We start from the raw sequence: 123,969 nt of genomic DNA, 5'->3' as shown, positions 1-123,969 counted from the left end.
CATTCAATCATATGAATTATATATAAGATAAGTTTATTAACTTTTATCATAATTATCTTAAAAAATAGGTTAAAGATTTGAACTAATTAGCAACATATGTTTCTTTGGCACAAGCTGTATATAGCCATTACTCTTTTTGTAAATCTTGATAAGAAAGTTATATTTTAATGTAATAACTACAATTAGAGATTAACCATCTAAAAAGAGTTTAACATGTGAGGCTTGTTGAACAGCAACCTTAAAAATGTTAAACAAGAAAAGGAAAATTGGTAGTTGATTTTGTGAAAATTCCTTGGGCCACTGTGTATGGTAGGTAGTTAAACAGGTAGTTTGTCTTGATCAAGCTTTGGTCACTTACTTAGAAGAGTGTGGCAGGGCTAGGTTTGGGACCCATGAATGATTAGAAGGAAGCTTGAGTTCAAAAAGAGAAGAAAGAAAGAAAAAGTTGGTGGTTGTGTTGTGGGAGTGGAATGCATGGGAGAAGAACAAGTACAAAAGTTGAAGATATGATTCGCAGTTACTTGCTTGCTTATAGGGGAAACTAGGGTTTTTTTTTTATGGGGATTGCGTAAAGCTCAATGGAGCCTGCTGATTTTTAGCAACGGATTTCATTTAAAGAACAGACATGCCATTCCAAATGGGCCTAATGGTCCACCATTGTCCCACAAAGATAGGGCACGTTTTCAATTACACCATGCATCAACAAATGGGATGCCCTAAATCATACTAAATACTAATACCATTCTCAAGTGTATTAGGGTACTACTCATTCATTTTTTTCTAACCCTAATTGTTGCTTTTGTCGTCATAGGATATTGATTAGTTCCTAACTTTATTTTCACCCCAGCAACTATCTCTCCACTTTGTCCATCATCTTGTTTTTTACAATCATACCTTTCTAAATTAATGATGTAATACTAAATGCTTATAGTGGAATCATGCACACCTCTCCAACAGTATACTTGTTTCTCCTATTATCCATTTCATTACCAAGATTTTTAAAAGTGGTCTGTGTTGTGCAAATACATCAAACTGTGTATTCTCTCTTAATGTACATGTGTTTTATTTAATATACTAACACTTCCATTACTTAATAATCAAATAATTTATCTTTTTTATTCTCTTGCTATTTCTAAGAGTTCACAACAACAATACAATACTTTCTGTTGAAGATAAAAGATCAAAACTAAAAATAAATAAGTGAATCCAAACCTCACTTGAGTGATTTTATAAAATTGAGTTAAATTTAAAGTTCAGTGGTTAATATAGTATCATAGTCATTTAAAAATTATTGTAGTGAAACTTTATTGTCTTTATTAGACTACTCGGTATCGAACCATCCATAAATATATTGTCTCATACGAATTGATAAGTCTTGGTGAAGGAAGTGTAGTAAATACTTTATCTCTTAAAATAAAGTTGAGTTAGACTTAAAATATTTTTATAATTTTTTTTTAGATTTTGAATTATTCTTCATCCTCGTACACGTAACTGGTATTAGTTTAATGATTTAACAGAGACTCACAATTCACTACATAGTATATATAATGATATCTAATTATCAGGAGCTGGAAGCAAATATATCACCAATAATTGACTTAGTTGGATGTGATCGAAGTAAACTTATTTGGTCATGCCGATAAAATATTATTTGGTGACTTAGAAACCAAACTTCAATCCATAGCTTTATTGCCATTGTAGAATGTCTCATGGAGTGAAGAAGTTACATGTAATCAATTCAAAGACCAATAAAATTTTAAAAAATTATGCAATATTGGCAATATCTAAATTGTAAGGAATAGATTTGGTCTTGAGCACAGGATGGCTTTTAATTATTGATTACTTTGGCATCTGTTAATTGTCAGTGCCAACTGAATTACCTACCATCATATGATTGAGACTTTTCACTAAAGAAAAGATAATATGCATAATGATGTTTTCCAATTTATGTATTGCTAAACCATTCATCATTCTACATTCAAATTCATACCACTCTTATGAGTTGTGTCTGTAGAAATGTCTTGTAATAGAGGTTGTCATTTATCATTAGAAGGTGGACTTGGTGCTTACTCTATTGCAATTGTTATGTGTTACTGTTTTTTTTCCCTGGTGCATGAGCTATGATGAGACAAAAATTTTAATTAAAAAATTGTAAAAAATACAATGTTATTAAGGGGCTCAACCTTATAAAAATTGTTTGCAAGGATTTTCAAAACTCATATCCTTACATCGAGACTCCCTATGCTGGAATTGTCAACTCGTGTGAGAATTTTTTTTCAGTAAAGAATAAATTAATTAAATTAAAAAGAAATATTTCAGAGTGTCTCAATCCTTATAAAAAATCTCAAACCTCTCCGCCTCTCCATTTAACTAACAACCATATAATTACTACAAGCATCCAAAACATAGAATTGTTCCCTACACTATAATACAACAATTTGTAATGGCTAAAACTGCATAATTATGCAGTGTACAACAACGTAAAAACAAGATTAGTTTACTTCCATCCTTCATTAGTTGTCTGATTGCTTGGTGCTTGTAGACCCTGGTGACATCAACTCCAATACTCCCTGTAAGGTTATGCTTCAATTGCTGCATAATTATGCAGTAAATATAACAAGTTTGGTTGGTTAAGCTGTTGCCAAGCTCTTGTAAACCCTTGACAAACCAATGTTTCTGCAACATCTACATAATACAACCTGGGTCTTCCACATCGCCTCAGCCAACATAAGATAAAACATAATCCATCGCATAATATTAAAGCAAAACCAGAACTATTGACTATAATAACCTATACAACAGGATTAAATTCAAAACCACCAATAACAAACAATGAATAATTAAACAAATATTGTAGGTGGTGCTTGTATACCAAACTCGTGCGGGATTATATATTTATGGATGGTCCAATAACGATTCAACAAATTTTCGCTAGGATATGCTTTAAATAACTTTGATTTTGATACTATATTGAGAAGTCAACTTTAAATTTAACTCAATCTTATGACACTGACTAATACGATGAAGTTTATACTTAATTATATACTATATAAAATGTTTTTAGTTCGAGTTTATTTGAGTTCTGAAAGGATTGAAATAGGTCTAACAATATTAGGTGGAATAATAAAGAGTTTCACAGGTGCAGAAGGTTAGCATCCCTGCCTGAGAAGAAAAGGAATGTGACTAAGATGCGTTGTTGTTACTTTGGTAGGTAGGCATTTCACTTGTCCCTTCCTTTTTCTTGGTTTTCCACGTCCCTCACTTGTGCCAATAAACAAGGCTATAACTAATGTGAAGATGGAGTAATTGAAAGAAATTAATATGATTTAGAATGTGAGATGTTGAAGTCAAATATGAACAATATTGGATAACATTTCTGCATAGTCATTGATTGAGTAATGGTGCGTGCAGCTACGTAGTTGTTCAACTACGGTTTAATTATGCACACTACGTGGCATATCTGATTGATTTGGTAGATAATACCATCCAATAATTTAACCAAGTCACGTCCTCAAACTCTCAAAAGAAAGGACACTCACTCACTCACTACTCACAAGACTCATCACATTTTTATATTCCATCACCAAAAAACTACCTTCTCCTTCCACATCAATTCTCAAAATTATATTCTTCAAAATATAAATCCATAGTTATTTTATGTATTTGGTCTTTTTTTTCTTTTTATATATATAATCACTCATTTAACTTCACATTATAAATTAATTTTATTTTTAATTAAAGTAGATTTTCAATTCACTCTCTTTAAATAAGGTTGTTAATTTATATTTGAAATTAAGGAATAGATTTTAAATATAATTTAATCTTATATACTAGATTATAATAAACTTTATTTTTAATAAATGTGAAATTTGTGTCATTACTAATTAATTTGGTTGTGTTTTAAAATTAAAATTCATACGCGTCTGCCAACATAAAAAATTAATTATTACGACCGTTAATAGCTTTTTCACCACAGTATTAAACGGAAAATCATAAAAAAATGTAAAATTTTACACAATGCTGAGAGAAATTGTAAAAAAACTAAAGTACAGTATTGTACGATATGATCTAAAGTAAAGAACGGAGTTTAGGTTACTTTTTTTTTGTCCTTTGATAAAATAAGCGGCAGTTCTCCGTTCCGTTGGGTAGTGAGTGGGTGTGACATTATTAGTCGTTAGAATGTGGGAAGACTCAACGCCGTCCCCGATTGTACGGTCAAATGCACGGCGTAATACGTGGAGCGTTGAATGCGGGGTTGAATTTCTTCTTCCTTCTTCACACTTCATACCAATTTTCTGAAGTTTCAAATTCTTGTTCTGTTCTTCATTTTGCAAAAAAACAAAAATTACATTTACCAAAAAAAACATGTTTATTATTACAAGAGGGAATGTAGAAAGACATGTTTATTGTGCTTCTAATTCCCTCTTATTTTTATGCAAATATTTATATTTCTGGCATATAAATTGTTTACCTCATTTTTCAGGAACAAAAGTGCTTAAACGATACGAGATATGAGAGATCCATCCGAGATTAAGACATTTTATTATATTTAAGTAGTATAAACTTTAACTCTATAAGTCGGTTTTATGAGATTGAATTAGACTTAAAATCAATTTCGTAATATAAACCTTACCTAGAACCACTAAATTGAAAATTAATTTGATTTCTATTAAAAATTACAGAAATTGTATAATGAAATTTCATGGTTAATTTCTAAAGTCTTCTCTCATTCATTCCTGATAATTAAAATAAATAAAAAAAAGAACCGTGAAGGTTATAAAACGAGAAATTAAATAAAAATACTAGATAAAAGTAAATATAACTATTAAAAAACACTATCTTTTAAATATAGAAGTGAAAGGGTAAGTGCCTGTTTACTTTTTTGTTTATTTCTAAAAACTTATTAAAGATAAATTAAGCTAAATGTACAACTTGCATATTATAAGAAAGGTAAGATAAGTTATTGAATAAATAAGGCAGGACAGTTTAAAACTATTTTAATTTTTAATGTAATCAGAAAGTATTATAGATAACAAACTTATTGTATTACACAATTATTATTATAAAAATTCATTACAAATTTTATTTTCATTAAAAATAATTAAAATTTACTTAGCCGCTTACAATTTGTTTTCTATATCTTAATTTTTATATAGTATAATTTCGAATTATTGGAAATTATTTATTTCCTAATATATCAGGAAATGAGATTTTATCTCTAAAAAATTATAAAATATATTTTATATTTTTTTAATTACTAATTATAATATATTAAAAATATATTGAATATAAAACATTCATTTAGAATAAATCCGTATTATAATATCAAGTTACAGAAATAAATTTTGTAAAATCTAAATAAACTATGAATTTTTTTAATAAAAATACAGTGTTACATGAAAATCACTGAATAAAGAAATGAGACACTTTCATGGTATTGGATTCTGGTTTTCTTATAACTCACACCACACAGTGCAGCAACCTTCTTGAGTATGCTTAGCCTTCTGTGACAGAGGGCAGTGCTATACCATGACACATGATAAGGTGGAAGTAAGAGAAGATAATGAAGAAGAAAGAGAATTGTATTTTTATTATATCATATATGAAAAAGAATACAATATACATATACATAAATATAAGACTCTGTTAAACAGAAACCGAGCAACAGAAATAACAAGAAAATGATAACTTAATAATTTTCTTTTAAATTATTTAATTTTAAAATATTTATTTCACAAGAATTTAAATTTGTTATTTTTTTAATGAAGTATTTCAGTTATTATTAAATAAATAAAATATTAAATACAAAAAAGTATTACTTCATATCATAAGAAATAACTAAACACATTTAATTCACTACTGAAAAACAGGTTTACAATCATCGGTTAATCTGAGCATACTTTTATGTTTTTTATTAGTTACGAATAAATATTAATTACCATTTTAATTTGTATAATCTCTCCATGCATCATACTTAATATATATGAGATTGCTTCTGAGAAAAAAAAATATTGCATTTGCATTATTTGAAAGATGTTGCATGTATTGGATAATCTGGTTGTGCTTTAATTTCATCCTTATTTTGGTTAATCACAGAGGACACATTTGGATGGGTTGGCGCTTAAAATTGAGTAAGTGAGATCAAATCCAGAAAGGAATATAAAGATAAGAAATATGACTTTAAAAAATAAAAAAATATACAAATTTTCAAATTCTTATGTTTTAAGTTAGGTAGGATAAACACGCACATGGTATATACGAATAAAAAATATGTATAATTTTAAAAATGTAGGAAAGGGGACACAAATTTATATATTATATAATTTTAAATTATATAAATTGATAATAAAGATTTATATATACAAGTATGTTTTATTTTTTTTTTAAAAGATGTTTTTTCACGGTTGGTTCAAAAGATTTATTTATAATTTTTATAATCACAATAAAAAATTATACAATAAATTTGAGTTTTTAAAAAATTAATGTATTTCTCTTTTTTAAAATTGCGTTAAAACCGTGCTAGAATAGTCAGAAATTCAATAAATATTTTTTGGATTTGACACTTCATCAAAACTATATTACACGTGTCAGTATCCGATACGTGTGTCCGACATAGACACAGAGCCTCATAGTTTAGGTAAAGTTTGAAATTTTTCATTTTTAAACTATTAAATTAATCTTATAATTTTTAAATTTCTTATCCAAAACAAAAGATGTATATTGTCACAAAATCATTTTTTATAATAATAAATAACCTGCTAAAAATTATCTAATAGCAACTTAGACATTTAAGATTCTTGTCCAATGTCGTTGTGGGGAAAAATAAAGAAAAAAATAGTTTATTTTCCATAATATTAAGTTAAATGACACTCTATCCATAATAATTTTAAAATATACATTCACATCTCTTATTTAGTGTCAGTCATTTACCTTATCTAGTTTGAAAATATAAAATTGGCTAAAACTTAACTAAATATCATGAAAAATAAATAAAAAAAAGATTTAAAGTATAAAACATAATGGACTTTTGTAAACAAGAATATGATTATTTAAGTATTCACTCCTCTATTTTTTAAATGAAATATATATGCTTCCTAATTTTAAAATAGACATATACATATTTTACACGGTATTAAAAAATAACACTCATACTCCTTATTTTATCAATAAATTTTTGTTTGGAAATAAAATTGTGATTGACAAAACTGATATTGAAACAATTTTAATTAATTTAAAAAAAACGTTAATTTTAAAATGAAGGAAAAAATATACAAATTCAATGTTTTGTTTTAAAGCATACAATGATGCAACATTTGATATTCCAAAAAGTATAATAGATATATAAAAATATTACTAAGATTAGCATTTTCAGAAAAGAAAAATGATTAAATAAGGGTGTTGTAAGAAAGAGATTAATATGAATGAGAATTGAAAGCAAAATAGGAAACATATTACTACTTTAATGTGTGAACTCGACAAACCTGACATGGAATAGCATACGAACGAAGAAGACTAACAAATTTAGCAAGTGTCTTATATAGAGTGATTAACGCAATTTTATATGTTAAGTAAGTACTTACTTTGTTTATAATTCATAATTTCAACTGCTTCTTTATGATAAAGATACGAAATTAGGTTTTACTTTATCAGTTTCTTCGACTTTTGCAGTTTTTGCTACAGACTCTCTGACTCTGAACCTCAAAATATTGAAAAATCAATGAAAATTAATGCATTTTTTTAGAAATTAAGAAAAGGGGAAGTTCAGTATATGCAGACGCAGTGGCCGTGAAATGTGACTTGACTCTGACTTGGGTTTGTCATTGTTTTTATGATAACTTCAAATTTTGATTAACAATCACAAAAACTTAATCAAACTCAAACCTTTGTATTCTCTCTCCATTTGATACTACCAATATGATTTTGTTACCATCACACACTCTCTCCACAATGGAGATTCCTTAAACACCACTCTAATATTTAGTGAAAGAAAAACCCCTTATCATTCGCTCATAATCATTTTTTTGAAATATGTTTTTGAGAATGTGTGTGTGTTAATAGTCATTGTCATTTTATCAACATTAAAAATGTATAGAATGATAGATAATTTACATTAACCTTTGATTTGGTGGTCCCTGAGCACTATTCATATGGAAAATAAATCACATCCGTACAACTATATGTTCATAGTGTGAAGGCTTTTTTCACTATTTGAGTGGAGTTGAAACATTGAGAGAGAAAAAGAAGAGAAACATAGTAAGTTAGTAACATAAAGAACAACCTCAAATTCCAACCTAGAAAAAATGGTTTCAATGGTTGCCACAACTTGCAAATGAAGCAAGGAGAATTGATATATATTTTGAGGTCCTAATGTCCCTAACCTCTTTTGTCCCCTACACTCTTCACCGCCATAGTATTCTCTTGCACACTCACTTACGATTACTTCAGTAAAATGGATATGTGGTAAAAAATAAACGTAAACAAAAAGTGTGAAAATCTACGGTCCAAAAGAGATCTCAGTGGGGCCCAGTTTTCTCTGATAAATAGCACGAACCTTTCGCACTTCCCTCCACAGAACTCAAACGCAGAGCGAGTTAGTTTCTAAAACCGTTCTTCTTTTCATAACTCCTAACAAAACCCTGCTCGGTCTTCCCACTCATAATGGCTTCTTTTCAAAAACTCCTTGCCATTGTTTCCCTCGTTACCGTTCTTCTCGCTTCCGCCGAGGCCCGAATCCCGGGCGTGTACGGCGGCGGCGCGTGGGAGACCGCGCACGCCACGTTCTACGGCGGTAGCGACGCGTCGGGTACAATGGGAGGCGCGTGCGGCTACGGGAACCTGTACAGCCAGGGGTACGGCGTGAACACGGCGGCCCTGAGCACTGCACTGTTCAACAGCGGGCTGAGCTGCGGAGCGTGCTTCGAGATAAAGTGCGCGGACGACCCGAGCTGGTGCCACGCTGGCAGCCCCTCGATCTTGGTGACGGCCACGAACTTCTGCCCTCCGAACTACGCTCTCCCCAGCGACAATGGAGGATGGTGCAACCCTCCCAGACCACACTTCGACCTCGCCATGCCCATGTTCCTCAAAATCGCTGAGTACCGCGCCGGAATCGTCCCCGTCTCTTACCGCAGGTAACGTTACTTTCACCCATTTTCGCTCCACACTTCGCCTTAACTTTTTCATTATATGTTTATTTTATATATGTTTTCTGTTTTTACTTTTCCTCTTTTAAATATCAGTTATTAATAATTTGTGTTTCATAATTTAAAACATTAGAGTTGAAAAAAACGGAATTTTCCGCATTTGGGATAGGTGTAGTTTTTGACACAATTGTCTAGACACTAGCAATAAAAAAGTTAATAATTTTTTATAGTAAAGAAAGGGAGAAATTAATTAACTTTAATATTGTAGGAGTATAAAAAAAGGGAGATTTTGATGTTTTATTATTTTATAATAAAATGAGAATAAAGGAAATAGAGTAAACGCGCTTGTTTGGCTTTTGGCCTTCTGAGAGTACAAAGCGCAGAGACAGAAATGCGACGTCGTTTAAACCGACAAAGTGTACTGATATTCTTACACTGTGGCGGGGACTAGACAGTAGACAATAGGTAATTCGTAATTCAGAAAAGTGAAAACAGATGAGAACCGTAGATGCTTATTTGGTGGCCCTGTCTGGAGAAAACCTGAACCGTTTATCTGAAACCGGTTCAAGATTTTGACAAACGTGCACCTTTTGCCGCGTAATTGCACGATTCTCGAAACCAACCAAAAATAAGATTAATCTTCATTACGTGGTGTGATTGTAAATATGTAATTGTACTTATTTGCCATCGTGGATGCACTTTATTACGAATAATGCCACTGACGATTGTGATTGGGTGCGTGGATGTGCAGGGTGCCTTGTCGAAAGCAGGGAGGGATGAGGTTCACGATCAACGGCTTCCGTTACTTTAACCTGGTTTTGATCACCAACGTGGCCGGTGCAGGGGATGTCGTGAGGACGAGCGTGAAAGGGGCTAAGACTGGGTGGATGAGTATGAGCCGCAACTGGGGTCAGAATTGGCAGTCAAACGCTGTTCTGGTTGGTCAGTCACTCTCCTTCAGGGTGACAGCCAGTGACCGACGCACCTCCACCTCTTGGAACATTGTACCCGCCAATTGGCAATTTGGCCAAACCTTCACAGGCAAAAATTTCAGGGTCTGATAACGTTTTCTGGGTCCTTTTTTTATTACAAAAAGCAAAAGCTTTACCTCTATGTAGTTTTGAATTTGCCTTGGGATGTGGATATTGGGAGAAAAAATGGAGGGAAGTAAAGTAAGTGGTGGTAGTGATCAGTAAACTTTTTGACTTTTTCTTTCTTTGTCTTTTGTGCAAGTAGAGGGATATGATGTTGGGGTTGTCTTGGTATACGAGTTTGAAGTGTTATAGGATCTGAAAAAATGGAGGGGAACATTGTGTGAAACTTGTAAGGGGCTGAAGTGGCTTCAAATGTATGAGCCCGCAGCTATATTTCTTAGATATATTTATATTAATGAAAATATCAAGTGTGTTTATCTTTATAATTTTTCTTCACTTTTTTAAGCTGGGTTTTAATGTTTGCTCTCATTCTAGTTAAGTTGAACAATAGTTTTCCAACTATAATTTGGTGAAGTGATGAGTTAATTGAATTTTGACAAGTGTGTTTGATGCATGAAATGAAATGTTCTGAAGCTGATGAGCACGCTTAACTGCGCCGAAAAGCAAAAAGAGAAAAAGAAAATTGTGGAAATGGGCTCTAATTCACCGTATTTGTCTCTTCATAAACTGTTTGCAAAGTAGATTCTATACCTTCCGTGTTGTTTTTCTTAAGTTGTTCGATGCCAAAATAAAAAGGTAGCATGGATTAAAAACTAATGTGCTCTTTAATGGATGCAATTCTATTATAGTTTTTTATTAATTAGTGGACTTTAGAGATTGTTGGGTGTAGAGTTGGGCTTTTAAGAAACTTTCTACACGTCCAATGAAACGTCATATATTTGGAACTCAGATTTAAAGAGGGAGAAACAAATTGAATATTATTTTTCAATTAAAAATACATAATATTTATAAATATAAACAACAAATAGAGATGGCTAAAATTAATTTGACTAGTTAAGAGGAATATGATACGAATGAGTATGAAAATAATGAGAAGTATATGCTGATTTTGAAGCCTGAGGCTCGCGCACACTTGTCATCATCTGGAGCAGAGACAAAAAGCATAGCAGTTTTTGTTGCAATGCATCATTAGTTATCACTTTCTTCATTGGGTTTCTCTCTACAGGAGGCATGTACTTGTTTCTTTTAAGTAAATACATAACTTGTTACATATTTCATTGGTTGAATGTCACCTGATAAGTGAAGTAATTTATTAATTGAATATTAGAACAAGCTCATAATTCAACTTAGAATAATAGGGTTGATAATTTATTTTTCATTTTTAAGAAAGTGTTCATCCTAAGGCTGAACATGTCTGGCCAACCTATAATATGCATAAAACTATGTACAGGCTAAAACTATTTTCTGAACACTAAACATTAATAATATAGTGTTGGAAAGAAACATGCTTATTCCTATAACCAATTCAACTCTTCAGCATTATATTCCATGGTTACGTTGAAACAGTAATCAAATAGATAGGAGGAAAAAACAAATTTTTTGAACACTATAAACTATCTAACAATATTCTAAGAGAAGACGCAACCTCCCCGTAGTCCTTAATTCTTTGAGAAAATTTTCTTTCTAAATGTGTAGAGCAGAAGAAAATTGATAATTATGGTTGTCTTATTTTATAAGTACATACATACCAGCCTTTACGCCGTCCCTCTTTTCTGTTTAGATAGTTTCCATTGCATCAATAACAATTTTACTCCTTCTTGCAAGGTAGCTCTCTTTCCCTCTTCGTAATTCCATAATTCAGAGGTTGTATACCTCCCACTTGGATTATATGTATTGATCTCTGTCACAGCTGTCACCACAGCTTGGTAGACTCCTGCACCCAACTCATTTTGCAGTGCTTTCAACTTTTCATCTTCATTGTCTATGATTTCCTGCCATGAAAAAAATCATGAAACCAGACAAGTTAGAAAAACATATATTAGAGAAATAATGCAATAGATTGTAGATTAAAATGAATATGAAAACCATTGGTTAAATATGGTCCTAAACTAGTGTAATGAGCCAAGCAAGTTGGTTAAGCGCAGTAGAATGGAAGTTGGAGATGCCATGTTGTTGCTCGTGTTTTAACCAAACCCACTTAAGAAGTTGGAGATGCCCTGTTCCAACCATAATATGACTTCATTTAAAAACATCCTGATTGACTTTCCTAAAGATAGGCACCATTTATCTTAGTTCTAAAATTAATCATCTAACATCATTATATAATCTACATACTGATCAGAATAGTTCATATAGCAATGTCATTCAGTCAGAATTATTTTTCTTCTAATTTTGTAACCATGAAAAGTTCATATATGGATGAAGGCAGGTAAAATCAACCCTTCGAAAACATGATCGAAGAGATACATGTTCCCGGGCCAAAATAATTCTAACCCAGTATTTAGGTATCAAATACATGGATTAAGCTTCGTATATCCATTGTTTCTAACTAAGTAGATTTCAAGGAGCTTACAACAGAAAATGCCAAATTTGATTAAGACTAAATAGTGATATCTATAAGACACACCTGTTCTTTCCCTTCAATTACGGTAATTTTAAATGGATGCCATTCTGGGTCCTTTATATACTCTTCCCACAATGAACACAGTTCTGAAGCTCTATCTTCTGCATCCTCAACATTGTATTTTTTCTTCATAGCTTCAAGGAATGGTCTAATATCAAGCTCCCCCATTCTCTTCACTCCAACACTAGCACGGCAAGATATCTCTTTAATGCCCTGCAACATATAAAATTTCAAGAAAGTTTAGAAAAAGTTAGAAAAATTCAAAACACAAGAGTACCAAATGAGTATTGAAACCCCCAACACTGTCATAGTTTAAACATTGTTAACTGGTTTGCAATACACTTCAATATGGTAATGTAGGCGATTTAAGGTATGTTACTATATCAAATATATGGCATGTGGGAGGAGACGTATACACAGTTGATATACTATTTGAGTTTGTACTACTTTTGAAATATCAGTTAATGTACTATCAATAATCTTTTTTTTATATAGCATTTAAAATAATTAATATATACACAGTATATTTGAAATTTAAGAAATATAAGCAGGCAGGAAAGAAATTAAATTTTAAACAAACTCGTCACATTTTTCTCTTTTATGTTCCAATAAATCTTTCAGCAATTTTAAGATTCACTTTCCAACTATTTTTCACAAATGCCAATTTTTTTCTCTTTCAAATGTGTTTTGGACTTCAAATGTCCCACCTTCCTTTTCACAAGACTCAATGGTTTCTCTCCTCAGATAGTCCTTTTCTTTCTTGTGAATTCAACAAAGTAAAGAGAACCCCATTGCTTTCCCTCCCCTGTTCCTTCCTATGGTTGCACCTTATGTCTCATCTTAGAAATAGTGGATTTAATGTACCAAAGAAATAGTATGTCCAAGCCCGTCATTCAAATGCATACTGTACATCAGAGCAATTTTATTTTTCTATCAACGTGGGACGTGAAAGGAAGTTCTATAAATAAATTAATATCATTGATTCTTTGGTACAACAATTTTAATGGACAAGTCATCATTTAAAACATGATTGGAGCCATTTTCTACGGACAGCCGAGATGCTTTAACAAAATCATAACTATGGGAATAGAAGACTTTCAAAAAACACTTACATTAATCAATTCTTTTCGAGCTTCCTGTAGCTCATCATTGCTCTGACGCTCTTTAATAATTAGTGTTTGGTTCAGGGCATCTACGTCTCGTAGTGACTGTTCCTTCTCTCTTAAATCCTTGTGTAAGACATTCACCGTATTCAGAACTTCTGAGTCTCCATCATCTTCGATGTATTGCATGACATTTAATTTTCCTTTCAGTTGTTGAATCTCCAATTCTAGTTTTTGTTTCACCTCCAGTTGTTTTTCAAGCCTGATGATTTTATGACGAAGTTGTTCTTTTTGCCGCTGGATAAATAGATTGTCAAATGGAATTAACAACCAGCTATTCTGATGTGGACAATGACACTCAGTCATTAAAAAAGCACAAAAAGGGATACACAAACCTTTTGATCTGCAGCCAGTTTCCAAACATTTACACCAGCTTTCTGTTGCTCCAGAACAGCCATTTCCATAGCGCTATTTTTCAATGCATTCTAAAAAGACAAGCATCAGCATTGCTATACATAACATTCCAACAAATTCTCAGCCACATCGTCATTATTGAAGGATTTCAAAAGCACAAATAAAACATAATGCCAAACCTTTTTTTTTTATAGGTTCCATAGCAAGTTCTCACCGGGAAGGACAAAATAATGACAGAAATAGAAAAAAAAAATCCCAATGACATTCTTAGATACACAACTTCTAAACTGGTAGCTTTTATTTTAGCCGTCCTTTCCCTAAATTTCATCACGTAAACTCCTTAGCATATAAAAACTAAATGGAGTTCATATTATTATTATTATTGACATCCATTTTAGAATACATTACATTAAAAAAATTAAAATATTCATTGACAGAAACAGTCGTGTAATCCATTTTTTACTGGCAAAAAGACAAAAAGGATTTTCATAGAAGAAAATATGTAGCCTGCAATTGCTTACTACTATAATATAAACCAATTAGATTACATTCCCAATATGCGTGGGCTTAGTTCACCCACAAATCAACTGGAAACATTTTCCAATCATTAGGTGATCATCAAACTTGATAAGTAAAAATGGAAAAGTTATTAACTTTGCTTGCCAATTCCTCCATTTAAATCACTAAAACAAATTAATATTGAACATCTAAATTAATTATCCTTAAACAATAATCTTTTCCTTCAATTTCTATTTCACAGGAATCTCAACCACAGCATGATAGAATAGATGCAACAATAACAATAATAATAACAACACTACACCTCCATAATCTCTTCTTCTAACTTCTTTCTTTCGCTTTCGTTATGTGCTTCACGTTTTTCCAGTTCAATTCTCCGCAACTCAAACTCTCTTTTCTGAGATTCCAGTTGCAACTTAAGCCTTTCATGACCATTAAAAATATTCTGGAAGTGCTGAGTTGCACTTGACTGTATTTTCTTCATCTCTGAATACAAGCAATCATGGTATAATGATACAAACGTCATTAAAATAGTATAGCATCCTTTACAAACAATGAAATGGTAGAAGTGTATTGCAAAAGATCCAACAGGACATATGGAAACCATTATAATTATATAGATCAATTCTATAGTGTAATCACCATGATGATGCAACCAGAAGTTTGCAGTGTCTGGACTTTGATTCTACCAATAAAAATTTGTTAAAATCAGATTCAATCCAGTGATCTATAATCTATCACACTGGCAATTATGCCAACGTAAACAATTAGTAATTTCAACATAGAAATGGACCTTTATGACTGAAAAATAAATTGGAAACAAAAAATAGTAACAACAACAACATCAAACGAGTCATGATCCAAATTAGAGAATAAAGCAAGTTAGATTCAATAATAATATATACCTTGATTGTGATCTTGAGTGAGCTTATCGATTTCTCCCATTACAATTTCCATGTGACGTGAAGTCTCATTGTATTTTTCTTCCATCTCCATTAACCGCTTCTTCTTGACCTGAATAGTATTATTCAAGCAGGAGACGAGTTTACCATGTATTCGAGCTTCTTCTTTCATGAGCTCAGATATTGTTTGGATATCCCCCATCTTCTGTAGTTGTTCCCCAATGATATTGTTCATCTTGTAGTCATCAGCTCGAGCAATCCATGCATAAATACCAGACTTTTGCTCAGTATTAGAAAACCAGTCCTTTTTCCCGTGATGATCTAATTCATATGCTCTCTCAAATGCCAAAGCATTATCTAAACCCGTCCAATCTTTATTGAATTCCATAACTGCAGTTCCAGAGTGACCACAGACATCTGATAAAGTGCGCACTCTACAAGGATTAAATCCCCTGCTTCGGTGTTCATCCCTTAGCTTGGAACCACTTCCCCCAACACGTCCATCTTCTGTCTGTCTAGTAGGAATATTAACCAATATCCCAGCCCATGGCCACACAAACTGCTCCTCAGCATTGCCTTCATCCACAGTTATTGGTGGACCATCCACATTCATAAGATCCTTTTGCAAATATTTCATTAAAGCCAGATGATTAGCCTTTTCAGTGGCACTTCTCTTTTGTGAGCTACTCTGACCCACCCCAGAAGCATGTTCAAGGATTTCCCTGTACACATAATCCCTCTTTCTCTTTTTATTAGGGCAGTATGGACATGCGAAAGTCATTTCAGAGGTTTTCACAATGTGACTTACCTTTTTGAGTGCTTCATAGGATTTATGTACATACCACCCACTTATTTGAGTTGCGCTTATATTATTATCTTTTTGAGAGTAGTGACCCATTACAGTTTCTCCTGGGGTTGCTGTTGTTGTGCCTGAAAGAAAAATAGTGTAAGTAACAAATGTGTCATGTTGCTTTATAGATTAGTTCAACTAAGTATCATTCTGAATTGGCCAATATGTGCAAATCTGGTAACAGAGAAGAAGAAACATAAATATTGTTACAAATGTTTCATTAACAGAGGATCACCTTGATCCATAGGTTTTGATGGAAATGAAGCACCCACATTCATAACATCCTTTTTCAAATACTTTTCTAAAGCCAGATGATTAGCCCTTTCAAAGAAACTTCTTTTTTGTGATCTACTCTGACCCACCCCAGAAGCATGTTCAAGGATTTCCCTGTACACATAATCCCGATTTAACTTTTTATTAGGGCAGTATGGGCATGTGAAAGTCTCATCCGAGGTTTTCACACAGTGTCTCCCCTTTTTGAGTTCTTCATAAAATTTATCTACATAGCGCCCAATCTGAGATGAACTCATATTGCTATCTTTGTCAGAGCAACCAATTGCCGTTTCTCCAGGGCTTATTATTATGGTTCCTGAAAGAAAAGAACAAAAACAGTATTAGTACTGGCTGCCTCGAGTTACTTTGCTGATTTTAATTTTGATCAAAATTGTCACTTCGCGGGCTACTTCATTATACATCATAGTGAATTGAATTAATCAATCTAATAATCAATAACTAGAAAAACTTGAATAGAATCTCCGTCTGATCTCTTCATTAACAACAGGTGGATCACCTTCATTTACAGGTTTTGATGATGAACCACTCACATTTGTGAGATCCCTTTTCAAGTCTTTCCCTAAAGCCAGATGAGTAGCATCTTCTCTGACACTTCTTTCTTCTGAATTACTCTGATTCACTATGGTAACTGGGGGGTTACCTTCATTTACCGATTTTGATGGATCATTCATATGCATAAGATCATTTTTTAAATATTTCATTAAGGCCAGATGAGTAGCCTTCTCTCTGACACTTCTCTTTTGTGAACTACTCTGACCCACCCCAGAAGCATGGTCAAGAAGTTCCCTGTACACATAATCCTGTTTTCTCTTTTTAGGGCAGTATGGACAAGAAAAAGTCTCTTCTGAGGTTTGGACAATGTGATTTCCCTTTTTGAGTTCTTTGTAAAACTTATCTACATACCACCAGTTTATTGGAGGAGATGCACTCATACCAGTCTCCTTGTTAGAGCACTGAGCTATTTCAGGTTGTCCTAAGCTTAATTTGGTACCTGAGAAACAAAAGACAGTGTTAGTACTGACTACTGTCATGCTGCTTTACAATTATTCCATTAGATATATTTGTGAACAGGCAAGTTTCTGCATATTCAGTAACTTGGAATAAAGAAAGTATTGAACTGAAATTTTGTTATAGTCATCTCCATGAACTGGAGACTCGCCTTTATCAACAGGTTCTGACAGGCCATCCATAATAATAAGATCATTTTCCAAATATTTCACTAATGCAAGATGATTGGCTCTCTCTCTGGCACTTCTCTTTTCAGAACTACTCCGACCCACCATATACGCATGCTCTAGGAGTTCCCTGTACAAATAATCTTGTTTTCTCCTAGGGCAGTAGGGACAGATGAAAGTCACATCTGAGGTTTTCACATTGTAACTTCCCTTCTTAAGTTCTTCGTAAGATGTATCTACATACCACCAACTTATTTGAGATGTATCAGTATCCTTGTTAGAGCACTGAGACATTACAGTTTCTCCTGGGCTAAATGATTTGACACCTGAAAGTAAAAATAAATAATGTTAGTGCTGACTGTTGTCATGTTATGTTATCAAATATATTCACTATTCTATTAAATATATTGCGAATTGGAAAGTTTCATCTTAAATAACAAGGACAAAATTTAAAACAGAATTTTTGTTCAGTAACTTCATTAACAGGGAGACCTTTATCTGCAGGTTTTGATGGGCCATCCAGATAAGCAAGATCCTTTTCCAAATATTTCACTAAAGCCAGATGATTAGCCTTCTCTTTTGCAGTTCTCTTTCCTGAACTACTCCGACCAACCCCAGAAGCATGATTAAGGAGTTCCCTATACTTATAATCCTGTTTTCTCTCAGGACAGTATGGACAAATGAAAGTTTCATCTGAGCTTTTCACTTTGTAACTTCCCTTTTTGAGTTCTTGATAAGATATATCTACATACCACCAACTTAATTGAGATGCACTTGTGTCAATATCCTTGTTAGAGCATTGAGCCATTATGGTTTCACCAAGGCTTAATATTATGCCAGCTGAAAGATTAAAATTATTGTTAGACTATTAGTGCTAGAAATTGTTTTGTTGTTTTACAGATTTCTCCATTAGATATCATATTGAAGTAGCAAACAAACTGTTCACGATTGCAAGTTTGACCAAACTGTCAAGGTTTTGGGACAATTGAACCCAGACCATGATATGATCTCAATTATGACTATATGAACTGCATGTGTCTGTATTTTATTGCAATATCAAGGAACATGACAAAACCACAACAAGAACTGCAGTTTAAAACCTTTGAGCAAGTACATGATTACTTAAATTAGAATGTGTCTTTAATTATGGAATCAAATTACTTACAAAAGAGAAAAACATACTTTCATATCACTTTTAGTCATTATACTTTAGTAAAACATGTCCAAAGTCTTCATACTTTTAATATTGATGAATTTGACCCTCAAAGTTTAAAAATATGATAAGGAATAACTAAATTCACATGTTTATAAAGTTTGATGACCACATTTAATACTATGAAAAGTATACGGAAATAACTATGTTTGACTGAAAATGTAGGAACTAAAAGTATACTTTTTTTGCTTTTTTTATAAAAATATAATGCATCTAAAAACCTAAGTCGCAGGTAAGCAACTTCTAAATTCTATCAGGATGAGACAAACATAACAACATGAAATATTCTAACCGTCTACATAGATATTATAAATTCACCAGCCATCAACCATGAAAGCAGAAGGAAATCTCTTCTCCTTTTCTTTTACTTTTCTATTTTTTTATAACCCATCAAACATTTTAAATCATTTAGCCATGGCCTAATCAACAAGAAACTCAAGTCTCATTGTCCAAAAATTAAAGTGGTCTCTAAGGAACATTCCACAAGTCAGATAGCAAAGAAATAAAAGAGAAATGTTCACGCAACAAAACACAGCCACAACAAACATTGAAAAATATTAAAATAATGTATTTTCCAAAAGGACACAAGATAAAAGAAAGCAACAAGGCCATAAAAATGAAAATGATAACAAATTCACTGCACAGATATGAATTCCAGTGTAGAAAGCATGCAGTACAATAGACAATAGAAGATAGAAGTAAAAAGGAGAGGTTTCAACCACATGCAATCATTCATGAATTCTCAATGGAAAATGCAGGATCTAAAAAAATACCGATTGACTCGAGATTAGAGGAACCAATAGAAGCGCAGAGAGGAGTGTTATTGTTGTTGTTCTTCTTCTTCACAATCACCAAATTGACACAGTAAATATCAATAAGAGCAAAATTGAAGAGAAAAAGTGATGATAGAGAGTGAGGGAGAAAAAAAAGTGGTAATCACAAGCTAGGGTTTTGCTCTGGGAGGTGTGTAGGGCGTGCTATGAACAACTGCCATTGCCGTTAAAGTCCTAGACTGACAGCAGGTGTCCTGATAGGAGTCACTGGGAACACAAAACATACATGCATCGGAAATGAACTATAAATATAGATTAATGATTACTAGCAGAATTACAAATATTTTCTCCCTTGTATTTTAACAGTTTCATAAGTTGATATAAAAAATCGTGTGAGAATTTTTTTATAATATTATTATTATTTTTATTACAATAACTATAGATGACAGTTTTTAGGATGGAAGAAGACAAGAGAAAAAAAATAAGAGTTTGAGATTAGATCTTTTATAAATAAATTATATGACTTCTATAATCTATTGTTTCTGACTTAGGAGTTCTCACTCCATACACAATATTTTCATATTAAAAGGAAAATCTCATATTAATGTGTACGTGCATAGATGTGCATAAATTATTAGTGTTAATTGTGATAAAGATACTTATGGAAACGATCTTTCTTTAGATTTTTTAAAAGAAGTTAAAGAAGTTTCAAATTTATTTATGTGGACACGAGAAGAAAAATATGTGTATAATGTATGTCATATTTGTGTTGCAGAGCTAAGATCCAACATTTGGGTTAAAATTAAAGTGGTTATGGACGTCAGAAGCCATGCAACCACCAAATTATATTGTTGTTTGTAAGAGATGAAGGAAGGATTTCACTGACAGTGCCATCGACAACAGAAAGGCAACAAGGAGGAACGTGAGTTCCATCAAGAAACGAAGAAAGCAGCAGACCATCAATAGTGGCAAGAACCTGTTGTTTCCACAACAGAAAATTTACGTCATCCAGTTTGAGTGGAATAGGAGTAGTAAAGTGATGCAAAAAGACAAAAGAGGAGCTTTTCATGGAGAAAGTCTGTGGAAGAAGATGATGGTGTAGAGGAAGCGGCGGAAGCCATGAAAGAAAAAAGAAAAAAAAAACTTTCTAGCTCACGATACCATGTGATAATGATGAGAGAGAAGAAAAAATGTTTGATATAAAATTGATGTGCATTATTGTGCTAACAGAATAGCTATATATACATAGGGTACCACAGAGAATATACATAAGGTTAAGTATGAATACCCTTAACATTAACCATAACAAGTACACTCGTGACTTTCATGATGAAGAAAATTTCATAGGTCGCCTTAGATTCTATAGTGTGTTGATGGATGATCTTCGTACAACTTAAGACTCATGGATGTTTATTTGGTGGTTTAATGTCGTATTAATGTAACAATGCACTAATTAATATTGTCAACTTGTCTTGTTCTTCTTCGACTTGTCTTATTCTTCTTCATTTTCATTATATGTCATACAAAACTCAAATCAAGACTATCCCTTTTACTTAACCTATTTCTTGCTTCATGTTTCCGAGACCACATTAGTATTTATCTTTGTTGGAGAAATACTTAGATATTGACTCAATTAATAATAGACTTCGTGGATAACAAATAAAAAAAAAGGAGAAAATTGATCCAAATGAAATTTATATGAAGGACAAGCCTAAATAAAAGTAGGGATGTTGATTTAAATATTGAATATCCATCAGAGAAGACTTTTGAAAGGCTTGAGGTAGAAAGTCTTACAACAAAAATTTCACATAATATTTTTTTTTTGAGAGTTTTCATTGCATCTATTTTAAATCTATGTGTGAGTAGTGTAGATGTATTATAATTTTTTTTATTATTTTTGCATTTAGCTTGAGTAGATCTAAGATTATAATGTTTTAAAAAAAAAATTAAAACATGAAAGATGATAATTAAAACAACAAAAATATAAAAAAAAAGGTTATATGAATAATGATTACAACTTTTATTTTAAATGTTTATGTGATTATATTGAGATGAATTTGGGTAAAAAAAATGAAGAATATACTAAAAGAGTATACTATACTAAATTAGTATGACAGATACCAAAGTAAAAAAAAATCATGCTTTATCAATTCATAAAACTAAAACTATTGCCAGTTTTTCTTCTTCTTAAAGTATACTATATGTTAAGAATATATTTAAACATGATATACACTATTGCATCTTCTTAGTGATTTTTCATGTTTGAAAATATATGTTATAAATTATTATTAGAATATTTTGAAAATTATATTTACACTTTTATGAAGATATGGATCGAGGTCAATCATGTGGTGAAATGATCTTAGTGGTGCTCATATATGAAGTTAGGTTGTTTTTTCCTGTACCTAACACATTTCTTCCTGTACCTAACACATTTCTTCCTGCACTTCATCTTTTTGAAGAAAACTGTTTTACCCCATTTAAAAATGTCTTCCAGATTGTTATTTTCGAAATATTTCTAGAACATATTTTTAACAACACATTTTATTAATTATGGATTTACCAATTTGAAAATAAAAAAAATGTATTTTGGAAAGGATATTCCAAAATGATTTTTGTCTTTCAAATATCCTATTCCGGAACACTCTTTGCTTACGGAACCTTTGTTCTGGAAACATTTTTTCTTACAGAACTCCTATTTCGAAATCACATAAAACTGTGAAAGGATAATTTTAGTATTTTAAAGAATGTAGAAGTGTAGGAAGAAAAATGTAAGGATGCAGAAAGAAAGTCTCATAAAGTTAATGATTATGAACTTATCAGGCCTTGTTAGCTTATACCTGAGGGTTGTAAGGTCATGGGACAAATCCAAGAATAGGGTGAAAGCAGATCTGATATCGATGTATGAAAATGATGTCATTTACTCCTCATTAAGAAGGGAGAACGTTAATTATGGAAATTGACTAGATATGCGATATTGTAATTCATTTGGAAATATAACTTAAAACAAAACCATATATAAGGAGAAGGGAAAGAGAACACTATTGTATATAAGGGAAAGAAGATGACCTAATCAAGAGGGAACAAAAAGAATTTCAACTCATATTTTACACTATACTTATTATATAAACTACTTGTTTACTGCGTCGTGAAATTTTTTTATTTTACTTAACAAAAAAATTCATGAAATTTGTAAGGATATGATCAGATGACTACTTTAGAATTTAACCGACAACAACTATACTGCAAACAACTATATCTTAACTAAAACGACTCTTGTATTTATTCCTTGTAACATTAGACTTTTTAATAGTTAACATTTATTTTATATGATCTAAAAATTTGTAATTATTCTTTCTAAGGTTTTCTTTTAGGTTGAGAACTTTTGTTTTTCAAATATCAAGTCATAATTCTTAAAAAGATGTAAAAGTTTTATCTAGGAGTGACTTATTTTTTCTCTATCAAAATTAAAGTGATGATTTTTAATTATTAATTAAAATTGAGTGGAGAAGAACCTTATTCAATGTGTTAAGTTTGGTTTTGGATCATCCGAACTGTCATGAGTGGAGTCTCCCTGCACCCTGGGGCTTGTAGGTAGTACTTGTTGGAGTGCAGAGGCACAGATCAGAAACAACTATCAATCCATTCAGAGATTAAGAAAGAAATAAAAAGGAGAGAAATGATGTTCCCGCAATTTGGAGCGACGGCGGAATCTCTGAGCAAGGCTTCCACGGCTGTGTTCCGGATCGGCACCGATGCTCACCTCTACGACGATCCCGAGGACGTCAATATCGCCCCTCTTCTCGACAGCAAGTTCGATTCGGAGAAGTGCGAAGCTCTCAAGCGCCTGCTCGCTCTCATCGCTCAGGGCTTCGACGTCTCCAACTTCTTCCCTCAGGTACCCTACGCCTCCTCAACCGTCATCTCAATGACCTCTTCCTTACATAACGCGGATTTCTGTTTGTTTCACCTTTCTCTATGAAGAGGCATTTAGACAGATTGCGCATGGTAGTTTATTTTTAATTAACATGATTAGGAATTCGAATTGATTTATGTTCCTCGCTTTGATTCAACTATGAGTACAGGTTGTTAAAAATGTTGCGTCTCAGTCCTTGGAAGTGAAGAAGCTGGTCTACTTGTACCTACTGCATTATGCTGAAAAGTAAGTGCCTGGATTTAGTTTATAACACTTTTGATTTGTGTAGAGCGACTTGAAAAACAAGTGCCGCTAGTTGATTAGATGTATTTTTGTTTGCACATTTGTAATCACGATTTAGGTTTGAGTGTGCTAGAATTATGCCTTTGGAAGTTAATTTAAGCTGTTGTTTATGTGCGGTCTTAAATTTTGTCAATTACGAGAGATGTTGTTTACTTAATATTCATTTTCTTCTATTCAGGCGTCCGAATGAGGTGTTGTTGTCGATTAATTACTTTCAGAAGGACCTTGGGGACACAAATCCATTAGTGAGGGCATGGGCACTTCGAGCCATGGCTGGAATCCGCCTTCATGTAATTGCACCTCTTGCTCTTGTTGCTGTGCAGAAATGTGCGAGAGATCCTTCTGTATATGTTAGAAAATGTGCTGCTAATGCTCTTCCCAAGCTTCATGATTTGCGGATGGAGGAACATGCTTCTGCAATTGAAGAGGTCTGGTTAATGTCGTGCTATTTATTAAAGTTATTGAGATATGACTTCAACTTACATAGATGACATGATAATGTTGGAGCCAGTAATGTGATGTTTCCATCAGGGTTTATGTTATAAACCTAGTAAAATAAGTAACAACAAGATGAATGTGGGAAACAAATCAAGAATAACTATTATTGATTCAACGACAAGTCAAGGTGACATTTGAAGGGATATCCCTTTATTACATTCCACTGCTTTGTTGTTTCTAATTCCCTCGTACACTATCTTTGTGCACACTAATCCATAGTTATATGGTATGCTATAGTTTATTCTCTTGCCGCTGTGACAGTATAACCCAGTAATCTCCACTCTTTCTAATTACTTAAATAATGGCTGTTCCTAGAACGCCCCTAGTTATATTAACTATTAACTAATGGATTATGGAGCTACTTCCTGTCACCTCTCCTTTCCCCGTATAAACCTTCTAGATTATCTGTACAAACCTTCAAGGATATCCCAGGTCACTGATTCCTGTTGCTCTTTCATAAACTTGACCCTGTACTGTGTGGTCTAATTTTTAAATAATACCCAATCACTTTTCTGAATGTTAACTGGTCTGCATAGTACTTCAAACCATATCCGACTAATTTGCCTACCAATTTTTCTGATTTTGAGTTATAACCTGTTGCTCCAGCAAGTGTCTCTAAGGCTCTTTTGGTCCATTCTAACAACTTCGTTGGGCTACATACTTGAAATAAAAATTATTAAAAGATGGTTTTGTGCCAGATATTTGATTTAATCAATATATTGTTGGAAAGCCAGGATCAGTACAATTTTTTTGATCCTTCTTATGCTGCAGATCGTTGGACTACTTTTAAATGACCATTCCCCAGGAGTTGTTGGAGCTGCTGCATCTGCATTTACTTCAGTTTGCCCTAACAATTTTTCATTGATTGGAAGAAATTATAGACGATTATGTGAGATTCTTCCAGATGTGGAAGAGTGGGGTCAAATAATTCTAATCGGGATCCTTCTGCGGTATGTGATAGCAAAGCATGGGCTTGTCAAAGAATCTGTAATGTTTTCTTTGTCTAGTAAAGATGTTGGCAATTTAGAGGAAGATGAATCCCATATTGCTTCAAAAGAAGATTCAATTTATGCCATTGATAAGACTGTATCTGAATTAGCGAAAATGATCTTCCAATGTTACATTGAAGGGCCAGATGAGTACTTATCACGCTCAAGTTCTACAAAAATGGTTGCTCCTAAATTAGATGCATCACAATATACATCTTGCAGTAATGATGTTGTGAAGATCCTGCTGCAGTCTACGTCACCATTGTTATGGAGTAATAACAGTGCAGTTGTTCTTGCAGCTGCTAGTGTGCACTGGATAATGTCTTCTAAGGAGCACATCAAAAGAATTGTTAAACCGCTCTTGTTTGTGCTGCGATCATCGTCTGCCTCAAGATATGTGGTATGCAACATTCCTTGAATCCGTTGTTAGTTTGTTTATCATGTTTTGCTTCTGTTTTTCTACATGGTCTGTTACTTTCATTTGTTTGTTATTTGATATGCTTCTTTTATTGAGTTTTTATTAGATGACATTTCTATTTCCCCCCTTGTTGATTATATTATGTTACCAATCGTCGATGTGGCTCAACTGTTAAATGAGTTTAGTTAGAAGCCGATTAGTCTTCCTAGCCTCTGAAAGGAGAAAAAACCTGTCTGTATGTATGCTGTCATTTAAATTAGTTTTAGAAAGGATAGACAATTTTTTGCGTGCAGGGTTATTGAAGTGATGTGATAGCCACCATAAGAGAAGAATTATCTATTGCTTAGTGTTGATCCAGGAGAAAATATTTTGATAAGCTACAATAGGATATTGTAATAATTATGTGTACTGCTGGAAGATTCCAGATATCTCTTTGTAATATATGGAGGCTTATGTACGGTTTCATTGAATCAATTTAATAAAAAAACTTTTCTCATACAATTTAATCTTTTTCAAGTTGGTTGATATCATATTTCCCGATGTAGTTGGCTTTGCTTATTTTCATTGCTGTCTTAGCTGCACTTCCCTTTTCTTAGGGTTGTCTGAACTGCACCCATTTCCTCTTATTATCGGGTTTGCTTGAAGTGCACTCAAATTGTGTTTCACAGCCACTGTCATTGTCATTATTGTTCACAATGCTGTTGCTGGAACCTCCAATGGGCTGGTGACCACACAAGAAGATTTGCCATTGGAGCAGCCACACGCCATGTCTCTCGACTATGCAAGTGGGCTTCATGCTCCATGTGTTTCTGGTGTATGACGGGGTGTCACATAGTTGTTCCCATTGTCGCTTGCTTCGCCAGAGTCAACCTGAGGTGGCAATTCCAGTCCTGGCACTGTCTTGCCCTTTTGCCTCGGGTTGCATCTCTTTCCTTTGAAAGAAACACTGTTCATGACATTGTTCGTTGTTTTTGTTCTTCTTTTCTTTTTCTCTGATCTGTCTTATTTTAAAAGGCTAAGGAATCTCTTGCTTTTGGCATGACAACTCCACTAAACAATGTTGATCTTCCACATTTGCTTGATGATAGCCGTCTTAATGGTCATAATTATCTCTAGTGGGCTTAATTTATTAGACGTTGAAGGGTATGATTACTCTCAACCATATAGAAGGAGAGGCCATATCTCATGATAACCCTTATTTCCAAATTTGGGACAATGATGACTCACGAACTATGATATGGCTATGTGGATCCATGACTACAAAAATTAGTAGAAATTATATGGTCTGCTCTATTGCTTATGGGATTTGGGAAGACCTTGGAAATACTTTTTCCATGCGACATGACATCTTTACATGTTGAGTTAGAAAGCAAGATCTTTGGTGTCAAGCAAGGTGTCCTTTCTGTTGCTAAATGGTTTGTGGATTGAGTTGGACCAATATCAAATTTGAAGCTTAAAAGTAGAGATGTCACTTTTGCTCAATTTTTTGAACTGTCAAGGACCAGGGAGGTTGTATTACCTTGAAAACTTGGGAACTATGAATAGTATTAGTACACAAACAACAACCTCTAGATTTGCAATTATGATGAGCCTAAAATATTAAATGATAATTGTTTTTTGGTCTATGTACCAAATGTGGGTTGAATGAATACAGTTTATAGTGTATGGTCTGGGATACCTAAAGCATCCCGTTGTAGTTAGTATGATCTTATTTTTAGTCTTATCCTTCATTTATTACATTTTGATGGTTTCATGACACCTCTAGGAGTCACTTCACTACTTTGATGATTTGCCCGATTTCTTCTAGCTAGGGTGACAGCCCAATATCTACGTAGGTGGTATAGGTATGAAGTTAGAACTTTTCATGAGCCCTAGAACTATACCTTTAGCAGGCCATGCTAATGGCCTTTCTTTTAAGTGCTTGATCTAATTATTATTATTATATACACGGATGGCATTGTTGTCGTGTTTTAGGAATTGTTTCACTTTTACTCAAGGAAATTTTCAGTTGTGATGAGTGGTGACAGTTGTCAAGATATGCATTAATGAAGAAATATTTGCTCAGACATCTAAATAAGAATGCTTGGTTTCAAGAATGGATGTAATGTTTGATTGGTGGTTCATTCATTTAAAATTTCAAAGTATAGATGCAGTTAGTGATTTCTTTACATAATGTAATGAGAGATAATGTTAGAATTTTGCAAGGTTTTTGTTTTTACGCTGATCCTTTTGAGAGGTAATGGGGTTTGATTGTTCTTGGGAGATAACTTGGTTGCTTTTTTACCAATAACATACTATTGTGAATTTGAAATGTTGGAAAGTATCTCTTTGTTGAATAATAAAATGTTATTTATATATAAAATGATTATTAGGAGCTATAGGGTACATATAACACGTAATTAGATAAGGCAAGTAAATATTCATTCTTAATTTCTTTTATAATTAACTTCAGCATTAATTATTGTCCGTTCTTTGACTTCTGTAGGTATTGTGCAATATCCAAGTGTTTGCTAAAGCTATGCCATCTCTCTTTGCTCCACACTATCAAGATTTTTTCATATGCTCTTCAGATTCCTATCAGATAAAGGCACTGAAGCTGAATATACTTTCTTCTATTGCTACGGATACATCCATGTCGTTAATTTATAAAGAGTTTCAGGTATTTCACATTGATATGTATTTTTTGTCAAGATAAGTTATGCAGACATCCACACTCACCTGCTCACAGGGTTCATTAATTTTTATGGCTCTTTTGCCTTTAACTCTTCGCAATGACATTTAAATCATGTTGTTTGGTGACACTCTTCTTAGTGTGTTGCTAGGATTATATCAGAGATCCGAATAGGAGATTTGCTGCTGACACAGTTGCTGCCATTGGTCTATGTGCTCAGCGACTTCCTAACACTGCAGCTTTGTGCTTGGAAAGATTGTTGACTCTGGTTAGACAAGGTGTGTGATATGGTTGTTTAGTCTATTTACTAACGAAATATATCACGTTTCTTGTTTAATATCCATATTTGCAGAATTTTTTTGTGGTGAAATTAGATCCTTGGATGGAGAAGAGGGTGTGCTAATTCAGGCAATTATATCCATCAAATCAATTATAAATATAGCACCATCCAGTTATGAGAAGGTATTGTTCTTACAAAATCATCTCCCACAGCACTGTTATTCCTTTTTTATAATTATATTGAGTTAAAACTTGCTTCGAGATACAATATGGTGTATATCTTGTATGTGGGATTTCAATTTTGAGTTAGTAGCACTTGCAATCTTTTGGTACATTGCTCACTCATGACTGAAACCTCTAGTTTTGCATTTTGAAAGGTTATAATTCAGTTAGTCCGTAGCTTGGATAAAATCAAGGTTCCTGCTGCCCGTGCAATGATTATTTGGATGTTGGGGAAGTATTGCTCTTTGGGCGAGATAGTTCCAAGAATGTTGATTACAGTACTTGAGTATCTTGCCCAATGTTTTACTTCAGAAGCATTGGAAGCCAAGCTTCAGATTCTTAATACAACTGCAAAGGTATATCATCAACTTATTTTTATACTATTGTATGAAACAGACTTTTTTTTTAAAATATTGTTAATCGGTTGATTAATTTTTTAATTGGACAATGTGATGAGCCATAGCGTAGGATCTAGTCACAGTTATGAATGTGGAAAATCCTTCTTGTTACCTATCATACATAGAGCATAGCAAACTTATCCTTGACAAAGGCCCCTCTAAGACCAACTTAAGTAAGAGGATAAATCTGATTGCTTCTTTTTGAATAATGACAGCCTTTTAAAGACCGCTAAATAATACAAAGGAAAGAAATATTGAATTTTATAGGACCATATAATGACTGATTTAGAACTGAGGACCTTACCTTTTTTTCTGAATTTTATATTCATGCCTTTGTGCTCTTCTTTCTTATATAAGAAAAAAAAGGTAAGAAAGAGTTCCATTGAAAGTGACAAGTTTATGATTTAAATGTCTTTTGGTGACAGATCTTACTGTGCATCAAGGGGGAAGATATTTTGACTGTGAGAAAAATTTGGAGTTATGTAATTGAACTGGCTGAGTGTGACCTCAATTATGATATTCGTGATCGTTCACGTTTCTTAAAGAAAGTTCTCTCTAGTAATTTGGAGTGTCATCATGGGGAAGAAGCAAATAGTGAATCAGAAAAAAATAAACAGTCCTCCTGTATGCTTGTGGAATGCATATTAGGTGGAGAGACAAAAGCATTGAGAGTTCCATCTGAACCCATTGATTACCGATTTTATCTTCCGGGGTCACTTTCACAGTTGGTATTCCATGCTGCTCCAGGATATGAGCCTCTCCCAAAACCTTGTAGCCTGCCATACACCGATCTTGATCGGTATGATGGAGCTGCTAAGAGTGATTCAGATGAGGAGGATACTGACACATCTGGGCCTTTGGATGAGGAAAGTGCTTCAGATTATAGTTCTGAACAGTCTATTACAGCTTCAGGCAACATTAGTGGCAGCGATGAATCTGTTTCTGGAAATGAAGCTGAAGATAATGCTGATCCATTGATTCAGATTTCAGACACGGGCAATGTCTGCGAAAATCAGAATGTTGGGGCTACCTCTGGCACAGAGGCTTTTCAGGACTTGATGTCAACTAAGTCTCTTGAGTCTTGGTTAGATGAACCGACCAAGTCATCTAAACAAAGTGAGATAGAACAAAGCCGAGTTCGTAGATCTTCAGCACGAATAACCATTGGAAATATTGGAAGCCGAGTTAAACCCAAATGCTACACTCTCTTAGACCCTGCAAATGGAAATGGGTTAAAGGTGAATTATTCATTTTCATCTGATACTTCTACCATATCCTCTCACCTTGTATGTTTGGAAGTATTATTTGAAAATTGTTCTCTGGAGCCCATGGTTGATATAGTCTTAATAGATGAAGATTATAGCAAAAGCTCTGATTCAACTGATCAAATATCATCACCAACTGAAAAGTAAGTTTTAATCTTTTCTGATTTTGTATGGTGGTTGTCTTCATTTTTCATCTTTTATAATTTGGATTTTATACACTTATTGTGTTATTGATGTGTTCTAAGAACATATATGTTTTTTTTGTTTTTTAACTGGGTTCCATAAATTGGTACCTATCACTATAAGGTGAAAATTTGAATTTAGATTACATTGTGTAAACTTTGGTATTATGAACTGGCTAATTTACCAATGTGAAATCTTTACATGCTAGCTTCGAAGTGCTTAATGCAGACTACTTTTATGTCTCTGTTGCAGTACCTTGAAATTTCATGTTGATAAACCTGCACTAGTTTCCATGGAGGAGATCCCTTCTCTGGAGCCTGGTCAGACAGCAAACCGGATGCTGCTAGTTCGTTTCCATCACCACCTTTTGCCTCTGAAACTGGCTTTATTTTGCAATGACAAGAAATTCACTGTCAAGTTAAAGCCTGACATAGGATACTTCGTAAAACCACTTGCCATAGGTATTGAAGATTTCAGAGATAAGGAATCTCATCTTCCAGGGATGTTTGAATATGTGAGGAGGTATGGCTGTTATTTGTTGTTTGTTGGGTATATCTGTTCATGTGCCTTGTAGTTGTAGGAAAACTTATGGTTCATCGTATTATCATAGACGATGGCCCTTTGGATTTTATTAATTATATTGAAAACTTAAATACTATAATAGAGGGTTAGATATTGGTTAAATTCTTATGAAATGCCATCCATATGCAAGTTGGGAGTGTGAGGGAGAAAACTGAAAACTTGAACTCTTATGAATAAAAGGGGGGAATTAGTGAATTTAAATTTAAATTATTTTGGTCTTTTGACCATTTATTTAGTAATTTGGCCTTTTCGGCATGTCAAAAATAAAGGAGGCTTAAATTTTGAATGGCATGAATATTGCTTACTCAAGCTCTTTGTTTTATTTATGTATCCTTCAGGGGCATGCTTGGGAAAACATCTCTAAACTGTAATGATTAAATCAGTATATCCCGCATGTCGTTTTTTACTGTTAGAATCTAGAATAATTAGGGCGCCTGTTTGGTTAATGAACATTTTTTCTGTTTTCATCAATTTTTACGATACAAAGATGTCTTGTTTCTTTGTACAAATATTTGAAAGCAAGAAACAAAGTGAAAACAATGTGACAATTTTGTAATTATTATGAAAAATAGAAAAACATTTCGACAAAGCACATAAACCCTTGTAGTTTTTACCTACATGGTTATGCAGATAGCATATCTTAGCATTTTGCCCAACTGGTTTTCACTATTTTTTTCAAATGACATTTGTCAAACAAAATGATCTTTGTAAGTGTTTGCTAGCTTCAGAATATTAAATATCTGGTGCAGGCAATTCTTGTCAGATAAATAATGCTGCATCTTGATTTGAATAGAAATTGTGTAGAGATGGGCATTGGAATTGCCTTGGTAATTTAAATGGCGCAAGAAACAAAATATATTTTGTGCATTAATCATCAGTTATATTATATCTGCTTATCATGAGCTTTTATGTTCCATGAACCTTCAGACTTTTTCTCCCCTTTATCTTTACCTGTTTCATTCTTGGGACAAAATATTTTTTTTTCCTTTTTTGTTTCATCGTGTCATTCTAAATTTGATTTTGTTGCATAATTTGCATACAGTTGCACTTTTACTGATCACATTCTCGAGGTGAACAAGGGAAGCAACTCTTTGACAGAGGACAAATTCCTTGTGATCTGTGAAACGTTAGCACTGAAGATGCTGAGCAATGCAAACCTTTCTCTTGTATCTGTGGATATGCCGGTTGCTACCAACCTTGACGATGCATCTGGTTTGTGTTTGCGTTTCAGCTGTGAGATCTTGAGCAATTCCATGCCATGCTTAATCACAGTTACTGTTGAAGGTAAATGCTGCGACCCATTAATTGTGTCTGTAAAAGTTAACTGCGAAGAGACCATATTTGGCTTAAATTTCTTAAATAGGGTTGTCAATTTCTTAGTTGAGCCTTCTGTTACCCACTTGTAAGATTTGATATCGGATAGAAATTTAGTCATTGGTTTGTGGGTAAGTAGGTATATTTGAAAAACTTTCATGCAGTCCAAGTAATTGTTTTGAATATTTTTTATGGCTTTTGGCGAGGCATTGGAATTCAGATTTTTCCTTTTTTATATATTGTTGGGAAGGAAATAAAAACGGGTAGGGTGGGGATTGAGATGTCTGTATCTCTTTAATGTTTGATCTCTAATTTCCTATGATTTTATATCTTGTAATTCTTATTAGTATGTGTTGCTACTCTTTTATCCATCCTTTCTGACACACTATTATTGAATGACTTTTACTCAATAAATTTATCCAATAATATCGATTGTTCTAAGCTTTTATTGTTTCTCTTTCCTCGTGGAAAGGAACTCCACTGACACGCAATATTGAATTACCATGTAAATTTTGCCACTTTTGTGATTTATGACCGTAATAAAAAAACTATTATTTTTGTACAACTAATTGTGTGTGTGGAGCCTATATATCCTATGTTTGTTGTGTTGGAAATTTTAAAGGGAAGATAAAGGAGCCTATATATCCTGGGTTATCTTTCAAAGGTATCTGCAAGGTGTGGTTTATCTTCCATTTAAATCAAAGTCCCCTCTTAGGTAAAGTTGGGTATAGGGAAAATCCCTTAAATTTCTCAGACAAAGCTCACACTATAAACCAATTTCTTTTGTTTGGAAGCTTGTAACAGTCTCACGTAGCGTGTGAATTTAGTGATCTAGGCTGCATTTGACAAAAAGGAAATTAAAATAAAATATCATTTTACCAAATTCTCGAGGCAATATATATACATAATTAATTGACGTGCTGATTTATAATTATGAGAATGAAAAAAATAAAGATTGTCGCCTGTGGGGATCGAACCTACGACAACGTGGTTAAAAGCCACATGCTCTACCTCTGAGCTAAGGCGACTATATATACTGTTTTGAATTTTTCAAAAATTAAATCCCACTGTAATGTTGTGCATACCAATTAGGGGTGGCAAAGCGGGCCAGCCCGCCTTGCATTGGCCCGCCCCGCGCTTGACCCGCAAAAATGCGGGTGGATTGGCCCGCCCCGCAAAGTTATTGCGAGCTAAAATTCCCAACCCGTCCCGCATAAGAGTTGGCCCGCGGATTTACGGGCTAGCCCGCATTCTTTTATTTTTTTTTTACATTTTGTTCTTAAAAAATTGGCAAATTAAACCTATATATTTGTTACTATCAAACCTAATTTTTTTTTCTTCCTTTTCAAACATCAAAACATTAAACATTAAGATAAATATCAAATATCACTATGCGGGCTAATACGGGTTAGCGGGTTGAAAAGGTCAATCTGCCCCGCGTTTTTTACCAGCGGGCCGCGGGCCGACCCGCACAGCCCGCCCCGCTTTGCCATCCCTAATACCAACAGATATTCTATCTTATGCAAAAGAAACCTCCTTTATTTCATTCCTAAGCAGCAGAGAACAAAGAGCAAATCTGATTTATTTTTCATCCATTTGCATAAAAATAAGATTTAGGTAACATCAAAAGAGTAGTCCCCAAACAAAAAGTTAATAAGAAAAAAAAATATTATTACCCAAAAATAGTTATATTAATCTGGGTTGGATTCCAGAATTAAACCCCTCTCAATTTATTTTATTTTTCAAATACTGTCAGAACCATGAAATTCTTTTTGTACATGCCGTTTCTTCCTCCTCCACACACACCCCTTGCCCTCCTTTATGATATCTTTTTCCATTCTTTAAGATTCATGTCAAAACTTTCGTACTTAGTAGCAATGTTCATAAATTTAAGCTAGTTAATGAAACATATATATACTTTACTACTAATTGAAAAAATTCAAAAAAACAAAAAGTAAAAGGGTCGCATTTTACTTTTTTTATTTATGTAACAAGGAGGTAGCGGAATTCAGATTCATATGGCTGAATTTCTACCATCTTAGACATGGGATATTTTGTTTCTCTAATGAGTCTCTCCATCGTGACCCTCTTCAATGATCCTGAGCGTGGCAATTGGCTATAAATCCATTCTAGTAATGATTCCATCTCATCTGCAAAATCATGCATATGCCACTCCAAAAGCTTAGGCACAACTATCTTTCTCTTGTTTGTGATACCCACTGAAGCTTCCAAGTATTCCACTTTAGCCCTCCCCAATTGGTTCACAACTTCGTCTGAAGTGTACACCCTTAACTGCAACAAACACCATATATGTAATATATGTTTATCAAATAAAAGTCTTCCTCAATATGCTTCAACAAAGGTTGTTAAATACACTTACTGCTGGTGAGGACCAAGTGCCTCGACAAAGAGCAAAGGTGACATTGGGTTCTGGATATCCCAGACCATAAGCATGCCGTAATAGCAGTTCCTTTTCGTCCACAGCACCCTTTTGTCAACTATATAGTTAGTTGGGTGTTAAAAAACATCAATACACGTTACATGCAGGAATTTGACTCATCTAAAATTAGTAACAATAAAATAAGTAATCCTAGTCATTGATGAAAATAATCAAAGGTTGATATTCTAACACATTCATGATCTGTTCTGAGTACACGAAATATCAATGGCTGATTTTCCAATCAGAGACCGAGTTACTTATTTTATTCTCTAAAGTACGTTGTTCGTTTTGGAATGATCGCATCCCACACGCAACAGACATTGCATTTGCCTAGTAGCATGGTTCCCTTTTGATTCAGGAAAGGTAGAAACAAAACCACAGCTCAAAGTTTATCATTTCAAACTTTTATGTTGCCTGAGTTTTCACAAATTGTTTTTTTATAGAATCTAAAATCATTGGATGTTAAGTTAATTTCAGAAAGTAATAAAGGTTAAGACGAGTAGCTTCCTACCTTAGAATTGAAAAGAAAATAAAGTTAAAAGGAAGGCTATAGTGCAGTGATTTGAGAAGTTATTGTTGCATAAATAAAATATATATCATACATGTTTTGATTCACATGGGTGCCGAAGAATAAAGTGTTCGATAGCCAGAGCATTCAGTACAATCCCGCCAACATTCATTGCAGCCTGTGTCAGCACATTGCTGCGTAGTTAATAATAATATTACCACAATCGCTAAGAGAAAGTATCTGTTCATGCTTCATAACTTCCAGAAGAAAAAAAACATTGTTCAGTAACTCTAGACTTTTCACTGACATTGACATTGACATACCTTATTCATAAGAGACAACAGTTTTTCCTGACTAGAAGGAAGGCCATGATCTAAAAATGCCTGTATTTAGACCAAAACACAAAGGTTCCTGAGATTTACCACGCAGAGATGTTTGATAAGATGATGTCAATGAAGGCTTGAAATGAAATGCCTTACAGTACATTCATTATGCAGGCATTGTAGATGTTGATCCAGAACGCCAACTTCTGCTTGTAGGTCAAGAAACTTAAATCCACATCACATAGCTTATTCATCAACACCCTATAAAAGAGGAAATAGATAATAAGAAGAAATGGGCTTTGAAGGTAGTATAACACAACCACATGTAGACAATGTTTCACTCTATTTCCTGTTTTCAAATATTTGTGCAGGAAATGAAATGAACCAAGGCTCTAATAAAGGTAAAAATCAACCTCAATTTCCTGAATGCTGGCAGGCATTGTGAAAAGCGGTCTATGTCCAATGAGCTCCTAGTGATTTGAATGAAGTCTTTATAAGGTCCTACATCTCTTGCTCTGCAATCCAAATCTGATGATATGCCATAAGGATCAAGACACGAGACATTGCTATTTGAAGGTGCCTTGCTGTTTGATGAGGTCTTTGTTATCAAGCCAGTGGACTTCATGCATGGAAGAGTGAGTCTAGGGACAGTTTCCGATTCTTCTCTGTCCAATGATGCTTTGTTTAATTCCAGAAAAATGCCTATCAGACACTTAAGCAGTTCTTCTGACATTTCATTTGGTTTCTCAATGGCATCTTCTATATGGATAGGGTATTCTCTTGCTATCATACTACTACTCCTTCTTGGCACTTCATATTCTGCAACACATATCCAAACCACATTGTGAGAAAATTGAGCCACAGAAAAATCACAAAAAAGCCAAATGTATTTTTGTTAGTTTAAAAGACTTTTACAAGATTAAGGATGTTTTCAAAATAGGAATCAAAGTGCTCTTTTATAATCACTCTTGAAAGCATCTGAGAATTTAGATATATGCTTAATTCAATCACAGAAAATAGTTTTAGAATTACTGGAGTTATTTTGTACTTACAAAAAGCATTATGCATGGTTTGTTCAATCCCAAAATCTAACTAATGAAATGATGATTACATGGTACACTGTTTTGGTTTAATGAGATCTTCAACGGCAGAAAAAATAAATATAGGGAAATATTTGTGAAGCCAAATGTGGCGTTAGTAGTGCCACGTGTTTACCTGTTGACCTTCTTGGTGTGGAAAATAGGCTATGGAAATCCAATGCAGAAACTAGAGAGGCTCTTCTATTGCTTATCTTTCTTTCTTTACTTATGACTTCATAATTGAGAGAACTTGACCTCTGCTCCGTAATCATTGAACCATACCTTGACGATCCTCGGAACTCCTTATGTAGTTTAGGCTGTCTCCTATGGTGTATTTCCAAATCTATGTTCTGGTATCTCTCCTGGAACAATAAAACTTTCAGTTCCTGAACTTTTCTTTCTAGCATCATGATCTCTTCCTCAACCTTTGCCAATTCTTGAAGAAGATTCCGAATCTGCAACCAATTAAGTCAAAATAATCCAATGTAAAATATATCATATAAAAAAATGAACATTATATATTTACTATGTTAGGTATTTGTTTATACTATACCTGAGGTGGAAACAATGGGGGAATGAGTGGAAGAGAGAAAACAGGTCCATGAAGAGCACAACTTAAGATGCTATTGAGTGCCTCTTCACACTTCAACTGAGCTTGCAATTGGACAACCTGAGACAACATAAGAAATAAAGGAAATCATAATCAGAAAACATTACTCAAACATCCTAAGCTATATATATGTACCAATCTCTTATGGTCTTTTCTTAAGAGGAATATGCATATCATGAATGGATTTTGGAGAAACAATGATCCAAATGAGGCAAGTTGCTCTCACTCACCTCTTTCTCAAGGCCTTGTCTAGTGTGAGGCTCTTGGCTTTTCTCCATGAGATAGTCTTCAAATTTCATTGCTTGTGTGAATCCAAAAGAGCCCTTTGACTTTAAAGTAAGAAATATATATTTTTGGTGTGAGGAAATTGGTGGCAGTCAAGAAGTTCATATGTATTAATGTAATAATTGGTTGTTAGTGGGTGACATTAAAGAGTATAGTTAGCTACAAAATTAGAGGGGGTGAACAAGATCGATGATTATGACCCTTAAATTTCAAAGAGTGATAAAAAACATGAAAAGTGGAAGTGGTAAATTTATAAGTGAGAATGTGCGGTGGAATGGGACGGTGGAGAATCTGTCTTGGGTTTCAAGTGCATCATGATCATCTCATGAATGTTGGAACTGGATTTTTCATCACCCAAGGTTTGAATTTGGTGGTGGTGACGTGAACCCCATGAATGAAGTGGTTGTACCGTGAATACCATGAACCAATCAACAAAACACTTTTTAGAAAATAACAAAAAATGTGAAAACAAAATTTAAAGTAAAACGCCGACTGTGGGGATCGAACCCACGACCACGTGGTTAAAAGCCACGCGCTCTACCACTGAGCTAAGTCGGCTTCATGCTTTTACTTTGCATGCTTTTCTAAATATATTCTAATTACAATTCATACTACATTATTTGTTTTAAACTGAAGTAATGAAATCCATTTAATAAGCATAAGTTAGAGAATAGTACAAATTGATTTGATAGCACAACAATTTATTAAATGTATCTTTCTAAAAAGAATTAAAAAAAATTGAAATACAATGAAAATGATTTAATCTATTACACAGAACAACTGCCATCCAAAATCAAAATTCTGATGAACATTACTTTTTTCTATATCCTATATCCTTGCTAATCTGTGGTAGATAGTGCTCACGTTCTTCATAATCGTCTTCCACCTGCATGAAACCAATTAGGAACATAAATTTCATAACTATCCATGCTGAAAAACCTTAGCATTTGGATAGTTATTCGTGGATTATAACATGTTAAAGGTAATTTTTGTTTACATACTTGAAAAAATGTTACATTGGTAACATATATTTATACTTTACAAAAATGTGAAAAATACCTGTAGGGTGAAAGTAACACCAACATCAATTTCACCACAGTAAGATTTGTTTGCACGAACCACTCTGTATTTGAGAGTTTGTAGTTTAGCTTCTCCATCGTCTACTCCTTGGGCCAATAAATCCCCTACATGGATTCTACATATAATAAAACAAAATTTCCCTTTTAAACTATGAATATTTAATAAAAAGTGAGGCTCACTTAGAATTATAAATGAAAACTTTCATTATTACTATATATTATTACAAACAACAAACTAATCAAGAAAATAATATAGTGTTTTATAAAGAACTCTTACATGGATTCTCCAACAAACTCATCTGTATACAAGTCTTGGTCCATAATTTTGATGATGATCTTGTGTTGATGATTTGATAAAGGGTATTCTACTTTGAAGATAAATTTCTCATTCCATACCGGATTTATGCCCTGGCCTGCACAAGACACCATTCAAGATTCAAGACTGTGTTTAACCAAAAAGGTTAAGCATTACAAAACTCTAATCATATTTCTTATCATTATTAGTTAGGCTTAGCTGTGAAAAAAACTATTTAACTAAATTAATCATAGTTGAAAGGTCTCTGCATTTAAGCAGTGATTTGAACACAAATATGTTATGCACAGTTTGAAAGGTATCTGATCTCTATTCAAATATAGGTAAGTTTCTTCTAAAAGCAAAAAATAAGTAACTTGTCATAAGGGAGATTCAAACATGGACTTGGTTACACCAGAACATACCAATGGCGACACTACTCCTTTGCTCTTGGTCTTTGTATTGTATCAGAACATAAGGGTCCATTTCACCTATCACCAAAGGTAAATAAGTAAACAACACAAATTGGTGAGTAAATAACACTCTATATTAATAATTAAGAAGTAGTGTAAAATGTTAGGCAAAGTGAGTTGTTACATACCAATGATATCAGAGTTATGCAGGCCCTTTGCTTTTAGAAGTTGCACCTCCATGAAAGCAATTGCCATGTTATTATCTGTGTCTCTGAAGACTCTAATTGTAATTCAGCAAACTTTGCAACGTGCTTGAGAAGTATCTGTTTTAGGCTTATGAGCGTTAAAGTTGGAAATGTTTATATTGGGTCCTTAGCATGAGCCTTTGATATGACCAAGACTTGCACATTCTACAAAATCAAAGTATGAATAGGACCACACACTTGGTCTTCCCATTAAACCTTACACAAATACTTGTTAAATTACCACTAGTACATAATTAAGTGCCAACTATGTACTTTTTTTTCTAATGAAACATAATTATATATCTATAATCCAATAGTCTTATACGTGTTCTTAACCAACCCACTGAATAAAAAAAACTAATCATGAATAAAATCAATAGATAATGAATAGTGGTAATATTTCTAGAAGGGAGGAAAGGCTGCTACGTATTTGTCTTGCTTAAAAGAAAATGGTTCTTTTTTGTTGGATTTATTAATTTATAATTTACAGTGTCCATTTTCTGACTCAGTTTGGTTGAAATGTCTTCAAAACATTAATAGTATCAAAACAATTTTGACAGAAAACTGTTGCTTGGAATCATCGTGGATATGGTCTGGTCTCATCTTTAATTTTTTTTAACTCAATTCATTGAAGCTATGGAGTTTACGTACTCTTAACTTTCTAAGGAAATTATTTATGCATAAAAGCCAAAGAATACCTTTAAGAAGATAACACTTTTTATTGCATAATATTATTTTTTTTGAAAATTATTGTATAAAGTAATTTTAGTTTCTATATTTTATAAAGTTCGCAATTTTAGTCTCTAATGTTTTTTCACATTTAGTTTTTAATTATCCTAATTTTATTTTCTTAGTTTTATCATACAATTTTGATTTATTTTATTTTATTATAGTATCGGAAGATTAATTGGAACCATATGGAGGATCCAATTTTTGAATGATTTAGATGAATTATCAAACTTTATTAAATGATGATCAGAGAGTGATTCATCTTTATAAGATTTTCCAATCATAAATGGTTGAATTTTGTTCCATGAAGATCAACTAAGATATAAGACTATTCAAGTAATTTGTTGAGATTGAGTAAGTAATCTTTGAAAAATAAAATTATATTTATAATATAGTGAGATTTCCAATACAAATATTAGAATGATTAATATATGACTATAAACTAATTTATATTGGGAAAAAAAATCAGTTTTTGAATATATTTAAAATTGTTTGTGATATATAGATTTGACTTGATTATCTCAAATAATTATTATAAATTTTTTAACATTAAATAATACATTACACAATTTATTATTGACTTCGCTCAATTTTCAGTTCAAGTGACTGGAATTATTGATAATTCAAAATTATCAGATTAAAATTGTGAAAAAAAATTAAGAACTATAATTGTAGATTCTGTAAAATTTATCAAAACAACGATGCTTGTTCAAACAAAGGAGTGTCTAAAGTTCAACTCTTATAATTTTGTTCCAATATGTTAAAAAAAATTCAAATCATATATGTGTATATATATATAAGTATTTTATTGAAAGAAATTAATATAAAAATTATTTAAAATATTAATATTAAGTCAAGATTATATAAAATTAATTTAAGCATTCATTTTACCAACTTAAACCTTTGAGTGAACTTTTTGAATAGAGTGTTTAGACTAGTAAAATATTATGACCTACAAAATTAAGATAAAGATCTCATTTAGATAAGTATGCAGTGTAATGTGTAATATGTAAAACATGTAAGAAATTATTTCAAACATTATTTAGTTTGCAAAATACAATCCACTTTAAATTCAAAGTCAAACCAAATATTCATAAATGAGTGGATCCACTCTTTTTTACCAAATCTAGCATTTGACCTGTGAAAATAGGTTAAATTAAATTAGTTGACATAAAACTTATGAATTATTTTATATTTTGTTTGAGTGACTGAGACCCAGGCAAATATGTACAAGTAAAAAAAAAATAACTCTAAAAAACTTTTTGACATTATTTTTTATTTCAAATCTCAGTCTTTTCTAAAACATTAATTAAAGAAAAGGACTTGAACATGTTACACCTACAACATTAATTCAGGATGTTCATTATGGAATTTGCAAAAGAAATAAGGTGGGTTGAATTAATATTTCAATCGAGTTGCATGTATAATTATTTGTGTGAGATATGATTAAATATTTTTATTTATTATTTTATCAGTATAATATAGTTGATGGTTGAAGATAATTATATTAATTTTTTTTATCAATTATGAGTTTAGTGAGCAAGTTGAAATGTTATAAATTATAAACTATTTATATTTATTTACACTATTAATTACAAGTAAAAGTTTTGGATGTTGTGAGATTATTGATACCAGACATCTATGCCATTATAATTAGTTTGTGCTGCTACTTTTATTTTGACAAATTAGTGTAAGGCAAGTTAAAAATGATGGAAATGTTGAATTGAGACAATTAATTATCATTTGAGACAATTAATGAGAATAATACAAACTAATTTGATAGTAACATTTTAATACATTTATTTTGATTGCTTGTACTTGCTAAAATAATTAAAGAATGAAATAATACATTATTGAAACTAATGAAATGTGTTGCACAATCACTATTCTAAAACTACTTTCTATCTACATTTCGTTTTCATATGTTGGCTCTGCTAATTTACGGCAAATAAATTTTACTTTCTTCTTGCAATTGTTTAAATAATAAATATGTTGTATTGGTAATATATATATATATATATATATATATATATATATATATTCATAGACTTTAAAAGTAAACATATATTAACTTTTTTTTTATATGGCTAGAGATGAAACCAAATTTTGAAATATCAGTTTTATGAAATTGAATTAGAGATAAATTTACATCAGTGTTTTTTATTGGATTATCCCATAAAAATATTTGTCCATAATTTATTTTGAGAGTGTGATTGCTTAGTCCACATTGAAAAGGCATGGTGTCACAAATCTACTCTTATAACAATTTTTCTCATAAATTTAAACTCTTTGGTCAAAAACTAAATTAATTAATTTTAAAAGAGTGATTTGGTTTATAATTTAATTTATATTTAATCTGGTTTGGTTTTTTATAACCCGAAATTCATATTGTCACCTACTATTTTCTATTATTTTGTATCACAAAATAAGATTTCAAGAGCCATTATATAAAGTAATTACTCCATGCAAGAATGACAAATTTTGCAAGTGCTTTGTGAACATATATTATTTGGCATGTACTGCCAAGAATTTTGGTACCTTTTTCTAGTAGAGAAACTCTAACAAACTCAGTAGAGAAACTCTAACAAACTCTCTATATAAGCATCCATCACACAAACCATAATCCCAAAAAAGAGAGAACTATACAAACATAAATGATGGAAGGTAAATTAAGAAAAAATAAAAACATAAAAACAAAATGTTTCAATTGAAATGTTAATCTGTTCACAACAAAATTCACTTTAAACAAATATTATAACTTAGATTTTTCTTTTTAGTTCAATTTTAGTTTAACTATTCATTCTCTTGTTACAACGACGACGGTAGTTGAAGTACAATACAGTCCTTCTCTTGGATCAACTAGGTCTAGATGAACAGTTCGAGGTTTCTAGTCTCTCTTCATAAATATGCATTGAGATTTCTTATAACCTTCAACTGGAAGAAAGGTATGAGATGACGAAGTGCAACTGAAGTTATTTAAAGATGTGAGTTATACTTTTTTTTATATAAATTTTTTTTATGTTAGACATCACTATGCTACTTGACATCTCAGTTAGGCTGATACCTCAAGTAACAACAATCATTTGTCATCACATGAAAAAAATATTATTAAAAAAAAGAAAAAGAAAGAAAATACAAAAATATGGGGGACTAGACCAAAACCCATATGTTAACAAAAACGATACATAAGTAGACTATACCTATTAATAAAGAATTTTAAGAACAGACTAAATAGAAGTCTATTATACCAATGAAAGGATTCTCTATGAATAAATCCTAAATTAGCCAACTTATCAGCACACACATTCCCTTCACGAAAAATATGAGTAACCCTAAACCTGATTTTTCAACAGTAATTAAGACAAGTATTTCATCGATTACGAAACATCCAAGGAACATTTGTCCTAACAGTAAACGCAACACAAACTAAGGCAGAGTCACATTTCAACCAGACATTAGTAAGATCCAACTTTTGAGCTTCCTCCAAAGCATATATAACTCTATAAAATTCAGCAACCAAAGCAGTCTGAACGTCAAGAAACACAGAGAAAACTCCAATAAACTCCTCCATACTCCCACGGAAAATACTTCCACAAGCGACAAGACCTGGATAACCCCTAGCAGTCCCATCAGTGTTAATTTTAACCCAGTCTGGTAAATTATATTTAAAATAATTAAAAAGATTAAAACTGGTTTTCATAATTAATATGGAGGTAGAATATATGGAGGTGGATGAAGAATTTACCGAGAAACTCACAGGAGGAAAAAGTCCAAAATAAGTTTATAAAATTAAAATACGAACAAAAACTTGATGGATTAAATTAATCTTTTTGAGACCTTTAGCTTTCAAAAGCTACACCTCCATCAAACCAATTATGGTCATGTTGTCTAAGTCACCCGAATAGTAAAGATTCTAACTCAGCATTCTCTTATAATTAACGAGCTTAAGAAGTATATGTTTTAGGGTTATGAATAGAAAAGTTGGAAAGTGTGGTGAGCTTGTGGTTGTTTATATAATGTAGGGTCCTTAGCATGAGCAGCTATTAGACCAATACTTGTCAAGTTAGCGTTGTACAAAATCAAAGTACGAATATTCACCAAAAATAAAATCAAAGTATGAATAGGACCACACGTCCCATATTTCATGAACTGTGTCACTTGGCATTAAAGACTAAAAATTTAGAGTTGGTCTTTGTTTTGTTTTACGAAAGTTTCTTGTTGATGAAAGAAACGTGTGTACCAAGTAGGACAAATAGGTTTTAGAAAATATTGGAGTTGACTCACGGTCTTCTAATAGGTTTCAATTACTCATATTCACGCAATTTCACTCTAAAACTATACAGCTTTCACTTTTCCTTAACTGAGACCACCACTAATTATTATTGGATTTTCATTATTAGTGTTAGATTTTGATTTACTATAGTATGCAATTTTTGTTGATGTGAAATCAAAAATTGAAAAGTATGGAATGGATTAAATTTTTGTCTCTATATTTAAAACCGATCCAATTCAAAGTGTATTCTGTACTCAATATTCTTTAATAATAAGCCACATTGTCATTTATCTACGATAATTTGAATTTACATTTTTGTGTTGAGTTCTGTATATATTATATGTTGAAAGTTATGTAAGATTAATTAATGAGGATATTTTATAATTGTTGTTATCAGAAACGATTGCGAGTCTCTTAAATGGAAAAGTGGTCTTTTTAAAAAGTGGAGTTTATACTTCCGAGGTAGTGATAGTTGATGAAGTTTGATGGGAGATTTATCTTAAAAATCGACCTTTAGTAAAAACTAGATAAATTATAAAATATATGGATATAAAAGTAAATAAGAGAATGGAGTGAGAACTTCACATAAAATTAATTAATATGTATTTATAAGTTGTTGAATTTATGTTAAAATATTTAAAAAAATATGATTGATTAGTGAATATTTCTCATTGAATTAATTATAATCATATATATACATACATAATACATAAGTTATATATTATATCTGCGCATTCAATTTTGTTGTATAGCATAAAGTAGGTTAACCAATGATGAACCATCATGAAGCAAAAGGGTGAATTGAGAATTCAGATTTGGGATAACGAAAATGATATTAAAAAGTATAAACGATGGAATAATACAAATTAAACTAAGTTGATAATACAATTATTTGTTAAATGTGTCTTGCTAAAAAGAATTAAAAAATGAAATAACGTGGAATTGAAAATGACAATCCAAAACATGGTTTTCATATGTTAGCCTTGCTAATCTTCGAGAAATGCTTGTGACTTTCTTTCCATCCTCCTATCTCTTCTTCAACAAATTTGTCTTCCACCTGCACCAATCCAAACAAAATTTAATTAATCTTAACGTAAATTTCATTACCATTTTAACATTTAATTAATCATTGGGTGGAATAGTATAATTCATAATTAAGTAGATCATGCAATTTTACGAAGAATACCTTTGGAGTAAAAGTAACACCAACATCAATTTCTCCACAATAAGACTTGTTTGCACGAACCACTCTATACTTTAGAGTTTGTAGCTTTGCTCCTCCATTCTCTACTCCCTGGGCCAATAAATCCCCCACATGGACTCTACATACAAAACAACAATTTTCTCTTTAAAATCGTGAACTAAGTAAATTGTTATAGTGACATGAAATTTATAATGAAGCCATTGAACTCTTACATGGCTTCTCCAACAAAGTCGTCTTTATATAAATCTTTATCCATGATTTTGAAGATGAGCTTGTGTTGATCGTTTGATCCAACATAGTCTACTTTGAACATAAACTGTTCATTCCATACCGGATTCTTGCCCTGCCCTGCACAAAACACCATGCAAGACTACGTTCAACAAAAACTTAAAACCATAAATTATTATGCATCTCATGATTTTCATTACTCTGCATTAAAGTTGTTTCTGATGGGTCCAAATGAAAACGAAGTTTAAGCAATCTTTTGGACAACTATAATATGCCATGCACATTGTTAAAGCTACCCAAGTTTCTTGCAAATTGAAGAAAAAGATATAAGGACTTGAATATATAGGGCATAAACGTACCTCTAGCAACTCTACTCCTTTTCTCCTGGCCTTTGTATTGTATCAGAACATAGGGGTCCATTTTACCTATCAACAAAGTAAAAGATTAAACCAACCATTCTAGCATATTACTGATACCATGTCTGATTCAGCTTAATTTAATTAGCTTCATTAGACATGTACTAAAAAGTTCTTATCCATTGATTTGAGTTTTTAAAGAAAAGAAGAGGAAAACTCAGAAAAACACTGATGTTTTCTGAAGACAAAACAAGACAAAGGTAGTTGTTAATAATAATATGTAGATACCAAAGATATCAGTGTCACGTAGGCCTTTTGCTTTCACAAGTTGCACCTCCATGAAACCAGTTGCCATGTCTCTATTCCTGAAGAGTGAAGATTCTAATTCTCCAAATTCTTACAATAGATGTGCTTAATAGAGAAGTAATATCTGTTTTAGGTTTATGAGTGTTGAAGTTGGAAAAATGGTAGCCTTGTGTTTGCTTATATAGGGCTTCCAGTGCATGACCAAGACTTTGGCATTGTACAAAAAATCAAAGTATGAATAGGATAAGACCATACGCGCATGCACCTCAAACTTGGTCTTCCAATTTCCAGAAAGCTACGGAAATAAATTAATGTCATTTGGCCTTAATAAATTGTTGAAAAGGACAACTAAGTACTGTTTTCTATGAAAAGTATTCACAATCAAAAGCAGAAGTAAATGACTTAGTAAGACTTTTAGTCTTCTACTCTTTATTGGGTGAAGGAGGGTCCAGAAGGGCTGCCATGTGCTTCCTTGTTAAATAATTCTCATTAGTAACCTCGTGTGACAAATTCAAAATTAACTTATAGTTTTTTACCTTTATTTTTCCCTTGAGTTTCTGTAGCAGACTCGTTTTGAAGACGAGTCTTTTTCTTAGGGTAGAATCGGTTTGAATTTGACTGATGACAAACCTAATTAACTTTGTTTGGTGTCATATAAGTTTTGATGACCAGTTCAACCTACTCACTATGAAATGTCTGCTAGTCTATATTTTGGAATACATCAAACAATTAGGATTTCCTTGAAGCTAGTTGATTTTTGTAGAATATTGTTATATGTTATAAAGTGAATTAATATATATATATATATATATATATACAATTTTCATTCATTAAAATATATATTTTAAAGATAATTTGTTTTCTTTTTAAAAAAACTTTAGAACATGTTAAGGTAACATTATAAAATCAAAAGTTGAATTGAAAATAGTTATTTGAATAAACGTAATAAAATGTTTTTAATATATTAGTTTTGTTAAAAATAATATTTTAAAAAAAAATATTAAACCTAAAGCAAATTAATTTTTATGTAGCTTAACACATTGATACAAAAAGAATTTGAAAATTTGTTTCTCTTTAACAAACTAATTTAAGGTTGTGACACCGATTTTTGAGGGTTGGATATATAAATGCCCATATAACTCTCTTAAGCTTTCTATTATATTATATTGGTGCTATTTTCTAATACGTGGGGCTGTAGTTTTTATTATAATTATATTAATATTATCATTTTGTTACAACATTATATTACGGTTTGTTATATTATATATTCGTTCATAGAGGAGTATTATATTGGATTATTGTAATTAAAATACTAGAAAAATATCTAAGTCTACTGTCAAATTTTATGATGAAAGTTCCAAAAAAGATTTGTGATATTTATATTTGTCTGTTTGATATGTCATTTGAGTTCTTGAAAAAACTTCCTCAAAAAGTTATAATTTTATTTTTACATACCAACTTCTATCTTATAGAAATTTGACCCAATTAAACTAATTAAGTTTCACATCAGGGAAAATAATATCATAAATCCATTTTTTTTCCTAACAGCATGAAAATGATAGTGTATGTTTTTTAACATTTTTAAATAACTGATGTAAAGAGATGTTCTAAAAAAAATCAGTAGCGCGAAATTTATTTACTGGCGATGAAGCTCTTTGCACATGTTTAGAGAACATATTTTGTAAACACCTTTTTTTTTCACTCTAAATTTTTTTGACAATCCTTTGTCTTTGTTTTCTTTTTGAAGCCATGAGCTAAGAGTAACTCAAAATAATTGTATTTTAACCTGACAAAATTTTGGTAAGAGTAAATTTTTTATTCCTTTTAGTTTTTTAGCTCTCTTTCTTTTGTGTGCATGTGGTCACAGGAATCTCTCGTATGTATGATCAATTAAGAAAATAATTTGTGTTAGTTTAAATCTATAATAGTATATATTTGTCTGTTAAGTTTGACTTTTTGAAAGTAACTTAGAAGATCTTTGAGTATCCTCAGCTCATGCTATGCTCTAGAAATAGATTTTTTTTAAAAAGAGAAAATTTACAAGGAAGTTAATAAAAAATGGCATTAGGATTTGTAAATTTGGATGAGATTTTATGTTTTGAAATTAAATGGTTGATTTTCTTATTCTTGTTGACACTTTGTTTGAAATACAGAATTAAGACGTTTTTCAGTTGTTAAAGTGGAAATGTTATATTATATTTTAAACTAAATGATTATAGAATAACAAATAAGTATAAGTTGAGATTTTTGTTCATTTTTTATATTTTTCATATAAAAACTGTTTTGAACTATGATTTCTAATTTGTAGATAAATCATAAGAATTGTAATAAATTTGACTTTGAAAAGGAAATAATATGTGATTTTAATTAATGGTTAAGTTTTAGTCCAGATTGATCTTGTATGTGAGTTGATGGCATCTATTTTTATCGCTAAACACTAAGTAATATAATTTGGTGTCAGATAATCCAGTGTTTTTAATCAGAGACCAAAGTTCCATCTAGTTATTATGTACATTCACTCAGTGTATGATGATTAAAATTTTACGATTAAACTCATTAACAACCATCTTAATGCCAAGTGTTTTCATCACATCTCAGTCACTAGAAGGGATTTCAAAATCTGCATATTCAACTACATACAAAAAAGACTTAATGTTCCGTTCAAAATCCATATCTGAAGCACACTGAATTAAAAGCCACTTTGCTTCCATCCTCCAGCATCATCATCATCATCATATTCCTGTTCCTGTGAATTCCAAGAACAACATTAAAGAAACTCCTAAAGTCCTAACATACATGTTGACAATACTTCATTTCAAATTTTCCATTGTGCATAACAACTAACTAGCATGTTTTTTTCATATGAACTCAAGCTTACATTCTTTGCTGTTGTTTGCATAACAAGAAATATGAGCACTCTCAAACTAAAATATTACCTTTAAGGTGAAAGTTATACCAACTTCAATTTCACCACAGTAAGATTGGTCTCCTCGAACCACACTATACTTGTGAGGACGAAGCTCAGCTGATCCCTTCTCTGTTCCTTCTGCCAATAAATCCTTTACATATACTCTGGATACAGAAAATTGACCCTTTATTATGAACAAGAAATAAAAGTAAGAATATGCTTTATGATCTTTTTCTCATGATCCCGGTTTAAGGAAGGGTGACCTTCTCATTATTCCATTACGTGCCACCCTTCTTCATTGGATACAGAGGAATCAAAAAAGCTTAATTGCATTCTTAACAAAAAGTTAAGATGAGAATTTAGAAACTAACATGGTGATTCCTTCGTATCAAGATGACTTGAATTTTAACTTCTTAAAATTTTTCCCAAGTGTTAGTATTTCCAGGTGATAAAAGCAATGTATTTCTTGAGAGAATGAATTTGGAGAAATTGTTGACATATTTATTGTTATTATCAATATGTGTGAAAAAACTTTAAACTACATATTTTGAGACTTTTGAGACAGAGAGGTACTAGTAACAATTTCATTCAGTCAATAAGAGCAACTCGTCTTGGCAAATTCAGTATATTTAAGAAGCTAGGAAAGTCTTACGCAGCCTGGCCAACAAAGTCATCTGCAGAAAATACATCCTTGTCCATGATTACAAGGTTGAGCTTGTATTGGTCACCTGATCCAGGATATTCTACTCTGAATACAAACTTCTCATTCCATTCAGGATTTCTGCCTCCCTCTGCATCAATAAAAAAAGTCATCTAACCAAATGCTTATTCATGGAAAAAAACAACAACTGAAAATCCATCTCAGCTTTTATTAGCATGTATGTTACTTTGAAGCTAGTAAGACCCACTATCTATTTTAGTGTTTCAACGTATGTGTGAGTTTGATGCTTTAGCAAACATTATCAGGCGGTTGAAAAAGGGAAGAAAACACACTTATTCTGCTTTTGCTTGCCCATCTCCTTCAACAAAGGAAATAGTGAAGGAAAAAAACTAGTTACAGTTTTGTAGTTGCTTTTAGTGTTAATCTTCAATTAGAATTAGAGGCTCACACCAGAAATCCACATAATAAAGGTTTCTATCAGAGAGGTCAACATAGATTATTGAAGTGAACTTCAATTTTAATTGGACAACACTAAAAACAGTTGTGGAACTTTATTTAAGTTTGGTCAGAGCGAAATACACACATAGGGAAGGGAGGGAAGAGAAATGAAGGGATAAAACTCCAGGTCTGACAGTCCTTAATTCTTATTCCCTCCTGTGGTGCCCTTTTAGCTTGAGATTCTTGAGCTCTAAGCATCTAATTACAAAAATCTTAATTCCTTCATAAAAAAAAGAAGGAAGAAAACACATATTGCATCAGAAAAAGCATACCACTTGCAGATGAACTGCATGTTCGCTAGAATTGGCCTAACAAAATTCTTGCTTTACATTTCCTTTTCTCCACTCTTGTAATCTCACCAAGAGAATGAAATGATTGAGCAATTTCACACGAAGTTTAAGTATGGGAAAAGCTTCTCACAAGTTTTGAGGTCGTGTATATGAATATGCTGTGTAGGTGAGTGGATCCAATATCTTGTATGAACTACAGTTTAAAGAAGAATTTTAAACTGAGTCCATTTATGTGTCAAATATATGCATCTCTCCAAATTAATCCTTGTACTCTTTTGGGGAAATTAACCACTACCTTGAAGTAATTGAACTTTGATTTGCTAGGGTTTCCCTCATAAGAACAGCCAATCATGTAATGAATTTAAGAACTTCAAAATACATAGTTCAAGAAACCAAATCTATCAATGGCATGTCACAGGCGATCATTGTAATCGGTGATAAAAAGTTTTACCTATTCCTCCATGCCAAGCTATACAGTTTAGCACACACCACACAATAACCGTGAAATACTAAGCATTTCCAGACTTGATAGTTAATGCTATACAAATTTGTAGGAAAATGAGCATCTAACTAACCATGAATTACACGGCTCTTGCGCTCTTGACCTTTGTATTGTAACAGGACATACGGATCCATATGAGCTATCAACAAAAGAAAACAGATTAACAAAAAACAAACAGCACCTTGTTAGAATCAGATAATAAAAAGGTATTAAACCATTGCATGTAAAGTGAGCACTTCATTAATTACTTCCTTTTAAGTGAAGAACAACTAATCAAGAAGAAAATCATCATAGCAGTGCCTTGAGTCCATCTAAATTAAACTGGACTCAAGGAATTGAGATGTCAGATGATTCAGATCAGAATGATGGGAACAAGGAGTTGAATACTGATGAATGAATGATTAGAAAAATCCCAATTTTAGAATAAGAAAAGGTTCAAGTAATCAAAAGGAACATAAAATGGAAAAGAAAAATGAGAAAAGAAAGGAATCTGAGCTAAAGATTCAATGTACCAAAGACATCGGTTTCATGAAGACCCTTTGCTTTCACCAGCTGCACCTCCATGAACCCAAATGCCATCTCTCTCTCTCTCTCTCTCTAGAACCTTCCCTGGCTTACAATGAAGAAAGAAACCTTAAATGGTCAAAATGAACATCAAGTAATACAAACGAAGACAAATGTGTAAACCTCTGAATAGATTTATTCTAATCCCCTCGTAAAATGTTTATCACGTCTGATTAAAATTTGCTATTACAAAGCACAGAAAAAAAAATAACAAAGTCCTCATATCATCCCTAATTCAGCAAGATGCATTTTCTGAGGACAAACAAAACTCGCAAACGTTCTTTTTATTACAGAAAGTTTCTCAAATCATGATAATAACCTGCTTATATATTAGTAATACTATTTAATAATTTCCATTTAAAACATGCTATTAATTACTAATTAATTTAAGAAATTGATAGGAAAAGCAAAAATTTACGTCATCTAAGTGAAAACAAGTGAAATTATTTTAACTGAAAATTAAAAGTCAGCAACCTTGAAAGTACGCAATGTTGTCACACGTCATTCCACTTTTTAATGACTTGTTCTATAATTCACACGTTGTGCTGTTATATATATATGAATGTTTTGTTTTGCGGTATTTGAGTCAACCAAGATAAAAAAAATGTTTCTTAAACTTACAGAATAAATATATTAATCATTAGCAATCAACACAATTTTTAAAAATTGAAATTAGTAGCTTCTAGAAAATGTCATTTTCTGAAAAAAATTGTTCAGAGCAGAAGTAAGCAACTCCATTTTTCTTAAAATTAAAAGAAGTTGAAAATGCTCAATGAGTTTGAGTTATTTTGAAAAGTTAATGTTTTCTGCAAGTACTACGAAAGCAAGATTACGTAACCTTTGAAAATAAATATAAAACTAAAACTAGATTCGACTATTAAAATAAAAAGTAAAGTGATGAATATTCTTGAATATTATAAAACAGAAAATAAAAACACTATGAAAAAAGTTAAACACGCCAAGAATATAGGGATAGTATATATGTCCCAGGAAAATGTTGGCCAGAAATTGTTTAGCTTATTAAAAATCATGACTTGAACTTGGAAACTCTTTCTACTATTAGTCTTGCTTTTGGGTTCTCATCTCATAGAGCTAGTGATTCCAGCTCTTCACACACTTTAAGGTGCTTCAAACTATGTTTAAATCACAAGAACTAAAAATATGGGCTAAAAGTCATTATCTTGTAAAATTCATACCTTGAGCTTGAAAGTTCCTTTTTCCCGTGAATCCTGCTTCTGAGTTCTCACAACACATAGAAATAAGATTATAGCTGATAATACCTTTTTAAGGTGCTTCAAATGGTTCTGTACTCAGCAACACATTAAGCTATCATATTCCTAGTTGAACCTCAAAACCAACAGCCATGAAAACATAACAACAACCTTGAATTTGCATGTGGCTTATTTATTTAGGTCCAAATAACTAGAGGTGAAACCAATAATGGAGATTAACTTATATAATTAAATCTTTAAAACTTTTAGAATGTTACATAGTTTTACTTAGCAATTGAATAATTATAAGATTTAAGTACAAATTCGGGGTCGAGCAAGAATTGTCCAAAGCTACTCGACCTTTCAGAATTCTGGTCTGTAAAATGCCACAATCACGCAATTATATTTAACAGGCTTTCCAAGAATAAACATTTATTCAAGGTGTTTATCAAATCAAGGGTCCAGATTTCAGTGAAAATTCGTGGGAAAAGTGTTATTTTATTTTAGTGGCTAGTTAAGCATTTAGTGCAGTTTGGATTAGAATTTGCATACATAAAATTTAATCAAAAGTTTAAAAGCAAGTTGACAAAACTAATTTTGTAGGAGGAGCCCGAGCGGCTATCCAGAGATGCTCTTAGTTCGCAATTTGTAGTTAACGATACACTCATAAAACAGCAGCAGTTGAAGTAAGATCATAGGGTCATAAAGCAATCTCAATAAATAATTCAAGGTTGTAGGCTAAGTTCAAATGGTCCAAAACAAACCGCACGTGAAGTCAGTTGTTATACATTCATCCATCGTATTCGTAAACATCAAGCAAATACAGGTTTTTGCAAATGTCTTAATAAATTGCAGGAAATGTACAGAAGCCCAGCAGCATATTGTCAGTGGCCTGCAACCTGCATGAAGAAAACCATCAAAACAAAATCAAACCCAAGGAAAATCCAATCTCCTAATATAAAAAAATCCCACTCTGGAAATTTTACCTCATCTTCCACGCCTTGGTGACAGGTCAGCAGATCTTGATCTAGATCCAACGGGTGATCTCGATGACTTCCACTGGCCTCGATCAGCTTCAGACTTGTACATAGATTTCCTTTTTCATAGAACGATAATAAATAAGTAAACACACAAGGGGAAAATAAAGGCACATGGTCAAGTAAAGAACCTAAACAGAAAATAGATGGACTCACTCAGCATATCCATTGCTTTGATTCTGTTCAATACCATTGCCATATCCAGGAGAATAAGATCTACGCTTTTGCTCACCATCTCGCTCCCGGGGAGGACCTCTTGGTGATCTAGGATGCTCTGCTTGCCTCCTAGGGGAAACAGAGTAATCACTTTGCCGTCTTGGAGCAGGAGAATAGGACCTGATAAATATCAGATTAAAACCATGATTACATGCTTCAGTGAACTATAAACGAAGACACTTTGAACTTTGAAGAAACTTGCCTTGAACGATATCGACTTCTAGAACCAGAATGATAAGGTGGTGAGCGTGATCTACTAACTGAGCGAGATCGAGAACGCCCTGATAACAAAAGGCTAGGTCTTGTCAAGAAAACAGAAGAACAAACTTCAATACAGCGCAATTCTTCAAAAAAAAATGGAAGCATCCCGTGAAACAAATTAGTTATTAATTCTGAACTTAACAAGTTAGCAGCGTCCAGTTCCCCATCACAACAATGGTTGATGGAATCCGGCACCAAAGTAAGGAAATCCTTAAAATGGTTTTCAGTAAGCTAACTACTATGTTAATTAAATTAGCCTTTATAGACACAGGAAGGTTCCATATAGGCTCAGATGTCCTCACTATTAATAACTGGAGCAACCAATATGATCATAGAAGTTAACGGTATAACAAAGTCCAGATACACAACTATAAGAAAGCAGAACAACACCATTACTCTCATACATCAGATTAGATTAAAACAATGGCTTAAATACACTAATGCTAATTCAGATTAAAATAAGCAAAAGTCTACACTTAAGATTAATTATTGCGACAGTCATATTCATGACAAACAACAATTATTTTTAGATAACTAGTAAACACTGATTTTTCAAATCAACAAAACAAAGATGATCAAATTATTAATTCAATCAGATATCCATCTAAACTATCATTTCATTCTCATGTTCACCCTACAAGGACAAATGTCCTAACATGAAAGAAGAATGAAAAATGCATAAGAATTGCAGGTCGAACAGAATTTCATATCTAACATGGAGGAAAGCCCAAGTTATATATATTTTACAACTGATATTACCGTAATGAGAAGACCTACGTCCTCCATAGCCTGCTGGTCCTCTGTAAAATACAAAAATCATGTAAATATATTTAAATAGTTAAGCCAAAATAAAATTTAGACAATGATGAGAAAAAGAAAAAAATACCTGGCTCTGGTCCTGTGTCGCATCTCCTCTGGTCTTTTTCTTGTCTCTTCAGCCACAACTACAGATATTTCCCTTCCAGCAAAAATCTGTCTGTTCATATGGTACTGTGCCTCTGAGGCATCATAAGGATCCACAAACTGCACAAATGCAAAGCCTCGAGGTTCTCTGTACGGGAAAAAAGTGGAGCTTCATTCTAACACTGCTAGAAAAAGATTGGCAGACAGATTGTAGAATATGCTGACTAGGCAGAATTTGCATAGCCCAGTAAACCACCTCAAATCACATTACTTAGTATAGCTTTCTTTACACACAGCAGTGGATGCTGAATTTACTAAATCTTCTAAAAATCCAAAAGCTTAGTTGTAACCGGGCCTTTCCTTTACTTACACTCAAGTAGTAAAGGGAAGAGACTTCAAAAATTCTTCAACACTTATACTTACAAGAAGCACTTGAACTCAAAGCTCCCACAACAAACTAAAAAAAACTCCTCACGAAGCCTTCAATTGGGACAAGAACCAACCAACCAACCAATCTTGCATTCATTGTGTTGTGTATTTATATAATTTCTCTTGGTATGAAGTATGAACACTAACACACTTGAGGACCAATATGTTAAAAGAGTTAGTAGATCTCCTCTTCAAACGTGGGGCTTGTTCTTGTTTTAACTTGAACAATTTCAAACCAACATACCCCCTGACAAACCAGTCCAAGATCAATTCAACAATCCAATAATTTAAAAAATAACACTTAGGCCTATTTGGGTAAACTTGTCAATAAAACACATGAAAGTACAAAATAGAGGTAAAGTGAAATAAGCTTCTTTCACAAATTAAAATTGACATATGCATAAACTAATTGGTAGAAGCTCTCTCATTTAGCTTCTCTAAATGTTGAAATTCTCACATGCATAAGCTAATTTTAGTTTATGATAAAAACTTATTTCATTCTCCGCTAAGTGTATATTGAGAAGTTTATCCAAACACGACCTAAATCAAAATCAAGGTTAACTTCTGCACCCAGCAGCACTTTGACATCCTGAAACAATTAACTACTCAACAGACTCCCTTCAATTTGAATCAGAAGCAAAACCTAGCCCTAAAAAGCTCTTAACTTGAAGTAAACCCTAGGCGTTGTGAAATAACCAAATATTTAAGTGGCTCACCCAGAGTAATAATCCTTGGGTATGTAAACATCGCGAACAGGTCCGAATCGCTCGAAAGGAAACCGCAGCTCCTCAGGTCTGCAATCGAGAGGAATGTTCCGAACCAAGAGGCTTCCATTGCTGGTGTCCCTGCGCCTGCCTCCACCGAATCCCCTCCTATTGGAACCCCCTCCTCGGCCACCGTATCCTCGCCGCGGAGGACTGTAGTATGCAGGACTGTTCCGCCGCATCCCTAACCCTAACAAACAATGAAGCAATTCAAAAACGTCAGAGACAAATTGGAACGTGCTTAATTCCTTTACAACCATAACTGCGAGAAAAAAATGAGATTGATGATACCTTGAGTGAGGACAGAGAAATCTCGCAGGTGCGTACCAGGAAGATGAAGACTACGACGACTTCGAAGGTTTAAACCCTAGCACCAACACACACCTATGATGTCTTCTTTTTCCTTTTATTTAATCCATTTGGTTTGATTTAGGTTTTTAAATTCATCGGATTAATTTCAAATTATGGATATTTATTTTTAAGTATTTAATTGTTTTTTAAAATAATGGATGGATAAGAAAAACATACATTAAAAACTACAATGAAAATATATTACTAATACTAGATCTCAAATTTTGTCAACATAGGAAAATGTCAGATTCGTATTACAAATTTTAGTCTTAAGATTTTTTTAACAAAAAAATAAAATATTAGAAATTAATATAAATATTTAATTTTTTAAATTATCAGTCTTTAATTGTTACCTACTTTATGTCTTTACCTAATTTCTTCATTTTCATATTTTTTAAAATAAAATACATCTAAGTAAAATATTTACATCATACATAATTAATACACGAACTATTACATCACACCGTAATTATTTTAAGTTAAAATTTAAAGTTAAATTTTTTTTAATTAATTTTAGTATACCATTTTTTTAATAATTAATACACGAACTATTACATCACACCGTAATTATTTTAAGTTAAAATTTAAAGTTAAATTTTTTTTAATTAATTTTAGTATACCATTTTTTTATATTAAGGTGGGTTATTTGCAACTAATAAAATATGATATGTGATATGATTTATTCAATGTTTCTTTAATTATGCAAACATTGAATATTATGATATGTGACATGATTTTATTTTGTCAAGAGAATGATATCTTTTAAATCTTATTATAAATGCATGAAAAAAAAAACTAATTTGCTATAATTGGTATATATGTGATACTAATTATGTACAAGTGTGTAGTTTTTATAATTTATATAATTATTTTTAATATTAAAATTGAATAAATGATATCATTATTTACGTACTTATACTATCAATATAATTTTATAATTAATTATTATAAAAAATAAAAACATAGTATGAACAGTAATAATAAATATGGAATTATAAGTAATTATTAAGTAAAAAGTGAAAAAATAATAATATATTTTATTCAAATTATTTCGTAAATAAATTAACGGTTATGCTAATTCAAAAAGAAAAAGCAACAAATAAAAAATTAAATTTAAAATTGTCTACAAAATAACAAAAAACGATTATTTAAGAGAATTTTCTTTATATTTAACTGTTATTTTAAAAAAAAATCATATATAAAAAAAACAGTTACAAAATAATAAAAATAAGAATAAAATAGAAATAAAATAAAATATTAATATATAAAATGTTAATAAAATATAATTGATTTTGAAAATAAGCGTTCATCCACCTCTCTTTCAATTCATAAGTGTTCCTCCAAATCTCTTTCAATTCAAAACCCTCTCCACTACGTATACAAAATATTATAAAAAAAAAAAAGACACAATGACTGACCATGATATAATAATAAAATTAAATATTAATATAAAGATAAAATAGAAAAAAAAATAAGAGCAGTTAAGAGGGGAATCTCCTTTATATATTTATATATAGGTATAAATATATAAGTATAGATATAGGTATAGATTAAATTCCATGTAAAATAAAGAGAACAATAGATTCTACAACTATTTTAAATTACACTATACAAGTATTTTTAAATTATACTTTAATAGGAGATCACAACCATTTAATTTTTTAAATGAAAAATAGTTTTACAACACATTTAGTTTTTTTTATTGAGTTTTAAAATGTGATCCGTTTAATACATCCAAGGGTTGAAATTAAAGCAGAGAGAGAGAGAGGCTTGGTGGGTTATCAGAGTAGAGATTGTGTACAGCAACATAAATAGCCAAACAGGGGATTTGGTTAGGGTTACTTTCCAGCAAATCGGAAATCGCAAAGAAGAGAAGGCGCAGTGAAATTCTTCGTTCACATTCAGTTTGGATTTTTCTTTTCGTCATCGGAATGGCTCGAAATGAGGAGAAGGCGCAGTCGATGCTGAACCGCTTCATCACGATGAAGGCGGAGGAGAAGAAGAAGCCGAAGGAGCGCCGTCCGTTCCTCGCCTCGGAGTGCCGCGACCAGTCGGAGGCCGATAAGTGGCGCCAGCAGATAATGCGCGAGATCGGGCGGAAGGTGGCGGAGATTCAGAACGAGGGTCTGGGAGAGCACCGGCTGCGCGACCTCAACGACGAGATCAACAAGCTGATTCGGGAGAAGTCTCACTGGGAGCGCCGCATTGTGGAGCTCGGCGGGGCCAATTACGCGAAGTACTCGGCCAAGATGACGGACCTCGACGGCAACATCGTCGACGTCCCCAACCCGGGCGGCCGTGGCCCCGGCTACCGCTACTTCGGCGCGGCGAAGAAGCTTCCCGGTGTCAAGGAGCTTTTCGAGAAGCCCCCGGAGCTCCGCAAGCGGCGCACGCGGTATGATATTTATAAGCGGATTGATGCGAGTTATTATGGTTACCGTGATGAAGAGGATGGTGTGCTGGAGCGGCTGGAGGGCCCGGCGGAGGAGGCGATGCGGCGGGAGGCGGCAGAGGAGTGGAGGAGGTTAGATGAGGTGCGGAGGGAGGCGAGGAAGGGGGTGAAAAGTGGGGAGGTGGCGGAGGTGTCGGCGGTGGCTAGAGAGATGTTGAGGGAGGAGGAGGAGGAGGTGGTGGAGGAGGAGAGGGAGAGGGAGAGAGAGAAAGAGGAGAATAGGGAGAGGAGGGAGTTTATTGTGCACGTGCCGCTGCCGGATGAGAAGGAGATTGAGAGGAGGGTGCTGGAGAAGAAGAAGATGGAGTTGTTGAGTAAGTATGTGAGTGAGGGGCTTATGGAGGAGCAGACTGAGGCCAAGAACATGCTCAATATTCAACGTTAGCGGGGACTGTGCAACATTGTGGTTGGAAACTGTTTTTTGGTTAGGTTTTTTTATCTTGTGTTTTGAAAATTTTAGTGTGTAATTAGGCTGGTTATAACACCTTTTGCAATTGAATTAGTGCAAAATGTAGAGGAATGAATGTGTTGCTCCAGGATGCTTTTTCTGAAATTTTATGAATGGGCGCAATTCATGATCACCACTTGAAACCCAACACACATTCTCCTATGAGTTCACCACTGCCACAAATATGTGGATAAATATCTATAAATATAACAAATAGAAGGCACTTCTAGGGTAAGTTTTAAAAAAAATTCAAAAAGAAAAAAATTCAAATTTTAACTAAAAATAGCAAGCTGAAACTCATTCTGGGAGTGACAAGTGGCACTCTATATGACTTACACGTGTCCAAAATCCCATTTCTTTAAATACTATCTTTCTTTATATACCCTTTCAGCCTTTCTCTCTCCTATTACTCAACTTCTCCGATCTCTCTTGGTTTCTTCTCCTCTGCGTTTCCTTTATTTTTCATTTCTGGGTTCTTCATTTCAGCCTTCTCCTTCTCCAGGTGACTATTTCTTCATCTCATTTACGATTTCTTTGTTCCACCGCATAAACATGAAAACTTATTTTGTTTTTCTTATCAAAGTTTCGTTCTTTTCATGTTTAGGATGAACTTTTTTCTTCTTTGGGTTTCCTGCACCGATCTTCTCTGGGTTTCCTGCGGTTCTCTCCTATTTCTCCAGGTTATTATTTCTTCTTTTTGGGTTTTTCTTATCAAAGTTTCGTTCTTTTCATGTTTCTACCGTTTATTTTCCTCTTTGTTCTTCACATGCTTGATTCTGTGTTTTCTCATTTACGATTTCTTTGTTCCACAGCATAAAAATGAAATATTTTTTGGTTTTTCTTATCAAAGTTTCGTTTTTTTCCATGTTTCTGATGATTTTTCTTCTTCTTTGGGTTTCCTGCACCGATCTTCTCTGGGTTTCCTGCGGTTCTCTCCTATTTCTCCAGGTTATTATTTCTTCTTTTTGGGTTTTTCTTATCAAAATTTCGTTCTTTTCATGTTTCTACCGTTTATTTTCCTCTTTGTTCTTCACATGCTTGATTCTGTGTTTTCTCATTTACGATTTCTTTGTTCCACAGCATAAAAATGAAATATTTTTTTGTTTTTCTTATCAAAGTTTCGTTTTTTTCATGTTTCTGATGATTTTTCTTCTTCTTTGGGTTTCCTGCGGTTCTCTCCTATTTCTCCAGGTTATTATTTCTTCTTTTTGGGTTTTTCTTATCAAAGTTTCGTTATTTTCATATTTCTACCGTTTATTTGCCTCTTTGTTGTTCACATGGTTGATTCTGTGTTTTTTTGTTACTTTTGACAGCATCAAAATGATATTCATCTACATTTCAGTTTCTGCAGCAACCGGTAGTGGAAGTGGAATGGATTTTCAAGCACCAAGGTGAGATCTTTTCCTTCCTCGGTTTGTCTGTCATCATTTTTTTTTTCATTTTTCACTTTGCTGTTGATTTAATCTTTTCTGGAGTTTTTCCATCTACATTTCAGTTTCTGCACCAACCGGTAGTGGAAGTCGAATGGGATTTTCGTTCATATCAACCATGTTCAAGCACCAAGGTGGATTTTGTTAATCTCATTTAGGATTTCTTTTTTCCACCGCATAAAAATTAAATCTTTTTTTGTTTTTCTGATCAAATTTCGTTCTTTTCATTTTTCGACCGTTTATTTTTTTCTTTGTTGTTCACATGGTTGATTCTGTGTTTTTTTGTTACTTTTGACAGCATCAAAATGATATTCATCTACATTTCAGTTTCTGCAGCAACCGGTAGTGGAAGTGGAATGGATTTTCAAGCACCAAGGTGAGATCTTTTCCTTCATGTGTTTGTCTGTCCTCATTTTTTTTTTCATTTTTCACTTTGCTGTTGATTTAATCTTTTCTGGTATTTTTCCATATACATTTCAGTTTCTTCAGCAACCGGTAGTGTAAGTGGAATGGGATTTTCGTTGATATCCATCTTTTTTTCAGCATCAAGGTGAAATCTTTTCCTTCCTTGGTTCTCATTGTTGTTTTCATTGTTTATTTTTTTTGCTGATAAAATCTTTAATGGTGTTTTTTTGTGTTTATTTCATAAATCTCATACATGTGTTTATTTTCTTTTAGGATCTTTATCCTAAGGCCAAAAAAAGCTTCTGTTAAATTTGGTTGTGGATGGAGGAAATTTTGTCAGATACATGTACTGTGTGAAGACCACAAACTGATCTTTGAAAGTGAACTAACCCCAATTCATATGATGGTGTTGTTAGTGCTTCAAAATTCAATATTGTATTCAGAATTTATTTATAGATAGATGTAATTTCCAAATTGTTGTAATGTCGAGTATAGAAAATTAATTCTTTACTTTATTTTGGTTATCAATTTTGTTTTAAATTTTTATTCGCATTAATGTACTCTTCAGACAAACTTTAACCTTAAGATTATTCGCATTATATTATTCTTCAAAATTCAAATTCAAATTCGAAATTCAAATTCAAATCTATAAATACATTTAAAAGTCCAAGATCATTAATTACCTGACTTATTTTGCTGAATCAAATCTTCTTTTTCTGACTTATTTTGCTGCTGCCGCACACTTTTTTTCGAATTCCAAGATTATTATTATTATTATTATTATTATTATTATTATTATTAATCTGCAAATATTTAATTTTTGATATTTTCAAATTGTTTAATTCCAAGATCATTAATTACCTTTTTTATTCATATATTCTTTTTTCTAACTTCCCACTTATTTTCAATTCCCAGATAATCTTCAAATCTATAAATACATTTAAAAGTCCAAGATCATTAATTACCTTTTTGATTCATATCTTCTTCTGAATCATATCTTCTTTTTCTGACTTATTTTGCTGCTGCCGCACACTTTTTTTCGAATTCCAAGATTATTATTATTATTAATCTGCAAATATTTAATTTTTGATATTTTCAAATTTTTTAATTCCAAGATCATTAATTTTTTCTGACTTCCCACCTATTTTCCATTCCCAGATAATCTTCAAATATTTAATTATTCATATTTTTAAATTTTACAATTCCAAAGATCATTAATTACCTCTCTGATTCATATCTTCTTTTTCTGACTTCTCTGCTTCTGCACAGTTATTTCCAATTCCCAGATTATTAATTACCTTTTTATTCATATATTCTTTTTTTGAGTTCTCTCCTTCTGCCCCATTTATATATTCATATTTTCAAATTTTACAATTCCAAGATCATTAATTACCTTTCTGATTCAAATATTCTTTTTCTGATTTCTCTGCTTTTGCACACTTATTTTCAATTCCCAGATTATTATTATTAATAATCTTAAAAAAATTTGATTATTCAAATTTTCAAATTTACAATTCCAAAGATCATTAATTACCTCTCTGATTCATATCTTTTTTTTCTGACTTCTCTGCATCTGCAAACTTATTTCCAATTCCCAGATTATTATTATTATTTTTCAAATATTTAATTTTTCATATTTTCAAATTATACAATTCCAAGATCATTAATTATTTTTTTATTTGTATCTTCTTTTTCTGATTTTTCTGCACACTTATAATTCCAAGATTATTATTATTACTAATAAACTTCAAATATTTAATTTTTCAGATTTTCAAATTTAAAATTTAAAATTAAAAAATTTCAACAACATTATTAATATTAATTACCTTTTTTTTATTCATATCTTCTGCCACACAATATTTGGGATTCCAAGATTATAATTATTATTACATTTGGTTCCAAACTTTTCTAAACTTCTAAGATCTGACACTCCCATTTTCATTCTAAATCCTTAATCTAACATGTTCCCACATAAAAATTAGGGGTACATAATAATAGTCAAATATTTTCATTCCTTGAAGTCATCTTTATCATCAAGGGGAATTGGTTTGTTCCTCCAAAACACAACAAGAATACTCTCACCGAGCTGCATGAAACCATACTTTCAGTAAACTTAGATCTGATTTTAAACCTTTACCCGCATGCGTTGCATTGATTTTTTTGTTTCTATTTCCTTCTTGGCTTAAGTCATTAATGTTGTTTCTGTGCTCTTTGTATCCAACCTTTTCTCTTCTTTGATTTCCTTTCCTTTTTCATGAATCTGTCAACCCCACAGCTACTTTCAGAGGTTTGTATCTTCATTTTCCTGTTTTGCTAAGTAAGTATTAAAAAGTTTTCATTTTTTCAAATATAATTTTGCAGAGATCTGATTTGGTTCTTTTGTTTTTATTACCTGATTATGTTAAGCCATTATCTCACTTTTTCTTCTCTTTCATTTGTTTAGGGTTTCAGTAATCTGTCAACGCCACCGCTACTTTTATAGGTTTGTTTCTTGATTTTCATGTTTTCAAATTGATTCCCCAGTATATGAAGCACCAAGGAAAGATTTTTTCCTTCTTTCGTCCGCATGCAAAAGCAAGAGTCTATGGTTATATGAAATTGGTAAGATTTCTCTGTTAGAGTTTCCACTTTCTTTCTATCTGTGTATTATTTCAGAAATTTCAAAGTAGGGGTTTTTTTGTGCTAAACAAGAATCATCTTTTTCAAATCTCCTTTCAAAACGTACCTAAAATTCCATTTCTTTGCAAAGTAGGGTTTTCCGATCATGCTGGCAATTTTCAAAAATTGTGTATTTTCAACCTTACTTTTCAAATTCAAACCACAATTTCATTAATCGCAATCCTTGAAGTTTAAATGTTTGCCCTTTTTACAGTTTCGATTTTTTATAGGCTTAATCTCTTCTGTATGAAACCTGACATGCTTAACTTTCTTTTTTTCATTCATTGCAATTGTAAATTTGTTTTTTTGATATTTTTGATAATTTCAAAGTAAGGTTTTTTTTTGTGCTAAACAAGAATCCTCTTTTTCAAATCTCCTTTCAAAACGTACCTAAAATTCCATTTCTTTGCAAAGTAGGGTTTTCCGATCATGCTGGCAATTTTCAAAAATTGTGTACTTTCAACCTTACTTTTCAAATTCAAACCACAATTTCATTGATCGCAATCCTTGAAGTTTAAATGTTTGCCCTTTTTACACTTTCGATTTTTTATAGGCTTAATCTCTTCTGTATGAAACCTGACATGCTTAACTTTCTTTTTTTCATTCATTGCAATTGTAAATTTGTTTTTTTGATATTTTTGATAATTTCAAAGTAAGGTTTTTTTTTGTGCTAAACAAGAATCCTCTTTTTCAAATCTCCTTTCAAAACGTACCTAAAATTCCATTTCTTTGCAAAGTAGGGTTTTCCTATCATGCTGGCAATTTCAAAAATTGTGTACTTTCAACCTTACTTTTAAAATTCAAACCACAATTTCATTGATCGCAATCCTTGAAGTTTAAATGTTTGCCCTTTTTACAGTTTCGATTTTTTATAGGCTTAATCTCTTCTGTATGAAACCTGACATGCTTAACTTTCTTTTTGTCATTCATTGAAATTGTAAATTTGTTTTTTTGATATTTTTGAAAATAATTCCTTACCACCTCCTCAGTATATATATGGGTATGTTTTGTGTTTCACATTGACCATTGCATACTACATTTTCCTTTTACTCAAAGGTCACCCTTACAATGTCTGTGTCAAGACAAAATACAAATTGTGTGAAAGATGTTAATCCACAAAGTGAAAATTGGATCCTGATAGCAAGGGTTATACGTTTGTGGTTTGTTTCTGATTTCAAGAAAACAAAGTTTCCATTCTCCATGGAAATGGTCATACAAGACAAAGATGTAAAATACTTTATCATTTTCTTCCATATTTTTTTTTATTACAGTTTAATGTCATTTTTATTAATCATGCTTAATGTTTGTTGCTATCTTTCAGGGTGATAGAATTCATGTTTCCGTTAGAAGAACTCTAATTTATAAATTTCAAAATGATATTTTTGAGGATAAAGTTTATTCCTTCAATTTCTTTAGTGTGTCTACTAATTCAGGATCTTATCGCACTACCTGTCACCAATACAAAATCAATTTTCAGTTTGGAACCAAAGTAAGCTCTATTGGTAATGATCTGGTCTCATGTCCGAAACCTCATTACACACCAATTTCTGTGTTAAAGGCGCCTGGATTTGATACGGACTACTTAGTCGGTTAGTAATATTCTTTTACTTCAACAGATTTGTTTGAACATGTTTTTAAATGAATATGTTTTTACAGATGTTATTGGAATATTAACTGGTGTGGGAACTGAAAGAGAGCTGAATAGATCAGGGTCAACAACTAAGTTAAATGCAATTTCTATTGAAGCTGATGGGTAAGCTAATATTTTGTACCATAACTAATCCAAAATATTTGTTCTTACAATTGTAATTTTAATTTACAACAGCTACCGCATTGAGTGTACTTTATTTGGTAACTATGTTGATGAGCTCAATGCATTTCTGTCATCTGGAGAGCTGGAAAATATTGTCATCAGTGTGCATTTTGCTAAAGTCAAAATTTTCCAGGGTATGTCAAGTGTTGAATTTCTAATTTATTTATATTTTTTATTTTATTATTTTATTTACATTATATTTTAATTTTAATGTAGACAAGGTTTTTATACAAAATTGCTTGGAATGTACGAAAATAATATATAATGATAAGTCCAAAGATGCAACCGAACTCAAGAAAAGGTTAGTTTAATATATTATTTTTCGATAATTAAAATGTATGAACCTTTCTAACTACAACTTTTACCTCTGTAGGATGATTGAAAGTTCGGATTCTCCTACACAGGGACTCAGTCAATTGTGTGACTCTGGAAAACAGAATGTTGAGGATGAATTCATCACCTTCATTCATAGAAATACTATTCAAGGCCTGAAAGATTGCAAAGAGGTATTACTAATGTTTTTTAACAGTGTATTGAAATCGATTATTAATATTTGAAGATAATTTTTTTTTCTTTTTACAGGAAAGCACTTTTGTTATCTTAGCTACAATAAAACATATTGTGTCTGATGACGATTGGTGGTACACAGCTTGCTTATGCGGTAAAGCTGTTTACCCTGATTCCAAAATGTTTTTTTGTGAGAAATGTAACAAACATGTTATCAAAGTCCAACAGAGGTAGTGTTTGTACTTGCATGAATTTATTTTTAATAATTTGTTAATGATTAACTATTAATTATTTTCGTTAAATTATAGATATTATAGATATAATTTGTAAACCTTTCTGTATTTTATATTTCAGGTATAAGCTGAAGCTGCGAGTGATTGATGAAACGGATTCTACGACTTTCGTTCTATTTGATAGGGATGCCACTACACTGATCAATAAATCTTGCGCCGAATTATTTGAAAGTCATGATAAGGTAAATTATCGAACCATGCATTTGTTTATTTATGCATTTAAGAAAAGGTTATTATATTAATTGATATTTTTTTTTAATATTTAGAACGGTGATTCTGGTGTACTACCAAAAGACTTTGATCTTTTGATTGACAAAGCTGTTTTGTTTAAAGTTGGTTGTGTTAAAGATCAATCTCTTAGGTTTGATCAATCATTTCGTGTCAAAAAAGTTTGTATTGATGATAGTACTATACAAAGGTTTTGTGAAGGTCGTGTTGAAAATGTGGTATGTTTCCTAATTTGAGTGTATTCTTACTTACATTTTAACCTTAAATTCGTTATTTATACTGTTTTTGTTTAATTTAATTTACTTATCATTTTGTGAAGGAACTTCATTCTCAGAAGAAACGACTGTGTACTATTAAAGATGTCCAACAGGATGAGTCTTCTGTACCACTTTCTCAGGTAATTATCATTTAAAGTATTAAGTTAAAAAAGTGAATAATTTACTCTTACTAATATGTTTTGCTATCATCGCAGGATTTATTTAATAAATTCTCCACTGAAGCTGCTGAATTGCAATCTAAAACTATTGATTTAGGCAGTGATAGTGTGTTAGGTACTGTTACTGAATTTGTTGCTCCACGGGTTACAAGAGATTTTGCTTCACCTGCTCACACACCTGATGATGATATCCCGCTTAGGGTATTAAGGAAAAATATCAAGATCGAAAAGGGAGTACTATAATTTCATACTATTTCTCTAACGTTTTGTAACTTGAACAATCTATTTTCATGTATTGTGGGCTTTCTTTAATTTCTATGTAGAACATGTTATGGTGTATCAGTACAATTCTATTTTTAAAACTGTTTATGTAATATTGTTAGTTTCATATGTTGACATTATCTTTGAGGTACGTACTTATTTTATAGTTCATTTTGAAGTTGTTATATTTTTGTTTTTTTTTCAATTTTATGTCTACATTTTAATTTATTTAATGAGTTTGTTTTTGTGTAATTCATATTATTCCATACTTTTTGTAACTCTATTTTGTAACAATGGTTCTTTCATTAAATATCAGAATCGTAATGGTAAGTGCCTCAACTTTTACTTTTTCTTTAATTCATAAATTTATATAGAATTATATAATATTTTAATAATTATAATTTGTGTTTTTTTTGTGAAGGTTATTGAAATATTCTTTTCCTTTCCCAGGGAATTTTTTCCTTTATTACAGGTATTGTTTTCCTTTATTAGAGTTATTCTTTTTTTGGTCAATTCATTTTTTATACATAATATCTTAGTATGTGATAAAAAATAATTCTTTGTGTAATGATATGTTTGTCCTTACGAGAAAGAATTTTTTTAAACAAAAATTAACCTTACACTCAACTTCTAAGAATTCAAACGGATTTAGAGGATAGCATTAACTACGTGTCAGAGCAATTAATGCATCAGTTCATTTTTTATTTTTTATTTTTGCATCAACTGTCTCTTCTATATCTTTTACACTTTTTTCAAAGTATTCATTTCATCTTCCAAGACTAATTTATTAAAAATTATGGATAGAAGTAATAATTACAGAAGTTAAAAATATTATATTTTAAATTCAATATGAAATTACATTTTCAATTTTAAATTTTAATTACATGTATGTTATTTAATGTTAGACGTTAGGGTTTAAGTATTTAATTTAATTATATGTATATATATAATATGATATATTAATAATATTTAATATGTTTAATATATTTTATATTATATTTATTTTATACTTATGTATATATATATATATATTTATTATTTATTTATTTATTTATATATAATACAGTTTTATGTTAACTATTTTAATTTATTATTATATAATGCTAATTAATTATTAATTATACGTATCATTAATATTCATTTTATTTATCTATTGAAATAGTTGTATTTTTATTAATTTTTTATTTTGTTAATAACTTATTTAAACTGAAAAAACACTGTTGTATAAGGCAATGTAAAATGGAACGTCAAAGAATAATTACAGCTAACACCTAACACTTAACACCTAACCTACTATGCTTTTTAAAGTTTTGTCTTTTCATATTCATTTTTTTTTACTTTAATATTATTTCATTATTAATTATGAATATTTTTTCTTAATTTATTTTACTATCATTATTTGATTTTAATGATTTTTTTAATTATTTAATTTAGTAACTGAAAAGACATGTTGCTTCAGAGGAAATTTAGCGCAGATTTGGGATTGAAAAGGTATGATTGCTATATATAAGTAACGTAGGGCTTTCTATTACTCAGAAACCTATTGCTATTAGTCTTTTATACTTCTTCCCTACTTCTATTATCTTGATCTTTCTTTTTCTCATTGTCATGGTTGTCATTCCCGAAGAGATCGTAAAACTTAGTGGGAAAGGTTTATTTACAACAGTTAACATTCGTGGGGAGGTATGTTTTTGGTTCTTAAATTCCTTACTTTTCATAGTTTTTTCAGTTCTTTAAGTATTTTTATGGTTTTAAAATGGATAGAATGGACACGTGGATCGTGCATTCGCCATCGAGTTTGAAAATGAACTGGAGGAGGAATGGACCCTCAGCGACAGTCAAGGCAATATTCATATAGTATATTATAACAAAGATATACTTTGTCCCCAAATTGTGTATGGATGGTCCCGTCTGAGTGATTTTTATGGGTTTAAAGGTGACCACAATATATTGTTCCGTTACGTGGGTAATAACTCCTTCCATATAACTGTTTTTATGGGGGAGTTATGTGAAATGATTTTGACAAAATTTCTGAAGGAAGTTGAAGGGAGGTTGCTGCTCAACAGTGGCCCCTTTATACATTTTGGCTTAAAGTTGAGTTCGAAACAGGTCTTTGGAGGATATGTGGTAAGTTTACCATCCTTTCTTTTTAAATGGATATTAATATATTCTATTTCTTTTATTAACTAATTATTAACTAATATTTTCGTTATTGTTTAAGGATCTGCCTTCTCCTTTTTCTGAATATATTCGTAGAGGGAAGTTCAAGAAAGTTAATCTACATGGATGGCTAGAAGCTGTTGAATGCACCATTTTCAAGTCCAAGTTTCCTTCCAGAAGCGTTACACTCTGTAACGGGTGGAAACAATTTTGTCGTCTTCATTCTATTCGTGAAGATGACAAAATTATATTTGAATGTAACAAGAAGCCCTCTTCTGATATCAGGGTTCTACTACTGAAGACGTGTCACTACAAAAGACTTAGTGCTTAGGATAATCATTTATTGTTTTGAACTATATTAGTTTGTTTAAGTTAATTTATTTTTGCAAGTATTGCTTCTTTTTGTTGGGAAGTATCCAGTTTCCACTTTGAGGAAACAAGAACAATTTATTTTGTTTACTCTTTATTTTTATTTCATTGTGGTTCTGTTTAATTAGCTCATCTTATTTCTTTGTATTTATTGTTTAGTGTTTCTTTCGTTTCAATATGTATATATATATGCTTTTAATTTTTCATTTCTTATCTGGCATATTAATAATGCGTTGGCATTTCTAAATATGCTCAATGCTATAAGAATTGCCAGTATATTAAAAAAATCATAAGCCTGTTTTATATTTTTGAATGCATGCATATTAATTGGATTTTCTATATAATGTTTATGTTTATATTTTTTATTATTAATTATTATGTTATTATTTATTGTTGTATTAACTATTTTTTTATCTCGAAACCTTTTGATGTACATTTGTTTGTTTTTCAGTATTATTTTTCTAATTTTTAAAAAATTTTATGAATACTATTTCATTTTCAAAATATTTCTTATTTATTTCTGCAGGTGACTTCATAGTTCAATATGAATTTGCCTACAATTCGTTTCTATTGGAAGAAACACACATTTTTTTATTTACAAGGACTTCATTTGATATAATGTAATGAATTATACTTTTACTTGCAATAATTATTTTGCAGTATTTTTTTTGCTACTTTTACTTGCAATAATTATTTTGCAGTATTTTTTTTGCAGGTTCAACTTAACGAAGGAAGTTGGTCTTTTATACTTTATTTTTTATGTATATATATCTTATGGGAACATAGTATAAGAAATCGTTTTATTTAATTTAAATTAGTTTAAATTGTAATGTATTGTAATTTACAAGTCATTGTAAAATTATGTAATTTTAATGTTAATTTTTGTGTGTATTATATTTAATTTAATTAAATTAAATTTAAACTTCTGAATTTCACTATTTCTATATTTCTATATTTCTATATTTATATATTCCTCACTTTCAGAATTTTTATATTTAACCAGACTTATTATAATGTTAAAGTTCAATAAAAAAAACAGTTAAAATGTTATATAGCATAAAAATATTATTAAGAAAAATTAAAAAATCCGAAGAAAGGAAATATATCTTATTTTAAAATAATAAAAAGTTGTATAAAGTATTATTTAAGAATTCCAGAACTTTCAAGTAATCATTAGTTCCACTGACTACAAATTTCGAAGTTAAATTAAAAAATAAATAAAAAACAAATTAAAATAAATATAATATTAGTGCAGATTTAAAATAAGTTAAGAACAGAATTTTGAGTGTAAATCATTAACAAAATGAATGAAGAAGTTTCTGGGGAAGCACATAAAGTTGGTTCTATTAGTTCAAACTCATTTGTCCCTTATCATCTTCATCTTCTTCGACATTCATAAGCCAACTGATATCTATATTTTACATTTTAGAAACAATCTTTGTCTCAACATCTTCTTTTTGTTCATTATATTAGATATCAGATACCAGATCTGCTCTCCATGGTGTACTATGTTTCTGCTTGGTTCTGGGAGGTACAACTCAAACGCTTTAGAACGGAAAAGGTAATTAAAGCTTTGATTTTTTTCATTCCGACCATAAATATTAATTAAAGGTGCATGCATTTAAGACAAAAAAACTCTTTCTCTTCTTCTTTGATTTCCCAGTATAGAACTTGGTAAAAATAGGCACTGCAGAGGTATCCATGGAATGGAAAAGGTAATTAAAGTTTGGATCTTTTTTCATCCTAACCCTAAATATTGATTAAAGTTTCCATTTTTAAATGTTTTAAGTTCACAGATTTAAGGTATAATAATTATTTTAAGTTCTGTTTTAGTGAAATTAGTAAATACAAAATGAGAATATCTGTTTTAGTCACTTTTTTTTGGCGGTATACATATAGTACATGTTTTTGCATGTTGTGTAAAAATTCCTTTTTTTTGTTAAACAGAAAAGCTGTTCTAGAATGGTGCAAAAGAAAGTTAGCCAAAGTTCCTTTTTTTTGCTTAATAGGGTTGTGGGATCAGGGTATATTGATGTACTTTATGTTTCTGTTTTTGGAGGTTGCTTCGTTCATCTGTGTTTTAAGAGATGATTGTTCCTAGATAAAAGTCCGTCCACATATATTACTATATTTATTATTTACTATATATATTATTATATATACAATCTGATAAATTTATTCCCTGCAGGTTTCCTCTTTCAAAAGTCAACCAACAATTCATTAATGAGAATGCTTAAAGTAGAACGTTGTTCTTTTGCACTGGAATAGGAATTTGTTTTCATATCTTAAAAGTTAAGTTCCCCTTTTTTCACAACAACTTCTACACATGCATTTCTTCATCGAACATTGATACTACCTAAATTTTTAAATTTTTTATTCTTCTTACATTTCGAAGTTTGATTGTTTATTATGCAAAATATAGAAAAATTGTGCAAGTGTTATCCCTTTTGGAAGGTAAATTTTTGGTTTAACATTTTTAAGTATTAAATATAATTATTATATAATTATATAAATAGATATGATTATTATATAAAAATATTACACATTTTTTTCAATATTTTAATAGTTAATTAATAAATTTATTATGTCAAAGTAATAACATAAAAGGGAGTCTCGTGCGTGACCATATACCGTCAAAATTGGCGCCAAAACAAAGCTACTGTGAACAATATATTATTTTACATACTTACTGCTGAAAACAGTACATACTTTTATGGCTGAAAATATTTGTTCTTACTACAATACTCCCTGAAGTTCAGTCATTCAACTTTCAATAGTTATGGAGAAACTGAAGGAAAATATTAATAGAAGAAATAGCATTCTTAGCCTTTCTCAAACAAATTCTAATGCATCAGGTATACCAACTACAATGTATATTTATATTTTTAAGTGTCATATATACATACATATAGATATAGATATATATTTCAAAATTATTTTTAGAAAACAATTTCATAGTCTATTATGATCTATATATAATCAACTGTCACGCCAATTTATGGTAAAAATATATAAAAAATAAATGGTATGTTATAGTTCTTAATAGATTTATTGTTTGTTTATGATTTGACCTATTTTTTTAAATGATTTTTATTTTCCAGAGAATCAAAATCCAAACACAACATGCATATCTGAATCCCGCAATGGTAAGCATAAGTTTAAGCATATCTGAATCCCGCATTTTTATTTATCATTTTCACTGTCATTTTTTTTTTAATTGCTAGCAGCTGATAATGGAAAAGATGCCAGAAGAAAAAGAAAAAATATATTGTATGAATTGCGAAGAGAGAATGTCAAAACAACAGGTAGTGAACATAATTACCTTTTTTTTATCATTAATAATACTAAATGTCAAAATTTATGCATGTATTTTTATTTTTAAACAAGTTAATCCAAATGCAATACACTTAACTCATAATTCTATGAACTTAACTTTACTGTTATCTAATTTTTTTTATTATATATTTAAAAATTAGGTTCATAAAAGAAGTTAATAATCACTTATGATATAAGAGTGAATCAACTCTCAACACAATTTATGGTAAAAATATATAAAAAATAGATTGCATGTTATAGTTTTTAACAGCTTATTATTTTACATGGGTTTTATTCTCCAGAGAATCAAAATCCAAACACAACATGCATATCTGATTCAAACAATGGTAAGTATAACTTTAACAATATTCTTTACTTTCAAAGTACTTTATCCTATTTATATATGATTTTCGTTCTAATTTTTTTTTATTTTAGTTCTCGATGATAATGGAAAATATAACAGAAGAAAAAGAAGAAATATATTATATGAACTGCGCAGCAAAAAAGTTAAAACAACAGGTACTGAAACCTAAATACCTTATTTTTATATATATTTAGATTTAAATTTAGATTTAAAATATAATTAGCATTATTTGTCATCCCTTTACCTTATTTATCACCAATTATGACTTATTGTTGTAGGTGGAAGTACTCCTAACTCATGTGAAGATCTTGGTTCTCCAACATCAAGAATTATGATAACAAATATCCCAGTTTATGAGAAGTTTACTCCCAACAATCAATTAATGCATTCAGCAACCAAAGTATTGTCATCAATGAGTACTGTTAGTAATTTAGAATTGCTTCAAGGTTAGTGAAAACGTATTATAAGTTTTATTCATAACAATTTAAACTAATACTACATCAATAAACATTTCAATTTTTATATATACTGTTTTTGTGGAATCATTTTTTTTTATTATTAATCAGATGTTGCCAAATCTGCAAAGGTAGAAGAGGGAAACTTCATTTATGGTCAGCGAGAAAAGGTTAATCCAACAAGAGGTAATAACAGTGACATTTTATTTCATAAACATTTTATATTACTAAAGTCAAATCTTATGCCTAATTGATTTTTTTGTAGGTCAAACTATTGTGAACTCAAGTAAGAAATTTTTGTGTCAAAGTTCTCAAAATACAAGCATAAATGATTCTATCTGTGCAAAACTGACTCCTGACAATGAATTCAACACCATGCATTCAATTCCAAAAGTATTATCATCAATGAGTACAGTTAGTAATGAAGAATTTGGTCTTACGGTGCAACTTCATGGTTAGTTTTAATGGATAATTCAACTGTTTTCATTACAATTATAGTACTAATTTATGTTTTACTATATTTTTTCTAAATAAACTGAAATCATTAAGTAGTAATAATTATCATATATATATGGTTCAAACACACTCAAATGCTAAAGTTCTTCAAATCATTTTTCTAAGATTAAGTTTAATGTAAAATAATTTATAAGTTTTTATATACTGATGTTAATTGATTTATCTTATTCGATCACTCATTGAAAGTTTTTGTTTTAGGTCAAAGTACTCTTAAATCAATTCAGGATTTTGATTCTCAGACATCTGGAATTACAGGCTCAAATTTCCTTTCTTCTCATCAGCTTACTCCTAAAAATCAGTTAAACATGATGAATTCTACTACCAAAGCAATGTCATCAATGCAAACAATTACTCATGGAGACATTACCCTCACTCAACTTCCTCATGGTTAGTTTACGACCAGTGATTCGTTATATTTGATTAAACTATCTAGCAATGGCACATTATAATTTTATTTCTTTATTTTTTGAAAAAAAAAATCTTTGATTTTGTGCACATTTGGATAAAGCTGCAAAATGGTGATCAAGCTAGAGGTAGTAGAAATATAGACTGAATGAAAATTCATTTAATGAAAAACATTTTTTTAACAAAAATCATTTTGTTTTGCAATTAGTGACCCCTAAGAGTCATGTGAACGTGATGGATGCAACTTCTCAATCATTGTCATGTTTACAAACAATTTGTACTACCCCTAAATTTCAAGGTTAGTTCAGGAAACCAATGTAAATGATTTTTCGTTTATCTTTTTTGTCAATTAAATTTCAAAATCATACTCATGTTTTAGTACTAATTATTTGTTGCTTTGGAACATATTTTCTCCAGGTAATTCAGTTGCAGGGAGTTTAGGGTATGTATTTAGTAACACACTAAACTTACATAACAAGTCCGGTACACACAGTGTTGAAATCATAGAATCAGTGACTCAGAGATTGAATTTTGACGAAGATATCCAAAATGAAGAAAATAATGGTACTAAAAATTGTTAATTTATAATTCTTTTTTTTTTAATTTTGTAACAACCACTTTCTTTTATTATTTTTTGTTTCAGATGACACCAGACAAGTTTTTAGTTCTGAATTATATTCAAAAGCTGAAAATGAAGGTGCATATCTTTAACTATAACTTCTTCACTTCTTCATCAAACTAAATCAATTTATATCAAAAAAGTAATAGATCACCTTTCTTAATTTTCTGAAAATAGCTACTGTTGAATTTGGACAACCTACTATTCAATGTGAATACTGCTTGGGCGAGGTTTGGTATGAAGAAAGATCTCAGAAATCTAAGATTTATGTTAAGGTTGATTTTTCTATTTGTTGTCAAAAGGGAAAAGTACAACTCCCTTTCTTACAAAAACCTCCTAAATTGCTGTTAGATTTATTAAATGGGAAAGATAGTCGAAGTCAACACTATCTACAAAATATTAGAAGTTACAATAGTATGTTTTCATTTACTTCAATTGGAGGGAATATTCAGTCTTCGATAAATGATGGATCTGGCCCTCCTCAATTTATTCTGCATGGACAAAACTATCATAGGATTGGAAGCTTGCTCCCCAATAGTGGATCATCTCCTAAGTTTGCACAACTTTACATATATGACACTCAAAATGAAGTGTCAAATAGATTATCTCACTTTGGGTATGTGTTATTTTTAGTTACTTTACTGACTTACTTTCTATTTACTGGATTAATTCAAAGATTATTTTTAATGATATATTTTTAAAAATTGCATGTAGGTCAAAAGTGAAAAATGTGACGTTTGACAAATCCTTAATTGAAGATCTTACCAAGATGATTGACGACAACAATGTTTTGGCCAAAACTTTTAGAAGAGTAAGAGAATTTCTACATGATGATGTAAATTCAGATTTTGCATTGAGGTTATTTAGACACCGATGCAAAGATCTAAGAGTGTACAATACCCCTACAACAGATGAGATAGCTGCATTAATTGTGGGTGATATGAGCAACATGGAAGTAGGGCGAGATATCATAGTGAAAAAATATTCAGGACAAATGTATAGACTCCATGAAACACATACAACCTTTATTCCATTACAATATCCATTAATATTCCCCTTTGGAGAGGATGGGTATCAAGAACATATTCCAATACGGAATTCTGGAAGTAATAGCAGAGAACGTAAGAGAAGTCGTATTTCATTAAGGGAATTTATTGCATTTAGAATTCAAGAAAGAAATGTGGAGTTTGGGAATATAGTCCATTCACGTCGATTGTTTCAACAATTTTTGGTTGATGCATATACAATGGTTGAAGCTCAAAGATTGTCTTTTATAAGGCTAAACCAAAAAACAATCCGTTGTGATATTTTGCAAGGCGTACAAGAAGCAATGAATCGAGGAGAAACAAATTCTTCTGCAATTGGAAAGCGGATAGTTTTACCTTCATCTTTTACAGGAGGAATGAGATATATGTTCAACAATTGCCAAGATGCTATGGCCATTTGCAAAACATTTGGATATCCGGATCTATTTATCACTATTACCTGCAACGTAAATTGGTCAGAAATACGTGACTTTGTTACCTCAAAAGGATTAACTGCTGCTGATAGGCCAGACATTGTTTGTAGAGTTTTCAAGATGAAATTAGATCAAATGATGATTGACTTCAAAAAAAATGACTATTTTGGCAAAGTTAATGCAGGTAATCCACATTAACCCATATTTAACAGTTTGTTTAATTTATTATTATGTATTACATTTTGAAGAATTTTTTTCATATTCTTTCAGGTATGTACACTGTGGAATTTCAAAAAAGGGGTTTACCTCATGCCCACATACTACTGTGGTTGGATGGAGAGAATAAGTTAAGAAATCCAACTGATATTGATGGAGTCATTTCTGCAGAATTACCCGATGCATTTTTATATCCTAAATTGTCAAAGGCAGTGACAACCTACATGATACATGGCCCTTGCGGGGTAAGTCGAATAAGTTCACCTTGCATGATTAATGGTAGATGTTCAAAATTTTACCCAAAGAAATTTAAACTGTTGACTACTATTGATGAGGATGGATATGCATGTTATAAACGTCAAGATAATGGAACATTCATTCTTAAAAATGGAATTAAGTTGGACAATAGAAATGTTGTGCCATATAGCCCTTTGCTACTACTGAGGTATCAAGCCCATGTTAACACAGAATATTGCAACAAATCAAATTCAATCAAGTATTTGTTTAAATATGTGAACAAGGGTCCAGATAGAGCCAATTTGAAAATTACTACTGCTGATAAAGACTCTACAGAGACCCCAGTTATTGATGAAATTAAACAGTATTATGATTGTAGATACATATCTCCATGTGAAGCTGTGTGGAGAATATTTGCCTTTGATATCCATCATAGATGGCCTCCAGTTCAACGATTAACTTTTCATCTATTGTATGAGCAACCAATTGTTTTTAAAGACAATGAAGACATTGATGAAATATTGAACTTCAATCAACATAAAACAACAATGTTTTTAGCTTGGTTTGAAGCTAATAAAATTTATCCACTGGGAAAAAATTTGACTTACTGTGAATACCCTAGATTTTTTGTTTGGATGGCAGACAGAAGAGAGTGGAAGCCAAGAAAAAATGGTCTTAGTATTGGAAGGTTAACATATATTCCTGCAGGGTCAGGGGAATTATATTATCTGAGGTTATTGTTGAATTATCAAAAGGGTTGTTGTAGCTATGATAATATCAAAACTGTTAATGGTTTCATTCACAAAACATATAAAGAGGCATGCTATGCAATGGGGCTATTGGCAGATGATAAAGAGTTTATTGATGCAATTATAGAGTGCAGTGTCCTTGCTTCAGGAAATCAGTTGAGAAGACTCTTTGTTACCCTTTTAATGATGAATACTATGTGTAGACCAGATGAAGTGTGGAACAAAACATGGAAGTTGTTATCAGATGATATTTTATACCAAAAAAGAAAGGAGTTTGTCCTACCAGGTATAATTTTATTATTTTATTTGAAATTTATAATTTATAATTTTATAATTGCTATATGACATATAATTTCTTTCCTAGGTCTTAGAATTGAAGATGCTCAAATTCAAAACCTTTGTCTTCTACAAGTAGAAGAGTTATTAATTTCAAATGGTAAGTGTTTGAAAGATTTTCCAAGTCTGCCAGAACCTATTCATTCTGATTCCTTTATTTATCAAAATAGATTCATTATTGATGAATTGAATTATGACAAAATACAAATGTCTGAAATGCATTGTTCTCTTTTTCAAACTCTTACTCCTGAGCAAGTGGAAGTTTATGAGAATATAATGACAGCAGTCCTGTCAGACCTTGGTGGATTTTTTTTCTTATATGGTTATGGGGGAACTGGAAAAACTTTCATGTGGAAAACTTTGTCCACTGGTCTTAGATCAAAAGGGTTTATTTTTTTAAATGTAGCTTCTAACGGTATAGCTTCTTTGTTACTTCCAGGGGGAAAAACAGCTCATTCTACCTTTTGCATTCCTTTTGTAATAAATGAAGAGTCAACATGCAATATTCCTCAAGGAAGTCTTAGGGCCAAATTGTTGATCAAAACGAAATTAATTATATGGGATGAAGCCCCAATGATTAATAGGTTATGTTTTGAAGCCCTAGATAGAACTTTAAGGGATGTCATGAGAGCTGTAAGTGAAGAAAATGCTCTTAAACCTTTTGGTGGTAAAGTAATTGTATTGGGAGGAGACTTTCGTCAGATATTACCTGTTGTCAAAAATGGATCAAAGTATGACATTGTGAAGGCAACAGTAAATTACTCTGACTTATGGAAACATTGCAAAATCTTAAAACTTACAGAGAATATGAGATTAAAGAGTGATACATCAATTCAAAGTAAAACAGAAATAAAAGAGTTTGCTGATTGGATACTTCACATTGGAGATGGAGATATGGAGTTAAATGAGTTGGGACAAGGAATGATTGAAATACCGGAAGAGAATTTAATTTTAGATGTTGAACAACCTTTACTGCAGTTGGTTGAGTTTGTTTATCCCTCCTACATAAACAATGTGACATCTGATGATTCTTTTGATGATGGTGCAATATTATGTCCAACAAAAGAATGTGTGGATCAAGTGAATGAATTCATTTTATCATTAATACCAGGATCTGAAGTTTGTTATTTAAGTTCAGACAGTCCTTGCGAATGTGAAGAACAAGAAAATGCTCAAGCTGAGTGGTTTACAACTGAATTTTTAAATGAGATCAAATGCTCTGGAATTCCCAATCACTGTGTTAAATTAAAAGTCGGAGTTCCAATAATGCTTCTAAGAAATATTGATCAAGCCAATGGACTTTGCAATGGAACAAGATTACATGTAACTCACTTGGGGAAAAATGTTATTGGTGCCAAAGTTATTACTGGGAAAAATATAGGTGATCAAATATTTATTCCCAGAATGAACTTGACTCCTTCGGAAACAGGTTTGCCATTTATGTTTCAAAGAAGGCAATTTCCAATATCTTTGTGTTTTGCCATGACAATAAATAAAAGTCAAGGTCAAACTCTGAATAAAGTTGGTCTATATCTATCCCGTCCAGTCTTTACACACGGACAATTATATGTTGCTCTTTCAAGAGTAAAATCTAAGAAAGGGTTGAAGATATTGATTTTGGATGATAATGGTATTCCCACAAATTTCACTACTAACGTGGTTTACAAAGAAATATTCGAAAATGTTTGAAGTATTAACTTACAGCGTTACAAATGAGGTATGAAATTTCTTTATTTATTTGAAATATATTTTTATTTATCATATTTTTTTGTAATATATGAACAACAATTTAAGAACTGATATACACTATCTCTTATAGGTTTTGATCAATGCTTTTGTTTGACACAATTATTCATGGTCATCTTGAAAGTATGGTACGTATCTTTTATTTTGACATATCTTTGTCAAGTTTGCTTAATTTAATTAATGTTTTACAGGAATTACTTATAAGAAGTAACAGTTTTGTAAAATTAAAGTTCAGAAATGATGAATCTGTAAAGCACTTGGTGACGTATGTTTACTTAAATTATTAATTACATAATTTATTATTACTATTACAAATTTCGTGTACCTATTTGTGTACTTAATCTTTTATTCAAGCTCTTGAAAGGCAATGTGAAATTCTTGATTTATGGAGTCAAATTCTATTGAGGGTTGCGTACTGGATGATCATATCTCATTCAAGATATTAAGGACAAATATCAACATTGATTCAAAAGGAAGTAATTTTAATGAAGAAATTTGATGTAGTATTAGCACTGCTTGGACAATTTTGCAGTATATTCGTTACTCTCTGCTTATTATTTAATTTATATTCACACTATATTTTGATGATTTGTAGAATTACTATTGCACATTTCTTTGTATAATGTTTTGGTCTCACCACAGGACACAATGTTTCAGGTACTGTTAATATTAGAGTTAAAACAATTTCTTAAATTTCAATACGTTTATATATTATATATATAAATTTTTATTATTATCTTATTTTAATCAGTATTTTTTTTTTATAACTGATATAATTTTTTTTTATCTAGAATATTTCAGGTGAGTTATTTGTTTCAAGAACCTTTACAGGTATTGTCATCATTTTTATGTACATTTTAATAGTTTGTTTTATTAGTAATAAATATGTGTTTTATTAATTTTTAGCGTTTTTACTATTTGGACACTTTTAATTTCTTTGTGTAATGTGTTACTGTGCTCAAATTATATCTTAAATCATAACTTATACCTTAAATGATTATATAAGTTATTGTGCTCATATTATATCAACATTATGGTCCACAAGATAAAAGGTAGATCATTTCTTATTTTCAAGCTTTTTGTTTATTGATAAATGGTTGCATTAAATAGCTATCAGACTAATTAAGTCAATAATTTATTTTATTCTTTTTGAGATAGAGTGTGCCCTTTATATTTTCCTGATACACTTTTTTCGAAATTTATTTGCTTTTTCCTATGCAAAACTTTTTTCGAAATTTAATTGTTTTTTCCTATGCAGAGTTTGTGAAGCAGGTAATCATTTCATCCCAATTTCCAAATTTAAGGATTTCAAAATTTATTTTTTTAAACAATCATTTATTTTATAAATTATTTAAATTTTAACCGTTGGATTTACATGCTTATTATTATTATTATTTATGTCAAATCATTATATGTTGTGAGAATTGATTTTTTTTCTGGGACGAATTCTTTTTATGTTATATTTCTCATCATCAAACTTCTTAAAAATGAACAAATTCATTATTCAAAAATATTTATTAAATCAAACAATTTTTTAAAATAAAAAAAGATATTTAAAGGCTTTATTTATTGATAAATGTGTGCTTTCCATGTATCTGATAGCAATCAACTCACAATTTTTCAGATTGTACTTTTTTTAATTTAGTCTGACTTGCTTGATTTTGTATTTTTACAGATACACGTGGCTAATGTAATCTCTCTTACACATTTCTCAAAATATTGATTCCTCTTCCCTATCAGATTTGGTAGATATAGATAATCATTTCAACATTAAACATTAAATATTTCGCTTCCCAACAACCGTACTCATTTCTACCAAATCTTCTATAAAATATCCTTAACCCTACTTTTTTTCTGGTGCTCTACTACTTTGTTTCTGGTGGTTTCTCTATTACTCTTTTTCTCTTCTACTCAGTTCTTGGTGTTTTCTCCACTACTCATTTAATGGCGTCCAGTGCTGAAGAAATCATTAGACTTCCAACAAGAGGAGTCTTTTGGTGCATGAACAGCCGTGGTGAAGTATGTATATTTGTTTTTTTTTTCCAAAATTTCTTCTTTTCAACATTGTCTTCATTTCCTGACCTTTTTTTTCTTTATTTCATAAAAAATAGCTTGGTTATGTAGATCGGGCTTTCGCCATCGAGTTTCAAAAAGAACTGGGAAAGGAGTGGACACTGGCTGATTCAGAAGGAAACGTCCATATAGTGGAATATAACGAAAATTTATTGTCGCCGGAAATATTGAGTGGATAGTTTAATTTATTTGATTTTTATGGTTTCATAGATGATAACTACATTTTATTCCGTTATGTGGGTCACAACGCCTTCCATATAACTGTTTATATGGATGACGTCCCTCAGAGTGGAGTAGATCGTTATTTGGAAGAAATTGAAGGGAAGGAACCCTTAAGCATTGGTCCCTTTGATCATTTTTCAATAAAGTTGTCTCGATCAAGTATCCAACTCAGTTATCTGGTTAGTATAAAATTTATTTATTTCAAAATGCTCTTTATTTTATTCTACTTTATTTCTATTTTCTTATTATTTCGATATTGTTGTAGGATCTTCCTGCTAAATTTTCACAATATATTCGACAAGGGAGATTCAACAAGGTTACTCTGCATGGTCTACTAATGAATGTGGAATGCAAGATCTTGAAAGGGAAGCCTCCTTTTAGACGGATTAAACTTGGAAAAGGGTGGAAGAATTTCTGTAGTCTTCATTCTTATCGTGAAGGAGACAAGATAATCTTCGAATGTGATACGAGAAATCCTTCTTCTCATATCAGGGTTTTGTTACTTACTTCTATTCACAGTTTAAGTTATCCTGCATAATTTCGGTTATTATTCTCATAGCATAATAGTTACCAAGGACTAAGAAAGCTCATACATATTTATGTTTCTGCTTGGACTTTTTTGGAAAACTGAACAATTAGGTACTCTTTATGTTTATATTATATTCACTATATGTTTCTGTTTAGTATTGTTCATATTCTATTTGTTCATCTGTTTATTTATAAATTTGTTTCATTATCTGGTATATTTATAATAGGTTAGCATTATTACATATGCTTAACACTATAACAATTGCCAGTATATTAAAGTCAGAAAAATCTTTTATCATATTTTTTATTATATATATTTTGTGTTAATATTAGAGAATGCTTATATTCGTTTTATTCTTTGTATATTGTCTATTATTAATTAGTCATTCAAGTATTAATTGTTGATTTTTTTTTATATAGAAACATGATGATGTATATATGTTTATTATTGTTGTATGGTTTTTAAGATCTTTAGTTATTTATATAATAGTATTTCATTATGTTTTAGTTGTATTATATTACATTACATTTTAATTTAATTTAGATCATAAAAGGTGAATTCATAATTTAATATGATTTTGCCTACAATCTGTTTCTTGAAGAAACACACATTTACTGAGAGTTTTTTTGTAATAATTGTACTTGGTATAATCTCCTGAATTCTATTTTTTAATTGTAAACATTTTTTGGAGAGTTTATTCTATTTTTTAATTGCAAAGATTTTTTGGAGAGTTTTTTTGCAGATTAAATTACAGGTTGAAGATAGCATGAGGTTGGTGAAGAGGACTTCAAAATGAGAGGACTTCAAAATGGATACATAGTATTAGATAATTGTTTATATAATAATCTATTTGTTCAAAATATTTTATTGTATTGATATTGTAATGTATTTATTATGGCCAAAATATATTCATGAATTTTTAATTATGTTACATTATTTAAATTCATTAATATACTAAAATTATATAAATTTATACTATTGCAATATATTTAATTTCATTTCATCAAATTAATAATTAATATATATCTAAATAAATTTATTATTTTTAATATTAATATTTAAATATAAAAATTTCGAAAAAGTCACGTGCATTGCACGGGTCAACCTACTAGTTGGTATATATTTAGAAGTATAATAGATCAAATATAATCACTTTTATATTCTCAATTAATTAAATTAGTGTTGATTTATGTTTTAAAGTTATTATTACAAATTTAGTTTATTTACATTAAACTTTTTATTGGACTATCATTATTTTATACTATTAGCACATAATTTATTTTCTCTATACTGATACTTAGAAGATGCCAGTCTTGGTTGTGTTGGTAAGTTTTTAAAGGTGCAATAATGACTAATTTTGTATACATTAGCCATTAAGGAGGTGTTTGACTATTTTGATGCTCGTGCTCTTTATTGCAGTTAAGATTTGATGGAAAGTTTCATAAGACAGTCAATCAATGTTAAATATATCTTAGCCTCCATCTAAGTTTGATTCTTATTGAATCACATTTGGAGGATACACAACCACCAACTGGATAGTTTAGTATTAAGGTTCTAAGTTAAGGAGCATGCCATGGGTAAAAAAGCCACTTGGATTCTACAGAAAGGTTCGATGGGACTAGTGTAATTTAAAGGAAACCTCGTGTTTGGGCTCGAATCAATTTCAGACTGTACAACTCATCTTAGAGTTTTCGCCACATGTAAATAATCTAGTTTGGAGCTGTAAAATTCTTGTTGAATATACAAAGGTTTGAAGAAAGATATGCATAATATTTATATCTTACAGCCAAATTGTTAACCCAATCCAATCCCAAGTCACTAATTAAACGACATGGGTTCCAAAAACTACAAAACTGAAGGGGAAAAAAATGTCCTGCACTGATTGTAGCTCCATAGACACAGAATTAAGATCTAACCAGAAAGTTTTTTTCTCTAATGAATATTATAATTCTTCCACTTGGACTGTAAATCCACACTGACATCGCTTTGTCAATAGAGAGGTTTCCCTGTCAAAGCTCTCGAACTCTTTCAGAAACATATGCTCATGATCTTTTACTGGAGTGCTTAATGATGCACCAAGACTGGTATCACACTGGTCCACCTGTTGTTTTACGTTGTGATTCTTGTCATAGCTATCACCAACTGTGGCACTCGACTCATTATTTATGCATTGGCCACCAGTTGGCATCTCTGAAGACAAACTGTTACTAATATAACGATTATTTAACCTCTGACGAGTTACAATAGAAGAAAGAAGTTGGTACCACCGACTAAGAGCCTGTTTTTCATCCCTTTTCTTTTCTTCAGCTTGTCGCCTTTCTTCTTCCTCTGCATAAGCCTAGGGAAAGTAGTAAAACGAAGTTATTAGCATAAATCATAACTGTTATAAAAAAACCAGAAAAACTCACCAAAATTTACATGAGGGAAGAAGAAGCAAGTTCTCTTTTTAAGAAATAAATCTAAAGAAAAAGAGGCTAAACAACTCCTAGAATCAAGAATATCCTTAATAATAAACTGCTAGCCACAGAAAACTTACCCCACCAATGCTATCATACGTGACAAAGCAAAGTTTATCAACTTAAATCAACAGATATATTGAGAGCAATAAAGCAAATGATATACTAGCTTCACAAGTCAAAAGTTTAGTTTATTTGGAACAATTATATTTATTCAGCAAGAAAGATGAAAATACGGTACCTCTAGCAGTACATCCTTGAACTCGGAACACACAACAATACCATCAAAGACAGGATATGAACGACCGTTTTTAAATTCAAAACCAACCATAGCTGGCGCATAATCAATTTCAAGTCTCTTGGCAACAGAAAAGGCTTTTGGAAACCTTAAGTGTACGGTCCCTGGTGGAAGACATTTCTCAGACCAAACATCTACTTGACCTCGTTCATTCTGGATGTAAAATAGAAAATATAACTGTTATTAATATGAAAACATTAATTATCTCAACAAAAACAAGTAAATATGCTCTTGCACTTTCCAGTTAGTTCATGTGAATGTCTATTAACACTGGTGCAGCAACTAACGCAAGCAATTGTATTCAAGCTCTATCAATTTCATTCTCTTAAATTTAAGCCTAAAAGGTCTTTCTCCCTACTGCTTCCATTCATTTAAAGTAGAAAAAAATGACTATTTGAAAGACTCCTCCCGGTCACAGAACATGTGGGGATTTTAATATGATTGTGGTTTTTACATTGTCCCCTCAGATTCTACATAAGACGGTAACTAAGAACAAAAAGTCTTCATTAGAACAGTCATACACTAGAACAGTAGGAATGTATAGTTGGGGTGACAAAATCTGCTTGACATGATCTTAAAATGTCAAACCAACAATTGTTTTGCAATGATCCAGTGTGCAAATCATGTGGTAAATAATTGATTACTTTGCAAACAATTTTTCATACACACGTTATCATACAGATCCATGCTCTTTCCAATATTTAAACAACACCCAGAAAGTTAGAGACATTACCCTGGGAACTATCCCATTCACAGCATGAGGCAAATTTAACGGTTCCAGTTGCCACTTCCCATAAAGTTTAATTTTGTCCATAGAGTCACTGCAGCCATAGTCATCAGCTTCAGAATCTTGTACCTTTTGAGGCTTTATGGAACGTTGAAGCTCCTGATGGGAATTTTTTGGGTAAACAATAAATTACATTAATTAAAGTGAAAGAATACAACAGAATCAGGAAAAAACACTAACATACTCAGCCAGTTGATACCTTCACAGGATGTTCATTGGGTTTAACTTGAAGCCCTTCTCGCAGCCACCTCTCTTTTGTCTTAACTGTTTGCACACAAGTCCTAGGATAAACTGAGTGACCTGAACAAAAGCCCAGTATTGGACCCTTTGGATGAAGTACTTGATACTTCGTAAGCCATTTTTCTAAGGCATAAAGTGGATGACTTTTGTAGGCCTGCAAAGCGATAAAATGTCAAGATATATATCGCCATCTACAATATTAAGCATCATGTTTCCTATTACTTTTAACCTACCTGCTGATTGGTAGGAAGAGGTTCAGTTAATGCTCTAGTTTCCAACTCAATATCCTCAATAGAGCTCCTAGTAGGGACAAAAGAATCCATAGTATTGGATTGCTTGGAAATGCTTTGGCTTTTTCTTAAATTATTCACACCTCCAGTTGCCCCAGACTCCAAGTCTCTCAATGGTGCCAACACGAGATCCCACCATGTTGAATTGACTCGATGTGAAGCTATCTTGTACCACTTCATACAATACCTGACATGTCAACATGTAGTAGCATTTTCAGGCCATCATGAGAAGTAACTTTCTGTAGAGCTGTCTCAAGCCTTATGAAAAGCTACTTATAAGTAATCATGAACTTGTGTTGAAAAAGGGAAGGGTGGGATTTTGGCCCCCTGATTTCCCATCCTCTTCCCTCTAAATTTTTTACTCTAACAAGGTAAAATTATAAAAATATCTCCCCTCCTAACATATTCAATTAGGCTGTTCCATTTTTCATAATGCTGACAACCTATGTACCCAGACATTTACTACGATAGTTTCAAGTGAATAATTCTTATTCTTATTTACTTTAGAGCTAAGTTTGACTGCTGCTGAAGTAATAGTTACTATCAACTCTAATACTTATGCTAGAGATAATGAGGCATCCACTTACATCTTGACACCATGTTTCCTTTCCTACTTTTAGAAACCCATTCAACAGCTCAAGTTATTAAACTTTAATTTAATGCCTCCAATGTCTAAGGGAGAATTTTGGTTTTTCGTATCATTGTGCATGTGACCAAATGAAACATGGATACTTTAGTGAACAGGATTTCCCCATCTATTCCTCTCACTCGAGTGAGAATTAATAAAAAATATAGTATATTATAATCTCGATTACAATAACTGATCCCACATTGCTTGTTCATTGCAAAACTTGTCATCAATTGTCCTTCTGTTAGTATCCAAGAAGTATTCAGTGAGAATTTCTGTTTGATCTCCAACAAACACAAATAATTCATTCTTAATTTCTAAGAATATTTGAAATTTCCAAAACCAAATAATAAAGCAAGTAATAAGATAAAAGCTAAAAAAGCTTAACTGTGCCATACTTAACATATATGGAGAAAATGTCAAACCTGCGGGTCACATCTTTGGCCCCTTGCCCAGCAAAGGCAACAACATATCTCAAAGATTTTTTGCATGCAGCTACCATGGCTTCAACCTTGTCCTCTCCATCAATAATCAAATTGACAGCATCAACATGCACCCACTTTCCTGTCAAATTTTCTTCACTGCAATATACTTCTGCCCAATACAGAGGAGATCCTACTTTCATTGATCCAATTGCTGTAGAAATTACTTGGGAGGAGGTTGATGATTCTTCACCTGTAACCCTTTTCACTCTTTTGGATGGAGAAGAAAAACAGGAAGAGTCAGGATTTGCACCTGACTTGTCCTGAGATTCAACGGCTGTAGCAGAAAGAGCCATTTCCAACTGCATATCAAATTCAAGATCTCCTTTCCTCTTTGATTTACGAGATTTGTTGGTGAGAGACGATTCCAGGTTACTATCTTGTGTCTCAGAAGCTTTCGAGTTTGCAACACTATCATTTCTTACTTCAACAATAGGAGGATCTCTAGACTGATCCATGTGCTTTGTCACACGACATTTCTTACTTTTCTGTGAATGGACAAGAGAACTTTCACAGACATTCTCTCTCTCACTACAAGATAATGATTCTTGAGGTGATTTAAAATCCACTTTTCGCTTAGATACCATTGGTGTAGAAGTTTTAAATATCCCGCAACTAGATCCACTTGCAACTTGAAACGCTTTAAGAGGGGAAACATCCAAAACGGACACAAACCTGAAATATGCCTTTGATAAGAAATTTAACAGCACATATGCTCAGAAGTCCATGAGTCATAAAAATTGAATAAATTTTGTTACTGCCACCTGTTCATGGCAATAGTATTGATACTCTAACATCTTTTGTTTTAACATATTTCATTCTACCAATTATTTAAAGGCACACTTCTGACTTGCCTATATACTTTGAATCAGAACTTCATTCTATACCATGAAGGTCAAAATAGAGTAATTGCTACGTTATTATTGTTATCTTTCCTTTTCTAGATTCAATACATGCACCGTCACTGTTTGTATATTACCATTCCCAGCCCAAATAATAGAAACCACATCCTGCAGGTGGTTAAAGATATGAAAGCATTTTGGAGTGGATGATTCATGAATCAGGGAATGCATCAGCAGCAGTTGGAAACCAATATAAATATGTAACATCAGGGTGTTTTTCTATCAAATAGAAAATACTAGCTTAATGTTGCACTTAAAGTATTTAATGTACAATTTTTTCCAATCAGCAATATAAAAAGTAATTGAGGAATGATAGAAAGATATTCTGTTATGTGCTGCAATACCTGGCTGTAAGATTTAAAGCTCTTAATAGAGCCACTGATAATGCTGCAATCTGCAATTTAAAAAAAAAAATCCTTGCCCCAGTAAATGTTCTGCCAAGCACTAAGAAATTATATAAAGTATATAAGATAACAGAACCAACCCAGTCTCTCTTAATAAACTTTATTTTACTACTGATTTATGTTAGTGAATTATAAGCAGATGAAGAGAGTCATTAAAAGACCATCAAATCCTTTCTTTCAAGTAATGAAAGAATTAGTAGTAACATATCCTGCACTTTCAAGTTCCAACTTTGGAACTAGAGCATTTGTTATATGCCTGGGTAATCATACTACAGCGAATGGAAGCTTTATTAAAAGACAAACTCAAAATCTAGTGAAGTATATTAACAAAAATGCTATTAAAAATGGACTGGGCCAAACTTGTTTCCAAAAGTTAGCTCAAGGAAGAAGGATTATCCAGCCTTATAAAAAGTATTGACCATATTCCTAATCAATATGGGATATCTTAGGACACAACCCCTCAAGATTGGACATCTAGAGCCTAAAGTTTGTGGAGCTGAACATCTACAGATAGCCCAACATTGATATTGAAGAGGCTTTGATACCATATTAGAGAACAACTGAGCATAAATCGCTCCAAAAGTACTAGATCGAGAGTGCAGGATTGCAGGATTGCCCAAGTACTAGATCGAGAGTGCAAGATATAAATAAGCAGTATTTTAGCCATATTCCTACCAAATCCCAGACATCTTAACAAAGCCATAATAAAAATAGATCTACCTCTTCAGGACTGCCCTCTTGTGATTCTAAAGCTGAGGCCAAACCAAAGCATGGTGAAGCTTCTCTATTCATACAGTTTTTAACATGGAAATTATCGTGGAACTGCATGTGTTTCACACAAGGATCAAACAAGATATAACAAATGATGTAGCATGAATTTATACAAAACTGCACATTAAATGTAACAAAATAGTATGTGTATACTAATGAAACCATACCCATGATATTAAAGGATATAGAGCTTTTGAAGTGAGTTTTTTAACATTTGACAGCTGGAGCAAGTGTGCTGGTAGTAGAGAAAGCAAAGAAGCCTGCCATTATCAAGAAATGCACAACTTGACAAGCAATTTTGGTGAGCAAACAAGTTTTAAATTGTTTCACTTAAAAAATGTTCTCCAAAATAAATTTCCATCAAACATTATAAAATAGAATTAGGAATAAGTAAACTCAATCAAAATTGACGAAGTGGCTTAAGGTATACATATAAATGCAAACATGTTGTAACGAAATTCCTATATTAACAACTGTTTCAAAAAGTATAACAAAAAAAGTAATATCTGATACAATAATTGAGTTATGGATTACCACAAACAAGTGGTGTTAAGGAAGCAAAAGCTTGATGACACAAATGTAGCATATAAAAGAAATGCTAATATAAATTATCCATTCAAAATATTAAAAATTAACAAGAGTCAACCTGAATAAGAGGATCATCACAAGCATTGTCTATTAATCTTCCTCGAGCGAGTAAAGAAAGCAAATGAACCCTGTGTACAAGTTCAGCCAACTCCTGAAGAATTTTACAAATTACTTTTGCAAAGTAGCTAAAAGCTATTTTATATTAAAGCCAAGACAAGTTCAATGCTACAGCAATTAACCTTATCCTCCACAGAAGCTCGTCGAACTTGTTTCTGTACGGTTTTATTAGGGGTCAGATTCAATTCAATTGTTACAGGATGATCATCCCTGGCAACTACACCATCTTCCCAATCTGAGTCATCCAGCTCTTCCTTGTTATCGAAGTACTCCTGAACTGAACTACTACATTTCTCCCCAGCAGAAGCATTTCCCAAGGAATTTCTACTACAATGTCCAACCTCTGACGTCTTTGATTGAAGCATTGGATCCAAGACTTGGGTTCCATTTTGTTCTGGCTCAAACTCAGCCTATAAGAATATCGGAAGAATAACATGCTGCTTTAGGAATTTAGACACTCATACTTTGATTTAAACATTAAAACACCTAAGAATAAAGTCAAATCAGATAATTAAGTCATCAAAAGAATTGCACAGCACAAATTAAGACAAGTAAAAATAACAAATTAGAGGGACCCACTGTCTTCTTTTTCCGGGAAGTGCCAACTTTATTAGCACGGCGCAGAAGCTTTCCAACAGCCTCTCGAGATATTTCGGTCAGTGCTCCTGAAATTCAGTATAAACATTGATCACTCATGAGTAAAATAATTTTTCTAATAGTTGTTGGACATGATTTTATCAAACCATTATCACTAGGTGATTGAAATTTGTTTCCATCTTCTGAGTTTTGTTGGGCTCCAGTTTGATCTTCTGCAAAATTGAGGGGAAATACTCAAAAGAATATCCTGTTACCATCAATTGGTGTAAAACTAAAATTTGTACCATTAAGATTAGAGCATCGATTTTCACGATTAGTAGAAAGTTAAGAAAATTACGCCTCTCCTATTAACTTGTTGCTTTAATTCCCCTAAGAAAACGAGTCTGGAGAGCGACCCAAGCATATGAAAGTGTGACACCCTATCACATTAGTCCCTAAAAGTGTAATATGTTGTTACATTAGTCGCTGAAACTAAGAAAAATCCAAAATAAGTTCCTTAATTTCTAGTTGTTTCATCTAAATTTTCAAACACTTACTATCATTTTGATCCTTAAACATGTAATAATATCATCACTGGTCATTTTTATTTTGAATTTGGACCAATGTGATTGACAGATTGCTTTTTCAGGAACGTTTTTAAAATTTCCTCAGTTTGGAGGACTAGTGTGACAAAGTTATACACTTACAGGTACTGAAATGGAGGTTTACACTCTCAGTTAACACCAAACCAAGTAATTCTAAACTTGAAAAATTAGGGGAAAACCAAGAACAACTACAAAAAAAGTGAAAAACAAAAGAAAACCGAAACAGAGCATACAAACGTTCCAATTGGTACGTGGATTAGAAGTTGGAACGGAAGAATTAGAAAAATGTGTGTACGTGATGAGAAGATCGTTGAATACCTGAAGTTGAGGGTTGCCTCTTCCGCTGAGAAGCGCTTCCTCTGCGTCGCATTCTTCTTCGGAGATGAGAGGGAGAGAAAGCAAATGAACCACGTCGCGCCCAAAACTGTTGAGTCTTTTGTTTTGGGAACTGTGTCACGCTACCTGCGTCTCCACCCTTACTATCCAATGCACGCGACCGCCCTAAACAAAATGACGTAAAAGCCCCTGAAAGAAAAGCCTTTCACCTAAATGTGTATCTTACGTAATTATATTTTATGATAAGTGTATTTTAATATATATAAATTGCATTTTAAATTTATAATTCAACCTTTTCATATATATGTTTCTGTCAATCACGTTGACTCAAAATAATTATTTTAGATTAATATTTAAAATTTTAAGGTGATATGAAATTAACTTTGGAAGAAAAATAACATCAAGGTATTTATATAATTATTATAAATGAATCTTTAGCTACACTTATAACATTAACCATATTTGGAAAATGAGAGTATGAGATGTTCTTCTTAAGTTAATATCATTTAAAAAGAATTATGGATAAGACTTACTAGTTATTTTTTAGCATCAATACTTACTTCAGTTAACTAATATTTTATTTTAGAGAAATCAATATTATCCTTTATTATAATTCAACGTAGACTTTTATAAATAAATAATTCAATGAAATAGGTAAAATTTTGAAGAATATAAAAATGGATAAATTGTATATGAAAAGATAATTTTCTTATACAGAAATTGTTTTCATAAATACGATTTCGATTGTTTTTTTTTTTAATTTAATAACAATGAGGGAACTAAGAATAATTTATAGGGACCAACTATAAAAAAAATAAAATTATCCAATAAATATATGTTTAACCTTTTATCTAAATTTATTATGACATAAATTTTAGATTTTCCATAATGTGGTTATATCACGAAATTTATTTATAATTGAATATATACTAAACTTTTTATCTTTCTTTTTTCATGTATACTTTTACATAATCGGTCAAAACTTCATTATCAACATTGTGAAGTGTAAGTTTTGAATATACTATTTCTAAACGTGTATTTTAATTTACAACGGACAACTATCAATTCAAAAAATTAGAATAATTAATTTTAGACGTATAAATAATTAAATTAATTATATTTTTTAACATATAAGACATATATACCTATATATACAAAAAAGGAAATTTTCTATTATAACTATTTGTTTTTTTAATTTATTTCTATTTTATCTTTATTAATATTTTATTTTGAATATTTAAATATTTTTTAACTATTTACTAAATAATTAATTGAAAATTACTATTTTATTTTATTTTTAATATTAATATTGATATAATGTCATTTGTAAAAAAACAATTATCAATTTTATCAATTGAGTATTTTGTTAACCGTGGAACAAAATAGTTTACTAAACATGAAACCATTCTTAGCATATGAAACTTTTTTTTTCTTCATATCTACATTATTTTTATCATTTATTTAGTTGTTACTCTTCTTATCATTTGATTTTTTATTTCTTCTTTGTAAAAATATAAATATAATAATAATAAAAAGAAAAAGAAAATGTGGATTATGATTTTTAACATTGTAAGACATATAATATAATTTTGTTTGTCTATATTTTACTTCATGAATTGTTGATTACTTGTGAAAAAAACAAGATTAAAAGAAGGGAATTACTGAAAGTAAAATAGATTTATTTTGATAGAATTAACTCCCACAAAATAACATAAAAGACAATAAAAAGATAATAAAATGATAAAATTCATTAATAACATATTTAAAGTGTAAAAAAGTTTTATTTTTACGATAATTATTTTTAATGAAAGATAAAACCTTATCGGTTAATAATTCAATAGATTTATACCTTATATAAAACATGCAAAAAAAAATTCTTTATTCTATATTTTTATTATAATATCTTACATGTTTTTTATTCTATGTTTCAATATATTAATAATTTTCTTACTTAGTAACTATAAAAAAAAACCACTAATTATTATAACTTTAAACAAAAATAGGATCGTGCCCTCACCCATAACAGAGTTTTATGTATGATTAATCATAGATGAGATTTTAATGTTTCAAAAGTCCATTTTGCTATAAAAAAAACTTGTAAATTTAATAGATAACATAATAGTGTAATAACTATTAAGATTGTTTTTTAGAAGACTTTCATAATGAAGATTGTGTACTTCAGTTTTTTTATGGACTTATATGATAACAATATAAAATTTTATAATACACATCTAAATAGATTGGCTAGATTATACATCCAAGAAGTCAAACTTGTATATTTTATTTACATTCCTAATTCAATCACATCTGGATACAAAAGTACAGGAGAAAGAAATTCTCTAAAACCTATAACATGCTTATCGAAAACAGAATTGGCTGATCATTGATGGCTTGGTGTGTTCACATGACTTGTGGCGTAGCACGATTTTTAACACCATCAGAACATGCAGTCATACTAGTACTGAAAATCAAACCCAGACCAAAGGAATACTTGTGTGGCTATAGGGTTTTCAGAGAAAATTCCTATTCTGAAATCATGTTCATTTCTTAAATTCTACACCACCATCCGAATATACAATGATACCATTATTCAAATTCAACTCAGACCAAGAGAATAATTGTGTTTATTTGCACACATACTCGGAGGACGCCCTAAAAACAATTGTTTTCATCTGTGTAAGACAAGACTCATAGTTTGAATAACATTACATACTTAATTGTAGAAGGTAGTGTAAATTGTGAGCAACAAAGTTTAAATTATGTCTCTCACTCGTTCCCTGATAGATGTTTGTCTAGAAAAGCTTTAGCCAGATTACTGAAACTCACACTAACATCTTCGGCAGCTGCGTACCTTCTAATGATGTCAATAACTTCGGGCTTTAAAATCTCCTCCTTGTTAAATTCGTTACAGATATAATAAAGTGCCCCAAGTGTATAATTTACCTAAAACATCAGTAGATGCATTGTTAATGTACCAAATTGTAAATGTACAGCCCAATATAAGGAACATTACTCCGCAAATGCAAACAAAAAAAAAACATTTATCATAATAAGTAGTTTATAACATATTGTTCTAATAAGTTGAAAAAGTGCATGTTTCAAATAATTAAATTTCATATGAAAAATCAAAAATTATTTTCACGCGTAAAATAAAATACATTTAGTGATGTAGTAAAAAAAACCTGTAAACTTAAGGGAGGAAATTTTGAAAATCTGGATGTTAATGTTTTAGCAATCCCCCTTGACCTACGAGCTACAAGGTCTGCATCTTAGAAGCCAACAAAGCGCAACAATGTAAAAAAAGCAAGCACTTATTCTTACAGTGTTCCTAACTGGACTTGATAAACAGTGAATTATAGGAGGTATCCCACCAAACTTAGTTACAATTGCGGAATTGGCAGGATCTACACAAAAATTGAAATTTTTGTCAATAAGATAAACAATTAGATAAGCAGAAATAATGATATCACTAAAGATACCGTCACTAGAATTACCAACACAAGAATTGCAAATCCCTCCCATGCCAAATTCTACAAGCTTTTCATTGGGTTCCGTCAAGCAGTCAATGAAAAGTTCCAAAACGTTGAGCTGCAAAATTATGCAAGTGCATTTAGTTAACGTCGTGCAGTTTTATTTTCTGGAAAGCAAACTAAAAGGTCCTACCTGACGCAAGAAGTTGTAGTTGTAAGGATCATAGGCAAAGTTGGCCAAATTTGCCAAAATCTTCTCTCTTGTTTCTTCTGCAGATGTGTTCTGAAACTGAGTCACCAATTCCTGAAACAAACATTATCGAATATCCATCTAAGGTCCAAAAAAATCATCACAAAACAAACAATTTAACGGTACATCATTGCTTGCAAATTAAGTGTTTTCATTGTTATCTTATAGTTGAAAATGAGAGAAGGGAAGAAGAACCTGAAGGAATTCCACTCTGGAAGTTCCATATCTCCCTGTTCGTTCTTTTTGCCTCTGGTCATTGGTAAACATGTATGCTAGACTCCACCTTCCAGTGTCACACCAGTAAAAGTGAGGAGAACATCACAAAAGAAAATTTCATTTATTGGGAAATTCTAGATAAGGAGAAGAGGATATCCCCAATGTCATAAAACTCAACCTAGTGATCATCTAGGTCAAGGTGTTTATTATGCAGTGCAGTGGATTACTAGCATTTATTGTGTTTGGGGGTAAACTCAATGAGGCTAGAACAGATTTTACGGCATTTATAATTTATATGCACAACAATTGTGTATGAGTGTATCAATTTCTTCAAAACAGTAAAATGCAAAGCAAGGAGTTTTTGTGCATACATAAATTAGAAGCTATTTTAAGAAAATATGCAGAGTTTGAGCATGTAAAATACCAGAGAGAGGTTTCAATTCCAACAAAATACCTAAATCTTAACACTTCGCAAAACAGTATAATCAATTGAGTTCGATAGAAAATAAATTAAATGAGAAAGAGGAATTGTATTACTGAGTGATCAATGCTTGCAGCCTTGCAGTGTCAATGCCATTTCCGATAACGAAAAGAAAAATCCAAACTGAGTTTGAACGAAGAATTTGACTGCGCCTTCTCTTCTTTGCAATTTCCGATTTCCGATTTCCGATTTGCGAAGGTAACCCTAATCAAAACCCCTGTTTGGCTATTTATGTTGCTGTAGACAATCTCTACTCTAATAACCCACCAAACCTCTCTGCTTTACACCTCTCTCCAGAATTAATTTCAACCCTTGGATGTATCAAACTGATCACATTTTTAAACGTCAATATACTCTCATGAAATCCAAAGGTGTTATTTAAAACAAGCATTCACCAAGTAATCATACAAAACTAAATGTTTTGCGACCTATTTTTCATTTAAAAAATAAAATATACAACATCTTTATCTTAAATTTTAAATACACTTTACATATTTAAATGTTTGTATTATAAATTTTAATTATCTAGAAAAAATATTTATTAATACTATATATTGGAGACTACAATAGTATAGAGGTAAGAAAAAGGTTTATAATGATTAATATATATTTTAAATATGAGATTTTAACTTCAGATTTAATTTGTTAGGTTGAAAATTAGAAATTAGTTTTTTTTAAGTAGTTGGTATAGTCAACAATTTGTTTTCTCATATATGATAATTTTTCCTAATCTTAAATATCTCTCCAACAAATTTTCTTCTGAGTAAGTATTTCCTTTTGAAGTTTGTAAATAACAAGTCTTAAAGGGCAACAAAAATCTTGTTATATATTTTATCACTTTGACATTAGACACTTCAAAAGAGAAGTAAACCCTAAATCCTAAAAAGAAAAAAAAAACTTCTGCTATAAATAATTAATATAGTATATTTCTTTCCAGTGCAATGAAATAAAAAATAATTTAAGGTACTTTCTAAGTGTTTATTGGAACAAAAAATCCTAAAACAAATCTATACTTAATATATTTCAATGGAACACAAACAAAAAGTTTTGATCCGTCTTACTGCCACAATTTTTTCAAGGAAAAAATATTTTACTAAAGGCAGAAACTTTTACTATAAGGCATTTCCTAAGTGTTTATTGGAACAAAAAGGGCTCATACAGTTTTCTTTTACTATGTTATTATTATCATTTCCAAGTAAGTCTAACAACTTGTTCAAATTGAACAAGTGAATGACAAGAATATGTGCACAAGAATTTTCAACATTGTACATCTGAGAAAGCCAATAAAACAATTGCTAAGATATTAAAACTGATTGTCATTTAAACAATCTCATTTACAAATACAATTCAAACCAAGATAAATAGTAGTTTTAAATGTTATTTTCTTATAGGAAAGTGCATTTTACAGCAATAAGAAGTGAAACACGTAGGAAAATCTCCCTCTTGCCTTTTAGGCATAACCCTCTGCTGTTTCTTAACTTGTTGCTCTTAGTGTAGTCCATATAGATGCCATAGACTCCAACAATACTAATGTCCAAGCTCTACTTGATCCAGCAAAATTGCCAACTGATGCAGCAACAGTAAACACCTTTATCATTCATAACAAGTAATAATAGATATTATGCTCATCTTTGACTCATCAACCCTCTCACCAACTGCTTACTGCAAACTTGTTGCTTTATGACTTACAGGTATGTTGGTAACATCAAAGCCAAGAAAGAGACATTGTGCAATCAACAGCTTACTGCAAGATCAATGGGTCGGTGACCAAAGGAGTTTTCTGGAACTTGTTTCGTAGCTGACCACAAGCTGCATTTGCATCCAAACCTCTTGTATGCCGTACACTAACAGTTATTTTAGCGGCCTCCAAAGCACCAGAAAATGCTAGCACCTAACCAATTATGATTTTTAGATTAAACAACCAAAATTACGAAGATGACTCATGCCAAGAACTAAATTGTGTGTTAAAATGAACAAAAGACAAGAAAATTATCATACTGCTCTCTTGGAAGGACGCTTATACTCAGAGTCTTCTATTGGATTGAAAGGTATCAAGTTGACATGATATCCACTGCCTGCTCCATGGAGTAACTCAGCAAGTTCTGCTGCATGGTCTACCGAGTCATTGACTCCAGCTACTCGAACATAAGGCCAAGAATGTATTATAAGGATTACACCAATCTTTTTATAAGAGAAGTAAATAGTATGTATTAGAACTTTAGTGGAAAGAAATAAGTGAAATATATTTCTGAGATATTTTACAAATGTGATTACAGTCTCTATTTATAGACTGTTTTACAACCTAATTAAAGAAAGAAATAATAGGCAATGAAAGCCAGAAATAATGAGTGTTTAAAGCTGTACAAATCAAATCAAATCACTAACAAATCTGTCCTAATAAATATAAAATAGAATCTGCACTTAATTATAACATAATTCTCCTGATTATGCAACACTCCCCCTCAAGTTGGTGAATGTATATCTATCATTCCCAACTTGCAAGTAAGATCTTCGAATTGTTTTGCGGGAAGTCCCTTAGTAAACATATCTGCCAATTGGAGTCTTGAAGGGATGTACTCAGTGGCTATAAGACCATCATCCAACTTTTCTTTAATAAAGTGTCGGTCTATCTCTACGTGCTTTGTTCGATCATGTTGAACCGGATTGTGTGCAATACTGATAGCGGACTTATTATCACATGCCAAACTCATAGGAGCTTCATATTTTATTTTTAGGTCATCAAGTATGATCTTCATCCATAAGAGTTCACACACCCCTTGAGCCATGGCTCTAAATTCTGCCTCTGCACTTGATCTTGCAACTACATTTTGCTTCTTGCTCCTCCATGTCACCAGATTTCCACCCAAGAACATGCAGTAGCCTGTGGTGGATCTCCTATCAACAATCGATCCTGCATAGTCAGCATCAGTATATACTTTCATGGATAAGTTTTCCCCCTTTTTGAATAGCAATCCTTTTCCTGGAGAGGCTTTTAAGTACTGAATAATTTTATCTACTGCTTGCAAGTGTCTTTCTCTTGGATCATGCATAAATTGACTAACCACACTAACTGCATAGGCTATATCTGGCCTAGTGTGTGAAAGATAAATGAGTTTTCCCACAAGTCTTTGATATTGTGTCTTCTCCACTTTTGGGTTTTCCTCATCATTCCCAATCCTATGATTTTGCTCTATTGGCACTCCAGTGGGCTTACAACCCAACTTACCAATCTCTTTGAGAAGATCAAGGATGTATTTCCTTTGAGAAATAAAGATGCCCTGTCTCGAGTAAGCAACCTCTATCCCAAGGAAGTACTTCAGCTTCCCAAGATCCTTCATTTCAAATTGAGCAGCTAGTCTCTCCCTCAAATTTTGTTTTTCAATCTCATCATCACCTGTAATAATCATATCATCTACATAGACCAAAAGTAGAGTGAGTTTACCATTCTGAGAATGTTTTATAAACAGAGTATGGTCACCTTGGCTTTGTCGGTACCCCAAAGATACCATAGCTTGAGTAAACCTTCCAAACCAAGCACGAGGTGATTGTTTAAGACCATATAGGGCCTTCTTAAGTCTGCACGCCTTATTCCCTTCATTAACAATACCATACCCAGGTGGAATCTCCATGTATACTTCTTCCTCCAAGCTTCCATGCAAGAAGGCATTTTTAACATCAAATTGATGCATTGCCCAACCAAAGTGTGCCGCCAGGGAGAGAATAATCCTGACGGTATTCATTTTTGCCACTGGAGCAAAAGTCTCCTCATAATCGATCCCATAGGTTTGAGTGTACCCTTTTGCAACCAACCTTGCTTTATACCGATCCAGTGTGCCATCAGACTTATACTTAACTGTGTATATCCACCTACAACCCACTGCTTTCTTATCTTTTGGTCTCTCTACAATCTCCCAAGTCTCATTCCTTTCTAACGCGCTCATTTCTTCATTCATGGCTCGAATCCAGTTATCATCTTTTAAGGCTTCTTGTACCGATGTAGGGATTTTGATAGAATCAATAGCTGAAAGAAAACTCTGGTGCTGCATAGAAAGTTTTTCTGTAGACACAAATTGGGATATAGGATATTTGGCACAAGATCTTTTTTCTTTTCTCAAGGCAATAGGTAAATCATTTAGGTTAGGTTCAAAAGCAGTATTTAAGGTGTCCTCAAGAGTCTCACTGGTATGAGTTCTTACCTCCGGTTCAGACAATTGAAGTTGCTGTTCGACCAGGACGGGTTCTTGTTGCCTTCGCTGATATTGTTTTCCAAAATATTTGTCTTCATTATTCTTCTCTGGTAATGATGTTGGTGCAGGGTCTTTGTCATCCTTCCTAAGAACGAAATCCTGTAACAAAGGAAAAGGTGGCAACTCAAGGTCCTCAGCTTCTTGAATACTCTCCCCCTGAAGCTGAGAACTAGGAAAGAAAGACTCTGTTTCATGGAAGGTGACATCTTTGGAAATATAAACTTTACGACTTTGAGGATGATAACATTTGTACCCCTTTTTGTAGGGGGCATAACCGATGAAGACACATTTGATGGCACGAGGATCTAACTTACCCCGATTAGGACTATGAACATGGACAAAAGCAGGACAACCAAAGACACGATTCTGAAGACTATTCAACATGGGAATAGAAGGATAGAATGTGGTCATAACCTGAATAGGAGTAACACCCTCTAGAACCCGAGAGGGTAATCTATTAATCAAATAAGTGGCAGTCAGGACTGCTTCCCCCCAGTAAGATCTAGGAACAGATGTTTGGAAAAGTAAAGCTCGAGTAACCTCAAGGAGATGACGATTTTTCCTTTCAGCAACCCCATTTTGTTGAGGAGTGTCCACACAGGTTAATTCATGAACAACTCCATTTTCCTCAAGGAACTTGGAAAGGTTTTGGTTCACATATTCTCTTCCATTATCAGAACGCAATCTCTTAATTGAACTTTCAAATTGTGTTTGAATCATTCTGTAAAACTTTACAAACAAGTGAAAAACTTCAGACTTATCTTTCATGAGAAATAACCAAGTAACCCGAGTACAATCATCAATAAATGAAACAAACCATTTTGTACCCGAGATATTAGGAATAGGTGAAGGTCCCCATACATCTGAATGAATAAGATCAAAAGGTTTAGAACTTTTATTACCATTGGGAGGAAAAGTTGTCCGATGGTGTTTAGCAAACTGACAAACATCACAATGAAATGACTCAGCAGACACTTTTGTAAATAAAACAGGAAATAAGGACTTTAGGGTACTAAATGGAGGATGACCAAGACGTCTGTGTTGAAGCCATATCTGAGAGGATGACCAAGATTCACGACCTTGCTGAAGATTAGAAGTGTGTGCCTGTAGTCTAGCACCCTTTTTACTTTCTTCATGCTGTAAATAATATAACCCGCCCTGCTCTTTAGCAATTCCAATAGTCTTCCCCGTGACAAGATCCTGAAAAACACAATGGGAAGGGAAAAATACCACTGTACAATTTAAATCTTGGGTAATCTTTTGAATAGACAAGAGGTTATTGGATAGTTTGGGAACATGAAGCACATTTTTTAAAGGAAATGAAGGTTGAAGGTGAATGTTACCACGACCATTAATGGGGGTAGTGGAACCATTAGCAATAGTAATATATGGCTTACCGGATAAAGTAGTGTAGGATGAAAAAGAAGAGGAATGAGGTGTCATATGATCAGTAGCACCAGAGTCTATAATCCAGATATTTTCAGTACTAGAAGCATTAAAGGATAAAAAACTAGAACTCTTACCACTCATAGTAAAGGAACAATAGCTAGATGGCTTACTAAGGGAGTCCATGAGAGTTCAAAACCAACTGAGTTTTTCAGATTGGCAAAATTTGATCCTGTTCACACACACAGGAAAAAAAAATCTGCCGGAAAAATTTTCCGGTGGCGGTTTCAGGCGGCCAGCGGCGGTTTCCGGCGAGCAGTGGCAGTTCCGGCGAGCGGTGCAGTTTCCGGCGAGCGACGGCAGTGGTGGTCGGTGGTGGTCAATGGTGCAAGGTGGTGGTGGTGGTCAATGGAGAAAGGATAAGGAAAATAGAAAGTTGCAGCAATGAAGGCTGTCCAACAAATAATTGCAGCAATGAAGGCTGTCAAGGAAAATGATTACAGCAATGAAGGCTAAAAAAAAATTTGCGGAAGCAGAGTCTCCTAGATCAGGAGCTCTGATACCAAGTGGAAAGAAATAAGTGAAATATATTTCTGAGATATTTTACAAATGTGATTACAGTCTCTATTTATAGACTGTTTTACAACCTAATTAAAGAAAGAAATAATAGGCAATGAAAGCCAGAAATAATGAGTGTTTAAAGCTGTACAAATCAAATCAAATCACTAACAAATCTGTCCTAATAAATATAAAATAGAATCTGCACTTAATTATAACATAATTCTCCTGATTATGCAACAACTTTCAATACCTAAAAGTGCATATTCAAAGGAAACCCGCCTACTAGTTTGCTGAAAGTATTCTCTGCAGTCTAGCATAAGTGCATCCAGCGGGTAGGATTTTGCACTGGGAACAATTGTCTCCCTAAGTTTCTGATTAGGAGCATGTAGGCTGATACAAAACACAAAAGCAAATTCACATAATAGAATATATATAATACGTGCATAAAAAAGAATCCATTAAAAGGCTACCTGAAATTATACACAAGCACAAAATAATGCTATACTCTGGCCACAAATCCAAAATAACTGACAACAAGTTCTTTTGTTTTTTTTTTTAAAGCAGGTGGGGAAGATATCAGTTTAGCAATCCGGAGCATTCTAGAAAAAAAAGAAAATGATAAAAAGAGAAATGCCATTTTAAAGTTTATATCTTCAACTAACTTAATAGAAAGTGCATTTGCAACATTCTAGTAATGCCTGTGGTTGAGCTGCTGCAAAATTAGTTTCTGGAGAAAATTATGAAATAATGGAATGAAAGATACATACATAGACTGATGAAAGTTCAAATTTTATCCCCAACTTTGAGGATGTTACGAAGTTGCATTGACTAACACCTGATAATATGAAAATTCAAGATGCAGAACGAAAAATTTCTTAACCAAGGACATGAGGTAATTTATATCTGTTTTGTCTCAATGAACCTGACACATCACTTTCACCTATCAGCCAAAAGAAAAGACTGCAGCAAATTATAATCATAAAGGGAGCCAATTACAGTGTCTGGCTGGCAACCTAAAGATCTGAATACTGGTACAAATGCCATTTTGCTACATGACATCTAGCTTAGCATGAAGAGTCAAATTAATGGCAAGTCGATATTTTATTCATATCAAAGGTAATTACCTCACAGCTAAGGTAGATTGAAGTTTTTGAGAAGCAAGTTTCTTTATTGTGTTTGGAACACCCACAGTGGAGATGGTTATCATTCTTTGCCCAATTTGCACATCCTAAAAGAAACACGTTAAAGCATACTTAAAAGAAAAACTTATAATAATACTTTATCACAATACAATGAAATATAGAAAGTGCAACAAGGACAAACATTATGCAGACAGTGTGATTTCTTGACGTTTTGAAGGAGAGAGCAATTTATGTATATAAATTTGCACTTGTATTGAAGATAAATTGCATATGCATTCATATGTGGAGTCTTCATAAAATATATTATTAAATAAATACATGAAAGTTTGATCTCTCAATCTCGTAGAACATTGTTACAACTTACAATTTCAAGTAAGCCTTTCGAAGGAAATAATGCGACATATATTTATTCACCTTATTCAAGCAACGGTGTGCCTCAAGTACTGCTTTCAGATTTAACATTGGTTCACCCATTCCCATGAACACTACATTTGACACCCTATGCTTGAAGACCTCCTCAATGGCCAAGACCTGTTCACATAAGATAACTTAATCCCTGTCTTCCAGAAAACCAAGTGAAGCTTGTTTCAGAACATTAACAACCCTAAACAAAAGCCTCTTATCTTTACTTGATACATTCTTTTTACCTTCTCTTCTCTTGTACAATCTCTTTAAATTAATCACAGAAGCCCTAGGATTCTATCTGACTATCTCATCAACCATGCAGGTAATCTAACATCAAACTGCTTTAACGGACAAACATGGATGGATATGACACAAACCTGTTCAACGATTTCATGTCTCTGAAGATTCCTTGAAAACCCCCCTTTTCCAGTGGCACAAAAAGAGCAGCGTAAAGGGCAACCAACCTAATATCCAAACAACAGATGGCAATAACAACATAATGGAAACATCAGCACTTAATTATCACATAAACAAAAATTAGGTTCCAGATCAACTGTACAAATACCCCCGGAAAGAGGGAAAACACCAGCTAATTATTTAATTATTTAGGAACCAGTGAAACACCTGTGATGAGACACATGCCGTGAGGCGACTCAAACCTGTATCACCCATAACTGGAATGCCAACAGTTTCAATCAATCTATTGTCCTCCAACTTTAACAACAACTGCAAAATCAAATGCCAAGCCAACCCGAAAAAGTGTAAGAAGCCAAGAGAAACCCCATAATCAAATTCCTCAAAGAGCATGTCAATATCCTACTTTTGCAAGTACCAAGTATAATACATCATCAAAAGAAAAAAAAAAAGCTACTGTCAAAACAATTCAGAGCTAGACCACAAAACCAGCATTTCATTATCAAGTGGACATCTTGAAACATAAAATGACCACTAAAACAACAAGAAACCATCAAAATATATAAAAACGAAACCACAACCGCAATTTAAAATGTTTTGTTCAATTATGATTACACTCCTTACCTTAACAGTTCCATCAGCTGCAGTTACAGTTTCGAAAATAGGAGACCGCCCCACCTTCCATCCAGCATCTTCAAGGGTATTCCTAAAACCCTGAGGCACTGCAATGCAAGAAAACCATAACACACCATAATGAAATGTTAAGTCTAAAAAAACATGAAAAGAGACCAAAATATATACAAAAGGGAATGAATAAAAAATAAATACAAAAAATAGTAAAATCAATAAATAAACCCACACTGAGTGAAACCCTTAATTTCTCTAATCTTCCTCTGGTATAAGAAATGATGAAGCTGCTTGCCCCTGTAGGCTTCCTGCAAAAAATGAACCAAAAAATGAGAAATTAAAATTACATTTCATTGTCTTTTACGTTTTGGTCCAATTAAATTGAAAAAAGATGATAAATTTACCTGACCGAAGTTAAGGGCAAGCTGTTGCAGCTCCTTCTCGGACAAACCAAGGAGAGCCTGAGACTGGGAGTCCGTACGTGGGGACAAGGATGCACACACCTTGGACGTTAAATAAGGTTGCACCTGCGTGCGAGATGGAGGTCGCACCGCACGTGCGAGTGGCATGGAGCAATTCTGAATTAGCGCCAGCATTGGATTGGAGTGTAGTTCAATCTTCCTTCTCTTCTTTCAGTCTTTGCTTTGGCATGAGATGAGAGGAAGATAATGAAAACTCGTAAAATGAAGAAGGAAAGAGAAGAACAAAAAAATAGTTTCACTTAAAACCTTATTCAACCTTAAACCCTTACTTTCTGTTTTTTTTTTAAAATAATAATTAAAATTATAATGATAAAACAAACACAAAACAAAAACCTTTTCCAACCATTGTTTTCGAGTATTGTTTAGGAATGATTATTTTTTTATAAAAAACTATTTTCTTGACAAAAAATCTTATAGAGTTACTTTGAATTTTGGACTTATATTTTACCTTGTTTTTTTTTTTTGTTATTTAAGTTCGTTTTATTTGTTATTGATGCTATAATATGTATTGAAATTATAATAGGTAATGTGTGAGAATGAGAAGAATAAAAAGTTGAATTTTTGTTTGGTATGGGAGGAAAAGAAAAAGAAAAAAAAAGCGTAAGGATAGAAAAGAAGGCCAAAACAAATGAGAAATAGAATAAAATAAATATATTTGGTTAAATAAAGAGGTAAAAGGGAGATTTTTTTTAAATACAATAGAAGTTGATAATTATTTATTTTTATAAATATATATAATCAATTATGCCTTTTTTAGAGTGATTTTGTATACAAATTAAAGGGAAATAAATTATATTAAATGCGTGATAATTTTTTTTAATATTTTTAGCTTTTTTTTTTCAATTTTTACGAAGAAAATGAAAGGTGTGAGACTTACATTTTGTTTCTTCATTTCTCCTTTTTTTTACTCTTCCCTTAGTCTTTCTCTTTTTCTTCATTGTTACAAATTCCTCCCATGTAAATAATTCATATATGGTAATTACTTTTCATTTTAATCTTTTTTATTTATATAAAAAACTAAAAACTTATTATTATTATTATTATTGAACGTGAATGTCATTAATATTTTTTTTTTCTGTATAACATTTATTCAACAATTAAAAAACATACATTGATTATATTTTCATGTTTGAATCATTCCCTTTTCTCTCTTCTATTATAGGTTATTGAAATTATTTAAAAAAATCTCTTAACAATTTTTTTTCAATCAAAATGACCTTTAAAACCTAATTAAATTTTATTTATTTATTTTTGCTATAAATTATTTTAAGAAAATTAAAGTGTTCAATAGTAATGAGTATATTTCATCAAACAGAAAAACCATTTTACTTTGGAAAAACTTTATATACTTGTTACAGTAAATTCTAAGTTAAAAGTCACTTTTTTTAGAAAAAATAGTAATATTTTACTGTTTTGTTTATAATTTTATGATAATTGAATTATTTAATTTTGTTCTTAAGAAATGGTTGAACATACTCATATGTTTCCTTATAAGATTATGTTCAACATTATTCTGAAAGAGCAAAATTTTAATGAATTAGTTATGATTCAATAATAATAGATAACTATACATATTATGATGATATGATATCATAATTTTATAATACATGTTATAAAATTTGGATATGGAACCACTTTGAGAGGAGATATTATGTTTGTTCATATCCTTGAAAGTGCATTGCAGCCATGAATATTCCATATCAATACCATGCTTAAAAAAACACCAATGTGAAAATTTTAATATTATTACTGAATCAACAACTGTACAATAATCAGAAATCTTAAGACAAGTTTAAGTTCATCATGATATACATACATACAATTACCAACTCGAGCAAAATCAGATAACATGAAAACAACATTCACTTTCACTTCTTTGTTGTTTCATGTTGTTTACCTCTATGTAGTCTGTAGCCACTGCTGCTTGAGCTATGACCACTCCTTCTCACAGTTTGATAATGATAGCTTCCCACCCCTGCAACAGCTTTATCACCAGAATCCTGAAGTTCCTCCAATGTTCTCACCACTTCATCCATTTTTGGTCTAAATCTTGGTTCCACAGAGAGACATTGAATGGCAAGGTTGGATACTTTCATAGCAGTGCGCATAGAGTATTGGCCTTCAATGCGAGCATCCATGACTTGGAAGATCCTACGTTTGTTGCTGAGGTATGGTTTGGCCCATTCAATTAGATTGTGCTCCCCACCTGGCCTGTTGCTGTCAAGAGCACGTTTGCCAGACATAATTTCAAGCAGAACAACCCCAAAACTGTATACATCACTCTTCTTTGTCAAGTGACCTTCACAAAAAGACAAGACCAAGGACTCAGCTTTGATTCTAATTAAACACTTTAAGAGACTTCAAATGCATTGTTTGATTATGCATGGTGTTCTAGTGATGACTTAGGATCTGTTTGAATATATTTTTGTAGAATAAGAAAAGCTGAAATAAATTCTTTTATAAACTACAAAAAATAGTTTTTCAAGAAAATAGTATAAGAAAACTTTTACAAGTTAATTTATACATTAACTAATTTTAGTTTTTTGAAATTTATTTCATTATTTCTTCTAATTTTTCTCTCTCCAAGTGTTTATAGAAAAGATTATTTAAGCAAACTTTCAGGGAGATTTGACATCAATGAGTCATACCAAACTCATAAGAGATTATGATACCACTTTCAATTCAAAACCTTAAGACGATATGTTTGTGGATCTTTTTCCTTCTATTGTTTCAACTTTCTAATTTCTACATGTGAAACTCAAACTCAAACTTCAATTTCTAACATGTAGCATGGAGACTTCAAAATAATAACCCTGTTCATCTCATATGGGAGACGTAATCATAAGATACTTTGAATATAATAATTCTGTTCATGGAATACTCATGTTAGATATGTATTTTTTGGACACTTAGACACTTAGAATACTTCTAACTGTATTTGGAAAACAAGAAAGAGACAAGAGCGGGGAGTCAATTCTGATACTTCAAAATAATAATTTTGTTCATAGTACACTCATGTCATACACTTTATGGATACTCAGAAGTTAGATTACTTGTAACTGCATTTTGAATGCTTAAAAAATGACAAGTACTGGGATACGACTTTGATACTTCAAAACACTTTGAATACTTCGAAATAAGAATAGAGGTCATGGCATAGTCATGTGGGATGGTATTCGTCAGACAATTTTTGTGGACACTTAGAAGTCAGAAAACTTCTACCTGCAGTTTGAGTACTTCAAAATGACAAGAAGTGGACTCAACCCTAATACTTCAAAGCACTTTGAATACTTCAAAATAATAATCATGTTAATGTCATAGTTAATTGTGAGACAATTTATGGAAATTTTTACAGCTTCTAACTGCTTTTTATAATATTTTTACTAGTTTTAAACTTCTGTAGGAACACAGATGAGATTATCATTAGATGTAAGCTCATCTTTCAGTCAATTCTATCTTTTGAGTTAAGATTTGTGCTTTATTTCAATTAATACTATTAGCATACCTTGTATACTGGTCGCATTGTGCACTATGTTTTTAAAAATTCTTGTGTTCATATCACATCATATCCACGTGACCTTGTGCCATACCTTATTTGTTCATGCCTTTTAGGCACAGAAGTCTGTGTTTATGAAAGTGAATGGATTGTACAGTGTATCTTTGGGAGATCTCTGAATTTCAGTTAGCATAGCAAAATGCCATAGCCAATTTCACCCTGCTAGTTTGTGAACAAGTTAATTGCTTTTAGGACATGACTTGCACTAAAAAATTTGATGGTATATCATTTTCTAATCAGTCAACTGATGATAGATGTTACCAAAAATTCAAAGAGCCTAGAGGCATAGAATAGAACCTCTAGGCCCAAATTCTAGTCCAGTAGTAAATTGCAAGATGTGATTGGGAGATCAAATGTGCGGCAGTGGGAAAATTTTGTTTGCTAATGAAGGGGAAAAAAGAAGTTAAAAAGCTCCACCGTCGTTTGGAAAAGAACAAATAAAGGTTTCTTCTTTCTTGTAATCTATTACATGATTGGTGCACAATAATTTAGAAGACAGGATTATATTATATGTAAAGAAGTTTGTATGACCAATTAAAGTGCTCATAAGCTGACCAACCTGTGGCAATATATTCAGGAGCAGCATAGCCATATGTGCCCATTACCCTTGTAGAGACATGGCTTTTATCACCTGCTGGTCCATCCTTTGCCAAGCCAAAATCAGAAAGTTTTGCGTTGTAATTCTGTCATCAACAAAAACGAATGTTGGAAAAGAGAGTATTATGATTAGTAAAATATAAGTTCAATGAGATTTGCTTACTGAATCAAGCAGGATATTTGAAGCTTTGAAGTCTCGATATATCACTTTTGCTTCATCGCTATGAAGATATGCAAGACCCTTAGCAGCATCAAGAGCAACCTTCATTCGGATGTTCCAAGAAAGTGGTTGAAAATAAGAAGCTCCTGTCCCAAAAAATAGTACATTGTTGAGAGATTGAGGTGTTTAAGGACTAAACAATGTCACACAAAGGAGAGAAATCAATAACTTACTCCTAAATAAATGGTTATCCAAACTTCCCTTGGTCAAAAACTCATACACCAAAAGCCTTTGGTCATCCTCTAAGCAGTAACCAATCAGTTTCACAAGATTAGGATGATGCAGCTGCCCCAGGTAGTTGATTTCTGTCTATAGCACAAGGCTAATTAATTGCAAACCAAGAAAATCATCTAAAATATTAATGTTTGCTACATGTATCCAAAGGAGGAATTCCATCAAACTAATTTGGTATTTCCCAGAGCATTAAAACTGTATCTTAAATTCTGAGGCTTCAAGCAAAGTTCCAAATTACAAATAAGCCCTACTAAGTGACACTCACCAACCATTCACTGTGTCCCTGCAGACCTTCTTGGTTTAGCCTCTTCACAGCAATGACCAATCCAGTCCCTGGTCTAACTGGTGCAAGTGACTGCTCATCAATCCACCCCTTAAAAACACAACCAAACCCTCCTTCACCCACCACACTATCCGGACGAAAGTTTCTTGTAGCAATTTTTAGCTCACCAAAGGTGAAGCTCTTCATATTTGAAGACTTCAAGATCTCACCCTCTGTCCGTGGAGTTGGAGGCACGGAGGGAGTGGAGATCTTGCCACTTAAGCCATCCTCTTCTGTGTTACCATCCTTTGAGCTCAAACCTGCCCATGTCAAAACAAAAACAGGGTCCATTTTTCAGACCATAAATAAACATTCAAATCTAGTAACAAACAAACATGGAGAAGACAACAATTTTCCTACCAATTATACACTGCACTGTTTGGTTAGAGCATTAAAACATCCAACACTTCAGAAGCTACATAAACTTATTTCACTAAGCACGACAAGGGTTGAAGATTTTAAACTCTAATTCTCGCCCTAGATTTCATCTTAACAACTGAAACAAAGCAAGTTAAATCGAAGACAGTGGGAAAATCCTGACAAGAGGATTTGCTCATCCAATGCTCCAAAATTAAAAAAATCAAAAATTCATTTTTTTTTACTATTTCCACAATCCTTTGTAAGAAACCAACTATACGGTTCCAGTTACTGTTTATTTTCATCTACTCTTGCAGCCTTCACCAAATCCTACATGACAGCAAAACTACCCAGCAAGCACAAAAAACCAATTAAAGCAAGTCTCCCCTTGTGTTGTGATTTGTGAATCATACTTCAAAAACAGACAAAAATGTCCGAAAATTGTTTTCCTCTTCCACACATGAAGCTGCCAAAACTATCATCCACGTTTCAAAGTGCCCACAAACCATATTTTATCAAAAAGAACAGCAAAAATACAAAGACAACAGTTAGTTAAGTCAATCAAACTCTAAAGGAATCCAAACAAGCTGATCAACCCAAAAAGTTGAAGCAAAGGGGGAGGCGGAGAAGGCTAAAAGCAACACATGCAAGAATGTTGATTACCGTTGCGTGGAGGGCTCTCTGCTTTGATCTTGGCACTCAAGCAGCACCCCATGAAGAGAGAACTGGTGAAGAACACAGAAGCTAGAGAGAGAGAGAGAGAGAGGGTAGTAAATAAGTAACAAGTTGAAGTTCTGGAAAGTGGTGCAGATGAAAGATGATGATGGTGAAGCAAAATGAAAAGATGAGAGAGCCCGTGAAAAGGAGAAAAACAAGAATGCAAGTGTGAAAGGAACGCTATTTCCACATGAAGGTTAGCTGTCAACCGCGGATTTAACCGCCCTATTCAATGCAATGGCTTCCAGTTCCTAAGGATTGTGGGTGTGTGAATGTGAACGCCTTAGGAGTGATCTTGGAAACTTCATGCTTTTGACTTTTGACCATTTGGAGGGACAAAACAAAAACCACAACTGGGTTGACCTGATGCTGCTGCACTTTCCTTACATTAGATTATACCAGTGGAACATGATGTCATCACAAATATTATCAATACATTTTTTTTTCTTTAAATAAGAGATTAGATAGAACCACTTTAATAAGTCACAAAATCACGAGCATCCATGACAGAATTCAAGATCATTAAAACAACTTCTATCAGTTAATTTAACCTTATAAACTGTAAAATTATTTTATCCATTTTTTAATGTTTCTTACTTAATAAGTTCTGTACTTTTAGTAAATTTTTAATTCATAAAAAACATGTCATAAACTGATAAAGGGTGTGCTGTTGTTATTGCTCTTCTTGTCCCTTGTCATATATGAATTTATTGATTCCATGGTTTGCCTTTTTTATTTTCGGCCTTGGTGGGACCCATAGCTCCAACCTTATCTTTGCATGGTCTCAACCGTTAGATTTATATAATATATATACAAGAGAGAGAGAGACAGAGAGGCAGAGAGATGGTTGTGAAAGTTCAAAGCTTTTTATAACCCAAAAGACCATTCAATGTCTGGTGGATGCTATTGTTGACTAATATCACTCATAAGAATAAGTTGGAAACACACAATTGATGGTGTGAAAACATTTGATTTTTTTAAGGTAATATGGATATGATTCAAGAGCATCACAACTTTTTATGCTGAAAATGCAAATTTTCAGGCAAAAAGGTTAGAGTTAGATATATGTTCGGGGTTTGGACAGAGAAAAAAAGAGGCTTTTTTGACTAAAACTATTGCAAAACTTACCATAGCATTTGTCTTTTCCTGAATTTAAATATTGAATCTTTTTCCTTATATAACTCAGCAATAACCCATTAATGTGTATGGTGTTTGTTTTCTCTGTTATTTTGACCAAACAAATGAAAGAGCTGGAAGGTGGAGAAGGAAGTGAATGTTGGTAGTTTAGTATTATGATATTGACAAAAGTTGGTGTAGATGATCAAGGGTTGACATTGAGCATATTAAGAAACCATATTTGGTGATGGCATTTGGCATGGAGTGAGAGGACCTTATGCTGGAGCCAATCATGATAAAACATTAAAAAGTGCCAAAAATCTTACTATATTTTCCACTTGCTTGGACAGTAAGGAGTGAGGACCAAACTCTGAATTTTCAATTAATGTGGTCATAGATGGCAATCCCTGGTCTACCATAGTAGTACTGTAGTAGCAAGTAGCAGTGGTGTAGGCATGAAGTGATTCAGACTCACTGCCCACACTTCCATGCCACACTACACCACACCATTGACTTTCATATCAATCTACTTATATCTCTGCAAGACACATTACTTTATTCAGTTTTGTGTAAGCACTTGTTACCAAAAGTTTTTTTTTTTCCTTAAGGTGGAACAAATCACACTCTAAGAAATTAACTGAGAAACAAATTTTAATTTTCAATGTGAACTATGATATTAATTGATATAATCAAGTTTTTTTTTTATAAAGTAAGACATTTTATGAACTTAATTTAAATAAATTGTAAGGGTAGGAAAACATACATGTATTGAATAAGATATTTCCCTTTCTTTGTATTTAATAATTTGACATTAACTTCATTGATTGTTAATATGACTAAATTTATTGAACGAAATGTGAACACAGGAATAAACAATGGTGTACGCAAATGTTACATTATATTTTAACGTTAAAATTAAAGTCACGTTCTAAAACAATCAAACAAAACACTAGTATAATAAAATATTTTTGAGTAAGTTTCAATTATTGATTGGAATTGAATAATTTGACGTGTAAAAATAATATTTTTCTTCTTATATTTAATTAAAAACGTTAAAACCTAACAAGTTGGCACCCTTGGTTGTCATGTAGATGCTAAAAATGAGAACAAAATCCCAAGTGTTAATAAAAAAGGGGAGAAATGGAAGAAAAATAGAAAAGAACAAAGAATTCAAAATAAAATAGTGCAATTCAGGTCATATACGTAGTACAATTTCATCTGCTAGTGCTATCTGCTTCTGATTATCTCATTGTCTCAAACAAGTCATAATAAATCCACAAGTTTCTTAATCTATGAAAGCTGGAAAAATACCAAATTTGAGCAGATCTGTAAATAATAAATATCAATCTCCATCAAAGTTATTGAAAGTCTATCACAGCAAAGAGAAAAGTTACTGAATTTCTACTTCAGATCCAACATCTGACTTTTAACTCAATTTGAGATTTTGAATGCTGTAAAGTGATCTTCCTAGAGTTTGTCTGCAAATGTGAAGCTTAGGTATGCCTTACTGTACAATCTATGAGAAGGGTAGGGCTTGAGAGTAAGTTGGCCAAAAGGCAATGCAAAGTGGCATGAGAATGATGACATGATCCACATTTTTAACCTACTAGAGCTTCATCATCCAACATCTCCACTACAGGAGCATACTGCAAAGTGAACCAACAAGGTCCATGAACAAACAAACATACACAGATAAAAAAGCAACAGTCACAAAGCAAAGAAACTCCAATAGATTCATATACGGACCTCATCATTCTCCTCAAAATATATCCCATCACCAGCACTGCCCTGCTGAAACTCCCACCCTAGACTGCTCTCCAACAGCTCCTTAAATTTCCTTGTCTGCAAGAACAGGGAGATTGCAATTTCCTCTTCACAAATAATCAAATACATAGTACCTAGCAAGCAGCAAATGCTGCAAGTCTGCAACCAATTTTATAGCAGACAAAATAAAGCAAAAGCATAGACAGTCATTATAGACTTGGCATTATACTCTACAGTCCAAACCCTGTCGCATGATAATCTCAAATTAGAACATGCATGTGTTTAAGGTGATTAGAATTGTTACTCCCTAAATATTGACAAGAGATTGTTCATAGAGGCAATTATACATATCACATCAACAAGTTTTCAGCCTAAAAATTCATATAAATAATATGGAGGACCAACATATCCAGGAAACTTTTTTTCTTCGAAAATTTCAAAATCTATCCATCAAATATTGTATTCCTGCATATTTCAAGCACGTGCAGCGCGCGCTACTTGAAGTCACTTTATTCTAATACTTTTTTTACCCTTCACTTTTTCTTTTTCTTCTTTTAAAACATCAATGCTTTATTATGTGGCAGGTTAGGGTAGGGAGGGTGGAATATCAATAATATCACATTGTATGAAAACATGAGTTCCATGCTCGTACCCATTTTAAAAGATCTCCATCAATAACCGACCCATCTAGCAATGATGAAAAGAAGTCCTGCAATTCCAAAACAATCAAAAGGAATAAGTTGCAATTGAGCTCAGGAAAGCATGTAAAATCAATTTTCTGTAATGGTAAAGTAATATTCAATTAGTATTAGCAGAAAGAGACAATACTTTGGGCAACTAGTCCACAAGAATCAAAGGCCTCCTCAAAATAAAACCTGCCTTGTAAGGAGGATAGCTGAATCATAGAACAAGAATGGGGAATTTTCTTCTAGTGCCATTTACCCTGACCAAGGCTCCCTTGAAAATTTTTTAGAAGTTAGAGTTCTCACAAAAACATCTGTATATTTTATCATTCTGACATCTTGTGGTAGCCTTACAAAATATGTCTGTTTGTTCTAAGAATGCGTTAATTGTGTTATTCTGGAAACAGGGATGCTGATGCCAGTAGGAAGGATGGATAAGCTTAAATCTGGAGAATTTGATTTTCAGTTAGGAAAGGAAACTGCATTCTGAAAAACCTACATTATTCTTACAAAAATTATGAGGTTGTTTTTCTGATTTACACCTTGGAATGAGTTGCTTATGTAACAGTTTTGGGTATAAGGGCACTAACTACTAAAAAGACAAAAGGATGATCAGAAAGTGGAGGCAATATCAACTAGAGGAAAAAAATGTGCAATCTAAGATGCTAACCATTATACATCAAATATCTGAAATGAACTTCTAACATCTACATTGAAGATTGACTAGTGTTTTTTTATGCTAAAATGACGAGTTTTAGAATTTCAGGATCTTAAAATCCATAACTGACCAGAATATGTGCCAATCCAGCTACTTAGAATTAATAAAGGTAGGTCAGAGTAAAAAATTAATTTTTCATATGACTATTGAGTAATCATCAGTGAACATACCTTGCAAACATGGTGCAAAAAGCTATCAGCAGAAATCAAAGAATCATCCAACAGTGTGGATCCTGTATCCATGTGATCATTTTGTAGTCCGTATTTTAGTTGATTATGGATGACTTTTATGAACTGCAAGAATCCGCAATGTAATAGAAATGAGTTCGGCAAGAGAAGATGATCGGAAAACGAGAAAGCAGGCAAGGTACATGAATTTTAGACCAACTTTAAAGTATTAACGAAGACATCTCAAATATACCAGAAATTTAAAAAACCATGGATTCCTGATAAAAAAGAAATCCAATCAAATTGATGTACATAATGATAAAGACAGGATCCTAAATAAAAAGTTATATATTACAAATAGTCAAAGAAGAACCCTAAACTAGAAATTATAAACTATCTCAAACAACTAACACATTAAACTTATGGACTATAATATAATTCATATTATTTGCTGCCTCAATTGAATTACTTTGTAGATTTTTTTTTGTTCTGATAAGTACAGTCCACCCATTTAAATATCACCAGACCTGCCAAACACTTCTCCCTTATTTCTAGGACTACATATAGTCTGCTAAACGGAACTTTATTTTAGTTCCCCTGCTTTCACACCCCAAACCACAAAAGTGTGAAGGTGAAAATTCTGATTTCCAAACATTGAAATGAGTTTGACAAATAATACAAGATTCAAGATCGTGACTCATTTTTTTAATGAACAATCAGTAGTTTGCAGTTCCAAGACTACATTCAGAAGTCAGAACAGCTAAAACTAAGGATGAATTTAACAGCATTCCAAGGATTAATGCTACTGTTTTGTGCTAAAGGTAACAAAAATAAGAAAAGTATATTAAAAAGTTCACCTTTGTGAATAGTTGAGTTCGTGTGCGGAAAGGCTGCAAAAGAGCATACAAAGTCATGCAAACATAATAACAAATTATATATCTATGAAATCATACAACTTCAAATTGATTTGTACCTATGCAATCCAACACTACATATCTTACCAAAACCAACAAGGGTGGTCTTCTATCCATATCCAATTAGTTTATCCTATTTAATGTGGGACTCCTAACACATAACCGACGCTCTACCACCATAAAATGTCCTAAGAAAGAAGCAAAAAGTGTTCATGGGAAAAATATTGCAGAAATCTCCATAAAAAAGAATAGAAAATGATGTCTCTTGTTATGTTACTTTCTGGCTAGAAGCACAAATCTCAAAAGATGAGGAACCCTCTGGCAAATGATGCAAAGGAAAAATGGTAAAGCCCATAGAATCCAAGTTAGAATAAAGAACTTAACAAACTGACCCACCAAGTTGAAAGACCAAACAAGCATCCAAGAAAACATAAATACTCATTGAATATAGAGTAACAGGCATTAAGCAGATGTCATTGAGCCACTTCACTTAAGGCGTAAGCTGTTAATAAAATAATCAAGAACCCAATAACGAGTTTATTAACTCAAAAGATGAATGTTAGAGGTTCACACACACACATATATCACTTGTACTAAGTCAATTGAACAGCAGATTAATGAAAATCATAATGGTTAACAACTTAACTATTGTGTTTAATTAAATATAGACATCTCATACAGTTTGAAAGTTTGATTAAACAGCTTTGATATATTCAACATCAGCAATTCAATATGTTTATTTTTTGAGGTGGAAAAGCAGATTGTTAGAGATGTAATATAAAACCATTCCCCTGCTTTCACCCAACAGCTAAACATGTTATCCACCCTTCAAGCCCAAAGGGCTTCACGTAACGGTGTATGTTAGAGATGCAATATAAAACCACTTGCATGCCTTCACCTAACTGCTTGAAATCTTTGGGATAGTTGGTTTACGGATCATGACACAGACAAGTATCTGAATAAGACAGAAACTCCACAGTCCAGGCAGAGAGTATATGCATGCATTATTCAGTCTGGTTGAAAAGTAATGCTTACTGCTTCAGTGCAGCCAAACAAAAGGCTAACTAATGACTTCCATTGGAGAAATGCTTCTAGCGATTGGCCCATCTGCACCATTGCAAAATGTCACATTGGATAGAACAAAAGTCAACAAAATATATAAAGAAAATACGTTTCATCCACAATACCAAAAAGACAACAAATGCAAACTGCAGTTCTCCAAGAAGCATGTCTTCAGAACCTCCATAATCTTTTGCCAGTAAAGTTTCTAACAATTGTGTCTGAGAAGGTACACAAAAAAAGTGCACAAATCAGCAAACAATAATATGTAAAATTTCAGGGTAAGAGAATTGATTATAGTAAGCCTTTTATAACAATTACTTTTCAGGGACCAAACATTCAGCAGTGTGTGTATACCAACCTTGTCAAGATTTAAAGAAGTAAGTTCCTGCCCACTAATACCCTTGCATTTAACAACACGTGGAATTGAGGTATAATAACATCCTTTCCTATGAGACTTGCCAACAGATGATGCAGAATTACCAACCTCCAGCTGCTTCTCTGGTGCTTCTTCCAATGGGATTTTAGTAGTGTTTCTAACAATCTCATTTTCACATTCAACAGTAATTTCACCTCCAATTGGTTCTGATTCATAAAATCAATATTAACAATATAATACAAGATCAAATTATCAATGAAGTGTTTAATACACAGAACACATCAGTCATGTAAATGGCATACCAAGCCGTTCAATGACACTCTTTGTGATAAAATTAGATAATTGTTTCCAATCTTCATAACGGCTAAGATTGTAAGGCCCAAGTTGTCTGTCAAATTCCAAATTTTTAACAGCTTGACTGTATCTTTCTTCCTAAATGATAAACAGATAAAACAGAATAAATATGTGCCATAAAATGAAGAGCATGGAATAAAAAGAAATGAAAGCAGAAAAATTGTTTCCTTGGTAAGTTGTGGCTGATATATAAACACAAACACAAATTAGCACTAATTTGACAGAGTTTTAGGGGATACTCCACATTTTCTACAAAATGCACAAACCCTGTGAAGGAAATTCACTAAAATTATAGTTTTCCAAATATTTTTCTCACGATAAGCCAATTTGACTAACAGGATGTAAACTACATCAATCATGACATTTTGCTGCATTACAGACATGTTATGTTAATTATATCTATGTTAAAATTTTAACCAAACACATACCTCTTCCTCATAAACTTTGACTAACCTTTCCTCTCGTTGATCCCATTTACGAACAATTACCTGCATGGTCATGACACCAAAAACCACATAATCACCATCACATTTTTCTTATATTTTTTGGAAATACATAGTAACCACAAACAGGGTTAAACAGATGAGCATTGATAAATAGATTAAGTATTTCTCCTTGATTCTCAGTGATACTGTTCTAATGCCTTTTTTATAGGAGTGTCTTTGTTAGATTTACAGAGAAATTAACCTGTTGTGTTGCATGTTTCTCGTTCTTAATCTTTTATTCGCCTTTCTTCAAGGTCTTGATTGCTTTGGATAATTCCCAGCTCCCACATTTATAACTCTATCTTCATTTTTAGATATCAGTTTACTTATAATGAAGATGGTTAAAGTGCACTTACACCCCAAAATTATTGAAAGACAGAACGATGTACAAGTAAGAAAATAATTCCTCACCAAGAAGGCAATAACTGTATGTAATAGTTTTAACTTCACCATCATTCAGCAAGGAAATAGAGTCACAGTTAAACTTCTAGCTCAATTAACAGGAAATGTTTACGTCACTTTACCTTCTTCATAAAACTAGTATTGGTATTATTCAAAACTAATTCATTTCTCAATTTTTTAAGCTTTGACGTATCATGGACATTTTCCAATAGGCCAGTACAAAAATAATGAACTAATGTCCTGGAGAATCTATCAAAAAACCATAGCAAAAATCAATGTCATCAAAAAGAAAAAAAAAATATTTAAAAGCTAAGCATACAGATTACACCCCGTCTCAACTGTGATTCCATTGTCAAATAATAAGTACGAACAGTAATTACATCATTAAGATATGGGGCCAATCGTGATTTTTAACTATAAAAAATATTCGACCAAAGCTCTGTCGAACCAAGATTAATGTAAATTTCATTCAACTATTTTAGAAACCGAATTTTTTCTTTTCATACCTCTGAAGGGCCAGCATCAATGAAGAATCCAACAATTGGTGAGAACACTTTTCCATCTCTGCATGAATCCCCCAAAAGAAAAATTCAATGCACCAAATAATTTGAAAAATCATGAATTTAAAACTATCAATTCTAGCAACTGACAGAAACAGTGACGTCTTATGCTCAAAACATTATATGGTCAGCAAACATGATAATAGAGAGACCATATGAAAGAGATAAATCATTTCAAATACTATGGTCCAAGGTTATTTCCCAAAAAATACACTTTGCCACAGTATATAAGATTGAAAGGACACTAATACTCACAGAAAAGACAAGAACACCCACCACTCTTATCTTTGCCTTTTAATCTACTAATAGGCTCCCCAATATATCCACAGGGGAAACATAGGATTTCGCAGGAATAAAAAGAACTAAACAAAAGAGTGATGTGAGTTAAAAACTAGGCCTGGATAACTGGGCAAGATGATCAAACCTGCTTGATGAACTATAGTACACAAAGTGAGTGCCAGGAGGGATCATCTTAATACCCTTAAAAGCAGGTCCCACAGAGAACATCTACGAAACGAAAAACAGAAGAAAAATAATGTCAGATTATCAGTGTGAAACAAATATCAAATAAAGGTTGGACTTTTATTTTAGCTTTCCACCCCACGAATTTCAAATTTTATTTTCAGATGCCATGATGACAGCATTGAAATAAAAAGACAACAACTTGGTAATCCAGAAAATAATGAAAGAATATAAGTACCTGAGTATCGATGGCGACCATAGTGTACTGAGGAACATCGAGGAAGAGAAGAGTGACACCGTGCTTGACAAGCTCTAACGCTTTTTCAGAATCCATAGATTGGAGGGAAATTAACAAGTTACAGTATCAATTTCGAGATGTTGGGGTTCTGTGGTAATGGCAGTAGAAGCAGAGAGTGCTGTGCTGCAACAAAGAATAGCTAAGAAATGAGAACTATGTTCTAGAGGCGATTGATAAGAAATTAAAATATAAAATAAGCTAAATTACCTTTATAATAAATTTGCTTCAATTTAATTATTCCCATGTTATAAGTACAACCTTTGTTATGCAACGTTTAAAGCAAACTCCAACAATGTCTCTTTGGATGACAATGTTCTAAAAATCTACGCATATAGAAAAGTTTAATATTTTATAATAAACCATCTTGTTTCTTAAGAAATTTTAAAAAAATATGGAAATTTCAAAATAATTGTAGGTATCATATGAAAAGTAATAATTTGAGTTTTTTTTTATATTTTTCATATTTTCTTTTTATCTTATTTAGTTTGAGATATTGTTAACTTATTTTTAATTTTAAAAAGATGTCAAAATTTTAAAAACTCATAAAAATAATGTAATTATTTAAAATAATAAAATTTTAAATCTTATTTTAAAAAATATTAATAATTTGAAATATTGTTATATTTAATTTTTTTATCTTTTCTTACATTTAAAAATCAAGTCGAAAGGTAAAACTGAAAAGAATGACAAAAGGTTAAATGTAGAAAATATGTATATAAATAAATAATATTATAAATAATTACTATAGCAAAATCCATAAAAATAAGACCCAAATTAATAGGTGTATATTTAAAAA

General features: G+C 32.0%; 16 protein-coding genes and 2 non-coding genes across 29 annotated transcripts; 5 read left to right on the top strand and 13 right to left on the bottom strand.

Moving 5' to 3' along the window:
• The first annotated feature begins 8,285 nt into the window (after positions 1-8,285).
• LOC137825776 (expansin-A6) lies at positions 8,286-10,563 on the top strand. The gene is made up of 2 exons (XM_068631556.1): positions 8,286-9,131; positions 9,895-10,563. Exons 1-2 carry the CDS (start codon positions 8,659-8,661, stop codon positions 10,202-10,204), a joined length of 783 nt encoding a protein of 260 aa, XP_068487657.1. The 5' UTR covers positions 8,286-8,658; the 3' UTR covers positions 10,205-10,563.
• Positions 10,564-10,986: 423 nt separating this feature from the next.
• Positions 10,987-20,298, bottom strand: LOC137824317 (protein INVOLVED IN DE NOVO 2-like). 3 transcript variants are annotated; one of them, XM_068629899.1, is made up of 12 exons: positions 19,945-20,298; positions 18,451-18,798; positions 17,943-18,284; positions 17,280-17,774; positions 16,725-17,078; positions 15,643-16,569; positions 15,042-15,223; positions 14,200-14,289; positions 13,814-14,101; positions 12,705-12,914; positions 11,827-12,069; positions 10,987-11,370 (listed from the first exon to the last, which is right to left on the bottom strand). In XM_068629899.1, exons 2-11 carry the CDS (start codon positions 18,764-18,766, stop codon positions 11,833-11,835), a joined length of 3,441 nt encoding a protein of 1,146 aa, XP_068486000.1. In that variant the 5' UTR covers positions 18,767-18,798; positions 19,945-20,298; the 3' UTR covers positions 10,987-11,370; positions 11,827-11,832. The 3 variants fall into 3 exon arrangements, with proteins under 3 accessions (XP_068486000.1, XP_068486001.1, XP_068485999.1); XM_068629900.1 differs by lacking the exon at positions 18,451-18,798 and having other exon boundaries at positions 19,945-20,274; XM_068629898.1 differs by lacking the exon at positions 10,987-11,370 and having other exon boundaries at positions 11,571-12,069.
• A 3,023-nt stretch (positions 20,299-23,321) lies between these two features.
• LOC137823996 (AP3-complex subunit beta-A) lies at positions 23,322-33,328 on the top strand. Its single transcript, XM_068629404.1, has 11 exons — positions 23,322-23,842; positions 24,030-24,106; positions 24,342-24,591; positions 25,433-26,050; positions 28,554-28,727; positions 28,891-29,017; positions 29,092-29,201; positions 29,396-29,596; positions 30,064-31,046; positions 31,339-31,608; positions 32,711-33,328. Exons 1-11 carry the CDS (start codon positions 23,624-23,626, stop codon positions 33,072-33,074), a joined length of 3,393 nt encoding a protein of 1,130 aa, XP_068485505.1. The 5' UTR covers positions 23,322-23,623; the 3' UTR covers positions 33,075-33,328.
• Positions 33,329-33,938: 610 nt separating this feature from the next.
• TRNAK-UUU (transfer RNA lysine (anticodon UUU)) lies at positions 33,939-34,010 on the bottom strand. Its single transcript has one exon. It is a non-coding gene; the product is annotated as a tRNA-Lys (tRNA).
• An 819-nt stretch (positions 34,011-34,829) lies between these two features.
• On the bottom strand, positions 34,830-38,384 carry LOC137826761 (uncharacterized). Of its 2 annotated transcripts, none has more exons than XM_068632898.1 (9): positions 38,173-38,384; positions 37,886-38,002; positions 37,469-37,787; positions 36,667-37,072; positions 36,415-36,514; positions 36,254-36,313; positions 36,025-36,108; positions 35,363-35,480; positions 34,830-35,274 (listed from the first exon to the last, which is right to left on the bottom strand). In XM_068632898.1, the coding sequence occupies exons 1-9, from the start codon at positions 38,239-38,241 to the stop codon at positions 35,225-35,227; spliced, it is 1,323 nt and encodes a 440-aa protein (XP_068488999.1). In that variant the 5' UTR covers positions 38,242-38,384; the 3' UTR covers positions 34,830-35,224. The 2 variants fall into 2 exon arrangements, with proteins under 2 accessions (XP_068488999.1, XP_068488998.1); XM_068632897.1 differs by having other exon boundaries at positions 35,363-35,470; positions 38,173-38,382.
• Positions 38,385-38,713: 329 nt separating this feature from the next.
• On the bottom strand, positions 38,714-38,785 carry TRNAK-UUU (transfer RNA lysine (anticodon UUU)). The gene has a single exon. It is a non-coding gene; the product is annotated as a tRNA-Lys (tRNA).
• A 126-nt stretch (positions 38,786-38,911) lies between these two features.
• LOC137826762 (16 kDa phloem protein 1-like) lies at positions 38,912-40,452 on the bottom strand. The gene is made up of 5 exons (XM_068632899.1): positions 40,200-40,452; positions 40,024-40,089; positions 39,584-39,719; positions 39,287-39,422; positions 38,912-39,113 (listed from the first exon to the last, which is right to left on the bottom strand). Exons 1-5 carry the CDS (start codon positions 40,264-40,266, stop codon positions 39,039-39,041), a joined length of 480 nt encoding a protein of 159 aa, XP_068489000.1. The 5' UTR covers positions 40,267-40,452; the 3' UTR covers positions 38,912-39,038.
• A 5,620-nt stretch (positions 40,453-46,072) lies between these two features.
• LOC137824506 (16 kDa phloem protein 1-like) lies at positions 46,073-47,504 on the bottom strand. The gene is made up of 5 exons (XM_068630174.1): positions 47,335-47,504; positions 47,050-47,115; positions 46,675-46,810; positions 46,445-46,580; positions 46,073-46,315 (listed from the first exon to the last, which is right to left on the bottom strand). The coding sequence occupies exons 1-5, from the start codon at positions 47,399-47,401 to the stop codon at positions 46,229-46,231; spliced, it is 492 nt and encodes a 163-aa protein (XP_068486275.1). The 5' UTR covers positions 47,402-47,504; the 3' UTR covers positions 46,073-46,228.
• A 2,375-nt stretch (positions 47,505-49,879) lies between these two features.
• Positions 49,880-53,088, bottom strand: LOC137826181 (16 kDa phloem protein 1). Its single transcript, XM_068632058.1, has 5 exons — positions 52,724-53,088; positions 52,285-52,350; positions 50,913-51,051; positions 50,289-50,424; positions 49,880-50,098 (listed from the first exon to the last, which is right to left on the bottom strand). Exons 1-5 carry the CDS (start codon positions 52,788-52,790, stop codon positions 50,042-50,044), a joined length of 465 nt encoding a protein of 154 aa, XP_068488159.1. The 5' UTR covers positions 52,791-53,088; the 3' UTR covers positions 49,880-50,041.
• A 1,593-nt stretch (positions 53,089-54,681) lies between these two features.
• On the bottom strand, positions 54,682-58,041 carry LOC137827118 (serine/arginine-rich SC35-like splicing factor SCL30). The gene is made up of 8 exons (XM_068633332.1): positions 57,888-58,041; positions 57,549-57,786; positions 56,387-56,551; positions 56,260-56,300; positions 55,442-55,520; positions 55,180-55,359; positions 54,973-55,082; positions 54,682-54,885 (listed from the first exon to the last, which is right to left on the bottom strand). Exons 2-7 carry the CDS (start codon positions 57,776-57,778, stop codon positions 54,974-54,976), a joined length of 804 nt encoding a protein of 267 aa, XP_068489433.1. The 5' UTR covers positions 57,779-57,786; positions 57,888-58,041; the 3' UTR covers positions 54,682-54,885; position 54,973.
• Positions 58,042-59,630: 1,589 nt separating this feature from the next.
• Positions 59,631-60,980, top strand: LOC137826615 (uncharacterized). The gene has a single exon (XM_068632647.1). It carries the CDS (start codon positions 59,879-59,881, stop codon positions 60,782-60,784), a length of 906 nt encoding a protein of 301 aa, XP_068488748.1. The 5' UTR covers positions 59,631-59,878; the 3' UTR covers positions 60,785-60,980.
• Positions 60,981-61,128: 148 nt separating this feature from the next.
• Positions 61,129-63,206, top strand: LOC137826616 (uncharacterized). 7 transcript variants are annotated; one of them, XM_068632650.1, is made up of 7 exons: positions 61,129-61,349; positions 61,452-61,527; positions 62,190-62,238; positions 62,343-62,411; positions 62,605-62,653; positions 62,758-62,827; positions 62,956-63,206. In XM_068632650.1, the coding sequence occupies exons 2-6, from the start codon at positions 61,453-61,455 to the stop codon at positions 62,774-62,776; spliced, it is 261 nt and encodes an 86-aa protein (XP_068488751.1). In that variant the 5' UTR covers positions 61,129-61,349; position 61,452; the 3' UTR covers positions 62,777-62,827; positions 62,956-63,206. The 7 variants fall into 7 exon arrangements, 4 of the variants coding, with proteins under 4 accessions (XP_068488751.1, XP_068488750.1, XP_068488749.1 ...); XM_068632649.1 differs by having other exon boundaries at positions 61,129-61,527; XM_068632648.1 differs by lacking the exons at positions 61,129-61,349; positions 61,452-61,527 and adding an exon at positions 61,554-61,795.
• Positions 63,207-66,408: 3,202 nt separating this feature from the next.
• Positions 66,409-81,767, top strand: LOC137825344 (uncharacterized). The gene is made up of 29 exons (XM_068631016.1): positions 66,409-66,567; positions 66,662-66,842; positions 66,997-67,093; positions 67,166-67,287; positions 67,370-67,454; positions 67,527-67,659; positions 67,736-67,890; positions 68,015-68,135; positions 68,220-68,399; positions 68,501-68,578; positions 68,654-68,818; positions 70,415-70,561; positions 70,643-71,005; positions 71,100-71,203; positions 72,881-72,968; positions 73,355-73,466; positions 74,509-74,553; positions 74,635-74,712; positions 75,365-75,532; positions 75,653-75,727; positions 75,807-75,995; positions 76,256-76,444; positions 76,671-76,760; positions 76,880-77,026; positions 77,106-77,159; positions 77,259-77,697; positions 77,796-78,724; positions 78,811-80,028; positions 80,107-81,767. Exons 1-29 carry the CDS (start codon positions 66,409-66,411, stop codon positions 81,765-81,767), a joined length of 7,572 nt encoding a protein of 2,523 aa, XP_068487117.1.
• A 4,594-nt stretch (positions 81,768-86,361) lies between these two features.
• Positions 86,362-94,259, bottom strand: LOC137825884 (DNA repair protein RAD4-like). The gene is made up of 14 exons (XM_068631684.1): positions 94,111-94,259; positions 93,355-93,420; positions 93,191-93,276; positions 92,734-93,021; positions 92,553-92,645; positions 92,074-92,166; positions 91,856-91,957; positions 91,076-91,125; positions 89,773-90,504; positions 88,663-88,906; positions 88,389-88,583; positions 88,136-88,288; positions 87,346-87,555; positions 86,362-86,986 (listed from the first exon to the last, which is right to left on the bottom strand). Exons 1-14 carry the CDS (start codon positions 94,160-94,162, stop codon positions 86,591-86,593), a joined length of 2,760 nt encoding a protein of 919 aa, XP_068487785.1. The 5' UTR covers positions 94,163-94,259; the 3' UTR covers positions 86,362-86,590.
• A 2,085-nt stretch (positions 94,260-96,344) lies between these two features.
• LOC137826298 (uncharacterized) lies at positions 96,345-98,892 on the bottom strand. Of its 2 annotated transcripts, XM_068632217.1 has the most exons (7): positions 98,602-98,890; positions 98,044-98,131; positions 97,792-97,902; positions 97,623-97,716; positions 97,450-97,532; positions 97,311-97,381; positions 96,933-97,071 (listed from the first exon to the last, which is right to left on the bottom strand). In XM_068632217.1, exons 2-6 carry the CDS (start codon positions 98,113-98,115, stop codon positions 97,349-97,351), a joined length of 393 nt encoding a protein of 130 aa, XP_068488318.1. In that variant the 5' UTR covers positions 98,116-98,131; positions 98,602-98,890; the 3' UTR covers positions 96,933-97,071; positions 97,311-97,348. The 2 variants fall into 2 exon arrangements, with proteins under 2 accessions (XP_068488317.1, XP_068488318.1); XM_068632216.1 differs by lacking the exon at positions 97,311-97,381 and having other exon boundaries at positions 96,345-97,071; positions 98,602-98,892.
• A 949-nt stretch (positions 98,893-99,841) lies between these two features.
• LOC137826614 (uncharacterized) lies at positions 99,842-108,039 on the bottom strand. The gene is made up of 10 exons (XM_068632645.1): positions 107,732-108,039; positions 107,560-107,635; positions 107,325-107,422; positions 106,911-107,012; positions 106,664-106,750; positions 106,296-106,412; positions 105,864-105,967; positions 104,990-105,129; positions 100,544-100,680; positions 99,842-100,436 (listed from the first exon to the last, which is right to left on the bottom strand). The coding sequence occupies exons 1-10, from the start codon at positions 107,921-107,923 to the stop codon at positions 100,287-100,289; spliced, it is 1,203 nt and encodes a 400-aa protein (XP_068488746.1). The 5' UTR covers positions 107,924-108,039; the 3' UTR covers positions 99,842-100,286.
• Positions 108,040-109,538: 1,499 nt separating this feature from the next.
• On the bottom strand, positions 109,539-114,256 carry LOC137826612 (receptor-like cytoplasmic kinase 176). The gene is made up of 6 exons (XM_068632643.1): positions 113,759-114,256; positions 112,682-112,998; positions 112,356-112,491; positions 112,126-112,268; positions 111,925-112,048; positions 109,539-110,108 (listed from the first exon to the last, which is right to left on the bottom strand). Exons 1-6 carry the CDS (start codon positions 113,808-113,810, stop codon positions 109,678-109,680), a joined length of 1,203 nt encoding a protein of 400 aa, XP_068488744.1. The 5' UTR covers positions 113,811-114,256; the 3' UTR covers positions 109,539-109,677.
• Positions 114,257-116,082: 1,826 nt separating this feature from the next.
• Positions 116,083-123,490, bottom strand: LOC137826613 (uncharacterized). Of its 2 annotated transcripts, XM_068632644.1 has the most exons (14): positions 123,381-123,490; positions 123,114-123,296; positions 122,838-122,920; positions 122,360-122,417; positions 121,395-121,454; positions 120,915-121,044; positions 120,595-120,818; positions 120,362-120,454; positions 120,210-120,281; positions 119,118-119,150; positions 118,264-118,386; positions 117,345-117,401; positions 116,675-116,770; positions 116,083-116,574 (listed from the first exon to the last, which is right to left on the bottom strand). In XM_068632644.1, the coding sequence occupies exons 2-14, from the start codon at positions 123,207-123,209 to the stop codon at positions 116,527-116,529; spliced, it is 1,173 nt and encodes a 390-aa protein (XP_068488745.1). In that variant the 5' UTR covers positions 123,210-123,296; positions 123,381-123,490; the 3' UTR covers positions 116,083-116,526. The 2 variants fall into 2 exon arrangements, 1 of the variants encoding a protein (XP_068488745.1); XR_011083543.1 differs by lacking the exon at positions 123,381-123,490 and having other exon boundaries at positions 116,244-116,574; positions 117,521-118,386; positions 123,114-123,356.
• Between the last annotated feature and the right edge of the window lie 479 nt (positions 123,491-123,969).

This window comes from Phaseolus vulgaris, chromosome 8, assembly GCF_000499845.2.
Source record: "Phaseolus vulgaris cultivar G19833 chromosome 8, P. vulgaris v2.0, whole genome shotgun sequence".
In the NCBI taxonomy this organism is placed as follows: Eukaryota; Viridiplantae; Streptophyta; class Magnoliopsida; order Fabales; family Fabaceae; genus Phaseolus; species Phaseolus vulgaris.
Note: the sequence above shows the minus strand (reverse complement) of the source record. Positions and strands in the feature narration are given on the sequence as shown.

Coding starts and splice junctions, on each gene's coding strand:
- LOC137826615 (XM_068632647.1), top strand. CDS start 59,879: ATGGCTCGAAATGAGGAGAAGGCGCAGTCGATGCTGAACCGCTTCATC.
- LOC137825776 (XM_068631556.1), top strand. CDS start 8,659: ATGGCTTCTTTTCAAAAACTCCTTGCCATTGTTTCCCTCGTTACCGTT. Junction 9,132..9,894: donor GTCCCCGTCTCTTACCGCAG/GTAACGTTACTT, acceptor GTGGATGTGCAG/GGTGCCTTGTCGAAAGCAGG.
- LOC137826181 (XM_068632058.1), bottom strand. CDS start 52,790: ATGGCATTTGGGTTCATGGAGGTGCAGCTGGTGAAAGCAAAGGGTCTT. Junction 50,425..50,912: donor GACTTTGTTGGCCAGGCTGC/GTAAGACTTTCC, acceptor TTCTGTATCCAG/AGTATATGTAAAGGATTTAT. Junction 50,099..50,288: donor GTATAACTTTCACCTTAAAG/GTAATATTTTAG, acceptor TGGAATTCACAG/GAACAGGAATATGATGATGA.
- LOC137824506 (XM_068630174.1), bottom strand. CDS start 47,401: ATGGCAACTGGTTTCATGGAGGTGCAACTTGTGAAAGCAAAAGGCCTA. Junction 47,116..47,334: donor ACGTGACACTGATATCTTTG/GTATCTACATAT, acceptor CTTTGTTGATAG/GTAAAATGGACCCCTATGTT. Junction 46,581..46,674: donor GACTTTGTTGGAGAAGCCAT/GTAAGAGTTCAA, acceptor TTTTGTATGTAG/AGTCCATGTGGGGGATTTAT.
- LOC137824317 (XM_068629899.1), bottom strand. CDS start 18,766: ATGGCTCAATGCTCTAACAAGGATATTGACACAAGTGCATCTCAATTA. Junction 18,285..18,450: donor ATCAAAACCTGCAGATAAAG/GTCTCCCTGTTA, acceptor TTTTACTTTCAG/GTGTCAAATCATTTAGCCCA. Junction 15,224..15,642: donor CACTCAAGATCACAATCAAG/GTATATATTATT, acceptor GCTTGTATTCAG/AGATGAAGAAAATACAGTCA.
- LOC137826762 (XM_068632899.1), bottom strand. CDS start 40,266: ATGGCAATTGCTTTCATGGAGGTGCAACTTCTAAAAGCAAAGGGCCTG. Junction 40,090..40,199: donor GCATAACTCTGATATCATTG/GTATGTAACAAC, acceptor CTTTGGTGATAG/GTGAAATGGACCCTTATGTT. Junction 39,720..40,023: donor AAGGAGTAGTGTCGCCATTG/GTATGTTCTGGT, acceptor TGTCTTGTGCAG/GCCAGGGCATAAATCCGGTA.
- LOC137825344 (XM_068631016.1), top strand. CDS start 66,409: ATGTCTGTGTCAAGACAAAATACAAATTGTGTGAAAGATGTTAATCCA. Junction 67,455..67,526: donor GCAACCGAACTCAAGAAAAG/GTTAGTTTAATA, acceptor TTACCTCTGTAG/GATGATTGAAAGTTCGGATT. Junction 77,698..77,795: donor AATAGATTATCTCACTTTGG/GTATGTGTTATT, acceptor AATTGCATGTAG/GTCAAAAGTGAAAAATGTGA.
- LOC137826613 (XM_068632644.1), bottom strand. CDS start 123,209: ATGGATTCTGAAAAAGCGTTAGAGCTTGTCAAGCACGGTGTCACTCTT. Junction 122,921..123,113: donor TGGTCGCCATCGATACTCAG/GTACTTATATTC, acceptor TTCGTTTCGTAG/ATGTTCTCTGTGGGACCTGC. Junction 117,402..118,263: donor TTTTGCACCATGTTTGCAAG/GTATGTTCACTG, acceptor TTGGAATTGCAG/GACTTCTTTTCATCATTGCT.
- LOC137826612 (XM_068632643.1), bottom strand. CDS start 113,810: ATGGGGTGCTGCTTGAGTGCCAAGATCAAAGCAGAGAGCCCTCCACGC. Junction 112,999..113,758: donor AGAGAGCCCTCCACGCAACG/GTAATCAACATT, acceptor TGACATGGGCAG/GTTTGAGCTCAAAGGATGGT. Junction 112,049..112,125: donor CAAATATCCTGCTTGATTCA/GTAAGCAAATCT, acceptor TGTTGATGACAG/AATTACAACGCAAAACTTTC.
- LOC137823996 (XM_068629404.1), top strand. CDS start 23,624: ATGATGTTCCCGCAATTTGGAGCGACGGCGGAATCTCTGAGCAAGGCT. Junction 24,107..24,341: donor CTACTGCATTATGCTGAAAA/GTAAGTGCCTGG, acceptor TCTTCTATTCAG/GCGTCCGAATGAGGTGTTGT. Junction 29,597..30,063: donor TTCTTAATACAACTGCAAAG/GTATATCATCAA, acceptor TTTTGGTGACAG/ATCTTACTGTGCATCAAGGG.
- LOC137825884 (XM_068631684.1), bottom strand. CDS start 94,162: ATGCGACGCAGAGGAAGCGCTTCTCAGCGGAAGAGGCAACCCTCAACT. Junction 91,126..91,855: donor AAGAGGGCAGTCCTGAAGAG/GTAGATCTATTT, acceptor TTTAAATTGCAG/ATTGCAGCATTATCAGTGGC. Junction 86,987..87,345: donor TCAAGGATGTACTGCTAGAG/GTACCGTATTTT, acceptor TACTTTCCCTAG/GCTTATGCAGAGGAAGAAGA.
- LOC137826614 (XM_068632645.1), bottom strand. CDS start 107,923: ATGCTGGCGCTAATTCAGAATTGCTCCATGCCACTCGCACGTGCGGTG. Junction 105,130..105,863: donor CAATCTACCTTAGCTGTGAG/GTAATTACCTTT, acceptor GTTTTGTATCAG/CCTACATGCTCCTAATCAGA. Junction 100,437..100,543: donor AGCGTCCTTCCAAGAGAGCA/GTATGATAATTT, acceptor ATAATTGGTTAG/GTGCTAGCATTTTCTGGTGC.
- LOC137827118 (XM_068633332.1), bottom strand. CDS start 57,778: ATGCGGCGGAACAGTCCTGCATACTACAGTCCTCCGCGGCGAGGATAC. Junction 56,552..57,548: donor CCCAAGGATTATTACTCTGG/GTGAGCCACTTA, acceptor TTTCCCGTACAG/AGAACCTCGAGGCTTTGCAT. Junction 55,360..55,441: donor AGAAGTCGATATCGTTCAAG/GCAAGTTTCTTC, acceptor GATATTTATCAG/GTCCTATTCTCCTGCTCCAA.
- LOC137826761 (XM_068632897.1), bottom strand. CDS start 38,241: ATGAAATTTGAAGACTATCTCATGGAGAAAAGCCAAGAGCCTCACACT. Junction 38,003..38,172: donor GACAAGGCCTTGAGAAAGAG/GTGAGTGAGAGC, acceptor ATGTTGTCTCAG/GTTGTCCAATTGCAAGCTCA. Junction 35,275..35,362: donor GCACTTGGTCCTCACCAGCA/GTAAGTGTATTT, acceptor TGTTTGTTGCAG/TTAAGGGTGTACACTTCAGA.
- LOC137826616 (XM_068632648.1), top strand. CDS start 61,667: ATGAAATATTTTTTGGTTTTTCTTATCAAAGTTTCGTTTTTTTCCATG. Junction 61,796..62,189: donor GTTCTCTCCTATTTCTCCAG/GTTATTATTTCT, acceptor TCTACATTTCAG/TTTCTGCAGCAACCGGTAGT. Junction 62,412..62,604: donor AACCATGTTCAAGCACCAAG/GTGGATTTTGTT, acceptor TCTACATTTCAG/TTTCTGCAGCAACCGGTAGT.
- LOC137826298 (XM_068632216.1), bottom strand. CDS start 98,115: ATGTTTACCAATGACCAGAGGCAAAAAGAACGAACAGGGAGATATGGA. Junction 97,533..97,622: donor GATTTGCAATTCTTGTGTTG/GTAATTCTAGTG, acceptor ATTTTTGTGTAG/ATCCTGCCAATTCCGCAATT. Junction 97,072..97,449: donor CAAGTCCAGTTAGGAACACT/GTAAGAATAAGT, acceptor CTGATGTTTTAG/GTAAATTATACACTTGGGGC.